General features: G+C 37.6%; 2 protein-coding genes and 2 long non-coding RNA genes across 13 annotated transcripts in view; 2 read left to right on the forward strand and 2 right to left on the reverse strand.

Moving 5' to 3' along the window:
- The first annotated feature begins 43,040 nt into the window (after positions 1–43,040).
- On the forward strand, positions 43,041–88,858 carry ARHGAP5 (Rho GTPase activating protein 5). Of its 3 annotated transcripts, XM_064658562.1 has the most exons (8): positions 43,044–43,324; positions 50,541–50,650; positions 54,511–58,409; positions 68,061–68,208; positions 79,803–79,880; positions 80,868–80,999; positions 82,638–82,743; positions 86,655–88,858. In XM_064658562.1, the coding sequence occupies exons 3-8, from the start codon at positions 54,687–54,689 to the stop codon at positions 86,983–86,985; spliced, it is 4,518 nt and encodes a 1,505-aa protein (XP_064514632.1). In that variant the 5' UTR covers positions 43,044–43,324; positions 50,541–50,650; positions 54,511–54,686; the 3' UTR covers positions 86,986–88,858. The 3 variants fall into 3 exon arrangements, 2 of the variants coding, with proteins under 2 accessions (XP_064514632.1, XP_064514633.1); XM_064658563.1 differs by lacking the exon at positions 50,541–50,650; XR_010431374.1 differs by lacking the exons at positions 68,061–68,208; positions 86,655–88,858 and having other exon boundaries at positions 43,041–43,324.
- On the reverse strand, positions 68,681–69,581 carry LOC135415980 (uncharacterized). Its single transcript, XR_010431375.1, has 2 exons — positions 69,452–69,581; positions 68,681–68,751 (listed from the first exon to the last, which is right to left on the reverse strand). It is a non-coding gene; the product is annotated as an uncharacterized LOC135415980 (long non-coding RNA).
- Positions 88,859–137,844: 48,986 nt separating the features above from the next.
- Positions 137,845–138,764, reverse strand: LOC135415991 (uncharacterized). The gene is made up of 2 exons (XR_010431381.1): positions 138,701–138,764; positions 137,845–138,184 (listed from the first exon to the last, which is right to left on the reverse strand). It is a non-coding gene; the product is annotated as an uncharacterized LOC135415991 (long non-coding RNA).
- Positions 138,765–138,816: 52 nt separating this feature from the next.
- The window catches only part of AKAP6 (A-kinase anchoring protein 6), a 314,923-nt gene continuing 309,560 nt past the window's right edge, over positions 138,817–144,179 (forward strand). For 7 of the 8 annotated variants that reach the window (XR_010431376.1, XM_064658568.1, XM_064658567.1 and 4 more), the window contains exon 1: positions 138,817–138,950. The gene's annotated coding sequence lies outside the window, so the exon portion shown is untranslated. The remainder of the gene's footprint in view (positions 138,951–144,179) is intronic. The other variant, XM_064658565.1, reaches the window with a different exon arrangement.

A 144,179-nucleotide genomic window follows, 5' to 3' on the forward strand; every position in this document is an offset into this window, starting at 1 on the left:
GGGATGGTTGTCATGGCAAAAGACCAGTTGAGTAAGGAGGCAAAGATTATTAAAAAGAATACATTGCACTCAGGGAGCAGGCCCCCTCTTCCTCTTTACATACTGCTCAGTCATCATAGATATGAAGGTCAAGGCTTTTCAGTATTCCCCTGTTTGGAGTCAGTGTCATAGCTAACTGCTTGTTGTTTTATGTGATGAATTCTTTGCTTCCCCAAATGAAGAAAACTGTCCATATTAGATTTGTCTATTGAAAAGAAGATGTGCAGATTTGTGCATCTCCTGGCTCCACAGGAAGCTCTAAAGATGAGAACAGAGTTGGCTGAAAAGCTGAGGAGTGAAGTGACGTGACAGCAGCAACTGTACTGTTACTGGTGTCTCATTGTCCTTTCTTAGTTTGGCTCATTCCTCTCACCAGGTACAGCACCTGGGATAGTGCAAAGGTGTTTTCAGGCTCTGGTAGGCTCCAAATTCCCTGCGTGGGCAGTGGGCCGAGTGCTCACATACCCCTGCCCTGCCATCAGCAGGAGTGTTACGTACTCAGCAGCAGGGCCTGGGCAGCTGGCAGCAGAAAGCTGGCTGTAAGCCAGGCACCCTTCCCTGATGCTGAAGGCCATCACAGCCTCGGGGCAGCAGATATACCACACTGCTGCACCCTGGGTGCAGTGCACTGCCTGCTAGCAGGGACCGCTGCTGCCAGTAACCATGGCATCCCTTGCTCCGCTCCAGGACTGGAACCAATTACTGTGGCCATCCTGTCATTTTATTGCATGAAACTAAACTACTCAGTGTGCACCAGTATAAACTTTTTTCTTGAATATTCTTCTACCATCAGTAATGTCACTAGGTGACCTAAATCCTTCATTCACACACATTTATTTTTAGTGAATGTCAGATAAAATAAGAGCATCACTGTGCAGGGAAGAACAAATCAACTGTATGAACTTCTTTCCTAGAGGTGAACAGTCTGTGGGGAAATTAATGTCAATTTTTAATCACAACATCACAATAATATTTGACTCCCACTGAAATCTTTGCATTTCAAATGCAGGGGAAGAACTATAGTCTACTCTTAAATGCATTAAGTAAATAAATACAAAGGTTTACAAAACTAAATTTGAAATGTGCAATTTAAGTGTAAGATAGCATAAAATGAAGCTGCTATTCATTTATAGATGAGAAAGGAGAGACATTAATTAGTATAATTTGGCAGTTAATTGTCATAAATGTTATTTAAAGATTCTAATCATAATCATGCATATCTAAGTAAATACCTGGAGACTATTTAGCTTTCATAAACTTCTTTATGCTAATATATTTATATATTCTAATCCAATATATGTACATTTTGTGTGCATATAAATATATATATAACTCTATACACACAGCATGTTCGTTAACATAGAATCATCAATTGTAGCTTTGAATGTATTGCAGATGGTTCTTTAAGTTTCCTTTTCTTTCCTTTTAGGTACCAGGTGTGGTAGAAGGCCTCATTACAAATAAAAGCTAAAGTCTTTTAAAAATAAAATTCCATTCAGTCATTTTACATGTAAAACAAAAGTTACATATGCATAGGTAGACATGTATATTTATGATTACAGTATTCATAATGGTAGTATGGTAAGGCTGAACATCTCTCTGGATGCTGGAGAAAAAAATCCACTGAAGTGACAAGTGAAAGCTGGCCTCAAGTATTTCCTGTATGCAGACTTCTTGCTGGCAGAATTTAGTCAGTGTAAACATTTTTTCATTTTGAATGGAGCAGAAAGAAAAAGGGTCACTAATAACAGGTAATGAAGTAGAAAGACAATTTACTTGAAATCAAATAATGGATCAGATTTTCTAGTGATTAAAATACATTTTTTTTTCTATCAGGAGTCTCACCATTAGTTCCAGGCAACAATATTCACTGTGTCAGTTCCGAGTTTCCTCTAAGTTCATGTCTGTGGCAACCACCATCTAATCAGTGATGCAAGAAAAAGACTTTCTAGATGTTAAAGGCTTGGCTTTGCTTTACACAGGAAACAGCCTCTGCATTCCAGTTTTACACTGTCTGGGACCTTGGCTCTGTGAACCTGCTTCCCCAGAGCCTTGCAGAATTTACAAACAGACCTGAACTCCATGGCATTGGTCTGCCAGCCCATGCAGAACTTTTACTGTCCAAGTGACAACCTCTGATTCCCTTCACTGTGTTTGGTACACATTTTCCAGTGAGACTAGGCACAGGAGTTTTCAGGGAGAGCAGATTAGCTTCACAAAGGCTGAAGTAGAAGCGATGTAAATGGTGAAACCAAGGTACAGGCACCTTTTATTTTTGGGAGAAATTATGTTTTGTGAATTGGATTAGTAGTAGAAAAATGTTCTAACTTACCTAATAGATTTTTGGGGCATTACATAGAATTTCCTGTGCAACACTTAGTATTGCTCACGAGGAAAACAAACTCATGCCTGAAAGAGAGCCATGGGGAAAAATGGTCTTAAGAGTACTTATTTGTTAATGCCTGCTTGGACTCCATTAACTACAGCAACTCCTGCTTCATGTCGCTTGCCATCTGCTAGTCCTCAATTAGACCATCCCCTGGGAACTGGGCTGCGTGGCTCTGCCCCAGCTGGGGCATGCTTATTCCCATGGTTGGTCCTCAAGACTCCTGTGAAAGAGCTCCATACTGTGAGGGCTGCACAGTCGAGCTCTTAGCGGCCCTCTGGAGGGATCAAGAGGATGGGCTGTGTTCAAAGTGGTTGGCAGGAACTATTCCCTTAGTGAAGGCAGCACCTGTGCCAGGGACCCCTGGGATATGACAGGGCAGAGAGGGTGAGCGTCCATGCACTGGTACCTCCAACAGGAGTTGGGGCAGAACTGCGTACTCTGTTGCGCTTCACTGATTTACCACTCCTAATGGCCTTTATGCCAGTATTATATGTTAGAAAAGCTCCTTTGCTACTTTAATGCCACAGTCTTATCAGCCTAAATCATGGACATTATCTTAATAGCTTCATCTGCTGCTCAGCTGAGTGGAATTTGGACACAGACAAAAATTGAAATGCTTTCCTGTTTGAGAGAACCTTATCTTAAAGCAGTGCTAGAAATATCGTATAGATACACTCCTTTGGAAAACCTCTCAGTGCCTGTCCCGTCTCAAGAAGTGCTCTTGCAGGTAGAGAGATAGAAATATTGCCAACTGAGGAGTGCTGTCCAGCTGTAATTTGGTTGACTTTGTTCTTCAAATGTTTCCTTTCAAAACCAAATTATCACTGCAGCAACCTACTAGAGATTCCTCATGCTGGAACAATTTCTTAAGCAATAATTTGCACCTAAAATAACCAAGCAAAGTTTAAAGTCATGCTCCTGAATTCTAGGAAGATGAATGATGTTTTCCTGCTTTTTGGAATAGCAGTATAGTTTATTATTGCCTGTAGTCCTTAAGATGAGGATAAGATGCTCATAGGAAGTAACTGAGGAAGTGGCCATTTATGCTGTTGCTGCCCAAAAGTCTACAGCATGTGGTTAGTTATTTATCCACTGCAACAATTGCTTTATAAACACGCAGTACCTTCTTGGAGAGAAACAAGCCAGTATCTCTCAGCAGGGAAGAGGAAGCCCACTTGTGTGTCCCATCCAGCAGATGCAGCCAGCCATTGTTCAGGGCTGTGCTCTCAGGTATCGCACAGGGGATCTCAGCCTGGGCTAAACACAGCCCAGAAAGCCATGTTACTGTGTCAAATGTCATCATCCTCCAAACCGGATGAGAAACTTGAACTGAAGCAGGTGAAGTTGTCAACAAGGAAGTGTCCCATTTTCATGCTGATGTCCATGTTAAATAAAATGTGTGAGAAATTAAGGATAGAAAACAATACTAAAGTAAAATGATTACTAAGGGGATGCAAATTCCATTAAGCATCAACAGCACTGAGTTCAGTAAATAAAAAGGTCGTCTTTCTGTCTCTCCCTCACTCCTGACTGCAGCATGACTCAGAAGAACAATTGAATAGGTTTTGTTAGATGCTTGCATGCAGATTTGTCTGGGGTTTTTATTACTTGAAATTTCATTCAGTTCCCTGATTGTACCACAATCAATAAAATAAATACATAAAAAATGCAATTGAAAAACTAATAATTTTTTGCATGTATTTATGTAGTGGGTTGACCCTGGCCAGGTGCCAGGTACCCACTAAAGCCACTTTCTCACTCTCCCTCTGCAACTGGACAGAGGAGAGAGAAAAAAACAGCTAAGAATTCATGAGTAGAGATAAGAGCTGGGAGAGGTCAGTGACTGATTGCCTTCACAGGCAAAATACGACTCAAAGTGGGGATAATACTTCTATTTATTACTAACAGGATAAGAGCCAAAGAGTGAGAAATAAAAGTCTTAAAAACACCTTCTCCCCACCCTTCCTTCCTTCCATGTTGTCCCTCCTCCCCCCCAGTGGTACAGGGGGATGGGGAATGGGGGTTATGGTCAGTTGTTGTTTCTGCCACTGCTCAGAGAGAGGAGTCCTTCCCCTGCTCCCCTGGGGTCCCTCCCACAGGAGATGGTCCTTAAAGGACCTCTCCAGCATGAGTCTAGCCCTCTGGCAGCAGCTCTTCCCAAACTGCTGTCCCATGGGTCACTCCTCCATGGGGTGCAGTCCTTCATGAATGAGCTGTACTGATGTGGGTCCACCACAGGGGCCACAGGTCCAACCCAGGAAAAACTTGCTCCAGCATGGGCTTCCCTCTCCATGGGCTGCAGGTCTCCAGCAGGACCCTGCTCCATCCTGGGCCTCCCACAGAGTCACAGCTTCTTTCATGCATCCACCTGCTCCAGCATGGGCTCCTCCATGGGCTGCAGGTGGGTCTCTGCACCCCGATGGTCCTCCATGGGCTGCAGGGGCGCAGATGCTCCACCATGGGCTGCACCACGGGCCGCAGGGGCCTCAGCTCCGGTGCCTGGAGCACCTCCTGCCCTTGCTTCTGCACTGACCTTGGTGTCTACATTGTTATTCCTATGTTCTCGCTCCGCTCTTCCCTGGCTGGAATTCTCTTCTGCGCAACAACCTTGTTCTTAAATATGTTATCACAGAGGCGTTACTATTACTCCTAATTGGCTTGGCCTTGGCCAGTGGCAGGAAGTCCATCCTGAGCCGGCTGGCATTGGCTCCACAGGACAGCTTCTAGCAGCTTCTAACAGAAGCTACCCCTGTAGCCCCCCCTGCTACCAAAACCCAGCCACAGAAACCCACTACAGTTTACCAATCAAGTGTTCTTATTTCAGAAAGATTTCAATCACAGATCACTTTATTACATGTCCCTGCTTTGATGGAAATGTAGAAACTGAAGTCAAGAAAGGGAAGGGAGAAGTGAGAGGAAAAGCTATTGTAGATCTGAGCATGGATCTGGAGGTTGAAAGTGCATACACAGCAGGTGTGCATGTCCTTTACTGATAACTGTATCAGTGGTAAGGGTTGTCATAGTCTGAAGTAAAGAGGAATAAAAGGAGAGCTGGACACCACCAAAATGTCACTTAAACCATTAGATTTGGGCTGCCTCTCTCTCTAGGGCAGGCTTCTTTCCAAATATTTTGTGCCCTCTAGGACAGGCGGAAAAATCTAATCCTTATGATCTTTTTGAAAAAAAAAAAGCATAAGTAAAGTTTGCAGTATGATATTTGTATGCAGAGGTTAGCTCTTGGTTTCTTTGTTTAGTACCTTAGGGTATATTTTTAAAGTACTACACAGAATTTCGGTCTCACTCGTCAACTTCTATTGACTTTAAACCTCATGAGTCACTTTGACAATGTATCCCAGAGGCTTTGTATCTTACACTGGCTTTAATTTAAATTTCCTTTCTTTTAGGGGGTTATTTCTGAATTTAGGGTTAGCTCACATGGGAAGTTGGCTTTCAGGAGAATTTTCTTAGCTTAGAGATCTTCTGCTTTCAGCTTTTCACACTATTATTTTATGTTCTGGCTTTCTTTGTGGAAAAAAAAAAGACATTTTTGTAAGTATCTGCAATTTCTTTTGCTTATTTGGTTTATTCATGACAGCAATGGCTGCATTACTTCACTGTCAGTATGCATGACCCCCCCGTGAATGCGATTGTAACTTATGTCTAACTGAAAAAGCATGTACTTGGTAAGACCCATAGTACAGTAAAGGCTAAGCATTCTAAGACCTAGCAAAGCATTTTTAAATTATTTTCTTTGTAGAACGGCTATTTTCTTCTCTCTTAAGAAAAAAATCCCAGCTCATTTTCCATATCAAAACTTTCAGTGAATCATGTGATGTAATAAAGCTCTATGAAAGTGATATGCTGCTCCAGAGCAGCTGGATGCACATCAAATCCTCTGGCTGGTAACCTGTTAAGATGCTCAGACTGGTGGATTGGTCATTATTTGTGGCTCTCACATAGAAGTCAAACAGAGAAATCTACAAGGGTGAGAGAGACATTTTGCCAGTCCCTAGAAGGGTTTTCTCACAGTTCATTACTCCTTAGTTCCTCTTGTTGACTGGTAGCACCAGGTGTGCTAAAAGGCATAGCAAAGAGCCAGCTTCCTCAGTGCTGGAGAAATCTTGGCCACCGTGTACCACCTTTGCCAGGCTGTGGCATTGTGTACATCTGAGTAGAGCATCAAACAAGTGTTGACTAAAGAGTAAGTATTTCCTCTGAAGTGCTTGGCAGAAAATAAACAACTGAAGCAACTGTCAGTAAATTTGAATTTCTTCAATAGCATTCTGGTCTCAATGGAAAGAGGAAGGAAAAGCCAAACACAATAATGTTTTCATTTTCTACTTTGCCACAAAATCAGCTGATACTCCATTTTCCCAATGTCTTTCTCATCTGATGGCCAAAATGTTGCTCCAGGATTGGTAAGCATATTGAAAACCCTAAACAATATCAATGGAATTCTTATTATAATTGACAGAGAAATAAACTCTCAGCCTTTCCTTAGTTCTTGCCAGGGTCTGGGCCATAACTGTGGCATACATGACATTGCCATGCATCATTATCAATAGTACTTGTTTATTAAAAGAAACATTTTCTCTAACATCAATAACCATTTCTTATTTGGTTTTTTGAATCAAATGCTTTGCTGACCTCTAATCAGCATAGATGTACTGCATTACTTTTGTCTAGAGAGTTGGTTATCTTGGAAAAGGAAGATAAGATTTTGGTAATATTTAGCTGAATTAAGTGAGCTCCTGTTATATTCCATTCCTTTTTCATTGCACCTCCAGATCTGATTGTTTTCCCCTAAAAAACTCTTTCTAAAGCTTTGCATTTTGCTTGGATCAGTCTAATGGGCCTGTAGTGGTCCTGACCACTCCTGTTTTTCCTCCCCTGCTACTTCATATGCAGTTACCACATACATGATTTTCTGGTTATTTAGTAGCTTTCAGTTGAATAAATTTATTCCTAATACTTGGTATCAGATCTGGAATTTTCTGTGTCCTTCCTTTTGAAATGCAGTGAAGAAGAGTACCTAGTCTTTCATATCTGGAGATTTGCTTCCAAGACAGGTTCCATACCCTTTTTCCAACCTGTCCCTGCTTAATTTTTGGAATGTACCTATATGTCCTTTAAGAAGTCTCTCTTCCTTCTTGTATAATGAGCCTAATTTCTCCTGCTTTCCAGTTTTATGACTAAAGGGCCTTGTTTTAATTTTCTTTGAGTATTGAATATATCGACTTTATTCTTACACCTCCTGACCAGCAAAATGTTTGTTTCTTGGCTGACTTTTGTGGGGTTTTTTTGTAATTCCCTTATCTTCAGTAATGTTTTTGTGACTTTCCCTATAAACTTTTGCCTTAGTGTATAAATTCCAGATAAGATTGACACCTTTGACTTTCCACCTTCCTGGAGAAAGAGAGTTTTGAGCTTTTTTGCCTGACTGACTTCATTGTCTCTTCACTTCCTTAAAGTTTGTCCTTGTAAGTTGGGAGCTTTCACTAGTATGAGTACTGCAATTCTTGCAGTAATAATAGTGTAGTGTAAACATCTGCTGAAGCTTTGATTTAGGTTATTCTAGTGCTGCTCTAACTGTTGCAGTTAGCGTTGCTCAGGCTAACTTTATTACAAATTGCTGAGTTACAACCCATGCTCCTTGTTTGTTCTTCCATTCCATTTAAATGGCATCTTCTGATCATTCAATTCAAGGGTTACTATGACCAAGTTCTTTTATGAATGTCCTCACTACTAACAAAACCAAGCTTAAAATAGAATTCGGTCCCGTTGTTTTAACAACTATTCGATAAAAATATCTGTTTGTTATTGTACTGGGGAATAGCAGGCCTCTGAATTATTAGTGGCATTTCTCTCAGTCCTTTTGCCTGGAAAGCTAATGTCACTTACAATTTGTCTCCTTCCAAATTCTCTTTATGTACACAGATTTTCCTCTAAATAATTCTTGATCAGAGGGAAAGTGGTTTTGACTAGACCTCATTTTGTCACTTGTTCCTAGGCAATAGTCTCTGGTTTGGCTGCTGCTTTTCTGCCATCTGAATAGTTGGTTATGTTTGCTCTTAAATATCTTCATTCCTACTGTGATGGAAAAGTTACATCATTTGTTCCAGATCCAAAAGAAAACAATAGATGGCTATTTCTTTGCTTGACTTTAATCTCCAGTTTAGTACCCAACCATTATCTCTTTGTGTAGCCTGAACTCTGATCCTAACGAGCTAATTTCCTTTTGTATCCTCCTAACTGGCAACAAGTCTTTGTAACACTTCTTGACAGATCTGGCAGAGATACTGGCTCTTGCAGTGTCTATGGGCAGGTGGGGAGCAATTGCTATTGAGGTGTTGAGAGGCACTTCGTAAATGTGCTCTTAGGCACCGCCAAGTTGAAGTGGAACTCAGGAAGTCAGGGAGAGTTCTCTCAAGGTCACAGAATAAACCCCATTCCAGTTCCTATGCACTATTTGCCCACTGACATCCCTTCAATGAAAATCTGATGAAAAACAGGTTTCTTGAGCAAGTAATGCTTTATTTATGGAATTTGATTTGCTATTTATGTTTGGTTTGCTCTTTGTTTATTTTTTTATTTATTTTGTATATTCGAAATTTTTGCTGAAAGGGTGGAAAATTCGTGCCTGGAAGCAAAACTGGAGAAAATTCAAAGCACAAATTTAGAAATTCTCCTTGCATATTCATGTAGAATAAATATTCCACATTTTATCACTCTGTTCAGGATATTTTCTGCCTAAATTCACAGACAGTCTGTGGGTAAGTTTTAGAAAAGATAGTGGATCATGAGACACTCTGTTTAAATCAATGTCATAATATTAAAAGAAAACTGAGAGTATTAACTGTACAGCACAAGGATTTGTGTTCCTATTAATTTTATTTAAATATCTGTGAGAATTATAGTACTTTTTATCACTCTTCCTGAAACAAGTAGTTAAAAATTACAGTTCAACATTCACCTTAATGCATTTTCATTTTAAATCAAAGTTTTAATTACGGATACCAATGGAAAAATTTATCCATTCAGAAAATCTAAATCTTCATAAAGCTGTTTATTTTTGAGCAGGACTCTTCAAAGTTAATACAAGCTATTTATATGCACGTTTGGATGTTACCTTCATAGCTATGTTTTTTTTCCCTTTTCCTCTCCATGTGTATATAGGAAAAGGAAAAAGAAAAGAGAAGGAGAAATGAAAGACAGAGTTGAGAAATCTCTGCTCTGATTGCTGATAAAACGTTTTCTGCATAAGTCACTAGTATTCAGGGAGGCTGTAGAGAGGTTTAACCACCACCATCAATAAAATATTTCAGTGGTTTATAATCTCAAAGAGAGAGCCCCTTTCAAATTTGTTGCCTCTTTCTATTACAAAATCTGCAGCTGGTTCTTCAGTGTGCTTTGCCTGATATGTTAATCAGCTCCCTTATTTTTGCTAGGCAGCAACCACTCCTTCAAAAACCCCACCTAATTGAGTGCTCTATTTTGGGGTGTTTTGTCTTGCAGCTGGGAAGCCAGACTTTTTGCCAGTAATTTGTAGTCTCTGCTTATGAATGAAACAACTTTGTAGCTTCCTCAAGCTGAGTTTTTGGAAGCTATTTGTCAAAGTATTTTTCATAGTTCAAGGCAGAAGCCTCCACTGCGGAAGTAATGAAAAACATTTGGTAACCAGTGGAATTTGTTGATACTGGTGTTTCTGTTTTTAATCATAGAGGTGGTCTCCTGCTGGGAGTTTCCCCCGTTATATATATCTTCTGTAGGGAAGACATTTCATGTCTCTCTTTTGTAAGCCATTTTGGATTCACCAGATTCTTTCTGAAAAGTCTTTCTTCTCCTGTGACTTGCTTCTTTTCCTTATTTATTTTCTTTTCCTGTGAAAACTATATGTATTCAATAATATTTTTAAAAGTTTTAATTATTCTCATTTTTTTGTCTCCTTCAAGGCCTTAATTTTCTTGGAATTTAAAAATCTCTCTGTTATTAAGGTTTAGTTCTTAGCTTTCCCTACACTTTCTCCCTTATAAGAGCAGTCTTCTGGTTACTAGTGTTTCACAGTGCTGGAAAGATTGCAAAAATATTGACATGCTCTTTTCTCCCTCTGAAAATCTGCCCGAGACAGATTTTTTTCAAGCCTGTTTTATTTCCAATGTAGTCAATCCACCAGACTGCATCAATAACTCTTCCTCGGTTAAGGTTGTTTAAAGCAAATACTATATTCTCCTATTAATGTATCTTGCTATTTCCCTCTGGAGGAGCACTGCTACTAGAGATTGCAGGGCTGGCTGCACAGCATTATGAGGTATCAATTTTTCCCTCACCAGCCATGAATAACCCTATTCACAGCCTTCAATTTGATTATGAGTTTTCAGATGAAGGTTGGCTGAGGATGGTGGAACTGTATAAAGCGTGGCTATTTCTGTTCACAGACACCAGTGACAGTGAGTAGCATAGTCTTTCTCTCTAAGGAATCACCATCTCAAGTCTTTTGTTGACACTCCCTGATGCTTTGGCAGATGCCCAGGACTGATGGGCACAGGGTAGGCAGGCATCCTGCTGCTTGAGGAATGGGGCCAGAGAAGCTAGGGGATCATCTCCATTGCAGAAGTTCCACATGAGAGCTCTGTCACAAAGTGCCAGAGGCAAGAAGCAGGATGCTAATGCCATAGCCAACACAGTTGCCAAATATAGCAGGGCAGTATTTGGTGCAAATTGAATGGTTAGGAGTTCAGTAGGATGACATTTGGAGGAGCTCATAGTGGTTGCTGAAAATCTAGAGGTGTTAAAAGCTCTAACCGGGGCAACAAAAGTCTAATTATTTTCTCTTCTTCTAATGTCTTCCATGTATCTCATCCAAATTCGAAATTTTCAAGAGAAATACTGGCTTCTTCCTACTTTGAGAGCATGGTACTTCCTAGAGTGCTGCAGCCACAGAAGGCAGGCAGTGACCTACTGGGTTTTCTTGTATTTAGATCTTTGCTTACCTCCTGCCAATAAATAATGGTCTAAGAGGTTACATTTGTGATATTTACAGCCTCTTCAGTAGAACTGAAAGGCATTTTTTCTATTAAAAATGAATGTGGAGCATTTTCAAAGGCTCTTGACTTTGGCAAAAAGGCCCTTTACCCAGGAGACAACCTAATCTTTTAAATTTCCTTCCCATGAGCCTGTTTTTTAGTTAATCCATCTTTGCCTGCTAGCACAGTACTCTTGATAATGAGCCTGTCATCACATCAGGTTAAAATGTATCACTACAATTAATTTCTTTAAAATATATTGTTAAGAGGATAATGAGAACTAAGTCCTATTTTAAATCTGATCAGGCAGTGCAAGAGAAGTATCTAATTCTTTTAATGAAAACCGACAGACTTTTACTTCAAAACCAACTATACTTCGTTAAAATCAGGATAAAAGCCTGCAAAGTAGAGCAGCTGTGAGTTCTTCAAAGTAAGAGAAGAATTCTTATATTTTTTCAGTATGACACCATGTGTATGTAATGGATTAACTCTATTTCCATACTCTGGCACCTGAAGTATTGGTCTTCTTCCTTCCTGTTCATGTAACTAAAGGAATTTGAAGCCAAACCAAAGACAGGACTTTTAGGCACTTTAGGTGGAACTTAGGTAGAATTTAGATGCCTATATCCAACATTTTAGTGCTGAAAACCTTTGCTTCAATTGTTAGCTATCTTGAAGATACCAGAATTCTTATCTTTTGATCTAAAGCTTTCCAGGCATTTTTTTTTGCACTGTCTCAATTCTGTGCTCAGATGTAATCAAAATCACAAGCTTAAGAGCAGAACACTTTCGTTCTCAGGGGCTTGAGGCTGTAGGTATTTCTGGAATGCATTTTATATTACTGGCCCCCCTAAAAATAAATTCGTGATAGCCACTGCTTTCTTTTAAGGCATAAGAAGATGCACGTGTCATTACTTCTACAGTAGTCTGGGGCACTGAGGTGCTCTAAGAGATCTGAGTTCAGTCCCTTCCTTTCCACCACTTGAGGAAATCAAATAGTGTTCTCAAAGTATGGCATATTCTGAATGGGGAGACCTGAAGAGGAGCAGAAAAGGGATTAAAGATTTCACTGAGCTAAGGAGGAAGAACATTGGAGGTGGTAGAACTCTGTGACTAGGAAGATAAGGTAAACCTCTCAGGTAAATTCTGCTTTCACATATCTTTTTTAATGTTTAATGTAAAGCACTATTTTATATTATCCACTAATTTTTTTTCCAAATAAACTGATTCAAGGCAAAATTATTTTTAATATTATGGTATTATTGTATTATGGTACTGTCTTCTGACAGATTGGTGGTTTGGGTGTGTTGGTTTTTTTTTTAATTAACAGCAAAGAGTGTAATAAAAATGCAAAACAATACAGGAAGGATAAAAGTGGCACAGAATGATGTGAGGTATTTTTCACATGTTTGTAGCTTGCAGCTTGCAGCAGTAGTTTGCCAGCTAAATTCTTTAGGAATCATTATAATACCAGAAATATGATTATTTCATCTGTATGTAAATAATTTGTGATTCAGGTGAAAGCTGAAACCCACTATCCTTTCTACAAATAAGCAGTTCAAACATATGAAAATTTTAGAGATATAATTTTTATGAATAGAATATGATTTCTTATTATTTAAAATATCAAAGTTAAAATTTCTTGGTGAGTAATAATTTTCTGTACACGAGAGCAATCATCTTCAGGGATGTCTTTGGCAGCCTGGCAGTGTACATGGTTAGAATTCTGGGTGGACACTCAGAGACAGCCATAGCATGACATTATGGAAAAAGACGGGTTATCAATATTTCCATATGTAATTATGGAGATATTCCTATCAACTCATACAGTGAAACCAACTCATTAGACATGGAGAAGGTCACTACAGGGAATGGCATTACAACTGGGAAGCAAGCTGATGTTATGTAGCTTTTCTTCATCAGAAATGCAGGCACTGTGGTGATGATGAGGACTTGGATGCTGGATGCCAAAATGAACTGCTGAGAGACATCTAAGGGATAGAATTGCAGTGCCACAGGAAAATATTTCTAAATGTTTATAGAGTTCTCTGTGAAAACAACATAACAGTGCATAGAGAATTTAATTAAATTTAGAAAAGGGGTTGAGAGCAAAACAAAAAGATTATTATAGCACTTTGTGGACCTGCAGTATTCTCACATCTTGATTATCATTTTAAGTTTGATGATTTAATCTCTAAATGAATATAGAAGAATTAGAAATGAAGAACTGAATGGGACAATAAAGCCACATATTTTGCATAACTTCTGAGTGAGGCTAGAGGAGGACAACTTCAGGGAGAGAATAGAGGTCCCTAATATCAGAAATAATATGGAAAAAGGAAACGGGAAATAATTAGTGAATATGTCTTGCAGGATAAATGCATGAATGAAATAAGGTTTTAAAACAAACCTGAGGAAGTTGTGCAATTTTGCAAGTTCAGTTGTGGAATGAAAGGTGTTGTCTAATCCAAGAAATAGTTGGAATAATCCATGAAAAATAAGGAATCTTCTTAATGTGATCATGTAGATCCAACATCTAGTTTAGGAAGTCCTTCTGTTCCTGACCTACAGAAAGTTTGTTAAACTTGTTTTTACTCTGAGATGATATGGATTTCTCAGGTGGAGAGAGGGCCGGCAACATGAAAATCGTATTTGCTGAAAGAACCATGCTAACAAAGTTCATGAACATAAAATATTGCTCAAAATGGCTTAGAGAAAACTGTGAAGATTAAAATAGAGACCATCTACAATCTTTCTCACCAGCCCAATCGAAATGTGTGAAAAGTCCTAAAATGTGTTTCTAAGTCCTAAACCTGAGAAAAAGCAGAACTGTCGATTTCCAGAGATGCTATCTGTACCTGGTTTGAAGTTGCTTATGATTGCAAAACCTGCTACAATGCTTTAGGAGTGCTGTGAGACAGCCTGAAAACTAAGTAGCTGTGAGCATTTTGTAGAAAAAGAGTAAAGAGGTTGTAAGGAGAGGAGCTTCCTTACAATGAGAATTTCAATAACATCTTTTCTACCTAACTGTAGAGCCAGAAAGGTTTGTTTGTTTTTTTTTTTAATACAGTATTGAGAAGAACTGTTGATTTACAGAAATAAATTAGTTCCTTACAGTATTTTTTTTAAATACTGCAAAACATAACTGTTAGAAATATTGCTCCCAATGCTAGAATGTGTCTGTTTCCCTTGAATACAAGCATTTTCTTACAGTTCTAGTCAGGATTAGACCATCCTCTGAGGCTATGACTTTAATGATTGGTTTGTGAAAGGATATTAAAAATCACTGAAAATGTTACTAAATTCATTGCCTGATCTGCCAGTAGGTAGCATCTGAACAAAAGCATTATTTTCCTTTGTGAATCACCAGTACTATTGATTGTCTTTCCAGTAAATGTGTAAAGCTATAGAAAGTGTATTATAACTTGTTCCCGTAAATCTTATTCTGAGTGAATGAGCTTTTTGAAGTGGAAGTTCTAGTGATTTATATTTACAGCAGCCCAGTCTGAATTTCAGGAGGATGCTTGTTAAAATTGAATGAAGACAGAGTCTGGATGGCTTAGCTTGTGCTCAAGTAGTCATGGGATGCAAAACAATTATTATAATGGTTGCTACTGACAAATAGAACTCCTCTACTTCTCTTTCTGTAGAACCTTGAGGCTGAAAACATGTAACTTCCCTATCTTGAAACACATGAGAGTTTAGATTATTAGAGCTCTGTGAGAAGAAATAAATATGTATATTTACTTTGTATCTATTTGTACTGGTAAGAAATTTTGTCTTATTTCATGAAAGCCCAGTGCTGCAATCTGCTAAGCATTCTGATTTATGTCTAAGGAGGATGTTCATAATTTTCTATTAGTTGATTGGTATATTTGAGTTCTTCATGGACATTGGAGCTTTTGGTATCCCAAGGTCGTGCCATTGCACCAAACTTATCTGTCTTTCATTAAATTTTAGCAACACAGGAATTCTTGGAAAACATGCTGAGTCACCGACCTGGAAAATAACATCTATCTAGGTTCCATTGCATCCAATAGGAATTTACCTGTTGACTTCAGTGAAATGGGAAATTATTTCAGATGAAACATGAATTATATCACTGTAAGATTCACCTTAATTACTCTGCCTTGACTTTGTAATTGCTTTTTTGGAATGACCATTGCCCAAACCCACCATCATGCTCAGTTGTTTTTTTTTTTCAGCTTACCTACATTTATATATAATGATATAATGTAGAAAATCAGCAGAATGTTATCCTGAGGAACATTCAAGATCAGGTTGGATGGGGTTCTAAGCAACCTGACCTAGATGTCTCTGCTCATTGCAGAGGGGTTGGACTAGGTGATCTTTAAAGGTCCCTTCCAACCCAAACTATTCTATGATTCTGTGATTCTAAGGAAGCCATATCATTGCTATCTCAATGACAGGGAAAATTACACACACAAAACTGTGTGTTTAGTATGTGTAAGCAAGTGGGTGGACCAATGTACCTGATAGGACAAAGCCAATATTTTGGGTTAACCTGACCCTTTTTCTTCCACTACAGACACTTTCTTAAGAACGGAGAGGCATGATAACAATGCTGCTTTTCAAAATATGATTGTTGAATTATTCATTGTATTTTAATAGAGAATAATCATATGCTACAGGTGTTTTTCCTCTGGCTTGTTGAATTGCAATATAACTACCCTCCAGTTATTGGCCTCAGGGAAAGAAGTAGTAGAACAAATCAGCCTTATTTTAAAATAATTACTGCAATCCTACAGTGCCTGTCAGTTGTTATTTTCCTGTTTTATGTCAACGTACAATACATGTACAAATAGGACTCTGAAACTGGGAGAAAAAAATGCAAACTGTTAAATAAATTTGAGAAAATAACTAGTGGATTTAGTAAATATGATTCTAGTAGAAGTGAAGGCCCCTTTCTATATGTTGTATTAAAATCCTTTTAAGCAGAGCAATCATGAATTCCTAGCATGATGATAAAAGGAATAAGGATTATTATAATTTTGTTCCAAATAATTGCTATGATATAAAGATGTATTTGAGTGGCTCGGTTTTTGGCTTTTACGTCAGCATTTAAACAAGATTAATTTAATTTAAGGAGGATTAAGTAAAATTTCAAAAGGAATTGAAAGTGTGTTCCACCAGTCTGATTCTTTTACATTCCTAAAATACAATGGCTGTTAGTAAGACATTAGTGCTATACCAAAGTGAGAACTGCATACCTATTTAATGTGATCGATGCAGCAGCCTTGTGATGGATCCTGGGTACTTACATGGAGAAAATCCAGCTCATGCCCCCCTTCCACCCTTGTGCATTTGTAATACTGCAGGTCAAGGAAGAGCTTGAAAAAAATATGGTAACCATCTGTGACAACCTTTAAACAACACAGTACCGCTCCATGCATTGGTTTAGCTCGGGGAGTTAAAATGCAGGTCTTTTCAGAGGTGGTAAATTACTCAGAAAAGGCTTAGGACATACACACCTGAAAAGTTGCTGTATTCCTTGTAATTTTTTCAGTCTCTTTCAGGCTAACATAGCAGCAGGACTGGGAGATGTGGACTTCTGATCAGCTGCAATGCACTGCAGCAAGATGCTGCTCAAGGATGCAGCTTTCCTGGAGCTCGTGCAGTGTGAGGTGGAGTTGTTCCTTGTAGCAGACTTGGAATGTGAAAAATTTATTTCACTGTCCTCAGATCTACCCAGTAGAATGTAAAGACAAATGAAGAATTAGTTTAAGTTTAAATTGGATGTTATTAAACTTATGTAAATGGGTAGGCTGCTAAGAGGACTTTCCCAACTACAAAAAGAATATAAATGTTTTTTGTTATGGTATCTTCTTGTAAGCCCAAAGCTGATAATTTTTAAATAACCTATCTCTCAGAGCTAGAACCCAAGGCAAATTTACTTGTGCTTCTGAATGGGGCAGAGAAGATTTTGTTTCTACTTTAACAATTAAAGATGCTCTCATAGCACAGACATGGACATAAATTGTTTATAATTTTCACCTTGTCCCCTTGCAGAAAATTATCTTCAGAGCACATAGTGCTATCCAAAAATAAAATACATATTTTCAGATCTGTAGAGTAATATGAAGAAGATCATATTTGTTGGACAATAGATTAAAAGAATTGAAGCTTTATACCACAAATGTTAGGTGGGAATAGTAATCATCATAGCTTTTTTCACAGTCTGCATGATCTTTGGTAGTGTTTCATAATGTGAAGACTGGGTGATATACCAGTACTTAGACAAATGATAACTAACATAACACATTTGTCCTACTTGTTTTTAATTCATGTAATTTGTTATTCTGGTGCTTTTAAAAATAATAACTTTTTAAATGAAAACATCTTTTAAATAAAAAAAGTTAGCCTTCTACATACAGAACATTAAAATAAGAAAAAAGGTAGTTCTGCCTGCATTTATTCAGAAATAATTCAGAAATAATAAAAATTATGCATTTAAAATGTTAATGGAAGCTGATGAGTAATTAAATTTAATACTTTTGTGTATTTATTCTTCAAATTCTTCACTAGCCTGTATTAGTGAAATATATAGATAATGAAAAGTAAAAAAAGGGCTTCACCATTCAATTAAAGATAAAACAGAAGACACTTTACAGGTTTTCCTTTCCATTCCATTTCTATCCTATATCTCTCCCTCTCAATTTCAGAGGGAGGCAGGAAGAAAAAGACACTTCCAACAGTTGGACTCCCATTTCTCCCTCTTAGATCCACACAAACATTTATTTCCCTTCTCTTCAGCCAGCAAGAAGACATTGTGTGTCTGATTCTCAATCCAGAGGAATTCTCCATGCCCATCAGTGAAGTTATTGTGAACTTACTTTGACCTAACTGAATTGTCAGTAAAATCAGAATCCAGCTCTACATCTCTGACAAGAGACAAAACAGCTGAACAAGAGTAGGCATGGAGGAAACACACTCCCTTTTCTTCTTATTTTCCTGCTTTGGCTTCTTCTCAGTTCCTCCTGAAAGCTGGACACAGAGGTGGAAATCCTACATTTACTGCAAAGTAAGTTTTCAACAGAGGAAAATAATATTTTGCAAGGAATTTGAGAGGTGAGCAGGTTAGATCTTGATGTCTTATTTCTTCTGAATTGTATTAATAAAGGCCCCCATTTTTTTCCTGTCAACAAAGATATAGAGCAAGGTTATTTAAAAATTACAGAAGAGATTCGAGTTATGTCAATACTATTTTATCTTGAACCAGATGGAAAGTACAAAATGTTTCTTACCATTTAACTATTTTTTCATGTCATTTATTGTTCTAATTATGAATGATTAAAACTTACTTAGAGGAAATATCAGGCTAAGTGAAGTTAACTATGGTAAATCTTTCAGTTGTAGCTCAAGATTTGTTATAACTAGCCTGCATTTTCATTACACACTTTAAAAGACTTACATCAGTTTCAGAATTCCTTCATCCAAGAATGCATATGTGTACAGACTAACATATCTCTTTGGAGGGCTTTACCTCTGTTAGAAATTATACAGTTGAGGTCCTTTTGGAAATCTGGACCCTAGTGGGATACAAGCTCAACAGGTGTAGATAGTTAAAAGCTCAGTAGTAGGTGCCTTCATGCATCTTCAGTTATATATATATTTTTCTTATATATATATATATGTTCAATAAAAATCCTGGGTTAACAATGTAAGTAGTGAAGGTGATTTGACAAGGAGAGTCATTATAAGAGATAAATTAAATATTAAATAAAAAAAATCAAATGAATCACTGATAAGATTAACTTGAACATATTTAAACTATGGTTTGATTTGATCATGCTCAGTGTTTCTGGTTCATTATGATTATAGTCTGATTTCCCAGCTCTTTACTCCTGATTTATGCCTAAGAACAAGGTATACCATTGATTCCAGACTTTTTGTTTTAACTCAGTGCTAAATTAACCTTAAATTATGGATTGGATATCATTACATTTCTGATTCCCAAAATTAAAAGTGTGTTTGAGAAGCAGAGTAGTGGAGAGAGAGAGTGCAAAGGAGAGAGAAGACAAGAGTGCAACGTAATGCCCAGTTGTCTCTAGTAGGAGCTGTCTCTAATGCTGGGAAGCAATATGTTATACCACTGTTCCTACTTCTCTTTTTTATTTATGAGTGTTTGCCAGAGATTACTATCACACCACTTCATACTGCTGTTAGTTAGTGAGGACTAACACTGGGGCAAATTTACTGCAAGATGGTTAGAATGTGAACCCCAGTCTGACACACTGGAGTCAAACCTATCTCTGTTGCTAAAAGGTTTTGTAAAAATTATTGGGCAGTAAGGGACAGATTTTACAGGTACTTAAGCCTTAAATAGTTTATTGTGGTGTCTACTATTACAGTTTTTAAAGGCATTTGCATGTCTGGTACTGTTATATTACTGGGAAGTAGTCACACAGGCATTTTGAAAAATCATAGTGGTTTTTGTTTCCTGTGCTACTGCACACCTAACTCTACAAACTATATGCAATTTCTCAGTGGTGGAGGCTTCACAGGACAGGAGGTGCCACACCTCTCAGGAGGCTCCAAACTTTGTCCTTAGAGCCTACGCTCACAGTCACAAGGGAAGTGCCATCTGGACTTATAATAGTCCTCCCCAAATTCCGTTTTTCAATTGTTTTAATCATCAAGGACTTAATCACAAATTTCTAATTATGATGCATATAGTGGGCACTCACAGTCACTCTTTTTAGAAATGGAACTCATTTAGGAATGATTGAAAGAAACTTAGAACATTGCGCTATTTTGCCCTATGACCCTGAACTTGCCACCTATAAACTTTGGGTATTCTTTACCCCAAATCTAGATTATATTTGATCTTTAAAAAGTTCTCAGACTATTTGCAATCTTTTATATGTTTAGTGTATTCGTGAATACAAAAATGCAAAGCTCATCCCTCAAACTGAGTAGGGGACAAAAGGGAGGCAGTAAGATGAGGGGCTGAAAGTACCAGCAAACTGACATTCATCACTGTATCAATGATAGCACATATCTGTATGGATACCTGCAGTGAACTGTTTGACAGGACAACATAAGGCCATCACAAAAAAAGTCTGCAATGCTTTCTTACAGCAGTCTCCAACTCTCATTTTGCAGTTCTGAATCACAGTATCATTTCCATTCACACCACCCAGCTTTGCAGAATAAGAAGAGTTTGGGGCTGTAATTCCCCAAAGCACCAACAATGCACTCATGGACTTCTCCTGGGACCAAATCTTTCCCAGTGTCATAAACCCTTACTCTATGCCCTGGTGACTAACTAAAACTTTAGCTATGCCTTTAAATCGATTCTTTATGTTAGCAAAGTTTTTACTCTACACAATTTTTCTTCAAGATGTGTTTGGTTAGTGGAACTAGAGTAAGTATTTCATAGGATGATAGTAACAAAACTGAATGGCAAGCAAACACCTTTACTGATCTTGGACTTGCTGACTGGACATCATAATGAAAGACACACTGGAAAATCATGAATGGATGACTGGTCACTGTTCTCTGTGAATCACTATATTGGTACTCAAGTCCTGGGCCTGAAGCACTCGTGCAGATAAAACACTGTCCACTGCAAGTCTGTGGGAGATTTGCCCAGGTAAAACTTGATGGAATGGTCCCAAAGAGCAGTCATCTACAGGGGACCTCATGGGTTAAGGTCACCTCTGACTCTCTATAGGAGACAGATCAAGCACCTTCTGCCAACTGTGCTTTCCTGAGTCTAGTGACTGAGGCTCTGGTGTTGTTAACAATCATTGCAGGCTCCTGCTGTGGTGAAAAATTACAAGCACATCTTTAAAGGGGTGTAATTTTGGGGATCTAAAGATTACTTTGTTTAAAAATAAAAGGCAAACCACCCGTGTTTAAGAGAGTTCCTTTTCCCTGCCATTGAAGGGATGTAAACATCAATTTAAATAATGTTTTTGTTTGTCTTTCTATGGCTCTGAAGCCTTTATCAAGTCTCTACTGTTACTTATTTTTATTATGTTTTAGAAGTATCTTAAAACATTCAGTTTTCATGGAATATTTTCTCCAGAACAAAGACTGTTCTGAAGGATAATATTGAATGCTAAAAGGCTGCATGATCCAAATTTGTTAGTTATAAAAGGAAAGCATGTCCCCCTTTTTGAAATTTCTGAATTATTATGAGCTCTGTTCTGTAACAACTCTTTGCTTCTACTAGAAATATTCTGAGTAACCAAAAAGTAGAAGAAATAGTTAGAGAACAACTTTCTACCACATCTGTTTTTAAAATTGAACTTTGCTTTCTTCTCCAGGGCTATGACCAGACTTCTAGCACTAAACTGAGGTGTTTTGTCCAAGATTTGAATAATATGGTGGTATACCTGAAACCCAAAAGTGTATTTTATAATTAATTGCTTTTCTGAATTTGTGCTATTTCACTTCGGGTCATTTTGAATTTACAGGATTTCATTTTGGAGGGATGAGGTTTTGTAGAACTGTGCTTTGAAAACATGCTGTCAATCTGTTGTGCAACTCACCCAACTACTCCCTTCAGTGCAGGGTGCTGCTTCACAGGATACACCGTTTGGTTTACCTGCAGTAAGATGCTAGAAATGACAGTTCTGTTTTGTCTCTCTGTCCCACATGTTTCCACTCCATCCCTTATATGAAATCTAGTCTGAAAAGTGACTTAATTCTTGCTTTGGATGAATCACATTTCTGCTAGAGCAGTAAGCTGGTCCAACTCACCCTACAGCTGCTGAGTTAGGCGGATGTAAGCAAAATGAGGGGCTGACCAGACAGATAATGTGTGACACAAAACAAGCAGTCTCAGTGACTGTTCTTTACTTTTGATATTAGCTATGTCTGGGCCAAAGTCCACTGCTCCCTGGGGCTTGAGCCAGCTGCATCTACCTTGCCTGTAGCAACAGGTGTGTGTTGCACTGGTTTTGAACACTGAATCTTCCCCACCTGTGCCTGAGTTGTCACTCTTGGCAAGCGAGCACGGGAGTGATAAGAGAGCTTTGTCAAGCTTGAATGACAATATTGTTTACTAATCTGAATACCAGAATGTGCAGCCATTTTTGAGAGGCCAGATTATAAAGCTGTAACATCACACTACAAGGGGCTGGCCAGCACAGGCAGCAGAGCAGAGTGAGCATCTTGGTCACCTGAGATCTGAGCTCCTGGCATCTGTCCTGTCTACAATGGAAGTGGTAACAGGAACAACTGTATTAGTTTGTATTTTCTTTCTGTGAAAGCAAATGTGTAATATAGTTCTGAAGAAGTACATACAATCTTTCACAGAACTTTATTTTACCTGAGGAGTTTAATCCTATGTAAATAGATTGCATTTGATTTAAACAATGCAAATATATATATTCATGTAATTACAAGATGCTTATCTGCCTGAAGAACCTTTTAATGATTTTATTGTTATATTTTTTTCCCTAGAATGAAGAAAAATTCATTTGAATAGAATCCTCTGAAATCTCTGGGATGTGTATCCTATGTATATTCTACATGTAATTTACATATATTATGGAACGAGAATACAGTGACAGCCTACTTTATATGTGGGGGGCATTAGAATATAATAAAAACTACAATAACAAAAAGTGTTCATATGAATAAATGAAGCATTTTGGTTATGCAGTAGAAAGATTAAGAATTTATATTAAATTAGGTAACTGGAAATATTTTTACCATTACTAGAAAAATACTTGGTAGAAGTCAGTGGGGGTAGTTGGTTACCGTTGTCATTAATCTGAGTATTACCAAAAGAGATGGATGACTAGAAATAAAATACAACAAATATTTTTAAAAGAAAAGAGCAAATCACTGTGTAGTTGCTTCTTTATCATTCATAGCATGGAATGCATATTAGTCATCATAAGTGCTGTGAGGGGGGAGTAGATGCTTTAAAAGCTTTCTTCCTCTTCTGGAAACATCATGAATCAAGAGTGTAGAAAGAAATCCTAGAAGAGGATAAACTATCATGTTTATTAAGAACATCCTATTGATGGATTAATTGGGAGGATGCTAAAAATTTCCCAAGGGAAATGATCTAGAGCTAAGAGTTTTACAGTCAACATCTAGAGCATTTTTTTAATAATGTCAGAGAAATCCATTTAAATTGAAAATAGTGTGTATCAAACTTTCTAATCTAACCACAGATTAAAAAACAACCAATAACAATGGAGAAAATGATAAAATTAAGCACATCGTAGACAAAAAAAAAATAAATCCTGTACACATAGTGTGGGTACACGTTCAAAGCTGCTTTAATACTTAAATTTGTGAGAGTTTATTTCATAGAAAAGAATCAAATGCTGCATTTGAAAAACAGAATGATTGCCTTAGAAGAAGGAAAAGTAATGCCTCGAATCTACAATGCCCTGCCTAAAGGGTTGGTCTCTCCTCTGCATTTCATTTTCATGTGCTACCTTCTATTACAACAAAAGTACTGCAAATGCAATCAGAGTGATGTCAGCGAGGAAGAGTCTGCAAGCAGAAGCTGAAGGGATTTCTGTCTTTGCAATAGTAAACATGAAAAAGTCATGAGCCTTTCAGGGAAGAGATAAGAAACAAGCAGAAGAGCAGGTCAGTGAATCCATCATTTAACTTTTCTGGAGGATTCCTGCACCAACCATTGCCCATCTTGCATTTAGCTTAGGGTCTCTAGCCTCTTCTGTCCCCCCTCTCTCTGTCAAATTTCTTTCTCTCTGATGGAGCCAACTTCAAGGAAATGTCAAGATCATCTTCAAGAGTTTACTGTGTCAACTGGCAGCTAATTAGAGCAGCCTACAAAAAGTACTACTTATACTGTTATAAAAATATTACCTGATTATACCAATATCTGCAGGAAAAAAAATCCCTATAATTGTTACTAACTGGAATGTGATACAGCTGAGCCATATCAGTTTATTTGAATGTCTGGAAAATTATTCACATCCTTTTTTTAAAAACTGCAGTTTGGGTGAAAATTAATAATGATGACCTTGAAAAATACACAATTTTGTTCCATATTTTTCTTAACTTTGAAGCCATACTTGTAAGACAAGTTACAAGTTTGTTTCCAGTATCTTTACGGTGAAAATATCTTACACACATATTATGAGCTCACAAGCCTGAACAACAAAATTCAGTTTATAAATTCAGTATGCTGTACTGTCTGCTAGTGAATATTCAATTCAGCAATACATTAGACATACCACATGTGTACCACAAGTACACATATCCTGTGTACTTGTCCCAGGGAGGATATATACAATATAAAAGATTTATATGGATTGGTTTCACATAATACCATGATTTTCTTGGTTTTGAGGTTTTTGATAGCTTGTATATATAACATCAGCAGAGACTGGAAATTTGTTTTTATCTGGAGCTCTGCTACAGCTCTGCCCATCATATAAACAAGAAATTAGCACAGCTTTCTTCAAACAAATTACACTTATTCTGAAGGTCTTTGTAGCTCCAACTGTGATTGAACAGCATTCTGCTATAAGTTCCTGTGTTACTTCACTTCAAGCTAACATTTCATTCCCTTTGTCAGTTCTTTCTGGCAAATACAAATTATTCCCCTGGTGAGGAATGAGAGACAAAAAGCAAAATAAGCTGTCCTTTCTCAGCATCAGGCCTGCTCACTTCCTACTGCCTAGCTGACATGCAGAATCTAAAGCACAGTGTGAACAGGCACATGGCAAGAGACAGACATGAAGTTTGTGGTCAGACTTTTTTATTACAATGATAGTGTGCTACATTTTTAGAAGCAACATTTTTCCAGAGTTCATCTGTTCTGCCAAACCAGAGCACTGTCGATTTTGTTTGGGAGTCCTAGAACACCAATACTCTTTATCACTGAGGTGCCAAGGTGTGCTGGAGTGCACCATGGACTCCCTTTCAAAGGCAACCTATACAGGTAGAGGTGCTGCCTATCATGAAAAATTATACCCCAGTGCTAAGTCTGCTAAGTCTTGATAGCTCCTTAAATCCCACCATGCCCTCACCTTGCTTACATTCCTCAGGTACGCATTGTAAAAACCCATTTGATCCACCTACTTGGCACCACAGAAGCAGCAAAACACCAAGGAGCAACCTGAGCTCAGAAAGACTGAGACACTTATCAGTAGAAACATGATCATGAGATGAGGATTCATCTCTGCTCTGGCAAGGAAGCTGCCTGACAGGACTGTATTCTGAGCATGGCAGAGCTGGTTGTTCACAGAGGAAGGAAGAGCTATGCTGTAAGTTCAAAGAAATATCCACATCTCTGACACTAACCTTTGCAGGCAGACAAGTCTTCTGAATCCAGGTGACCACCTGTAGCTGCTTTCTTGTCCTCTCCCCTTCATAAGGAACTGAAACCAGGACATATGGGCCAGCTAAACATTTGGAGAGAAGCTAAGCTGTGGTAGGCACGTTTAATGCTTTGGGACTGGGGAGCAAAGGTTGTGTAGGCGATGGTAGACTGCTCTGCTTAGCTTTGGGCTATCTGATAATGATGGAAAAGTTCTAGCCAGGCAAAGTCAAAGGTAGGATATAGGACTCTCAAGGATAAAGAGAGCCTTTCAGAAACAACTCACCCCTTCCACAAGCTCTCCCTTTCTCCTGGACAAAGGGGAATTCTGAACTGCACTTCTGGATGGAGCCATTCTCTGTGCTGGGGAGAAGCGGTGGTAGGTGTGGCAGGTTGTCTGGCAACTCCACCTGGTAGCAAGCTGTCATGGCCAGGTTACTGCTGTGCCTGACCGCAGTCATAGAATCACAGAGTCATAGAATATCCTGAGTTGGAAGGTACCCACGAGGATCATCAAGTCCAATGCCTGGCCCTGCAAAGGACAGCCCCAAGAATCATACCATGTGCCTGAGACAATTGTCCAAATGCTTCTTAAACTCTGGCAGCTTTGGTGCTGCGACTAGTTCCCTGGGGAGCCTGTTGCAGTGCCCAATCGCCCTCCCAATATCCAACCTAAGCCTCCCCTGACACAACCTCAGGCCATTCCCTCAGGTCCTGTCACTGGTAACCACAGAGAAGAGACCAGTGCCTGCCCCTCCGCTTCCCCTTGTGAGGAAGCTGTAGACAGCAATGAGGTCTCCCTTCAGCCTTCTCTTCTCCAGGATGAACAAACTAAGCCACTCCTTGTATGGCTTCCCCTCTAGGCCCTTCACCATCTTTGTAGCGCTCATTTGGATGCTCTCTAATATCCTTCTTGTCCTCTCCTATCTAATGTCCTTCGTATATTGTGGTGCCCAAAACCGCACACAATATTCAAGGTGAGGCTGCACCAGTGCAGAGTAGAGTATGACAACCACCTCCCTCAACCGGCTGGCGATGTTTGCCTGATGCCCTCTGGGACACAGTTGTCCCTGATGCCAGGGCAACACAGGCAACTTATATTCAATTTGCCATTGACCAGGACCCCCGGATCCCTTTCCATGGCACTGGTCTCCAGTCTCTCATTTCCCAGTCCGTACGTACATCTGGGCTTGCTCCACCTCAAGTCCAGAATCCAGCACTTGCCCTTGTTAAATATCATATGGTAGATGACTGCCCATCTCTCTCATTTGTTTAGGTCTCTCTGCCTTTGAGGGAGTGAACAGCTTCTCCCAACTTTGTGTCATCAGCAAACCTACTTACTTTCCAGTCCTGTGTCCAATTAGTTTATGAAGACAGCATTAGAAGGCGTTTCTTTCTTGACAGACATAGACCTTCCCAGGCACCTGCAGGGGACTTGTGCACACAACCTTCCTTCCCCCTTCTATACCAGCCTGGATTAGCTGCCATGGCAGCATGTTCAAGTTGTTCTACATGACTGCTGAAAGCAAACACACAATTCAGATTGGTAAACAATTACCTGGCAGGACTCTGTTATAATTACATGGCATGATCTGGTTCTGATCAGCCCTCCCCACCCTAAGTAGACATCCTCTCAGGTTCCTCCCCCATCTGGCCTTGGCTGGAGTCATGGGTTTGTTGAGGCACAAGTCAGTAAAGTCAGTATCATTTCCCCTGGGCATTTTCTACTCATGGTTGACATTCTGGTCACTTTACCTCCTCATTGGTAGCTTGCTAGTTAAACAGGGTATGGCTCTGCACAATATAAAATAACTTCAGGAACAAAAAGGGTTTTCCTTCCACACAGTGGGACAGTAGGACAAGTTGGCAACTGCTGCATTCTTTCTGTGGAAGTGATCTCAGGCAAAGGGACAACAGCATGCCAGTTTTTCTACAGAGGAAGTTTTAAAAGTAGGTTTGCACAGTGCACATATATGCTTCTTTCTTGTTCAGGCACTGCACTAGCTGAGAAAGACTTCTGGCCATAGCAAGGTTGGAGTGCTGCGTGGTTGGCGCTATCTTTTCCTGCCCATGCCTGGCCCTCTACCAAGGTGAGGCTGTTTTGGGCTATGTGTAAAGCCTGGTATACAGAGAGAGGCAGGCCTGCTCTTCTCCTGTGCATGGTTATGGGTCAGGTAAGGTATGCTAGATCCCTCCACTTTGCCTACCCATCTGATGGAGATGGGGGGTGGCCCTAAAGTGGGCTGGCTGCCCCTCGGTTTCAGGATGGAACCTGAAGGACAGTACACCAGCACACTGAGGTGATCACGGGACATATCTGTGGGGAAAATACTGAATGACAAAGTTTGGCAATAATTAGTGCATATATTGGCTATGGTTTGCTGGGGCCAAACTGTCTGCATACTGTAGGAGCAGGAACACTGAGGGAGCTTGGTGTACCACTCTGTGGGAAGCATGAAATAAAGGATGGATCAGTATGGAGGTGTTGCATTTAAAACAATGCAGGTAATGGGAACTAAGCCAAAAGAATGACCAAAAGCTGGACTTTGCTTCAATAACTTGAAAATCCATATTACTTTTCATGCCCTGCATATGCTAATGAAGTAAAAATTTGTAGAAACCAGACTCTGTCTTTGTATCCTGGGACAGTCAATGGGCTCTTCTCTCATAGGGACACCCACTGGGTAAGACCTGAACACTTGGCTATACCTAGTGCTTCTTTGGGAAATTCACAAAGCAAGCTCATGTTTGTGATCAGACTTCTAGTGCTATACAGTCACCTTGCAATTTAATGTATTTGTCGCTGGCTGTATTATTTATATTTTATGTATTTATGCATGCTTCTGCAGACAGTGTATCACTAGCAATCCAGTAAGACTATTCTGCACATGGCTGTGAGAGTTATTGAATGTGACTGGACTTCTGGTCTGGCCATGAGAGTTCAAGCTTACAGCAATCGCACTATTTGTGAATCCGTAGCCGTGGTAGTTCTTATTGAACATGACTGGACTTAGAGTGCTGCATTGGCTCTGCATTTCTGCTGCATAGTGTTGAATTGGCTATCATTCAGAAACTAAACCCAGCTGCCCCCAGCCCCTCTGATACCTGAAGACCACCTGGAACACAAGGAGGTTTATTTTCTGTCTAAATCTTCCTCCTCTCAACACAAAAGTTAGCCTTACTCTTAATACAACAATATCTGATGCAGGACAGTTTACTGAACTTTGCAATCTACAAACACAAGCTTTTATATTATGCAAAGACCTGTGGGATAGTTCATGGTGCTCCTTCCAAAGCATGGGATGGACACCATTATGGGCTTTGAGAAGGCCAGGGTACTGGACTGGGTCTGGCAAATGAAACATGCCTCTGTGAGCTGTTAAAAGAGATAAAATGGGCACAGCCAAAGTAATAGTTTGTCTGATTTTAGAGCATATTAAATTGAAATTAAACTTCCAATATATAATATTACGGGAACACATTCTGTTTCCTTAATGTCCCATTATAGCAGTGATTAAAATATTCAAAACTATGCATTACACTGTCACAATAACGAACAAAGCTAAATGAATATAAATATCTGCAGTAAAATACAATGAAGTCCTGTGGTGCAATGGTAATGTTAGTCATCTTTGCATGAATAAATTGAAGTAGAGTATGAAATTCCATAACTCTGCTATGAAAGTCTCCAGCCAGCATGGACTGTCAAGTCTTTGCAGGACTAGTCTGTTGTAAATATTTATTGCTACTAATTTAATGTTTAGTTATAAAATAAACCTTTTATTCTTCTGGGTGATTTCCTATCTGCACTGTGTTCCATATTCAGTCTTTTCTGGAAATGAAAGTTTGAGACGTGATTCTGACAGGGTGAATTTTGGATGTAAAAATCAACAGAGAAACAGTTGCTCTAATCTCTTACAACAACTGATTCAGCACTTGTGGCTGATTGCTGAGAATCTTTTGATGTTGAATTGTATTGGCCAGATTCATTGATTTTTTAAGACCAGAGAACAGTATCATTTGGTCTCAGCTCCTCATGGCACAGACACCATGTCAAAAGAATTGATTACTAAAATAAAAATGTCAGCAACCTATAATCATTATTCTCTTGATTACTAGACTAAGGAGCCCTTTAGTGTGCAAGTCTTCTCCAGTGCAAACATGTAGAGAGGATAAACAAGACAGCTCTTATTGTGATGGAGAAGTAAAAAGTACAGGGCAAGATATACTTTTCAAACCTTTGTCCAAAGTCTTTCCAAAGACTTTCTGAAACATTTCCAAAGTCTTTCTGATTTAAAATGCAAATTCTGAACAGGTGTATAGATTTTCTAGTACTTTAATTACAAACGAATTCAGATGTGCTAGCAACATTACTATACTGATGTATATTTGTAAAATTGGAGAACCATGTAGTTTGGAAGGGATCTCTAGACCTTGTCTGGAACAATGTCCTGCTGAAAGCAGGGCCAGGTAGAGTGGATAACTGAGGGTAATCCCCTGCCTCTACAAATATTACCTTAGACCAGCGCGCTGGAACTTGTATTCAGACGTTATCTGCCATGAACCTTGATCCTTTTTCTAAGTCACCTCTTGCAAGGTAAGCAAGTGCTGACTAAAAAAAGAATGGCTTAGGTCTGTTGACCTTTTGGATGCAATCTTCATATCTTTCTGACAGATTCCCAGTCCACGCTAAAATGGCATAAAGTAACTCCAATGCATTTCTAAATGTGCTGTTAATGGTACCTTTGGCATGAAGGAATCCTGAGATGCCCCAAAGGCAACTTTGTGTCTCTCTTTGCTATCCCTGCCGCAGGGACTTGTCGAGATTACTTTGGGGATGGAAGAAGAAACCAGGAGTGTCATTCACTCCACGATCAGTGGCTGGTTGCAAGATCTGTAGTTTTTCTGCTTGTATGGAAGAATTCTAGCTTGTGTTGGGGCTTGCTTTGACTATAGGTAGCTTCTGGAAGAAGGGGAAGCTATTGGTTGCTGCCTCGCAGGGGGTGCCTGGGACAAAGCCAGAGAGTGTCCTTAGCCTAGTCATTTGTGCACCTTTACATCCCCTTTAATCCAGATTTAGTAGACTGAGGAATTCAACATGATAAATACTGCTGTGACAGTAGGTCATGGACAGAGCCCTGCTGCCAGGCTCTGGGGCTGCACGAAAAAATTCTTTGAACTTAAAAATACCCAGGTGCCTGCGTCCCAGGTGAAATGCTCTATAAAGCAGCAACTAAGCATTTTGTATAGCCAGGAAACTTTAAGAGTTCTTGGGTAAAAACCATAAGTTGGAGCAAAAAAGAGTCACATTTCTATATCATGGCTGAAAAGTCCTCATACAAAAGGATAATGCACATTCTTCTAGGAATCTGGAGACAGTAGAAAATGTGTCTTCTTATTTACCTGGCAGATTATCAGGAGGAGATAGTAAGTTCCTGGCGTAACCACTTTTTTGACACACAAGAGGACATTGTCCTACTTAGAGTTCAAATAAGATTACAGTTAAGTGTTTTGCTCTTTTCTGTGTACTTCTGTGCTGGCATCTTCAGCAGGTTATGCTTGAGCCAGTTTTTTTTTTGTCTTTTTTGAGGCATTCACTATTTCTATTTTTGAAAATAAAGTTGTGAAAACTATGTCAATGTCAAATACTGGGTAAAAACTGCTAGAGGTGATGGTATCAGAATGTGGTTTTACAAGCTTGTATAATTTTTCAAAGTGATTAAAAAACAAGAATAGAAATTCCTTTCATGATATGTTAATTCTTTAAAAAAGTAGGTTTTCTTTGTTCAGCATAGATCCTTGAAGGACTTCAGCAATCTCACTAGAAACCTGATTTTATTAGCATTTTAGAATAAATACTTGTGAAAAAATACTTTGAAATTTGTTGGAGAACTTTGGAACATAGCTTTACTTTACTCATCCATAGCAATGTCTGATCTTTTAAAATGAAATGAGAATTTTGCCCAAATTGACTAAATGACAGGGATCATGTCATGGTCATTTGCAAGCTGATGTCTGATGGTACTGTTAAAATAATTAACATGTAGCTTTAAGTCATTACTCCTTTTTAATATATGGATCGATCCAGGAATTTAATAGTTCTTGTCCTAAGCCTTGGATTTGATAATCACAAGGTTTTGGTCCATGTTATGATCATTGCAATTACTTTTTTCAGGGAAAAAAAACTTTCAGGAAAAAAAGAATTTTCAGGAAAATGGAGCTTTAATTTACTGGGAAAGCAGGTTTCTTCACATTGCATCACTTTGAGCTGACTTTCCCTAGTACTGCTTCTACAGTTTCTGCTGACTCTGACAACATATTAAAAGGCAAGAGCAGCAAGCAGTCACAGGACCCTCAAAGTATGGGGAGAAACTGAGGAAATCTTCAGGGCTGAGCAGTTCTTCAGGATTGTATTTCTGTTACCTGGTCCATCAATTTATTTCCAAAATGTACCATATATAAAAACCCCCTTACTATTTTCAAAATATATTGAAAGTAACATCAGCTCACTTAAAAATCTTAATTGTGGGGAGAAGAAAGAGATTTTGAACAGCTGAACTAATTCACTTTAAAATCCCCATGACCTCATTCCCCATTCACTTTAAAATCCCTATGATTTCAGCAACAGGAAATATCCCTACAAATGAACGCTTTGCCTTATCTCTGAGTACTTGTCAGTGTTACTTGTGCCACTATCAGAATGGCTTACTGATCAGAATTATGCACCATTGCTAGTGAATTTTTGCAGCAATTCCCAGGCTGGCTGTGTCTAGATCTGGGTTTACACCTTTTAATATCAGGCCTGGACCTAATTCTTCAGTTTCAGGAAGTATGTACTGGGGGACTTTAATTAAAAAACAGGGAAGAGAGTTAAAAAGCTTGTGTTTCAAAGAAATAAATTAAAACTGAGTATCTGTATCAAGGTAGCACTCTCTTTGTATATGAACAGTCAAGGAATCTGAACGAGAGGAAATGGAGTAAAAACGCTCATTTAGATCACAGATTAAAAATAAACACGTAGTCTGAACTGAATTAAACTACTGACATTTAGATTAAAATGTAAAATTCTATAAGAAAAGTATATACATTACTGAAATGCCCTAAGATCATCATCAAAACACACCACAGATTTATGTACTTCTGGAAGGTTTATTAAAAATACACTATTAAAAGAAGAATAAAAGATGACTGTAGTATTTTTGAAAACTAAGAAGAACCAAGGAGATACCTACCTGACACAGGTGAACATACAGCAAACACTCAACAGGTTATATTTATTTAAATTATGAGTAAACTGGAATATTACTGACTTAACTTCTCGAGTTACTGTTGACTCTTGTAACTTTGGAAATTAAAATAATTTGTGGTGATTTTCTTATTGATTTACTTAAAAGCATGAATGTTATATTAAACATAATTTTTCTAAAATTTCTGAAACCCGCAATAGAGAAACTTGTTTTCAGAGTATTCTCACATCAACTATAAGAACAAATAAAAGGGAATATAGAAACCACTTAGTGAAAAAAGAAACACAAACAAATCCAAAGGAAAAAAACCCAAAAACCCAACAAACCAAAAGAATGCTAACTGGTGCTAAATCTATATGCAAATTAATACATTTTTCTATAATTCCACAGAGACAAGCATTTATAAATTTCATAGAATCATATAATAATTTGGGTTGGAAGGGACCTTTGAAGGTTATCTAGTCCAAAACTGTGCAATAAGCAGGGACCTTTTTAGCCAGACCAGGTTGCTTGGAGTCCTGTCCAACCCGAACTTGAATCACGGATGGGGCGTACACTGCCCTGTTCCAGTGCTTCACCAAACGCATTGTAAAAAATTTCTTCCTTGCATCTACTCTGAATCTATCCTCTTTTGCCTTAAAACGATTACCCTTTGTCCTATCACGACAGGCCCTGCTAAAAAGTGTCCTCAAGTTTTTTTTAAAATTACATCCAAATTACTGCAAATTATTTTAGAGCAAATTCATAGCTTTTCTTTGAAATTGTTAAATTAATTCACAATGCAATCTATAGTTTATAGTTGCCAAACTGAAATCAGATTACATAAGGTAGGCACCTTCCTTTTTATAAAATGGAACCAGAAAGTGAAACTTTTTGAATTTTAGGGGTCTCCATGCATTATTTACTATAGACTTAATGTACAAATGCAAACTATAAACATTCTTCTACATATGGCATATCTTAGTAAAGCCACTTTATCTACTTATCTAGTTATTGTCCTACCTGGAATTTAGGTGTATGCCAGAAAAAATAAAAGCTCAGAAAAATAATGACAGTGTAATTTTAGTGTAATTTCCTCATCTGCATTATATGGGGACAAACTGTGGCCCTGTAATCACTGAAATGTATCCTTAATGTTACAAACTTCACATGTTGAGCTTGGCTCAAAAGACTTAACATGAAGAAAGTTAACATAGAGGCATGTTCAGGTACATTATCTTAAAGAAAAATATGATAGCAAGAGTACTACTCTGCATTGTTCTGATTGTGCCTAGGCCTTTTACAGATCTGAAATTCATGAAACCTAACAATAACCTGAGAGATGGCATTACAATTTGTTTGTGGATCCGAGCTGAAAATCTGAGCTATAAGAATGAAGAATTAGTTACAGTAAAAGGCAAAAGCACCTATAAATTAGGTGTACAACTTGTAAGTTTAAGGCACCTGGTGCTAAGAATGGGATCCAAAACCAGACCAGATGCTCACACTCCCCTTAGCAATTCATGGAGGCTTCCTATTCAAAGCACCATCTGGTGAATGGAAAGTGATGTAAAAATACCCAAAGGAAGTTTGGGAAGCCACCCTGGGGGACAGGCAACTTTACATTTTAGTTCAAAGGGCTGAATACTGTGGAAAGTCATCTAGGAAAACAGAGAGGTGTGTATGTTCGATATGGTATTCATCTTTTCTCTTCACAAGGTGAGTATTCTAGATGTAGGTTTGGCTCAGCTCTGCTCGGGATTATTTGCACTGCTTGCATCTTAATATATTAATGAATCGTATGTGCATCATGGGAAAAATTTGGATCCTAGTGGAGTTACTGGCAAACATCCCACTGACTAAACAGGAGACTTAGTTGAACCCGGTGAAGACAAAGGACACTAATGGATTCCTGTAGGGCGTTTCTCAGCAAAAATGACCTTCCATGCAGCTTCCCTGCCTCTCAAACAAGGCAACCATTAGCTGTCCCATCAACTCTTTAAGTACTCCAGGTAATGCATTTAACTGAAAAGAGAAATGAACTGTTACTTTTATTTTGCAGACAAAGCTAAAATGACACTTTTAGAAAAGTGAAAATAAATGTTCTTTTTTAAAGCAAAGAGGAAAACCAACCAGTCAGTTTTCTGAATGCAATCTGTGTGATTAATGTGTCTCAAAATACAGACATTTCTATAAAATATTAATCACTTCACTTCTGGACTGTATTAAATTACATTTAGCAGTTTTGAAATTCCTTCCATATATTTTTATGAGCAAATAATATTTATTAAACTTTTTGATCATATAAAGCACTTCCCGTATAATTTTACTATTTTTGTTAAAAAATGTGACTTGTTTGCCAGGCACAACAGAAGTCCAAGGAGCTTTCAAGGAGCAGAGATGACTTTTGTGAGCAGGAATCTGAGGGATGTGGTAATTTTTCCTTATAGCTATAGTGTACAACATTTCAGAAATGAATGTTGAAGAGTAAATTATTTTTAAAAAAATATTTTGCTTTTTTAATAGGATATCATCATTGTAGCTTCTCCAATTTAAATTATTTACATAGGCAAGTCTATATTAAAGTTCTGAATACAGTTTAAATGCTTGATTTATCTCATAATACCCAGAACGACTGAAATGTGCTTAATTTTCTGTTTTACTAAAAAGAAAAATCCCCCTAATTGCGAAAGTAATTTGGTGCCATACTAGTTGTTTGATGTAATAAGGTGTATCGTTCACAAATACATTTATCACTTAAACGCGGTTATTTTCTCTTTCCTTTCAGTCTTATTAAGATGAAACTTGGTAAAATAGGATTAGATTATAAGAAAACAAAATGGTAATAATGACAGCTAGTGTTTAATAAACACCATATTTTCCCTTATTCATGTGTTCAGAGATAGAGAGGAGTGCCACACCTCTTTCATATGCACAACAGATTCACTGTCAGACGAGGAAGAAGTTGGCAGGCTCATGAATACGCTAAAGGAGGAGAGCATCTGTTTAGTAACAAAACCTTCCTAGCAGAGCCTTTCAGCCACTTGCTGGACTCTTTGACGTGGTACTTGTGAGAGTGTGCTCACACGTGTATGTAACTGGAAAGGCAGGAATGCAGAAAAAAAGATCACGGCGGAAGCACTGATTGACATTTTTACAAAAGGGAAGTATTTTAAGATTTTAAATACAAAAGAACTATTTTCATGACTTTCAGACACCAAATGAGAAAAATGTCTGTGTTGTTGTTTATTGGTACAATTCCCATAAATGCATATGCATGTAAGTTGTTCCTACTCAGCAGAGCAGTTCTCTTGACCATAGTCTGTAAAGTCTGCATATGGAGAATGGGAAGAATAGGCCTGTTATCCTGTGTTCATACCACTGGACAAAAGGAGAAAACTGCATATCTATTCAAGGCTATTATGAAGACATGGCTGTTCTGCATCCTTCACACAGGTTAAAGAGCCACATACACTTTTTGTGAAAAAATAGAACACATGGGCTGGAACAATAGGTTTCTGCAGACATATTCCATAGTTATATTTGTTTGCTGTTGTCCAGGACTCCAAAATACATTCTTCACACTCCAGATTTAAGGATCTGAAGGTCTTGCTTTTTTTTTTTTCCAAATTTTGGCAGAAAAGACCTTAAAAAGATATGTGTACAACATAATGTCAAAAATTCCATTACATGAATAAATTTTGATTTGATATGTATTCATATGAATCCATTCATATGTCATTTTACAATGACAACAAAGGATCTTTTTCTTTAATGTAGGTGCATAACAACATAAGTTTTGATTTGGCAACACCTTTTAAGACATGTTTGCTCAACTATTTTCATGCATATGTGTTTTGATGAGTGATTTAGATGCAAAGTATTGGGCATAGGCATATAGAACCCATTTCAGAGTCATAGCTCAGAATTCAAGCTTTAGAAGCAAATGTTCTTACTGTTTTACTATGAGCTCAAACAGTCTGAATTCTCCTAGTCTCACCTGACTAAATACTGGATTCATAACACTGGGCAAAAGAACAGAACTGCATATCTGTTGAAGGCAATTAGCACCTGTTAGGAAAATGCTGGCTGTTCTTTGTTCTTCACACTGAAAATAAAAGAGCCACATAGAATTTTGGTTAAAACCAGAACATATATGCATAAACAGCAGATTTCCAGAAAAAGTATTTGTTTGCCTTTGCCCAGGATTCTTACACACATAAAAAAAAAAAAAAGAAGCCTATTCAGTCTCTCCAACCTTTAAGGTAAGATCCAGCAATCCTTTCCAGCACACTTGTTTCCCAGCTCTCCCTTTACGTCCGGGTAGGGAGGACACAGGCACATACGGTCCTATAAATGCAATTTGTCTTGAAAGTGTTGCAACCTACAATCAACTTCTTGGTAATTGGTGAACATTCTTTATATTTATTAGATTTGCTATTCAAGACTATATATATAAGTAAAAGATCTTTACAATGATAGTTTCAGTAGTAGAAGTCGGTATGATCAATGGTGTGATCACTTTGTAATCTGTTGGTAAAATAAATGTCTGCCCTGCTCCTTCCAATTATAGGCAATGTTGTCTTTAAATGTCCTCAGATGTTTGCAATTTGGAGGATCTGCTCTTCTTGTGATGTTAAAAAACTGCAGTCTCTGACGAGGAAAGGTGCTTGCTCCATAAGAAAGACTGCTTTAAAAAACAATGCTTAGCATCTTCTATTTAGAAATGTAATATTTTAGCATATTTTTCTTGTAACATCTAAACTGTTAGTATCTGATACGACAACAGAAATCACCTTGTTATGTTTGGAATTTGACCAATAATATTTAGTCAAATGAAGTGATGTATTATTCATACTTAGTTAGGTCAGCTGAACATATTTCAGCCTTACCGTGTTTTCAATCATCTTGACTAGTGTCATAATATTTTCCATCACCTCTCCCGAGGCACATTTAGCACCTTTTTTCCCCCCCTTTTAGAAAAAGAAATTCTCAATTACAGCTGTGAAGCAAACAGGCAACTGAAATCCACCCATTTCCTAAAGCTCTATTATCCCTGAGGCATCTGAAACAAAAACATATCAATACTAATTACTTAGCAGAAAGCAATCAAGAAAACCTTCTTACTTTCAAATCTCTCTTCTCCCCACACTCCTATAACCATGTGCCTCTATACAGAAAAGCCTGAGCTGTCTGAAAGCACACAGGGAGACAAGATGATAGCAAAACCAAGCCTCCTCTATGACCTTGACCCCATGAGTCTTTTCTGGTATCTTCCTCTCACAGATCTCTCCTTGTTCACCTGTGATAAGTATAATCTCTTCTCAGCAGCTCCCAGTGCTTCAACTCACTGATTTCAACAAGCAAGCAAGCAACAGAAGAGGTGTTGTTCATACAAATCTATCATTCTCTCCCTTCATCAGACTGATGCCTGCACTGAAATGAGGTATCATCACTGAGTCCATAGGAACTGGTATCCAAGCCTGGATTGCAGCAGTGGCCTCTATCAGCTGGACAGGATGCTGTGGGCAGGCCTGTTGCAAGACTCCAGCGAAGAGTGCAGGGTGCTGTGCAGAGCTCGGTCCTCTCCTGAAGCCAAGGCTTCTGTGAGGCTGGGCTAGAGCAGCCAGGGTTCTGGGACAGTTAAAACTGGCTCATTATAAGTAAAATAACAACTGAAACAATCCTCTATTTCCTTCTGTATGTTGAGCTAGGCAATCGCTCTCTCCTCAGTGTTTAGGTTTCATTACTATATATATATTAAGCACTAAACCTACTCTGAAAGGGTTTTCTTCCCTTTCTTTTTCTAAACTAATACATACATACAAGGTGTCTGGCTAATTTTCTTCTCCACTTAATTTTTAGAAGAACTGGATTCCATATCTTTGCTCACTGGCTCCCTCTCACACCCTTGTTAGATCTTTCTGCACTCCTCTGGGATTTTCCAGTCCCTGGGAGTCATGGGCTTCACACTGGCAGAGTGGAACTTAGCATGGTTTAGAAAAAGCCAGGAAGTTGTAGCACAAAGAGCTGAATACGTGAATTATGTGAAGGCTTGACTTTGCATAAGCCAGGTTCAATGCAATCATCGATCATGCTCCTGATGTTTCTTTTGAAATGGTAGATGATCCAAATTAATAAAAAATTAATGATCAATGTAGTAATAAATTTAAAAATTAATAAAATACTTGTTTAAAAAAACACAGCCCAAAAACCTGAACCCCCACACTAGAGTAAGGGTGGAGATTAGAAGAAAGGTAAAAAAAGTGGAAATTTCTTCCTGCTCTTTGGTTTATCAAGTGTACTGACTATCGGAAAACCAGTAATGCTGGTGAGCTCTCCCCTTAACACAATGAGATTATGCAGTGATGCAGGTCTCTCAGTAAGTAAATATATTTATCTAAATGATTCCTATTAGAAACCAAAGAGGTTTTCCTTATAATTTGAGATGATGGTACAAGCATTTATGCTTCTCTTTTGCCCTCTCTTCCTGTATACAAATGTTTTTACACACAGCACAATGAATTAACATGAGCATAAATAGTAGAACATTTTCAAAGTGTGTGAAGATTTTCTCACAGAGAAGGTGCTGTAGCATTGATTCTTAAACTTTATGCAAAACAGTGCCTTTCCCCTGAAGTGAGACAGACCTGGCAGTTCTCCTGTTTAATGAGGGATTTTGGGGAAGAGGCCTGAAAAGCAGCTTGTAGTAAAATAATATGTGCAGATTTCATATTCTGCAACCACAAAGAGCACATTGATTTTTGTTTCAGGACACTGGTAAGATTGTTCGCTTTGCACTTCCAAGTGGTGCTACAGAAACAATTATGGAGAAGTGAGGGCAATTAAGAAATTGCTATACCTGTGAGAACTATGTGCATTGCTCATCTGATCTGTGGTTTGAAATCCTGCAATTCCAGAAGCATGGGGAGATAAGTTGTCTCTTCTCATTTGGCTTCAGATCACCAGAATCAGAGGAAACTGATGGCTTCTAGATACCTACAGCGTGCTTACTTTATTTGTGTTTATAATCAGCCTTTAAAGTATGAGGATATTTCTAAGATGAAACCTGCTACAGGGAAAGGCTCAAATAACAATTATAAATAACAAATGTTGCAAATCATTAATGGCTTTCTTCTGAGTTTCTCAAGGTTTACTAAAACATTTCTCTGAAGTGCCTTTCTGTATAATTAACAAAACACTAACCTAGCTGAATTATTAATCAGTTTTCATTATTACACTTTATTTTGATGCTTTCTCTAAGTCATTCTCTACATTCTTCTCAGTCATTAAAAAGATTTTTTGAAATATTTCTTCAGACAAATATTCACAAATATTTCTGGACTATTTTAATAAAATTTTATTTTAAAAATACTTTGATGGAGTTGCTTTCATTTATCTTACTGCTTCATTAGAGACATAAATCTTTAAGTAGCCCTATAAATCTAAATATTATGCTCTCATAAGGGCATAAAACTACCTGTTTTCTCATGGATTTGCAATTTTCTCACCACTTTCCTGTTGGAACTTTATAAACCTTGCATGTCTTCTTAATGTGCATCTGAAACAGTCTGTGGGTATATCTCTACCCAACAGTTAACATTAGACTGCAAAGCTTATACATTTCATAAAGTCTAGGAAAAACACTGTGTCATAAATCTGCTTAGAACCCTGCTTGCTGGTTCATTGGACATAATTCTTGACTTTTTGTAGCTTTAAGCAAAATCAAGTGGCTTAATAAGCTCTGCAAAATCATAGCAAGCTGCCTGCTGCAGCCTGCCAGAACTTTGCATGCTTCTGGAAGGCCACCAGCAAAGGGAGTTTCTGCACATAAGTTGTCTCTGATTCTGGTGACCTGAAGTGAGGAAATCTATATGAAAATCAATTTCTGGCTTTACAGTCTTCCTCTGTTATATTAATTTTGGAGGTATATTTAGGGTCAGAGAAAAGAATTAGCTGATCTAATTCTGCCCGGAAATCCCTTCTTTTCTTTCACCAAGGGCTGTTTTGGAGCTGATGGTGTGTCTTATTGTGGACTAACATCGTAGGAAACTACTTATGCCTGTTGCCTTTCATCTGGTTGCACGCCTCTTTGTGAAGAGAACCTCCACATCTCTGTAACTAATGGTGTTGCCAACTGCTTCTAACTGAGATGCTCCTTGCTGTCCTTGGATGCTTCAGGTTTGAGCTTGCTGGGAAAAGTTTCTTCCTCTTCCCAAGCCTATTCACCTTGCTGAGGTTTTTATAAACTAAGATCAGGATCAAAGTAAGTGACACAATCAATTCCTGTATTAGAGGTCTTCCACATGATGGAACTTTATGAAAATTCTCTAATATGAACTGCTTAAGGTAATTAATACCTAAGCAGTTTTAGAAGGATACAGATCTTACTCCTTTAAATTTCTGTTAAAGCCAATAACTCTCAAAAGGTTTTTCTTTTTATGTGAATATAAGGTTTTGATTCTGGTTATGTGAAATGGGGCCTTAATCATCCAAGGTATTTATTTTGAACAAAACCAACAAAGCAACAAACCACAAAAAGCTCACAATGAGGTAATTCAGATTAAAATTATGTTCTGATTTTAGGCTTCTTTAGCTTGCCTTATTTTTTTTTTTTTTAAACTAGGAGGTGACTGCAAAAACTCTTGAACAGATGCTGCGATTACAGTGTCAAATAATTTTTGATTTCTTTAAGGTGGGCCTTCCTAAGATGAGTATTTCTAGAAATAGTCTCATGCAAGGCAGGGTTCATGCTAGGCTATCCACTCAAATTTAACATGAAAAGGTTTAGCTAGTTAGAATTTTCTCAAAAATTCTAGTTTACAGGTAATGTGTCTTTAGAAAGGATCTGATTTTGTAAATATTTTAATTTCCTAATTTTCAGATATGAAAGTTTAAGATGTGCATGCAATATGTAAAATTGTACAGAATCAACCATATTGTTAATAAATATTATGATGACAACTCAAAACTTGGACTGTGCCAGCAATAAGATTGCTAGTAAAATATTAATTTATTCCTTTGTATGCATACATATAAGCGATCTTTAGTAATAAATGATGCATAGAATATGCATTTCTGCATGCACAGAAGTATGTTGTATGTGCATGATGCCCACAGATACCGTCCCCCGTGGTGGATAGAGTAGATTAGCACCTATTAACTATTTTTTTTGCTGTGGCCCATGCCTCACCTGCCACTGCCTGTGGAAACCCAGCTCCAAAGCTTCGCAATCCCATCACTACCTAAGTGTGTAACAGGCCTTATGTACAACCCTGGAGGGTTCTGAGGATGGAAGAGGGGTTTCACCTCCTGCACCACGTGCAAACAGCAGCACGTAAGGACTGTGCCGAAAGCTTGTGCTGCCTTTGGTTGCTTACCCCGACTCTGAGCTCCCCGTGGCTGGTACCCCTGGGAGGGATGTCCTACAACAAGCGGTGTCACACCTGCAGCCCACAGAGCAGGCCCCACTGCCAGCTGTCTTTTCAAGGATTGCCAGACGAAAGAAGTGCTGCGTTACACTGGCTAAACCTGGGAAATGTTGGGACTAGTTATGAACGCTGGCAAGAGAGGAGGGAAGACAGGCCTGACCGAGGCAACATTTTTGCATCTTTTAATTCCACCGCAGTCCACCGCCATTTTCCTCCTTTAGAGGCAGCGCTGCTGGGTGTACGCTGAGGCGGCGCCCCGGGGGTCTCGGTCCCTTCGGCGGGCCGATGGCCCGGGATCAAGCCCGTGGCCGCCTGCGCGCCGCTCGCGCTGGGGCACGGCGGCACCCCGGCCTGCGCCGCTGTCCCAGGCGGGACTCGAACCCCCGGCCCTCCAGCCACCGGCTGCCTGCGCTACCCGCGCGGCCACCTGGGCACGAGCGGGGTACCCCAGCCGCGCGCGCCCGCCCGGGCCGGGCAGGGAAAGGGGGCGGGGCGGCGCGCGTGCGCGCGCAGCTGGCGACTGGCCGCGCGCGCTCTCCCAGGCTTCCCAGGGAATCCAGCGGCAGCAGGAAGAGGCGCTTCCCCGCGCACGCGCAGCTGGCCGGGCGGGCGCGCGCTGAGCCGCGGCGGCGGGAGGGAGGGGGGAGGGGAGGGAAGCTGCTGAGGTAAAGTTAGGGGGAGAGAGAGACTCCGTCAGCGAAGCGAGAGCCGGGGAGGCTCGGCGGCCGCCATTACTGAGCCGAGAGCGCCGGGGAGGCAGCGGAGAGACGGGACGGGGCTGCGGCGGCCGGGAGCGCTCGGGAGCTGCGGGCCGGAGAGCGGAGAGAGCCCCGCGGGGAGGAGAAGCCGCCGGGGGCGCCGGCGTGGAGAGAGCGTCCCGGGAATGCTGCCGCTCCCGCCGCCGCCGAGGAGCCGGATCCCGACGGCGCGAGGTGAGGGCAGGAATGCGGTCCCGTGGGAGCCGGCCCGGCCCGGCCCGGCCCGGAGCGGGGCGGCCGGGCCGGCAGGCGGAGGGGAGCGGGGGGAGGAGCGGCCGCAGCCCCCGAGCCGCGGCGGGCGCTGCCTGCCCAGCGCGGGGCTGGGGCCGCGTGCGGAGCGGGACCGGCCCCGCGCCCCCGCACGGCCCCCCCCGCACCGCCGGCCCGCAGGGAGGCAGGAGGGGCAGGGAGCGGAGCGCCTGGTCCCAGACAGGTGATGAAGGCCTGAGCAATGGGAGGGTCTGAGCCTGCTGTACGAGGCTGCCAGCTGGTCACGGCTCTCCAGGGAGGGAGGAAGGCAGGAAGGGGAGCTTCCCTGCTCCTCTCTCCTTCCTTCCTCATTCCCTTCTTCTCCCTACTCGTTCAGCTTCCTCCTTTCTTCCATTCTCACTACCTTCCCCCCCCCTTTTTTCCTTTCTCTGTACTTCTTTTCATTCTCATTATCCCCTGCTCATTCGCACCTTTTCTGTTCTTTCCCTCCTCTACTAAATTTGAACACTTGTCCATTCGTCTCCTCCTTCCTTTCACCTTCAAATATTGCTCGATATTAAATTTCACAAAACTTCACTCTCCTAATGATGTGTGCATTTCTGTTTTTCCACCAGGTGGATTTTAAGGCTTTGGAATAGGGTAGTCAGTTGCAGTGGTGCAGCTTGCAAGCATTTTGAATCCCTTAAACCAGCATAACCTTTAGACTCTCTCCACCCAAGGGAATCACCAGAGACATACAGATATAATGCCGTGGTGTTGTAAATATAGGACATAAGGAATATAAACCACTGTTTTAATTAGAAATAGAAGCAGGACTATATAGTTATAAAAGGAAGACATACTTGTCACCTTCTCCCCATAATACACCCCACCCCTATGTACCCCCCTCTTTTGCCCTCCTGTATTGCTTTTCATATCAGCGTGGAATATTTCCTTAATAAGTAGGAGGGAAACATTTTTAATCTAGACCAAAATAGGCCTGTGGGGGTATGTGTGTATTCTTTACTGTCATGCAGATAACTGGAGGATTTTTTTTCTTAATAGAGATTCTTGACAGAAATTTGAAAACTCTACACTGCAGAGTAAAAGCAGTAAAGAGAGAACAGCATTTGCTGGTCAATTGGACGTCCATTTTAAACCTGTGCATTGAAGCCAGTTGCAGCACTGATGCCTGTATACTTATTCTATAAATGAATGAAGAGTTAATAGGTGCTTTTTTTTTTCAGCTGTGCTGTCTTACCTTCTGAAGGTTCTTTGGCATGACAGTCGTTTTCAGCAGTGATATCATTGACCAGAGTTAACTGCCTTCTAATAAAACCCATACTTATTTATAGTACATATCTAAAGCAAGGATATTACAAATATTCATCCAGGTACATTTTTATGAGGGTTTATTTTCATTTTTGTGCTGCTTTGAAAATTATTTTTAAGAATTATTAAAATTCTTAAAATTCTATGGTACTCTACTAAAACTCAGTGTTGCTAGAGCTTAGGAAGTATGATGCAAATATGGTAGTTTTTAAAAAAAGTCTGTAGTGCTAAAGTATCAAAATTGTTTAAGCATTTGTTACATTATCACTAGCTTATTTTAGTATAAGTTGCTTTTAAGCTCGTAAGATACAGAACTGAAGTAGCATGCTTTTTTTTTCTCTTTTTTTTTTTTTTTAAAGTATCCCTATCTAAAGCAACTGCCATTGTTGTAAAATGGTAAATAATTGCAGCCAGATGCCTACCACTCCCTGGTATTGGACTTTACTTTAGCTAAGGTGTTGCATGTGTGACAGAATCCAATTAAATACTTTAGGCTCAGACTTAATTCTTTTAAAATGCTATATTTAGCACTAACAGAATCAAATGCTGCACATGTTTTTCAAGCTAAAGATAAAATATGCTTTCCTAAAGCCGTAGGTGTTTTTTCCATGTGCAGACTTTGTAGAAAAGAAAAGCACTGATCATAATAATAGATTGTTCTGTGTAACTTTCCCTGTTGGGACTTGTTATTTGAGTAGATGGTGCAAAAATAATTCCATTCTGTTTAATAAAGATATTAAAAGGATGTTGATGATATCTTAAGGCTTCCAAAAGTACTTTCTTGACACAAGATAAATCCCATGTACTGGCATCCTTCAGGAATATTTTGTATAAAACTTCAGAATCCTCCCCTACGTTTAGTAGACTACTACATGGTGTGTTCCCAGGATTCCATGCATCAGGCATTCTTTGGGGGTGACACCCTCTGACCTTCCCTGAGAGAATGGAAGTTTGTGAAGCCAAATATCGGTCGCTAAGTTCTGCTGGCACGGTGACGTCGGTGAGCAGGCTGAAAACAGGCACATTTCTGGCCATGACGTAGCTGTGCGAGTGAAGCCCGCGGTGCATTCCTGCTCGGTGATAAGGAAGGAATGCTGTCCAGAGGGGCCTGCCGCGGGCTCGCGCCGCTAGGGGGCTTTGTCCGCGCGGCGCTCCCGGGCCCGGGGCCGGCCCGCGCTGCCTCCGCTGCCAGGGCTCCGCAACCCGGGCTCTGACTGACGGCTTCGTTGGGAGGGGTCCCAGTTACACTGGGAATTGCGTCCTAGGAATGCCAGCATCCCCCCTCCCCGTATCTGTGTTATTTCTTTCCTAATGGGCACACACAACTCGTAATCACTCCTTAATCACTTCATTTATTTGTTGTTTTTTCTTTTTTACTCTGAGAACTTTTAGCCTAGCGGTCAACGTAAGTTAGCTGGAAGACTATTACATTTTACAGATTATTATTTGAACCCCCTCATCACTTCCTTATATTTACAGTTTCAGTGAAATATTTAAAGAAAAGCAAGTTGAAAATTCCTCCTAGGAAAATCTGAAACAATCATCATGAAGTTACTTTGAATTTGCATGCTAACTGTGTTTTTCTAGTCACTTAACACCTATTGGAAACCAAAATAATTAATCTGTGGCTGGTTCTGCACACTACATTTTGTGGTAAATAAGAGTTGTTTTTTTGAGTTCGAATTCCCACGCAGTTTTGCAACTCTTCATCAGTTGACATACAAACATGACAGAAGAATGTTCACTTTAAAAAGCAAAACCAATACCCACATGCACAATTTTTTGGAAATGTGTATATTGTTGTATTTTGGCATTAATTTATTTAAGTTGGCTAATTATCATGCAGAGTATTATTTGCTGCTCACATATACTTTTTCCCTTGCTCATTTCATAATTTTAAAAAGTGGATAACCAGTGTTGTCATTTTACACAGGTAGAAATGACACATATGGCTTGTACAAGGTCAAACAGCAAACTACTGTTTGAATTAAGTCTCAGAACTCCATGATGTTGAGTCCTGGCTTCTATACTGCAGTTACTCATGAAGCAAATAATGTGAAATGATCCAGATACGTGGATTAGTTGAAATTAGTTGAAGTTGCTGTTACCATGATGTAAATTTTCATTTTTTTTTTTCCCCCAGAAAACGCATTTTAGCCCCTTTTCTGTCCTTACGTGGATCCCTCCTTTCTCATTGCTTCTTTTTCTTTCTTCTATTTTTATAAGTTCTTTGATGAATTGGCTTTGTAAAATTACTCCATTAGTTCTTTTGTGTTCTTCCTGAGTAACTCTGTAAATACACCTGATCAGGTAGTCTTGCCGTGAGAAACTTCTCTGAACACTATGCATATCTTTGGTAAGAGCTTATCCTTTGCAAAAGGAATTAAGAGTTTATTTTTCCTGTAAACTTGCACTGTTTCCTTTCCTGTTAAAATACAGGCTTTGAACCTATATTGAGTGCTTTCAGATATTCAGAAATCTGAAGATAAGTAACTTGAGAGGCCTGAATTCAGAATACTGCAGTGCTGGTAATTTGAACCTTTTCAGTTTACCTGTTTATTGTACCCTGATCTCACTTATGTAGATTGGTGTTTTTCTTGTTTTTGTTTGTGTGGGGTGGTGTTTGTTTTTTTTTGTTTATTTGAGTTTTTTGTTGGGTTTTTTTTTTTGTTTGTTTTTTTGTGGAGAGCAACAATGATAATAGATGCCTTTGGCTTGCGAGATTCATATTTTGTTTTGATTTTAGAAATAATGTTTAGACCCTGATTTAATTTTAGGTAATACACTGGTGGTCTTCAGTGTATTGTTATTGATAGAAGACATTTAGTGAACTTAGTAGGAACTAGGAGCTTTGAACTTCTTTTTTTAAACACAATTTCCCTGTTTTGCTTTATAATATGAAGTTGGACAGTTGGGGGTTTTTTTCCTCTTTTTTTTTTTTTTTTTTTAATAAATTGATTACTTCGCTTTTGTGTGCAAAGAATTATCTAGGCTACAGAACTCCCTTAGGGATAGTAGTTGTTATCATACTAACCACATCTGAAATCAACAGTGGTTGGAGTAATCCATTCTCATCCTTCATTTACCTAGCCTGATTAATCCACTTAATACCACTTAAATTGTATTCCTTTTCAGTCACAGTATCACTACTGAAGGCATTTCAAGATATTGTCCTTTACTGTCTTGTTGCTTTATTGAGCTTACTTTCTGATAAGCAATCTGGATAATTTTTTTCCTCATGTTGGCTGATACTTAGCTAATTTTACTAGAGTGTTGCATTTACCTTTACTTATGAATAAGATTTCAAGCACTGTTACTTAATTAAGGTTACCAGCACTTGTGAAGGCAAGAGTATTGGCGTGTGACTAAAGAGCAATGGACACATTAAGTGGTTAGGACCTCAGCAGACTTATATGATTTGAAATTGTTGATAGGGTGACATTGGTATACTCTCTATCTGGTTTCATTTCTACAAAGGATTTTCATTTGAAGGGAAGATTTCTTATGCTTGTTTGAGTGAAAAAGATAACTCTTGGTAAATACTGAATGAGAAATGACAACATTATATTAAGGTTTATCAATATATTTTTTTTAACTGGTTGTTGAAGGGAAAACAGTTTAATTGTTATTCTATTATGTTTTGGATAGAGCTGTAGTTACTGATGGGCTGATAGGGAATTTGGGTACTGTACTAAATATTTTCCAATGCCAAGTTTTGATTCTCAAAAAGTAAGAAGTGAGGAATGACTTGGTATAAAAACTTGGAGTCATGGTCCTTGATATTATGAATGCACAGTGCTCTCAGACTCAACCTCCAAACCGTTTCAGTGATACCTATTGTGTTTGAATTTACTTTGTGAACTGCTGCAGAGGTCGCAGTAACTTTCCGTTGGTGTATTTTTATACCTTGCAAAGCAGACTAGGCTGTGATGGCCCTTTTATTCATGTGTGCCTTTCTTTACTTGGCCAGGTAATTTACAAACTCTATGGCAAGACTGTGGTAATTAAAACTAACCCTGGAAAATACTGATCCATGAACTTTTGTGTCTAGACAACACTATAGAGTGAGTAAAGGACTCGGAGAAAACACTCTTTATTTTCCTTGTTGGCAGTTGCTTAAATAGTTGATGGTCATAAGCAATTCTGTAGACTCTTTCAGACAACACATTGACTTCAGCCATGTTAGGTCTAAAACATTTTTAGATTCAAAAAGCAAATTTGGAAGGTGTTGAGAAATATTCAGAGTGTTTATCTGTAGGTGATTTTCTTGACTATGGGCCCATCTACAAGGTCCTGTGCAGCCACAATTACTAAATAATGATAGGTGATTAATTGTTCCAGTATTTATTACTTGCTATTAGTATGGCATTCTATTTCAATGTTTAGAATTCAGCTCAGAAGACTTCGGGAAACACTATTTGAAAAATAGGACTTTCTCTGGCCTCTTAATGCTTCTGACTGATCTTGTGGAGGCCTGTCTTTGATCTTTCTCTAGTGGCAGTGTCCCCCAAGCCACAGATGCATTTCTCTCCCTCTGTCTGCTCTTCCACATACTGGGTTCTTCAGAGTCCCATAGTCTTTTTCCTTGTGAGCAGCTGTCTGCTCTGCTCCTCTAGCTGTGGACATAAAGGAGTGTCACAGCTAGGAGGTAAGGGCAGGGAGCAGCACTTACCTCCTGTCTTCTCTTTCTAGTGATAGAATTTAGCACTGGAGCTTGGCTAGGCTTAATGCAGGACTGATGACCTGTGCCTATTGATTTTAGTGTTGTTTGATACCACAAGATGAGTTACTATTTTGCTATTAGTTGCAGCGTTATGGTGGTATAGAAATATTGTTTATTAGTATTGCCAAACCTTTTTTGTCCAAAAGAGAATTTACTAAAGCTTAGACTTTTTCAGCTAGTTATATTATTCCACAGCAAGGTGGAATTTCTAATAATATAATTGTAAATGGCAAAACAAGAAAAAACTCTCCTGTACCATTTAGATGTAATGTTTAGCACACAGATAGCATGGTGCTGCATCTTGCTTAAATATGATACCTTTGCGTAGCTGAAAATGGCTTACCTAATGATCCACTGCAAGTGCCTCAAGTTCCTGTCCTTTTCTGCATCATAATGTGTGCATCACTGGCCTAGCAAAGTCTAGGCTTTTTGTGTATGCAAAGGGAGGAACAATGGAAGAGAGTTCCGTTTTTGGTTACTTCATAGTACCATCCCTGCAGTAAAATCAACAGTTAACAAAGTTATACCAATAATTTGTACCTGAGTTGAGAATTCAAAATCTTCGAATATGATCATACTTTCAATTTCTAATTTGTCACAGTTTATGAGGCCTTTTAATGTAGAAATGCTGTAGTACAGGTAAAAGAGTTTTGACGTAGATAGTGCTTTTTTCTAGTTGTAAAATATATGTACATGTAATCAGACTTAGATTAATTTCATTTATTTTGTACTTACTGACTGTGCCAACTTCATCTTAGAAAACTATGTTCTAGATAGTTTAGAATTCCAGATTCTACAAGTGATTAGTGATTTTTATATCTCACATTTTGTCTGTTATCTGAGAAACTATCTTAATTTTTTTCAGAAGAGGCTTCTGCAACTTAGATATTGTTAAAATACCAAGTTGAACTTTAAATCTCAGTTGCTTAAGAACTGTCCCCTCTCTGTCTCAAGTATTATTAGCTGTGCTTGCAGGATTTAAACCCTCTAAACCTAGAGGAAGACCAGCTTGAGCTCTTGAGTTTTGTTTATGGCTTTAAAATGAGGAAAATGATTCTCATGCATAGGTGAAATGTACCCTCTCTGATTGCTGCTTCTGCTTTCATAGAATTGAAACTTTTAATGATGCTTACTTTTTGTTTTCAGATCCCTCAGGGAAGGACTTACTGAAGGGCACTGTTTAAATGTGTGACATCACTGCAGGAAGATCACAGCAGGATAATAACCATCTTGCTTTGCACCTTTTTTTCCTAAGGGTAAGTTTGGGCTTTAGGCGTTGTGTTTAAGGGGGGAGGTGGGTGAATAAGTACAAGATGCTACACCTTATTTTCTTTATAACTGCATTTGGAAATATAGAAGTCTGTAGAGACAAGGTCCTACAGTTCATCTGTAGATGGTCAGAGATTCTTCCTGCAGTGATGTCATACACTTTGTATCTTCTGAGTTCTTCAGAATTTTCATGAGAGATATTATTTTCAAGTCTAAGATTGAAATTACTTGGGGAAATCAAACAACCCCTCCTTTGAATCTGTAACAAAGATGGAGAGGGGGAGGTGAAGTAATGAATCGTAGTGTTTACAATTTGTTATAATTGAATTAGGCAGATTGAAGTAAGATAATGGAACTAACTTACCATGAATTTCCAGTGTGTATACTTTAAAACTGTACAAAACCATAAAATACCTTTGCATTAGTGGTATAGTGAAATGGAAAGTCTTCCATTTGGGGAGCAATTTAATGATGATTACATATTAAATGCAAAGCCATTCTAATGTCAGATTTTTACCAGTTTTATTACTTAATTAACGTATATTTCATTTTGTGACTTTACTTTGTATAATCAGGGCAAAGTAGAAACTTTATTAAAAAAATAGAAAACCACAGTGGTTTTAAATATTTTCAGTGATTCAGCTCCCACTATGATGAAAATCTTCCATGTCAGAAACTTTACAAGAGACTGATGTGTTTGTTTTCCCTTTGTCAGTGTCCCATTTCACCTTACTCTTTGTACTTACTCACTTAAAAATATATTGATTTAACAAGACATTTTATAGACGGAGGAGGAACAACTTTTGCTACGTGAGGATGTAGAGTATATGAAAATACTGATTGTTTCTTATACACTAATTGCAAATCGACAGTGTCTTCCTGATGAGGTATAATAATCCTATGGATGAAGACTTTTGTGTTTAGTCCACATCACATCTGTATTGTGCTGTGGCAAACAGAAAACATTTTATGGTGAAAGTGCTGAATAAACTTTTCATTCTAACAGTGTGAATGATACTGCTATGATAAGAAAACAGTGGGTTTATTTGTAGTAATATAAATAGTGGCTTGTAAAGGATGTTACTTTTGCTAAGTATTTTTATTCCCAGAGCCATTTTCTGTTACTTCTAAATTCTGTAGTTTGAGTATAGTAAACACAGTGGAAACAGTGGAACGTTCTCTTTTCTGAATGTCTTTAAATAATCTGATTTAAACAAAAAATAACTCTACAGCATAAAAGTTTCAGTTCTTGCAAAAAGGTCTCAAGTACAAAAATTGGATTTTTCCTTTGCATTTTATAATGAAATGGATACCTCTTTTTTTCTAAAAATGGTACTTTCCTTGACTGATTTTTATAACTAAAAGCTGTTTTTATGTGTGTGGTTTTTATTTTATAGTTTGGCTTATTAATTTCAGTACAAATGTAGTTACATATATACTATGTTTCTGGTCAGAACATTGGTTTTCCATTTCTAGGTGTTAGTAAGTTGGAAAGCTCTGTTGGCTGGGGGTTGTTTCTATACACAAGATACTAAAGGTTTCAATATTTTTATCTTCTCTAACAATTTTTAGTGATATAAATACTTCTGCTGCATGTCTTCAAACTCAGATGTGTTTTTGCACTTATGAATTAGTTTTACAGGTATTAAAGCAGATTTTGAGAGCTGTTTGGATAACAGATTCTACACATTTTAAACTAAAGGAAGATACAATACCCTTCTTAACAAATTGTTGCTAAGAATGACAAAGTGTATAACAAAGCTGAGATATTGAGACTAAAATTTCTGTATTGATGCTTGTTATACTCTTCTTCTTAAAAGGACTGTTTAAAGATTTGTTTACATACACTGTGTTGCTACTCTACAAATGTTAAAGTAGGTATATTAAGTACAGGAGAATGTACCTTTCATTTATAGTGCCGTGTGATAGCTGTCTGTTTACCAAGAAAATGGGAAGAATATTCTTACCGAAATATTTTCACAGAATATAGAACAGTGTAGGTTGGAAGAGACCTCTGGATGTCTAGCCTTCCTGCTCAAGCAGGGTCACCTAGGGCAGGTTGCCCAGGCCTACATCTACATGACTTTTGAATATCTCTAATGCAGGATTCTTTACAACCTTTCTGGACAAATCAGACCAGTGCTCAGTCACCCTTATAATGGAAAAAGTGTTTCCTGATGTTCATATGGCACCTTATGTATTTTAGTCTGTACCCTCTCCTGTCCTGTTATTGAGCACCACTGAAAAGAGTCTGGCTCTGCCTTCTTTGCACCTTTCCTCCAAATATTTGTACACATTGAAGAGATCTCCCCTGAGTCTTCTCCTTGCCAGGCTAAAGAGTCCCAGCTCTCCCAGCCTTTCCTTAAGTGAGAGATGCTGTAGTGCTTTAATCATGTTAGTGCAGCAAGGGGTCACTTTCTCCAATAGCTCTGTATCTCTCTTGTGGTGTAGAACTGAACACAGTTCGTCAGCGACTGCAGTGTTGCGAAGATGGGAAGGTTCGCGTACCTTGATCTGCTGACAGTACTTTGGCTAATGCTGCCCAGGGTACTGTTAGCCTTGTTTGACACAAGTGCACATTGCTGGCTCGTGTTTGTGTCTGCTGAAATCCCCAGGTGCTGTTCTGTACAGCTGCTTTCCAGCCAGGTGGCTCTCAGCATATATTGGTACCTGGGGTTATTCCTCCCTGGGTGCAGAGACTGTATCAGCCACTCCTCCAATTTTGTCATCAACGAACTTGCTAAGGGTACATTCTCCTCCATCGTCCCAAGTCATTAATGAAGATTTTGAACAATATTGGACCCAGTACTAACATCGCTAGTTACTGGTCCCCAGCTAGATTTCATGCCACTGACACAAACTGGTGGGCCCAGTCATTCGGCCATTCAATTTTTTTATGTTTCTTCATAATGTAATTGTTTCTAAAACAGTAAATATTTTTCCATTTGCAGTATGCATGCAAGCAGAGTTTTCTAATTAATAACTGAGAGTTAATGGTAATTGTTACACCTAATAACAGCTTCAATAAAGCCACTGGAATCTTGTAATAATTCTGTGGAAATCTGAATGTAGATGTAGTAGTTTTTGTTTCCAGTTTTGTTTGTTTTTTTTTTGTAGAGACAGAAGGAATGCCACTACACTGTATTCTTAAAATCTCATACTTAAGTCTTACTTTTAGTATTTGTATGATGATATTTGTGTTTTTTTGTAGAATTCAGGTTAGAAACTTCTTAAAAGCAATTTATTATTAGTATGCAAATAAAGTAGTTTACTTCTGCAAATACGTAGCAGTTGAGCTATGTGGACAACTGCCTGCTTTTACAACTTCTTATTTTGAAATTTTCTTTACTGCAACCTAAGCCCAGGCCTACAAATGCACATAAAAGTAGTGTTATTCATGCAAATAAGCATGATATCTGGTGAAAGCATAAGTGTAAATGGAAGTATGTGAATATTTGGTTGGGTTTAGAATTGTTATGTTGTATTTATTGTAGTTGAAAATGCTTTTTAATGCCTACTATTCATAAGCTAGGAAGGAAAACAGTAATTTGGGGGTTTGGGTGTGGGTTTTCTTATTTTAGAAGTATGCTGATTACCTATCAAATAGGTGATGAGCTGTTACTAAACTGTGCTTAAAACCTGTTTATTTTTAAATTTGTAGTATAAATAGCTTTAACATGAATGAATTACAAATTTAAGATCTCATTTAAAGTAGTTGTAGAGCTTTCATATACATAGAAAATCAGGGTAAGCAAGCAAAAGATTCTTAAAATCTCTTATCTCTCATGAATATACCAAAGAAATACCTGCAATCTTGAAGTTTTTTTTTTCTCTTTGTATTTTTTAGGAAGATGATCACCCTCATCCTGATTATCTGAGGTTCTCTCAATGACAAGCTGAAGCAGGAACAACTGAAAGCTCTTTCTGGAACCCTGGATATACAATTTAAATTTGTAGGAACTTTTCCAGAATGAAAACCACATACAGTTACCTTGATAATTGCAAAAGGATGAGAGGAAAGTTATGATGGCAAAAAACAAAGAGCCACGCCCTCCATCTTATGCTGTTAGTGTTGTTGGACTGTCTGGAACTGAAAAGGATAAAGGTAATTGTGGAGTTGGAAAGTCATGTTTGTGCAATAGATTCGTTCGTTCGAAAGCAGATGAATATTATCCTGAGCATACCTCTGTGCTTAGCACAATTGACTTTGGAGGAAGAGTTGTTAACAATGATCACTTTTTGTACTGGGGTGACGTAACACAAAGCGGCGAGGATGGAATTGAGTGCAGGATTCACGTAATTGAACAGACTGAGTTCATCGATGATCAGACTTTCTTGCCTCATCGGAGTACAAATTTACAACCGTACATAAAACGTGCAGCTGCCTCCAAACTGCAGTCCGCAGAAAAACTAATGTACATTTGCACAGATCAGCTAGGCTTGGAGCAAGACTTTGAGCAAAAACAAATGCCTGAAGGGAAATTAAGCATAGATGGATTTTTATTGTGCATTGATGTAAGCCAAGGATGCAATAGGAAGTTTGATGATCAACTTAAATTTGTGAATAACCTCTATATCCAACTCTCAAAATCTAAAAAACCCATAATAATAGCAGCAACAAAGTGTGATGAATGTGTGGATCATTATCTGCGAGAGGTTCAGGCCTTTGCTTCAAATAAGAAGAACCTCGTGGTAGTGGAAACATCGGCAAGATTTAATGTCAATGTTGAAACATGTTTTACTGCACTGGTACAAATGATGGATAAAACTCGTGGTAAGCCTAAAATAATCCCCTATCTGGATGCCTATAAAACTCAAAGACAGCTAGTTGTTACAGCAACAGATAAGTTTGAAAAACTTGTCCAAACTGTGAGAGACTATCATGCAACTTGGAAAACTGTTAGTAACAAACTGAAAAATCACCCTGATTATGAAGAGTACATAAATTTGGAAGGAACTAAAAAGGCCAAAAATACATTTTCAAAACACATAGAGCAGCTTAAACAGGAACATATTAGAAAAAGAAAAGAGGAATACATTAATGCATTGCCAAGAGCTCTTAATACTCTTCTATCAAATCTTGACGAAATTGAACTCTTGAGCTGGTCAGAAGCCTTGAAGGTGATGGAGAAAAGGCCTGACTTCCAGTCCTGTTTCGTAGTGCTTGAAAAAACGCCCTGGGATGAAACTGACCATATAGATAAAGTGAATGACAGAAGGATTCCCTTTGACCTTCTCACTACCCTAGAGGCAGAAAAAGTTTATCAAAACCATGTGCAGCATCTTATATCAGAAAAAAGGAGAGTTGAAATGAAGGAGAAATTCAAAAAAACTCTTGAGAAAATCCAATTCATTTCACCCGGACAGCCATGGGAAGAAGTTATATGTTTTGTGGTGGAGGACGAAGCATTCAAGTACATTACTGATGCAGATAGTAAGGAAGTGTATGGTAGGCATCAAAGGGAGATTGTTGAAAAAGCCAAAGAGGAGTTTCAGGAAATGCTTTTTGAACATTCAGAGCTGTTTTATGACCTGGATCTTAATGCAACACCAAGTACGGATAAAATGAGTGAAATTCATGCAGTTCTGAGTGAAGAACCTAGATACAAAGCTTTACAGAAACTTGCACCTGATAGAGAATCTCTTCTGCTCAAACACATAGGATTTGTTTATCACCCAACTAAAGAAACTTGTCTCAGTGGCCAAAATTGCACAGACATAAAAGTTGAGGAGTTGCTTGCCAACAGTCTTCTGCAACTGGACCATGGCCGCTCAAATTTATACCATGATAGTGCCAACATTGATAAAGTCAATCTTTTCATTTTGGGGAAAGATGGCCTTGCACAAGAATTGGCAAATGAAATTCGGACACAATCCACTGATGATGAATATGCATTAGATGGAAAAATATATGAACTGGATCTTAGGCCAGTTGATGCCAAATCCCCATACCTGCTGACTCAGTTGTGGACCTCAGCCTTCAAACCACATGGTTGTTTCTGTGTGTTTAACTCTATTGAATCACTGAATTTTATTGGGGAGTGCATTGCAAAAATAAGGGCTGAAGCATCTCAGATAAGGAGAGACAAGTATATGGCTAATCTTTCGTTTACGTTAATATTGGCTAACCAGAGGGACAGCGTTAGCAAGAATCTGCCTATTCTGAGACATCAGGGACAGCAATTGGCAAACAAGTTACAGTGTCCTTTTGTAGATGTGCCTGCTGGTACATATCCACGCAAATTTAATGAGACCCAAATAAAACAAGCTCTGAGGGGAGTACTGGAAGCAGTTAAACACAATTTTGATGTTGTAAGTCCAGTTCCCACCATTAAAGATCTGTCAGAAGCTGACTTAAGGATTGTCATGTGTGCCATGTGTGGTGATCCGTTCAGTGTGGATCTTATTCTTTCACCTTTCCTTGACTCGCACTCCTGTAGTGCTGCTCAGGCTGGCCAGAACAATTCTTTGATGCTTGATAAAATAATAGGTGAAAAGAGGCGTCGAATACAGATAACTATATTATCATATCATTCTTCAATTGGTGTAAGGAAAGATGAACTTGTTCATGGATATATACTGGTCTATTCTGCCAAGCGGAAGGCATCTATGGGAATGCTTCGGGCATTTCTTTCTGAAGTTCAGGATACGATTCCTGTCCAGTTGGTGGCTGTTACTGATAGCCAGGCAGACTTCTTTGAGAATGAAGCAATCAAGGAACTCATGACTGAAGGAGAACACATAGCAACAGAAATTACTGCTAAATTTACAGCTTTATATTCATTATCTCAATATCATCGTCAAACTGAGGTTTTCACGTTGTTCTTCAGTGATGTATTAGAGAAGAAAAACATGATTGAAAGTTCTTACATGTCAGACAGCACAAGGGAATCAACGCATACAAGTGAAGATGTTTTTCCAAGATCTCCAAGAGGAGGTTCCCTTGATTATAATTACCCAGATTCGGAGGATGATGCCGAAGGGCCACCACCTTACAGTCCAATTGGTGATGATGTAAGGCTACTCCCAGCACCTAGTGATCGTTCAAAGTACCGACTGGATTTGGAAGGAAATGAATATCCTATTCACAGTACACCAATCAATTGTCATGACCATGAACGTAACCATAAAGTGCCTCCTCCGATAAAACCGAAACCACTTGTTCCAAGAACAAATGTGAAAAAACTCGATCCTAACCTCCTGAAAACAATTGAGGCAGGTATTGGCAAAAACCCCAGGAAACAACCTTCTCGAGTGCCTGCGGCACCACCAGAAGATATAGACCAATCTGACAACTATGCTGAACCTATTGACACTATTTACAAACATAAAGGCTTTGCAGACGATATCTATGCGGTTCCAGATGATAGTCAGAATCGTGTTATTAAAGTTCGAAACTCAATTGTTATGAATACCCAAGGTGAGGAAGAAAATGGGTTTGCTGATAGAGTATCCAAAGGTCATGGGGAAAGAAGACCTTCAAAATACAAATACAAGTCTAAGACTCTCTTCAGCAAAGCCAAGTCTTACTATAGAAGAACACATTCAGATGCAAGTGATGATGAGGCTTTTACCACCTCTAAAACTAAAAGAAAAGGAAGACATCGTGGAAGCGAGGAAGACCCACTTCTTTCACCTGTTGAAACATGGAAGGGTGGCATAGATAACCCTGCTATTACATCAGATCAAGAGTTGGATGATAAAAAAATGAAAAAGAAACCCCACAAAGTAAAAGAAGATAAGAAGGTAAGTCAGTTGATTTAAATTTTATTTACAACTTCTGGTGCATTGTAAGAAGGGAAGAGTCAAAATATGCAAGAGTTGCACTCTATTTTGAAACTGGTGCTTTAAAATTTTCATGTAATATTGTTTAATTTTTGTCTCAAGTTTCTATTAAGTTGCTCAGAACTAGCAAACCTTAGGGAATGAGATGATTTGTCTACTTAAGCAGGTGTTCAATAAGTTTCAGTTATTTTAACCTCTTTATGTACTATTAGCAAATTTGCAGATGCCATGAAGTTGGGGGGGGCGTGCTGATCTGCTGGAAGGCAGGAGGGTTTTTCAGAGGGACATGGACAAGCTGGAGAGATGGTCTGATTCCAACAGGATGAGGTTCAACAAGGCCAAGTGCTGGATTCTGCACTTTGGCCACAACAACCCCCTGCAGCGCTACAGGCTGGGGACAGAGTGGCTGGAGAGCAGCCAGGCAGAGAGGGACCTGGGAGTTTGGATTGACAGGAAACTGAACATGAGCCAGCAGTGTGCCCAGGTGGCCAAGAAGGCCAATGGCATCCTGGCCTGGATCAGGAACAGTGTGGTCAACAGGACCAGGTAAGGACCTGGAGTACTGTGTCCAGCTGTGGGCCTCTCAGTTCAGGAAGGATATTGAGATGCTGGAGGAGGTCCAGAGAAGAGAAACAAGGCTGGTGAAGGGACTCCAGCATAGGTCCTACGAGGAAAGCCTGGGGGGGTTGGGGCTATTCAGCCTGGAGAAGAGGAGGCTCAGGAGAGACCTCATCACTCTCTACAGCTACCTGAAAGGAGGTTGTAGCCAGGTGGGGATTGGTCTCTTCTCCCAGGCAACCAGCAGTAGGACAAGAGGGCACGGTCTTAAGGTGTGTCAGGGAAAGGTTTAGGTTGGATATTAGGAAAAAAGTTTTTACAGAGAGAATAATCAGGCATTGGAATGGGCTGCCCAGAGACGTAGTGGATTCACCGTCCCTGGAGGTTTTTAAGATGAGACTGGATGTGCCACTTAGTGCTGTGGTCTAGTAACCATGGCGGTGTTGGATCAAGGCAAGGTGATCAAGACTTGATGATCTCAGAGGTCTTTTCCAACCCAGTCGATTCTATGATTCTGTGTGCAGGCTTCCTTCCATTTGAGTTAGGTACTTTTTTTTTTTTTAAAAAAAAGAACTGCTTTGTGAGTTTTTGAGTAGAACTGGTTCTTTCAGTTTGCAGTTCTTGCTGTTGGAATGAGTTTTAGGGTTGGTGAATGAAAGGAGTGGTTTCTTTTTAATTCTCAGTTCAACCTGGAACTCTAAAACAAGAGCATCAAAAGGAAACTTTGCATAGTGGTTTTACTGACTGCTGCATTTTTCTAGTGTGGGCAAACAGGTAATCAAGTTGAAAGTTGTGCTACCTGTAGGATTCTCTGTTCGAGTAAAATACAAGGAACGCAATAGGGAAATAAAGGGAAGATGATAATGTTGCACTCTACTTAAAAAATGTTTAATTTTAATCTTTATGCCCTATAGTTACTTTTTGGCTTACTGCGTTAAAAGTTGTTATATCAAGGTAGTGTTGTGGTCTAAGTTTTAGATGGACACTTATAGTTTAGATTTTAATTCTTTTTACTTTCTCAATCGTTGTGTTGGGTGTAATGTTTGTTTGACATGAAATCAAGGGTGTTTCTGATAAGTTAGATATTTTTTTCTTGTCTGAAAGTAAGCCGATTTTAATATTATCTTTTGTAGCATTTTAAAAATGTCCTTTTTAGCTTAAATCTGACAGTACTTGTATAGCAGTTAGAAATATGTTTTGTTAAAGTAGAGCATAGTTAAATTTTACTAATAGATTAAATTCTGTATTGCACTTCCTGGTATGCAGCTGTGATTTGAATTACACATGACTGATTTAAAGGGCACTAAATTTTCTTAAGGCTTACTCATGAGCATTGGATAATGATGTCTTGTGGGTATAAAATCATATGATTAAAAATACTTCGAAATTACTCTTTTGGGGAAACTTAGATGTTTTTTTAAAAAAATAATTTATATACTTTTCATAGAATCATTGAATATCCTGAGTTGGAAGGAACCCACAAGGATCGTCGAGTCCAACTCCTGGACTCCTTTTAATTGAATTAATCTTGCTACATGGAAATGAAAATGTAGTTTCATAATCCTCCTACTGTCCCAGCTGTGTTGAGTTGACAGAAGGTTACCCTGAGTTGGATATTTATGTTTTAAGCTGAGTAGACCTAGTATAGTGGGGTCTTTTCTTCCTGGTACTGTGTCAGGAAACCCCTGATATCTTCAGCGATGCCTCCACTTTTGGTTTTGGCCTGTTGAGAAGAAGCCTGAATTTAAAGTTTCAGGCTGTTCTAAATTTTTGTAGTGGTTACAACTCTTGAAGAGTAGAGTTGTTTTAAGTTCTTTTTAATGTAGCTCTTGGTTGTTTTGGTTGGTTGGTTTTGCTTTGGTTTGTGGTTTGGTGGTGGTGTCTACTGGTGGTGTGTTTTTTTTTTTTTTTTTTTTTTTAAACTCACAACTAGCAGGGCTGCTACTCTCAAATTAGTCACAGAAAACTTCTAATAGTAATAGAAATTATTGTAATGATTGAGAAAACAAATTTAACTTATTAGTGAAAATGCTTGCAAGCTTTCAAAATATCTAAGAATGTTGAGTGCTCAGTGCTTTTGATAAGCAGTAACTTCTCTGTTTGTTAGCTTGCATTAAGTTGAAGTGAGTGTAGTTCCAGTTCAAGTGATGGGCCATTCTAGTTTGTAATATACTTTGGGTTTTCTAACTGTTAATTTTTTTTCAGAAGAGATGCAGTTTTATTAGTTTTGGAACTTATTCTCTGTGTTTTCCTGTGTTGTTTTAGATGAGCAACTAGCAGTCTTTTGTTACAAAAACTCAAAAATTACTCAGATTATATTTTCCTTGTTGAGGAAAATTGTTCCTCTCTATAAAAAAGAAACATAAGATGCATGGGATACATTCTTGCTATAATTTTAGCGATTCTGAAATACAGAAATCTTACAAACAAAATGAATTTATTTGGAAAAACTCGTATTTTGAAATCTGAGATCCTAAGTGTCTTTTGCAATGATTTTTTTAAATCAGCTTTGTACTGTGGTGTTGCTTTTTAAAGCCTAAATATGATGTAACATGCTTGATACTCCTTGTATCTTTGTTGGTTTGAGATGTGGTGTTTCTCTGTGGGTTTCTTGTAAGGTATTGCAGGAAAGACATTACCTTGCTAATGGATTCTCATTCTGTCCTGATGCTTTCAGGCCCCCAGTCTACCAGCTCACAATGGGCGCTAAGACAGATATAGGGAGGTAGGAGATGGGTGTAGTGTGATTGTAGGCTTCAGGTAAAAAAATTGAAGAATGCAAAGAGTTGGGTGGGTAGAAAGGAGGAAGTGAGATTTGCCTAACAGTAGGAGAATGGCAGCTGTAGTTTGGCTAACACATGTAACAAACTTTAAACATCTATTGTGAACACATGTTATTAAAGGCAGAAGTAAATATTCAGAATTCTGTTACTTTTTGATATTTGGAAGCATAAATTAAAATGTTTTACTGTGGAAGGTATAGTAATGACAAGTAAGTCTGTGGTGAGCAGGTAACGTTACTTTCAAGGTCATCTACTGATTCTTATTACCGAAGGAAATCAAACAATTTAAAACTGAGACCAGTTAAGAAAGTGTGCTTTGGTCTGAATTATTTGCCCATTGTTTTTGTCCATAACAGTGTGCTAGTGTTCTTAGATCTTGTTTCAGTATACTGGTAGTCAGAAGTGGAAGAGAACTGTCCATGAGCTCTGTTTTCCACTATCACAGAAATAATTTCTCTGAAAACTTTTATCCCCTCATTCTCACTACTCTGTAAAACTCATCCAGAACTTCTGTTTCCTCTATATTGGTGAAGAATCTTCTTGCAATTCCTAGTTTTCACCTTTCCTGTGGTAACCTTTCTCCTGAAATGTTTGTGATCTGTCACCTTCAAACAGGTGAAGAGAAAATGGCTACTTGATCTGAGTTTTAGAAGATTTACAAAAAAATGAAATTTTCTTCTGAACTTATGTTTTTGAATGAGGATGACTGAAACTGTGTATATTATCTCAAAGAATGTCATAGCAGTGCATCATATAATATTACTGTTTGTTGATGCCTACTAGAAATTACTACCTGACAAAATTGTGTGATCGCACTCAGCCTTTTCTTAGCTGCAGTTACTGTGACTTTAGGAACCTTTGACCTGTTCTTGTCCTTGATAACTTCCGATTAATGGCTTCCTACTGTATAGTACAGGTGATTTATAGTACATACACGTAGTACCTGTACATTGTAGTACATGCTACACGCACCTTACAGCATATGACTTTTGTTAGTCGTGCATTCCAGGGCATGATTTTGCGTTGGTCTGTGATGGTCCTTTTTGTTGTTGAATATCATGTTTCTTCTGCTACTCCAGTTGTCACAGTAGTTTCCTGTATGCCATCACCAAGTGCCTTACTTGAGTCCAGACTGGTGAAACCAACTGATGGTTGTTCTATCTTTGCGTCTAGAAAACAATACATATTTTCAGTGGAGAAGGTTGAATCAGTCCAGTATAGTCTGACTTGTGATCCACCCACCTTTATCCTTGATACCACATGTCTAAATTTTCTGAAAAAATTATTGTGTGGCCTTACGTGTGCTATTAACAAGTGGACTGTTGAACTTTTTCTGGTAGGGATGTATATAAAGAGAAGTGGAAAGAAGGACAAAAAAGAAAGCAGACTTGCTTCAGTCACAGGACTTTTTAGCCAAGCTCATGTGGAGTTGTGTGAGCACAGTGAGTTTGTAAGCTTTCAAGTGCATGCTGTGTGCTAGTATTTGTTAAGCTATGATGGCCTTTTTTCTTCCCCTACAGAACTTTTTCTGTCAAGTTTCTCTTCAGGAAAAAAGCACCTTGTTTTTGCTGTTATTAAACAAAATAGCTCTCAGATTTAATGCATTTTCCAGTATGCATTTGGCATGCTTTCTATGTTTGATTTAGCTCATTAGCGGTGTTCATAAACTTGGAGGAACTAAGCACCGTGTACAATGTTCATATGCAGCTTTGCCTCAGTTGTTCTTCTTTGCCAAGTTAGACCTTTCCAGCTGAGATTAATGCTCATTCGTGTCCGGGTCTCTTTCAAAAATTGCAAGTGGGAACTACAGGTAGATGCTTATCACAATTAGAATCTTTAAGACTGTAATACTAAGGTGTAGTATAAACATTATTGATGTTGGTACACATGAAAAGCAGCAGCCTTGCAAGCTATATCATAAATTATTTTTGTCTTCGGTTTAACTTGATGAGTTTGGGGATACAGAACAACAGAAATTGCAGAAACTTTGAGGCCGTGAAAGGGCATGTACATTCCTAGAGCATAAGGATCTTGCTGAAGGAAGCCTTCTAATATCTCAGACAGGAGGAACCTCTTCATGTGTGTGCAATAACCTTAAAACTGCAAGTGTAATGCAGTTTATGAATTAATATAAGGCCTGAACCATAGTACTCCTTGGCTTTTCACTGTTCTCATTGCATTCTTCTTATGTGTAAACAAAAATATTTAAAAAGTTATTTATCAATTATTATTTATTTAATCTATTAGTATTATTACCACATGAAATAATAGCAAGCCTTGTCTTAATTTAATAATTCTCTGTAGCAGGAATTCCATTACTTTAAATGAGTCTGAAAACTTTTTTCAGTATTTCAGCAAGAAATATCCACTAGCATCTGGATGAATTCTCACATATTTTACTCTGACTTGTTTTAGAATACGATGTAAGTAATACAGTTTTCGTCATTTTTTTATGCTTAAACTTGTTTGGTGCCATTATAATTTCAAAAGTATATTAATTTTTTTGTTTAAGCTACTACTGAAATAGTGTCAGGAACTGTAGAGCCCATGTGTGTTGCTCTCCGTTTTAATAAGACTGTGGTAAACATGTGAGCAACGGAAGATTCACTTACATTTTTATTCAAGTGTTCTTGTGTAAATTCAGTGGTTGATTTAGCAAAGTACTATTTACTTCAGACTGGAATGTACAGTGAAATTTTTTTTTCTTCTGAGGAGTAGAGGAAATACCAGAATCTGTGCTTTCAGGTTTCATCTGTTCAAATTTAACACTCTTAATATGCATATTTAGAGCCATATTTCTTCTTGAGCCTCTGTAGTTTAAAACTTACTGTAACAAGCTGGAATTCTAAAAATGGCAGAATGTGTAAAGGGAAGAAAGAGCATATTAGGGACCATCATCTGCATTATTCTATGTCATATAGTTTCTGAAGAGCTGGCTTTGAATTAGAGATTACAAATATTTTATTAAGCCTGTAAATGCTGTTCATGGTGCGTGGTTTTATCAAGTGTTTTACTAGTCTTGAAAATATTGACTTTGCCCTTCATGAACCCAGGGCTGACTGCAAATGAAGCAGGCAGAAAGTTTCCTACTATCGAAAGTAGTAGTGAAGCTTGTGGGAGGTAGAGAAGTGGCTGGATTTCCCCTTTGATAAATAAATTATTGATGATAATTCTGGTGGGTTGAAGGTAAGACGAAAAAAAGGAAGAGGAGCCTGTCTTGAACAGAGAGGGCTTGCTAGAGTAAGCAGCCCATCCATAAAGGGGTTTGATAGATAGGTTTGGGCAGTTTTTAGTTGTCTAAGTTAATTTTAAGAGGTTGTATTTAAGTGTATTGAACTCCCAAGACTCGTAGCTGGCTGAAGTCTCAGCCATATTTCTATCCAGATGATGAGTGCTGCTTATCTGGTTCCCTGGTACTTACTGTCAAGAGGGTTAAACTTGAATATTCTTTATGTCTATATTTTTTTCATGGTTTCATGCTCTTTGTAATATTTCTGGTTTTGAAACCAAGAATTGGATATTTTTCCATGCTAGAATGTGTGGTTTTTTTGTTTACCTTGTCTTATATTAAGAGGGCTTGAGCTAATCTTTTGCAACATGTTTGGTGATTGAACTACTGCAATTAAAGCAATACTGCAAGTAAATGCTTTTAGTATCAGCAGTGCAAGGCAAGTTTGGGATTCTCAGAGTTAAAATGCTTTCCTGCCAAAATATATAAGGATCCGTTAGAGGTTTGGCTTTAACTTCAGTTAGGGTATGAAGAGAAGTTGTCTTTGGCAAGAAGTGAGTGGTGAAACCCATGCTGAAAGCTCAATATAAGTGCAGCAATCAATTATAAAAAATCCCACAGATTTATATGAAAACTAAGGATTCAACTTTATAGTGTTGGGCTGGTCTTTTAATTACTAACAGGAAAACAGTGGTATGTGAAACAATCTTTTTTGCTGGGTTTAAGTAACAAAACTTTTGTGTTGGTTCTTGTCTTTAACTTGGTACCTATTAGTTCTTTTTCATTATGATGTAGAAGAAGAATAATGAAGAAAACCAATATTTGCTACGTGCAGTACTAGATGACTGCTGTATTGTTGGGGAGTAGGTGCATTGGGCATAACTATTAAAGTACCTGGGGCAAAATCATAATCTCTCTGCCAAAATCTAGGAATATTAAAACTGTTCAGATGCCCTTTAACTAAAGGAATAGTTTAATGTTTAACTGGTTTTGTTCATTGTTTCATTAGAGATACTTTAAAAGTTAATCTTACACAGAAAATTTCTGATAGCCATTATTGTGACTAGCAAATATAAAAGTTCACTTCTATATCTGGATCAGAAAAGCTGCTATTTTCTCAGAGTGGGAAACAGGGATTTAAAAAAAAGCTGTCACTAAAACATACTTTTTTGGAAATGAGATCCATATTTTTTTTCCCTGAAATTAGTTGATCTTTTGGCAAAGATCAGGTCTTTCGCACAGTAACACACCATTTTGTTCAGGACAAGTTCTCTACTTAAGAAGTCTAGACCCACAACTTAAGGAAAGCATGGAAGTCTCAAATCAGGAAATAGCATGTTGGGTTTTTTAATGCCTTAAACTCTTGTTTTTAGTTTACAGAAGTGTTTTTTGTGAAGGTTGTGTAGATAGTGTAATTTGCAGGAAGATTTTATTTGCTCTGTCAGTGGAGGGTTTATGCACTCACAGCCCAAAAAAAGAGAAATCATGAGAGAGATTTTAATAAATATTGGACTGGAGAGACAAAATGCATAATGATATATAATGGGAAATAGCTGATAAACTTATTGCTGTAACTCTACCTAGTGAAATAACCATTTCATGTTTATGGAATTGTCTTGCAATTATCGTCTCTTCTCCTACTCTACTTTTAGACAAGTTTGCAAAGGACTTCAGGGTTGTTTTTTTTTCTTTTTCTCTTTATTCTTTTTTTTTCTTTCCAATTTTTTTACATTTTTTAGACAAATTCTCATTTTCCAGTTTGGAGATTAAACTGATTTCAGGTAGACAGTTCACCTAAGAAACCGTTCTCCCTTCCTGAGTGTATGATGTCATACTTGATTAATGTCATAGTTAATGTCTCTGTCCCTTGCAACCATTCTTCTAAACGCAGGACAACTATTAGAAAAAAGCATTCTTTACTCCAATATTGCAGATATATTTAATATGTTGTACTATGTCCAGGTATTCTACACAGATAATAATATTTATAATTTTCATATAGCTTCCGTAGAATCCTGGTTTATTATTCCATAACCAGATTGCTTTCCAAGAGTCACAGTGTCTTTTTCTATCCTGTTGATCTAAAATACAGAGTCTTGAGTGCTGCTTCATTTATTCTAAGATGGGGGGATATGCACTGAACACCTAGGAAAAAAGCATTTAAATTGTTTTTCCTTTCTTTGCTGCCTTAATGGACTTATCTCTAAAATGGTCTTTAATTCCACATTTGACAAAGATGTTTTCACTTAATTTTATACAGTTTAGCTTCAGCTTGGTGCTTTCAGCTGTTGGTAATCTGAACTGGATGCTGCCTAAATAAATATTTTTGATGATGTAATGTGGTTTCATCAACATTCAGAGATGAAACATGGTATCTAATACAATATAATTCTTGTAATCATCCAAAGGTGATTTATCAATTCCACTGATTAAAGTTCTTCTCAAGGGAAAAAATTAAAAATAAAAGCAAGCAATAAAACTCCATATGAAACATGTCTTAGATTTGATTGTATGCAAACCTTCTTTTGGCTAAAGTCCTGTGCTTGTAACAAAGCAATCATGCTTAATAGGAGTGCCTGCAACTTTAACTTTGAGATTGATTGTTATACATTCTGCATCATCATGTTTCTTGTACAGTTGTAGTATAAAGATTATTTTGTATCTTTAACTATATGCAGAACTTCAGAGTTTTATCTTAATAATTTTTATAGAGGTCATGAATCAAATGTGATTCATATAGATTCATTTGTGAGCAGTGTTGAAAGTTAGTATGTAAAGACTTGTCCACAGCACTCTATTTCTGTTCCTGTGGTATTTCAGTTACTGATACATTGGGTTATCCTGTTCCTAACGTGATACAAAAAGGGCCAAACCTTTTAGAAGTTATTTGAGTGCTTTGTATCTAATGTATGCTATTTAGAAAGTACATTTAATTTTTATTCACTCAGTTTGTGTGATCTGTTTGTGTTTACTGAATGATTGCAATATGAGTTAGTTAAAATGTTACTTGAATATTACTTAAATAACTCTGTTTTATTGTAGCCAAAAAAGAAAACTAAGACATTCAATCCTCCAATCCGTAGAAACTGGGAAAGTAATTACTTTGGGATGCCCCTACAGGATTTGGTTACACCTGAGAAACCGATACCTCTGTTTGTTGAAAAATGTGTGCAATTCATTGAAGATACAGGTAAGATAGGAGGACTGTTGGAGGAAAGACTTTCCCACTTTGCATAATGAGTAAAGCCGCTCATTTTCTGTTTTAAAGTACTTCTAGAATTTTGTCCTAGAAATAAATAATTGTGGGCTAGGCACATTTGAAAAGTAGAATGTGCTTTCTAAGTTGTGTGCTTAATATGTCTTTTGACTTTATTTATACAAATACTTAATTACTTTTTGGCAAATGTTTGAAGTTTAATGTGTTTCCTGTAATTTAAAAAACTTATATCTTTTTCTAATGGCAAATGACTTTTTGGTTTTCTCTCTCTCCTTTCTCCCTGGCTTCCTGGTTGTGTGTTTGTCCCTGCTTTCAGCCTATTAACTGTGTGACCATGAGGCAAGTAGGATGATTTTGCTGGTCCAACAGAAGACTAGTTAGGAGCTGGGATTTGTTTTGAGGTTTGGGAGTGACCTGTGGTTGGGTTTTGTTTGTTTTTTTGAGGTTGGTTTTTTTTTTTTTATTTTGTTTGTTTTTAAAGATTGTGAGCACCAGTTTTCAGTTAGTGTGTAGATCCTGCTTGCTCTGAAGTTTCATAAATGCTGTATTGCTATATTTGGAGCAAGTGACAGTGTGACTGAGCTTAAACACCCATAGGGCTGTTTTATGACATTGTTTAGCATAAAGTAAAACAGCACTTTTTTCAATGTTTGCTTAGTTCTGTAATACAATTTTGGCTGTAAGATGACAGTAGCAGTTTTAGCAAGAGTAAAACTGAAGGGTTTTCTTTCTTATGGTAAAATTCAGTTTTGCTGCCATCTGTGAGAGTAGTGTTTCCAGAAGAATTACTACTGGTGGTAAGCCTAATAGCTGTTTTTACAGGTTCACATACTGCATTATTGCAATAAAAAAATGAGTTGAAACCTCAGGCACTGATCTTTTTGGAGTCAGAGATGTTAGCATAAATATGTCTTTAATCTTTACCTTCTATGGATTCCTTGCTTAAAGGTAAGAACTGTATTTTCTTCCCTCTTGCTTTTGCTTTTTCCACCTCACCCAGTTAAAAATGGGGAAGGAGGAAGAAGGGCAAGGAGTAATAGTGGCATAGGCAGTTTAATGTATAGATTGTGTTTGCTTTTTTATGTTGCAAAAGTATCCCCAAACAAACCAACATAATATCATGGGTGACACTGTCTGAATTGCTGTTCTTTAAAAGTGGCTACATCGTGTTACTATGTATACCTGTATAAAACCGGCATTCTCCAGTACTGAAGACCAAGTGACTCTTCTAAGAGTTTGTAAGACCTAGCAGTAACTTGATTTGAGTGTGTTTAACTTTCTAAGAATATTTTCAAACAACAAAATTATAAATCCAGTTCTAAAGAAAGTTCTATTTGCTTAAAAGTGTTGTTGTCTAATATCTGTTCATTTTGTGGTAAACTTTCCAAATAAAAGGCTATTTCTCCCGAAGAATTTTCACCAGCTTGTGGAGTGAGAAAGCTATAATGGTGTGGGAACATTATTTGTTGTCCTTATTTTTTCCCCCTCATAGTCACCAAATCATACAAGCACCCAGAAGATTTAGCACTTCTACTCTCCTCTCATGACGTGTCTTTTAAACATGTTTAGTTAAGCTGCTATGTGTTCAAAATGTAGGAGTTTCTCAAAAGTGATTACTCAGGAGGCACTGCTTTTTCCTTTAGTGGGTTGGATATAGGTTAGTTCATCCTGGGATGCTGCTGTGCAGCTGGAGAATTTTAATTCTGGCCATACATATAATCTGGACAAACGCTGTGCCATCTGCTTACTTTGTTTGTGGCTGTGAAGACAGTAGTTGTCTTGCTTGTTTTGTTAAGCACTTAGAACAAAACCTCTGCTTTTGATCTGTATTACAGTTTTCTTTCTTCTGCTCTGGATTCTATGTAAGTAGCTTTTGTGTTCTTTTCAGCCTCCATGCTTGGCTGTGGAAGTTTTATTTTTGGTGTGTATTATTTTTATATTGGATTAATGTGCTGTAGGTATTTGAGTGTCTTCAAGCAGGGATAGAATCTATTTGTTGCTTTTGAGAGAGGAGGATGTTCACTTGCATTGCTTTCAAATCCTGTACTGAGATAGACTCACGTCACTAATTTTGGGACTGTCTGAGAAAATTCCACAAATACAGATTTGGAGGTTATCAGTGTGCAGAAGGCAAGTCAGGATCTATTGGCTCCAGGCTGGAGTCCAGAATGGTACCATTCCTGTTTGATAAAGCTTCTTGGCCCTGGGGAGTCATCCAATAGTCAGCTGTCTCTTACCAAGTCAGCCTACTGTCAGTACTAACTGCACTGAATACCAGTCTTTTTAATCAAGGAGTGCAGTCTTGTCCAACTTGGCTAATCCGTATATTTCTCCTAGAGAGGACATAATTGTTTAGCTTTTCCTTTTAAGGTACTTTCACGGAGTTCATCTCCTTCCCTTTGTAATTTGGATTGTTGCTGAATTTGTGAAGATGTGATTAATCTCAATTTGAAGGGCTAATCTTAATTTTTAATGTTCCCAATTTCTGCTTTGTGCCATTATACAAGATGGTGCTTTCTAGCCACTCATCTAAACTGTGACTGAGGCTAGAAAGTATGCAGTGTGAAAAACAGTTTTCTCTGTTTCAGATGTTTTCCATAATTCTGGAATATCCTCACCAAAAAAAAAGTGCATATCAGTAGAAAAGGGACAATTTGGAAAAATTAAAGTACGTCCAGGAGCTGAAAAGTTCTAGCCTTTTATAAATCAACAGATTTTTCTTTTGAAGAAGCCATATGAATCCTGTCAAGGTAAAGGGAGATCTGGTAAAGATAAGGGATCCTAAGTCAGGGCCTGCAGATGTAGTGTTCTGTTTACTTTGGTATTTTCCAACAGGAAGCATTATTGTGAATTGATTTAGTTTTGTAGAGTCAACCAATTTATTTTTGAAATGTAATATAGGTTTTGAATCCCTTTGTAATCTTTCTGATAGTGTTGAAAGTAGAAACTGAGGAGCGAAGTGGTTAATACCTGAGGAGATCTAAACCTGATAAGCTCTGATTGTGTCAGAACCTGCATTTCACAGCAGTGTGTGCTGTCACTGATACCAATAGTATGAAGCAGCAATAGCATGTAATACTTGGGCTTGTTGGAACTACTGATTAAAAAAAAAAAAGCATAATACCTTGTAAGATTATCTTAAATTTTGTGATATTGTTACTTCTGGATAAGAAATGAGGAAAGCTTTGCTAAATACTGTAAACAAACTTCACTTCTGTGTTTCCACGTTGTCCATGATTATAATTTTTGAACTCGTTGTAATTATAGTAGGATGAATAATCTTTTGGTTGGTTGTTAGACTTCTTTCTTGTTGGTTCATTGAACAAGATGATCAAAAGAATGTTTTTTTTTTCAGGTAAGTAACTTGATAATTGTGAGTTATCAAGTTTTCCACTAAATATCTTCATATAAATGTATAATGTTTTCAGGAAAACTTATGGTAAAGATACTGTGATCTTATTGTAACCTTTTATGGACGATATGAATACTTTCTCTAGTGACACGCATGACATATAACATGTATAATTCCATGATGTTAACATGTATAACTCCAAGTATGCTTTTGCCTCTATCACATTCTTTGCAAATCAGTTTGTAACTGGCTCATGAGGGCAGCTATGTAAATTGACTTTTTGACTATTTTCAGTTACAGGCTTCCAAAAGAAAATTTTGATGATATAGTTGTTCTGGTGTGTTTTGTTGCTTTCTCCTGATGGACTGAAGAGAAGTTCATTTTGTTTCATCACTTGAAATGAACTATTAAAGTGTATTGCTTTTCTGTAAACCAGGCTTATGGAAATGCATTTAGCAGGGAAAACTAGAGATTTGATTTTTAAGAAAATTGTAGTGACTGTTTTTGTGCAGAAGTAATTGTGCTCAGCTAAGACATGCTAGAAAAAGAAAACCTGTTATTTAAAAAAAAAATACTGTCCAGTGTAGACCCTTACCTTATTTAGTACAACTCATTTTTTCTAAATTTAGGCAGCAGAATTGAGATAATTTTTGAAGCAAAACTGTTAGACTGTATTAATTGCATGAATTCTGTTTCTCTAGGAATTACCAAGTGGAGTGTAAGAGGAATATTCTGATACTCTGGTAATTTTGTTTGAGAGAGAGGAACACAGATTTCTGAAGGCTAATTTAATGTCTAACTTCAATAAAATGTTAATATGGTTTGAATTTTGTATTGCAATATCATGTAAAAATATCGAATGTCTAATTTTAACTCCAAAGAGTGTACATGTTTATGGCAAGTTTGTAGCTTGAGTGTTTTGTTAGTAACATTATGCTGTTTTACACCACCACTTTGGTGGTAAAAAATTTCATGTACTGTTTGTGTACTATTCAACACCTACTGTTGATTATTTTTAACTTTCTCAAACTTACAATGATTCAGGCAACATGACTAGTGCTAACTAATACTATTAGCATGTGAGGGGTTTTTGAATATTTCAATATTTTTTTGTGTTTTGGATTTACTTTTTGTATTCGTTGTTATTCGTTGGTGAAAAGTTTGGTATAGATTATATTTTGTTCTGTTTACCAAGGAAAAAGACATCAAATTAATATTATGAATACAAGTGCAGTTTTAGCATTTTGTAAATTTAGCCCCCAATGATATTCAAATTTTAATAGCAGCAGTATTTTAAGGTTTTTTTCTCGAGTTTTCAAATGTTTTTTAAATTTTTTAATAGGATATTGATATCCATGTACTTCATTGACCAGATTATAAATTTTAGATTCTGTACGTCATAGAAAACTGATGGCATTAATACAGTGTTAATTGTACATGAAACAATTGAGGGAAGAGAAGGTTATTAGAATAATTTGTATTTTAATAATTTAGTTAATTTTTTGAGACAAGAAGCAGAATAAAGAACGAAGAATGAATTTGACAGAACCATAATCATATCTCATTTAATATTTCACATGGTCCGTGTGGAGAGCTATAGGTGAAATTAAAAATTGCATACTCGGTATATCTACAATAATTACTGCTTTTGATATTTATACCTTTTTGTAATCCTGCTAAATCTACAATTTTGGAGGTAATTCAAGTAATAGAATATTGCCTTCTTTGAATTTCCCTCACAGGGAAATTCACATACCCAGATCTTTTATGCTGAATCTGCTGTGAGGTCAGATTTTTACACTGAAAGTATAGATAAGACAAAGGTTATCTCCAGAGAACTGGGTAGAAATAGGCAACGAAAATGAGTCAGCAGCGCCTGTTGAGGTAAAAAGGCTGCTAAATCGTGGAAGTATATTCCCAGTGGCTGGAAAATCCAAAAATTCAAGATTGATTATCTCTCCTTTTATTTAAGGGTCTTGGGAGAGCTAGAAGCTTTTGGGAGCCTGTTCTGTTGGACAGAGAACAGAAAAGGACAGGAGTTTCCACCCACCTCAGCCTCATGTATGAGAGCTGGTAGTTTCGTAAGAAATGGTGTAATAGCCAGGAGGAATATTCTCTTTCGCTTTATGTTTCTGCCACTTTCTTGTTTTGGGTACTTGTCAGACATCTCTCAATCAGTGGAGTTCACTGTCTTGGAAGTCTGTATCAGCAAAAATGGTCAAGGTCCTGCTGTGTAGTATTGTGGCTGGTAAGTTAAGGGTCAAATATGTGCCCAAACAAGCATGAGGCAGGAAGCAGGAACAAGGGAGGGACAGAAACAGTGATTGATGAGGCAGGGAGTTAGACCATCCTTTTCAGTCACAATGATCAGTTAAGTTGACTCAACTGCTGTGAAGCTGTATGTTTAGCAAAAAAACCGGCATGGGCCATGACTGTTCCTCTTGATTCTGGATAGGTACAGTAACAGTAGATTTAAATAGCTCTGCAGTGTATTTTGTACCCTCATCATGTTGGTGAGTGATCCTAGAGTGGGTGGTGTGGTTAATGTGTTTGAGGCCGGGGCTTCTACTCAGGGGCAGGTCGACAAGCTGGAGGAATGGGACAATAGGAACTTGATAGAATTCAGTGAGGTCAAGTGCCAAGTCCTGCAACTAGAATTACAAGGACCCTGCAGTGGTACATGCTGAGGACTTGAGTGGCTGGGTATCAGTGCTAATGAAAGGGATCTTGCGGTTGTGGTGGAGAATAGGCTAAGCAAGCCTTCGGTATTAGACTGTCCCAATAGAAAGGGAGGCACTACAGCTGCAGAAGTGGTTATTCCTTTTTGCTATGCACCTGTTAGACCTTGTCTGAAATACTACAAGAAAAGTGTTGACAAACTTGAGTCTAGCAGAAGAGGGTCAGGGGCTGGAGTTTGTAATCTGTGGGTTTGTTCAACTGAGAGAGATAAAGACTGAAGAGGTGCCCCAAAGTAGCTTCCCATACCTGTGAGGAGGTGCACCCAGGCTAAAGAACCGAAGTACAATGTCATTAAAACACAAGGTTCTGATTAGAAGGAAAGGAAAGACTTTTGCTTGGAAGGTTATTTAAGCACTGGTTCAGGTTACCCAGAGAGATTGTTAGAAATCTTGGAGATATTCAAGGTAAGTTTAGATAAGCAACCAAATCTGAATTCAGTGTTGACCCTTGTTTGAGCAGGAGGAGGTTGCACTAGATGACCTTCTGCGAATCCCTTCTGTGATCACTTCAAAATTGGGCATAGAATAGGTTTCAGTAGTTAGGAGACTACACCAGTTTGTGTTGGCAACTTTGGAATTGATCAATAGAGAGGAAACCCTGTACAAACTTGAGAGGAGGGTAAAATAGGCATCAGTTGTTTCTCCTAACAGAAGACTTGACTACCAGACGGATGGAGGAGGAGCACATGGATTAATTTAGTAGTGCGAGAGAATCACTGAAAACTGTAAACAAATATGTTTTGAAATACTCATAAACACATGTTGTGCGCTTGAGCTGTATTGCTAATTAAGGTATCTCTTCAAAGGAAACATCATAGGAATTATATAAAGAATTCCTAAACCATGCAGATAGGACCAAGATGTCAATATCTTTTGCAGAGTGTGTACAGTACTTATCTGCTCCACTTATTCCCCTAACTTTCTCCAGGCCCAAAGTGACCAAACAGATTTATGTATGGAAAATTAGAGTATCTTCAGATGTCATCATTTTTAATGAAGCAAAGAATGCACCTACCTTTTCGTAGGTGTGTTTGTAATGTCATATTAATTGAAGTCTTGTATTCTTCTTTTGAAATGAACAGGCCATGAAATAAGTGGTTGAGTGACACTGCATAAAGTGATTGATACCTTGTTTAATAATTGGTTAGAGTAAATTATAAAAGTGTTAATTCAGCTTTGGAGAGCTTCCTATTATATGAGTCTTTCTAAAAGGACTGCTTATTTTTTACACTACTTACTGTTTATTGAACATTTCAATATGCTAAAATTATCTTGTTACAAGAAGCAGTAAGACACTTATTTTTGGTTCTGATTTTCAGTGTGTGAATTGAATGTCATGGGTCTTTAAATGTCAGTGTTGATATGTGTAGATAAGAACATATGTAGAATTTTGAATGTATTTTATGTAAGTAAAGTTAGTGCTAGATTCTTACATAAAGAATTTGAATTCTTTGCTCTACATTCTAGGTATACATAGAAATTACTGTTTTGGATTAGTAAAGTGGCAGTTCCTTTAGTCTTGTGTTGTAGCATAGGGGTTGAAAAGGTCAGTCTGTGGAATAAAATTGGAGAATTATATAGATCGCAGAATTTACAAAGGTAAGTGTGGGAATAATGGTCTCAGCTATTGTAGTGGAGAATGAGCCCTGAAACATTCCATTGGCTACTTTATGGGAAGGAATTGAACTGGGGAGAGAGACTTGCTGTGATTAGGTGGCATGTATTCAGAAACATAGACAGAACACGATAGAAGAACCTGGCTGTGGATATTGTTAGCAGACACTGTATGATTTTTTAGCAGTCTAAATGTCAGTATACCTGTTGTCACTTGGGAAAAGGCTTTGAGATCATCATAGACAGCTCTCTGAAAACTTAACCTCTCTGTACTTGCTATCAAGCAAGCAAAAAAGAAAAAAGTTGAGAGTGAGTGTTATGGGGGGAAAAAATCATCCTCTTACATAATTCCATTCTGTACACACAGTTTGAATCCTAGTTGCAATTTGGTTTAATCTTTCTCAGAATAGAAAAGAATTGGAAAAGTTACTGCATATGGCAATAATGGTAACTATTGGATAAAGAGGGACTGAACTGATTGAGTTGGAACATTCCTGAGGAAGAGAAATTACATAAATTTATAAAATGAGTGCTGAGAAAGTGTAGAGAAGTTACTATTTCTTTTTAAGGAAAAAAAAATGTTTATGAAAACTTCAGGTAATGAGCATGAAGTCGGTGTGCTTTCATGATGTACGTTCCTGACTAACAAAGCTGCATTTACCACGATGTAAAGACCACAAGTAGGTGACTTAAAGGGGTTTCAATGAGTTAGTGAAGGATAAATCCCCAAGTGGCTATTAAAACACCTTATGCAAAAGCCTATGTAAGCCACCGTCTCCAGGAAGCTGGGAGTATATATCACAAAAGATTGCTGTTGGGTTTTGTTGTTTTTTCTCTCCTGCCCTTCCCATGTCTGTTCTCAAGCATATATTACTCAGTGTTACTACACTGAGTATGTGGTATAGGAAGTGGATATTGTACCAGGTAGACTTTGGTCTGGCCTTGTGCTGAAGTTAGTATGTTCTATGAAGCAACAAAGAGTTTTGAAAATATGTTGGTGCCTAAGAATGGAAGTGTCCTACAAATTAATTATGCATATAGGTGCAGATCCGCGTTGCTCATTTTCTTCAAAATGCCTTGAACCCCATGTGGTGAAGTTTGTTAGATAGGCTGGAAGCCTGATCACAACTGGCAGCAAAAAAGAAGGTACAAGAAGAGAATTTATTAGGCACTAGCAGGTACTTTAGGAAAAGGATAGTCTAGGCAAGGGAGATGTGCTCTGTCTTGAAGTAAATATAGGCTATTGTGACGTGAAGTAAGGAAGAGCTAATTATTTAAACTTAGAGGTGTTGTAAAACTAGCAGGACAGAGAAGCCAATAAATCAGATGATTCTGTTATATAATATTACAGCAGCCATTGTGTTTGGTAATGTTGAAAATTACAGCTGGACCAGAATGGAAGCAGGATAAGAACATAGATAAGAATTCTGAAAAATCAACCTGCTTGCAGATGAAGGAACCAAATCTTCTAAAAGCTGTCAGAAAAAAAAATGTTGTGTGCTGTTTTTCAGTATAGATATATAGTATAGATATGCAGGAGTTTAAAAGCTAAAAGTAGTGAACTGAAATGTCTGATAAATGATGAAGATCTTGGTGTAACAAGCATTAGAGAGACCTGGTTGGATAATAGAAAGCAACAGAGAATTGAAGCATTACTTAAAAAATAATACTTTAAGATTTTTAGCTGTGTTTATGCACACAAACAGATTAAACTTGTCTCCTTTTGTGCCTTAGGGAAACAGTGTAGTGACAGTTGACCAACTGTTTCATGAAGCATTACTTTCTAGAATATACACAAGCAAGAAAAATTTTTGCTTGAGGAATTCAAAGAACAAATTTAGTTAGCTGAGTCCAGAATTGCAGGATGTTGCTATTTTTGGAAGTTGCCTAAATTCATCTCCTTGTTTAATCTGAAAATTTTCTGAAGTACTGTGTTTCTCAGATACTACACTAGTGCATCTGTCTCCAGAGCAGCCCAGTTCAAGTATTCAAGGTTTATACACTGACTAAACAGTGACTGTGTCAGACATCTCACTAACTGCTAATGCAGCACATTCAGTTCCTTTTGTGCAGAAAGAAACTGAAAAGTAGTTGGATAAAACACAGAATACCCTGGAGCTGTAGGGTCTCCAACTGAGAATTCTCCCATACTTAACAAAGAGAATCTTAATCCTAGATTGTTCTTATCTACCAGTGATTTTTTTTGTATTTATTTACAGCTTCTGGAAAAGGAGTGCAAAGTGTGTCTGCCTGCGATCACACTAGCACGTTGGGGGCATTTTTTTAAAAATGGGTTTGAAACCCCTTTCACACGTGGAAATTATTGAATCACTGAAATTACTTTTTGCCCTGTGCCACCACATTATATCTTCTGGTGCTTTTTGAGGATATCAGGGAACAAGGCTCAGGTTTTTTGAAAGGACTGTTTAGGTGTATATTTACAAGAGGAAGACTCTTGGCTATGGATTTGGAAAGCTAAATGATAGATATAAAAGTTTATTGAAGAAACACTTACTAAAATGGCCTTGATGCAGGTGGTAAAGAGACATGTGAATTGTAAAGGCATTAAGAAGGATAAAATGAGTTAGAAGAGTTTGTATGAAATTGTTATAAATTTCCCAGCTGTATGAAGCAGTTAAGGACATTGTAACAAGATTCTTAATGTTTCTTGGTAACTTAAAAGGCACACTCGTGGACTGTGTGTGGTGTGACAGAGGAATTATGTATTGATCTGATAATCTAAAATATGTTCCGTTATTGGCCTGTGATGGTAAAAAGCCAAGAGATTTCATAAAGCTCTGAAACCTGTGAATTTTTTTTATAAAATCAAATACAGTTATGAAGATCTAGCATATAGATAATTTTGCACCCATGACGGTAACTTCGAGAATTATGGAACTGTAAACTGCTTATATTCCTTAATGGGTTCTAAATTAACAAAGAAAAAGATCTTGAGTAATGGTGTGATTATCAGAATGGACACTTTCATTCAGTGAGTAGCTGTGGGCAAAAAAGGTAGCAATGTGATAGGAAGCATAGTCAGTGGAGCGGAGTGAGCAAGTTTGTGCATGTGTGCATGTGCATAATAAAGGTATACTGTTGGATGTTTACCTGGAATGGCTGCTGGAATTATGATGACTCTGTAACGCATAGTCAAACAAAGTAGTAATGAGAAGCATGGAGAACCTCTGCTTCCTAACACCCTTCTCCCTTTCCCCTCTTTCCCCACCCCTAAAGAAAGACTTGTAAATGATGAGATAATTTACCTAAGATAAGAAGTGAAGAAAAATGGATTCAAAGTTTATAAAATATAAATGGTAAAAGGGAAAGCATGTTGGAAGATGAAGTTCTTGTCCTATACAGGAGTGTGTTACACCGTGAAATTAAAAGATCAGAATGAGTTACAAATACTTGATACATTTTCTGTGGAGTATTTTTAGTGTGTTATTGCTCACCGTAGTAAGTTGTTAAAATGTGAAGACAGTTTTTAGAAACATAAATGTTGTGGGTACCACAGAATTTAGGATTTTGATTATTAAAAAAAAAAGTGAAAATAACAACAGTCTAATAGAGATCAGTAAGAGAATAATTTGGGGTAAATTATTCCACAGATGTCTGCAGTCAAGTTCTTGTTATCCTACAATGTCATTTCCTCTGATTCTTAAAAATGGGATAGTGGACTCAATAGAGAACTGGTATTTTGGTAGTTCTATATCGCTATAACCATGAATGTGTTTACTTTTTAGGGACTTAAGATTTGTATTCCTACTTTTAGTTTCTGAATTAGTGGTTATAACTGATTCTGTTTTGCTCTATAGTATATAAACTTGCTTTTTAATCTTTATTTTTCCTCCTCTTTTAAGGTTTATGTACTGAAGGCCTGTACCGTGTTAGTGGGAATAAAACGGATCAAGACAACATTCAAAAACAGTTTGATCAAGGTAATCACAGATTTTATTATTTAAAGCCAAAACAGAACTTGAATTCTCCATGGAGTTATCACAATGCAGTATAAAAACATTGCACTTTCAAACCAACTTTCATACCACTGAGTACTTAATGCTCTGGTAGGTTGTATTGGTATACTCCAGGTTATTACCAGTGAAGCTCTGTTTAAACACTAGATGGGGATGGAATCTTGTTGCAGCTGGATTAAGTGCTGTTAAAGTATTTTCTAGGTGGTATTTTAGTGTTTAAAAGAGTTTAAATGTAGTCATAGCTGTTCCTTCTGTCAACAGTTCATCAGTTCTGGGCATTAGGGCATTCATGTTCGCTTATCTTTCTTATCCCCCACAAATACGAATTCTTGATACTTATTTTATTGAAAGGTTTCTTGAATAATATAAATTAACAATTAAGTCTTGATAATTTCTAACACAGCCTTTGTCATTATAGAATATAATGAAATGTGATTGATAAATTAGGCTATTCAGTTTGATGTGTTTATATTTCAAAATGAAAACACTTCTTAAGAGTTCTTGGATATTAATCGTGAAGTTGAGACTATGAAAATAGTAATATTCTTTGTAGATATTAAGGAAAATAAAGATCCTATTTTTTATGCCTCACTTTACTGTTTTATGACATTTTCGGAAATAGAATTTAAAACCCATTACTGAGCAAACTTGATTAATCAGAAACCACTCAATGACAAAGACAAAAACATTTAAGTCTTCATGGAGAAACAGATGACTTCATTTTTCTGATTTTCTGCTGTTCTGTTATACTGTCAGATTTTCTTATATTTGATTTCATGTGGGTCAGTGCGATAGCAGCTTATCAATAGGTTCATCTTTGTGCATTTTTTAACAACCATTTGGCAAAATGTTAGTTTTTAGTGTTTTGAATAAACTCTTGTTTTTATAAAATACTATAAGGAATGATAGTGGTAGGTTTTACTTACACTGCTGTTTAATTTTTTTTTGCAGATCATAATATCAGTCTAGAGTCAATGGGAGTAACAGTGAATGCAGTGGCTGGGGCTCTTAAAGCTTTTTTTGCAGATCTACCAGATCCATTAGTTCCTTACTCTTTGCATCAAGAGTTGTTAGAAACATCAAGTAAGTAATAAACAATCTTTTCTTGATTTAATAGTGTTATTTTCATTGCCCTTATTGCTATTTTTACTTCATTATAAGTTGAAAGTACTGTCTGCACTGAATATTTTTAAAATGGCTTAGACATGTACACTTTTAAATATTCTTTAAAAGTAGTAACTATATGATGAAATAAATGTAATACATTATTTTTTTGAAATAAGTTATAGTGTAATATTTCTCCTTTTCCTAGAAAATTTAATTGGTAGAAATCTCCTTTTTTCCATTTTTTATTTGTGGTGAAAAGGATGAAATCTCTTGGAGTGGATTTGCATTGTTAATAGGAAAAAACCCCTTGAATCCATAAAGTCTTACATTCAGAGTAGGCTTTAGAAATCACACACATCTATGGGATATTATGGTAATTCTCAATTCTCTTAGATTTTTTTCATATTCTTTTTGAACTCTTATAAGATATTTAGTTTTGTTTGCCTTACAAACGTTTTCCAGGCACTTCATAGTAAATAAGTTTTAAATTACGAGTGTCTCTCTTGTTTTGGCAGCAATCTGTTTCAGAAAAAGACCACTATGCTTTTTTGCAGGGTACAACTGTGATGTACATTATTCCTAAGTATTTTTTGTTCAAGACATGAAAACAGTGGTGTAAGCCTAAGACTTGATTAATATATAGGCTGTTAGAAATTGTGTTTTCTGATGATATGTGTAGGTACCTATTTGTGGTATTTCTGCTCTACTTTTCAGGCATATTGCTTGTGGAATGTCATTAATCTGGTTTTATTTTTTCTTAAAAGTATAAAAGCTAAATTCCAGTCAAAACATTAAATAGCTTAGAATTGAAGTGAACTTACTGTTTTAAAATGCCATTAATACCACTTAAAATTTATATTTATATACTGGACTATATTTAGCATTTTTCTCTATGGAAGTAGGATAGATGGAGGTTCTTTTTAGCAATGCAGTCAAGTAATAGAGGTAAACTTGTATTCCTTTTTATTGTATGAATCATCATGGATTAGAAGTACGTTCTGCAGAATGTTTGGTTCCACAATCCTTTAGGGTACTTTTCACAAGCATTTTATCAGCAGCATTACTTTTGGGGTTTTTTAAAATAAAATTGTTATTTTATTAGGTATTTCTTTTTTACATATTGTTTATTTCCTCTTTGAAGTGTGGATTATGTCCCTTAGGCCTGTGAAAAATCCCTGTTCTTCTGTAAACCATATATTTAAAATAACTGCACCAGCCCTATGTGTAATTTTTTTATTATTTGAATAACTGAGAAGCTTAAGATATTCTAAGTTCATGTGAAGATATTTCTGCTTAAGAGGAAACTCTTAACAAGAAATGACCGTGTCACATTGTTATTCTACAAGTAAACAGTAAGCTAATCAAGTGATTCCTTGCTGTTGAACACAGATAAATAATTCTGCTTAAATTCAGAAAAATATTTTTGTACTTAGGTAGTTAACATCTATAATGAAAAAGTTACTCTATGCAAATAGGAATTTTATAAAATACCTTCTTACTTGATATTTCTCTGTGGATGTCTTATCTATACTATTATACTACGAAAAAGATTTAGCAATATTTTATTCAGTATGTCTTTCTAGATATGTCAGAAAATGTCACTTATTTCTATAGAAATCATGGATAAGACAGAACGGCTACACGAGTTGAAAGAAATTGTGAAGAAATTCCACCCAGTGAACTATGATGTCTTCAGATACATAATAACACATCTGAACAGGTTTAGTATTTTTCTATTTTGTTTTAAGTTGTATCAATTGCCAAAAGAAAAAGCAAAAACTGAAGTAACTTTTTTTAACATAAAACTTCATTATCCAGTAATCTATCACTTAAAGATTAGCTTGTGATATTTTTTTCTGCATTTTTAAACAGGCTCCCAGTTGTTGACGTTATAAAGGATCTTTGAAGATTGATTAATTCCACCCCATTGCTTTGACAGAGTCAACTAGAACAGGTTGTCCAGGATGGTGTACACTTAGGCCTTGTGTCTCCAAGGAGTGAGACTCCACAATCTCTTTGGACAACCTGTGGCAGTGCTCAGTCACCCTCACAGTAAAGATGTGGGTTTTTTTGCTCAGAGAGAATTTCCTGTGTGTATTTGTGCCTCTTGCCTTTTGTTCTGTCACTGGACACCATTCAGAAGAGTCTCAATCCATCTTCTTTACACCTTCCTATCGAATGTTTAAAACCAATGATAAGATTTCCGCTGAGCTTTTCGAGGCTAAGAAATCTTCACATTCTCAGCTTTTTTTTTTTTTTTTTTTTCCCCTCGTTTGAGAGATCCTTGCTCTCTTAATGATTCTTGTGTCCCTTCATTGGGCTTGCTCCAGCATGTCCATTTGTCTGTTGTGCTGGAGAGCCCAGAGCTAAATCCCAGATGTGGCCTTTGCAGTGCTGAGTAGAGGGGAAAGATCACCTTCTTAGACCTGCTGGCAGCACTCCTAGTGCAGCCTAGGATACTGTTGACCTTCTTTGGTACAGAGTCACCTTGCCAACTCATGCTCAATTGGTCCACTAGGAATTTCTGATACTTCTTTGCAGTGGTACTTTTCAGCCAGGCAACTTTCTGTGTGTGTATATATATATATATATGTATATATATATGTATATTCATGACATTTAATTGTTCTGGAGTACTGTCCTTGTGTTTGTGTCTTGGCAGGTATTTGTAATGATCTAACTGAGCATGTAATATGGGGGCAGAAAGAAGAACTTTTAACTTCCCTATGTAGTCAATAGGGAGAATGTAGGTAATCTCTTTTGCAATTCAGAAGGAGTCTTCCCTTTTCACTGAACGTATAAGAGATTTTAGAATTTAGGTACCTACTTTTACACTTCTTTCCGTCACGTATACGACTTGCTTAATAAAAGTTGTCCATTTTCCTTTGCAGGGAAATGGATCAATTTTTCCATTAATCTTGTCAAATACAAATTCAGCCCTAAAATAGATAAAACTGTATCATTGAACAAATATCCATATTACAGAATTGTAAGATGTGCTTGCATGTATCTGAAGTAAAACTAAACATCTCAGACTTGACACAGTTATTAGAAATGTTTTGTTGATTCTTAATTGACCTGATAGAAATTTTTGTGGAAGAATGGCACTCTCTGAATTGTCAAAGTCTTCATCTGATCACCTATTTGCCTAGCATAGCTAAATGTACAGTGTCAAGTACCTGGATTGCTGCAAGTAAAAGATCTAAACATAATTTTAAAAATTCCTGAATAGGTTCTAATACATGCATATCTACAAACAAATGAAGCACATTCATCATGGAACTTACTGGACAACATAAGTGATGCACACTGGCCTTGGCTTTCAAGTCTGGTCCACTCTCTATTAATGATGACTGACTTTAGCAGGTTGCTAGTAACAAAATAATCTTTTCTTGTTTGTCTTGTCTCATTTGCAGTATCAGGTAGTTGCATTCAATTCGGCAACAAAACTGCTTGAGCGTAAGCAATTGCATATATAGAATGAGGTAGATACAGCTCGATTTTAAAGGGAACTTGTAGCTAAATTCTTGGCAGTCAATATTTATTTTCAGGAAATTAATTTGTGGTAAATTACTGCTGGTGTATAATTAAAAGGGAAGTGTTTGTCAAATGAATTGTTCGTTAAATGAGATAAAGCAGTCTTCTGCATGATGGAAGAGTTCTCATCACAGGCTAATGTTTTAGATGTTTTGTTTTTGCATCCTATGTCATTAGAGTAAAAATGTGCTACTGTTGTATAGTTAATAGTGGTTGGTGATTGATATTTTGGTGTATCCACAAGCATAGAACCTGGTTATTGAAACAAAAAATACAAGTATTATTCACAACATATAAATATGAGACCAATAACCATGAGAATTTAATAAATGGCAACAGTGAGATGAATTTTTCATTAGTGTTATAGACACCTTTCAGAGCATTCCAGCTCTCCAATTGTGATTGATTAACTGACTTAGCAGAACTGAGCTTTTAAGACTGGAGTTGAAACAGGATAGTGTTGGATTGACACTGCCTTTTTTGATATTGGTTGTGTTTTAGATTATTCTTTGATAATGAGTCCCTTTATACATAAGGGCTAATATGGCATAATGTGTCTCTAAAGTCAGGAAAAACATAGGTGTACAGCTTTTGAAGTTGGATCATAGAGCAGGTTTACAGTGTGAAGGTCCTGAGACTTTGCAGTGGAGGAAGTGGGCAGGATCAAGAGAAAGAGACTCTTCATTTTCATTTTGAGTGAACGTAGAAGAAGGTAAACGGGCATTTGCTAAGCACTAAGGTTCTAAAGTAGTTTGAGAAAGTTTCATAGGAGACAGCATACAGATTGGTAGGTTTTTGTTTACTTTTAGAAAGTACAAAGGTAAAATGAAGCACAGGAGAGAATGCAGTCGATTGTTCTTATGTTATTCTGTTATTGGGGAAGAGGTGCAATGCCCTTCTTTGTTTCTCTCTAGCCATAAGTTCCCATTGCTTCATTTATTGGGTCTAATGATTATGTAGATACAGCATGTTAATAATAATAATACTAAGCAAAAGGTAAGTTTGTATTTCTGTTTCTGTAAGCGTAAGCTTATGTTTATTCTTCAATCTGTAAATGAAGTTAAAATATAATTTTTTTTAAGGAAAGAGATTATAAATATTACTGTCACTCAGAAATATCCTTTGGATCAAACTTATTCAAAACAGATTGAGAGGCAGTATTTGTGTACCTTCACACTATTTGGAATCAGTAATGCACATGCTAAAATGGAAGTCTACCCTTTATGTTTACCATTATACATGCATTGTAAATGCATGTAAATTTTCTTATAGCATTAATTCTAGTGTTTACTATGGTTTTCACAGCTTTTGAATCTATGGACTACAGCCAGCTGTCAGAAATTCTTGTGGGCTGCTCTTGTTAATCCTCAAAATTGTAACTGACAAATTTCTGAAGTTTTATTTTCTATCTATTTCTGCAGGAAAACTGTAGCTTGGTTACCTTTGTGATGTCTATTGTAATATATGAATTGCATGTTCCCAGCTGAGTGCATATCTTAGGTGTTTGTCAGATCTATTAAGACCTGATTTTTCATGTGTCTCTCAGTAATTTCTTCTAGATAAAATTGTGATGTCACTTTAGAATGAAGAGTGTTTTTTAAAAAACGAAATATCCTGGCTCTCTCTAGCCTATTACTGTGAAAAGCATTTTGTTTTTTCTGAGGAGGCATTTACTTGTAGATGATAAATTTGGTAACAGGATGGTTTGTTGTTCTTTGGAGGTGTTTTGGGTTTTTTTGTAATAGCATTGCAATAATGAAGTTAGATCATAAGTGAAGAACCTGTTTCAGTTTGTTTCTTATTATCCTTCAAAATGCTGGTGGAATGTTGAATTTTTTTTTTTTTTTTTATTAAAAGCTTAGTCAGATTTATATTAGTTAACTGTGCAAATCTGGAAGTGTCATGGTTTCTAAATTTTCTTCTGCATAATCACTTAAAAAATTCAAAGACAATTGTTTTAATGGATTGCTGGAGGAAAGCAACAAAAGTCTTGAGATTTGGTAATAATGCCTACAGTTAAGAGAGCTATGAAAATACTTCTAGTTGATTGCATACTGGTTTTAATTTACACTGTGCATGTCGTTCTCATTTCAGGGTTAGTCAACAATATAAGACCAACTTTATGACTGCTGATAACTTATCGATTTGTTTCTGGCCTACTTTGATGAGACCTGATTTTGAAAACAGAGAGTTTCTTTCTACCACCAAAATCCACCAATCAGTTATAGAGACCTTCATTCAACAATGTCAGTTTTTCTTTTACAATGGGGAGATTGTAGAAGCACCAAACCCAGTGGCATGTCAGCCACCGCCTTCCAACCCAGTGCAGATGGTGGAGCCCATGGTGCCCCTTCAGCTGCCGCCACCACTGCAGCCTCAGCTGATACAGTCGCAGTTACCAGCAGACCCTCTCGGTATCATATAGACAGAAGATGATTGCAAGCAGCCTGGCGCTGGACAGTAAGGACAAGCTGTAGACATGCATGTTTCAGGATACAGTAATGTACTTCATATTTATGGAAAATAATTCCCATCCAGCTGATTGGACATCTTTTTGTTACATCCCGTACTGTGTTCCTCATTTGTACACACTGCAGATAAAAACTATGTGATAAGCATGACTGGAGAGGTTTAATTTTTAAAAGCAAAAATAGCTATAAAGTACAAAGCTGCTGCTGCATGATACCTTATTGCAATCACTATATCATTCCTGTGACAGTTTGTCACAAGATATTGTGAATAAAATTTTTCTATAGAAATTTAATGATTTAAAAAAACTACATTTATGAAACATTCAATGCTTACAGCCTGCTTTATGGCTGGTTTTTGTTATTTAACATGCTATTTTTGGCAATTTTCTTCACATTCAGGCATTCTGTGTAAACAACTAAAGCCCAGATATAGTTTATTTTGTAATCTCCTGGCTACTTATGTGATGGTATGCTTAGGGTGGTTTATGGAAGAATGCGAAATGCACTGTTGAGAATTTTACAATCCTTCACCATCCATCTTTACATATAAGTAAACCTGTGGACAGTTTAAGGGTGGGTGAACTTGCTTATTATTTCTTACAGCACAATACCAAGGACATGCTTGTTGTAAAAGTGAGTTTCAAATATTGTACAAAAATTTTGATGTTGCCTACTTATTTCTTTATGTTCCATTACTGAACTAAACATTTTGTAAAACTGTTAATTCTGTAAACAGCTGCATGTTTAAAAGATCATTGATGGTCTTGTAAACTTAATCTAATATATTTTAGATATTTTAATTTTTCCCACTTGGGAATACATGTAGTGTTTAGAAAATAGCTCATGACATTTTCATATAAGGTTATATAACTTTTCATACATAAACATGACTTTTGTTGTAGTAAAATTCTCTAAACCAAACTATGTTTTAATCTAGGACTTCAATTAATCTATTCTTTAAATCTATTTTTATGTGACCCTCTAAAGATATACAAAAATGCATTGCTAATACATAGCAATAAATACTTTGGGTACTGACAATTAACCTCTTTGGAGTGTATATATATAAGATCACATAAACTTGTATTCATATTTTTTTCCTGTGGTATGTTGTACTAAAATTTCAAATGACTGATTTTTTTTTTCTCTGTATTTTTAAATTATCTTTTTTTTTTCATTTATTTTACTTTTATATTGGTACCAATTTTGCTGTAAAAGAATGCTGCTTAATTTAAAAATCTTTTGGTTAAATATTTTGATAGTGATAAAAAATTTAGAAGGTTACAAATTGTAGCAAAGGGGAGACCATAGATAAACACTACCTGTGAGACTTTTCTTAGCAGCTTTTTTTCTTTCATGCTCAAAATGTACCTTTTTAGGTCTGCAAAGAAGGAAGTCGTGGCTCATTCAGCTGCTAGAATGTTTTGTGTCGTTTAAAAAAAAAGCTTTATGATGGTCACTGTTGTAATCTTCACTTATAACAAGATTTAAGATCTTCTTGTATGTATTATAGTAAATAGATGATTTTGAGAATTAAGGCTTTTAAGAGTTTGATTTGCTCCATTTTCCAAAAATAAAAATTGCCTTTCCCACTTATGTCCTAGGTATTGTACTTCTAATTATGACTTTGATTATCATTCTAGATTACTATGATACCATAAACCCGGCTGCTGTTTGAAGTACATGTATATTATAAATTATCTTGATATTGTGTTATATTCTTGCAAGTAATTATCTTTTTTAAGAAAACATAGAAAAGTCAACCCTATTCCTATTACAAAGCACACAGGAATTAATAGTACAATAAAGTCTGTCCTGTAAATTGTAGTATTCTTAACTTGTTCTACTTTACCTGTTGTCTGTATAGCTTTTATTTATAGTTTTCAGTCTATTCTTGGCATGTTTAGCGAAGAAAATGAAACTTCAAGAGTTTTATAAACTATTTCTAGGTTGCTAAAGAATTTATTTTTCTACTGTATATGGCATAGACAAAGCATCACCTGTACAGGAAACAAGTCTATTTCTAATAGAAGTAAGCCTAAAAATAAATGCCAGTCATATCCATGTTTAAAAGTTCTATCTATAAGATATCTCCAGTCTTTGTAATGTGAATTACATTTTAAACTTTCTATAAATTCCAAGTTGTTTGCCACAATATTTAACTAAACTTTGAATACTAATTTTTAGAATAATTTACATTCCATTTCATGGTGAGCTTTCACGTTCAACTGTTCATCAGCAGTATTTGCAGTGTCATTTCTGGTGTGTGGTGTTACGGCTAAATCACTTCATTTGGCCAAATATGAAAGTGTTATTACATTTACTGGATAAACATAAAAAGAGAAATAAGAAAGCATGGCATGTGGCATGTGATTGTCACATGAAGGAGTCCCTGCATATTGTTTGCATTATGGAGGCATTGTATGCAGGAATGTGGATACGTGTGTATGTGTAATATATACACTTCGATTTTGTGTGTGTGTGTTCGTGTGTTTATGCAGACATGCATGCACATACACCCACATAGTAAAGTTTTTAAAAGTTAATAGGAAATTATACTGTGGTTATTAAAGATTTATAATAGAGCTTTCTCTGTTATTTTTATTAGTGCTATAAAATGAGGAAGCATGTCATTATATACAAATTCCTCATACTTTGGCTCATGTAGTCCCTTCTAGTTTTAATGAAAATCCAAACTATAATAACTATATTTTTTAATGTGAGCATTTTTACGGTAATATCTATCTTGATAAAGATACAAATGCATATTATTTTGATTGAGCCATCTCAGTGACACTTTATGGAGTAGGGTTTTTTTATGTTATAATGGTATAGGCATACTGCAGTGTATTGTCTTTCACTGTTTTAGCAATTTTAAAATCCCAGACCGGAGTTACAACAGTGCCATTTTAAGTAGTGCTTAACAGGTTATTTCAAAATTCTTTACCCATCATGATCATGTGGAATTTTAACTTATACAGTGTAAATAGATCGCAGATGTCAACTCAAGTGAAAAGAAATTTCGTTGTTGTTGTTGTATGTTTTCTTCTTTATTTGAATCCTAGTTGCTAGGAATTTATAGGTATGTTTGTTTTTAGTTGCTGGAGCTTAGCTTCCAATATTTATGATAAATATAGAAAAACTATCAATTGGAGATTAAAAAAATGGGCCATAGCTTATGTGCTTCTTTCACTTTTTTTCAGTAATTGTAATGCTGTTTGTCAATTGCAAAAATTACATACATTTAAAAAAATTTCAAGTCAAAAATTTTGTTCTTTGTTTATAATGTAATCTTTTATTGCTACATCAGCAGAATACTGCAGAGAATTAAATATCAGTGAAGCTTATTCTGTATAAAAGATGCAACGAATAAAATACTAAGATACTTACTGTGTATAATGTTCAGTTTAGTTGCCTGCTAAATTTTTAAAGGCAAAAGCACTCTTATCTTTCATAGACACAGAAATTAAATTCAGCAGTAAATCTTGCTAAACTGAGTGCTGTGTGTTTAAGGCTTTCTCGGGTGGGAGGGTGTCTCTCATGGGTCTCCTAAAATTATTTTTTCCTATGGAATTTTTAAACCTGAGGTAAAAACTGTGGACTTTAAGGTCACTTTTAAATTTTTAGAGTTGTACATTATTGGTCATAATTCTTCCAACTATATGGGACAAATCCAAATTTGATAATAGTACTCGTTTTAGTTCTTGTGCTTGCAACATCTGTGCTTTGTTTGTTTTTTTTTCAGATCATCTTAAGTCATATGGCTGATGCAGAAATAACTGCAAAAACTTCCTGACAGCCTTCAAATCTGAGCACTGTTTAGCTTTTATTATATCTCATAACAGCTCTTCTGAATCTGACTGAAGTATAATGCCATGTTCAGGCTCAAGTTTCTGATGAGTAGTTGCCCCAGAGAACCAAAGTGTAACATCAATTTTCACTTGTGTGAAATTCAATCCTTTAACTAATTCATAATTTCCATGGAATCTGAAGGGATGAAGTTAGTCTGTCATTGTAGCTAGTGGAACTAAACACTTCCTTTCCTTACTGAGAATTTCTTTCCCAAGTGTGTAGCTGGTGCATCTTAAGACTGTTGCCTATATGTTTCTCATCTTCCTTATTGAATACAATGCATGTGTGTTTAGACGTTATTTTTGTTGCTGAATTGAGTGTCATTCATGCACAGCCAACATTCTAGTGCTTTATGTTACAGAATAGAGTTTAATACACTTCATTAATAATAATTCATCCATTACTGATTTTAATTTAGTGTGGTTTAGAAAATACAGAAAATTAAATAATTTCACTGAATGTCTACAGTGCAGTAACTGTGGTTTTTTCAGTCTTATAGTGTGATAATAACAAAAGCTAAGAAGCTTTTAGAGTTAAGAAAGGATGGGAACAAAATCTCATGATGGTAATTCTAGCTACGACCCTGCTTCAGGGTTAGATGCACTGGCTTGCAGAGTACCTTTGGCTGTTTATAAGTCTGACTGATTTCTGTAGTGTAGCTGTAGCTTATATTTTCCCCAGAATTATAGTATCACAATCCATCTTGCAGTTTTTTCTGCTTTCTGACTCAAAGGGAGGGTGAAGTGGCTGTTCTTGTCAATTCCTGCAGTTCTTAGCATTGTCACTGATGAGAATTGTCAGGGGCTCCTAAATTGTTTTTGCAGCATTTTACTGAAGTAGGAAATGTGCAGAATGGTAAGTTATCAGTTAACTGACCGTGCAATCAATTGGTGAAACATGTAGAAAAAACCCCAAGTTACACTATTAAATTGCAGACGGTGTGGTCTCCCCTTGAAGGCTCCACCCTTGGTACTTGAGAGTGTGACCTGAGTTTCTGCAGTGACTGCCCTTACCTGGTCATATTGATCCCATACAAGTTGGGACTGAAGGAAAGATCAAAGTTCATAATTTTTTGGAGGTAGGTTTCTTGAAGAGCTGTCTCTTAAAACACTTACATGAAATTATTAAGTATAGAATGTAGCAAATAAAATAAATATGGAAAATGAAATGTCCACAGTTCCTTATTGAAGTATGTATGTATATACACATGCTTTTTTAACCTAGTAAAGAAGTGGATGTTGATATAGGGGTTTTAACGTATTAAAGGGGGTCTGCCTGCTACAGATAAATATTGCTTACTATTCAAATGTTAAGTTTTGAAAAATGAATGAAAACAGTTGTATCTAATTTTGATATCCTGTTGGTGAGTTGTCTAGCTCTAACATTAGTTTAATTTTGTTATCCTGTGTGATGACACAAATAAGCCTAATTTTGTGTCCCTGATGTACTGTTAGAGTTGGAAAATTTCTTTCCACAAATGACCGCTTTCTTTACTCTTTCTTCTCTTAGTACTTTTTTTTGACTTAAAGTCAAAACTTAAAATTTATAACACACTCATACTACTTCTCTCCTGTAGAACATACCAGGTCTCACATAAAGTTTATGGAAGTCTGACAATACTTTTTTGTCCCCTTTTGTCTGCACTTGCCTGTGCTCACTCACTTGTTGTTTTGGGGATGCACTTGTCCTGTCTGGAGATTTCTCATTGCTAGCAGGTAGATACTGGGATGATCCCATTCCATGTCCTAACCTGCTTTTTATGGAAGAATGCTGGAAAGAGCAGCTAGGAGAGCATGTAAAAATGGTGCAGGATAAATATGAGCTTTTAAGTACCTCAATGAGGTGAAGATGCTCACCTCAACTGACCTTCTGTGTATGTGGTAACTTTAAGCCTTCCACTGATAGCATAAAAGGGAGGAGGAGATGGGAAAGCTTTTACCTATACACTTGTCTTTAACCTCAAGGGCTAGTGTTGTTCTTGCACAGTTTGGGGCATAAAGTCCTCTGTCCGATGTGAAGTTTTGGCTCCACAGAAGGGGTCACGTGGCCTTCAACCAAACATGGTACACCTAAACAGTGGGAGCATACATACAAGCCTTAAATTGTTCCTCACTGTTGCTATTCCTGAATCCTGCTGCCCTGAGAGTTTACTTGTTTTTTATTTTAAAATGGTTTTAAGTGGTATTGCCACCATGATCTGCAGTTCTAAGTCATCTTTACATGTCCTCAAAACTGTCCAGATGTATGTACCAGGATACAAAGCTTCTCTCAGAAATGCTTCTGAGGAAGTAGAAATCAAGCTTTATTTTCTTTTTGTACTGGTGCTATTAAGTGTTATTTTGTTTTCTCTCTTCTTTTCAAGGAATTGTTTCTAAGAAAAAATGAGAGGGCTGAACTGTTACCTCAGAGGTGTGGTTTTGTAGCATGATAGTGACACCATGAGGTACAATGCCCAGCTCATTCAATGGAGGCATTGAAGTAGTGTATGAAGCCTAAAAGACACTGCAGACATGTGTGTTGTACATCACCCCCCCCCCCCCCCAGCTCCTCAGCTAGAGTTCTGCCAATATGAAGGAGGGATTCTACTGCAGGGCATTCTCATTTGGGAGTACTTTGCTTTAGATCTCACCTTTTGCTTTGCACTGTAAGAATTTATCTTTGTTAACTTCTGGGATTGCTACGAAGCCTATTTGTTCCCCTCCTTAATGGTAGTGAGGATGAGTGGGCTGAAGCAAATGTCTGCAGGCAGTTAGTTATCTTTGTGCATTAATTTATGGGATAGGTGCCCAGAGCCCTAGAATGCCAAAATTTCTTCAGAAATGTAAAAGAAGAATAGCTTAAAACTTCTGAGCCTCTCTTCTTCTGATGTACTAGTTAAGGAAGCCTACAGCTATTCCTGTACTCAATGGTAGTAAAAAGTAAGTTCTGAACTCATCTAGATGATAAATGTCTCTATATTCAGAATTGTCAAGCAAAAAAAAAGCAATTGCCTTCTTGCAGATATATTGCATGTACAGCTGAAGTGAAGGACTACTAGAAACCATGCTAAATATGAGCAAATAAGATGTGCAACTAGTTTAGCTCATCAGAAGGAAGCCAAGAAAGAGCAGGAATTTTAAGAGCTGAGAAGTTTTAATCTGAAACAAAGGAAATCTTTATGGTGGGTGTTTTGTCCCTCCTAGTGTTTTCAGTGCCTTCTGTCTGTGTTTTTAAAATATGAGGACATGTTTGGACACATTCCATTCCCACTACTGCAGTGCTCTTAACAAACATCTAGCTGTATGCTTTCTGAGGAGACTGCTAAGGAGGTGATGAAGACAGTTTGCATCAGCCTTTTCCCTTTCAATGTAAGAACCAAGACCCTTAGAACAAGTGTTTTCTGGTTTCATGTAGGATAAGGGAGTTAGTTTCCTGCCCTGAAAAAGTTCTCAGGAATATAAATAGTTGGCCAAACCCACAACAGATTCCATGGGAGGTTTTTTTGGGGTGGGTTGGTTGGCTCGTTTTTAATAAAAGGAAGGGGGAAAAGAAAGGCTAATATGAATTTTTATTGTTGAATTGGCAACAACTGTTTTGTGTGTATGTGTGTGTGTATGGGGGAGGAATGTTGGAATTTACTCAAAGAAAGGATTAGAATTAGCTAAGTAACTCTCTGGAAATACCAGTGAAGTATTCACATTGAAGGGAATAATATTTTATTAGTTTTTCAGGTGGCCTCACAATTTTCTGACTAGCAACTAGATTCTTTCTTATGGCTTTGTATAAGTCTATTTTATTTGCAGGGATATTAACGCCATTTTAAAACTACTACAGTTGCATTCAGTAGTTTAAAAAAAATGTGTGAAGTATCTGCTTATAGGAGGCCCTGGATTATTCTTTATTCAGATGGTGATTAAAAGGGATCCAGATTTCTTCCTGAGAATATAAAAAGGAAACAGCTGACATTCTATTATTAAAGAACAATTAGGGTGACCTTTTTTTGCCTGAACTGGTGGAAGTTTGTTTTCAACTGCAACTGGCTCTAGTGCAACTGCAATATCTGGAGCACCCATGTACAAAGGAAAGAGAACCAGTTCTATATGTGTAGCTTTCCAGAGAGAAGCATAAGTAAAGCAGATAAAAGTCTGTCTTAATTTTTTTCTTGCTGGAAATTTGACTACAAGAATGACTAGAAGAACGAATGTTTTATAGTCTTAGGCCATAGTCTGGCTGAGAAATGCCAGATGTATATTATCTACCCCGTTTCTCAAAAATACTTAGCAGACCTGTGTTCCTACATTCATTTCTGACCTGTACCTAGTTTCTTTTTTTAAAAGAGAAGTTGTCTACACATGCCCAAAATCATATTAACACAATGGCAGTATTAGCTCAATTTAAAAGGTTTAGTCAATGTTGTCAGAAAACAGTTTTTGGTTGGAGTCAATCTGATAAAGTTAGACTAAGTCATGTGTTATTGGTAAAATATTGTTCTCTACCTCACAAGTGAAGTAGAATTTCACTGGAGATGGAACTGTTGTGCTGTCTGCTTTGGTGCACATTCATTTAGTGAGGAGGGAATTCAAGTTTTTGTTTACTTGTGAAGTCCACAGCAGACAGCTTCTGCTTGATCCATGGAAGTGTCACATACGTGCATGCATGCATGGAGGGTTATGAAAATGGCTCTCCGACAGTGCTCGTTAAGTACCTCTGTGTCCCCAAATGTCTCAGATTCAGCTATGTGTAGCACTATGTTGAGTTTTCCATCTTGTGTTGGAAACTAGAACTCAGATTTGCCGTAAGTGCATCAATTTTTAGTTTCTGTCTGCTTCCTGAATAGCATCCGTGGTTTATCCATATTCTTGGTATTCATAGAAGCAGAGAAGAAAATAAAGGTGACTGATCTTACATCTATGAATTTCAGAAAAATCTGGGGGTTTCTGTGTTGGGAATTGGCCCCTGTTTTGTGTGTGTGGAAGAGATCCATCTGTGCTTTTCCTACAAGTGCTCTTAGGGTAGCTGGTCCTTTGTGTCTTGTTTCTAGGCAGGACAGAGTCTCAAAGGTTGGCCTTTCATATGCAGTTGTGTCCTTGAAAACCTGTAGTAAATGGCTGTTTACTGTTCTCTTCCTCTGATTTTGAAAATAAAATTTAGAAATCTATCCTCTTGTTTTACATTAGCAATGTGAGTCTTTGCTCTTTTCCTCAAGAGGCTTAAAGGAACACACATCTGTTCCTGAACTGCAAACTTTCCCTAATCCTTCTGATTTTAATTGATGTAGGAGATAAAGAATTGTGTAAATGGGAGAAAGAAGTCCAAATACATGCATGAGATCTTATGTGCATATGCTCACTGAGCAGGAGATATTGAAATCCTTTTCCCTTGTGACTGAAAAATAGTTTTTTAAAAGATGTGTATAAAAATGCATGGGCATGAGTATAGTGATCTCAGATCTAGGGATCTGATCTCACCCTTTGGTTTGTTGCAAGAACTGCAAATGACTTTTTTAGCAAGCTTACTGCTAAAAATTCTCTGGCCCTCCCTACTTCCTCAGATGAAACAGGTAGCAAAGAGCAAGAGTGACCTTGCCTGACTTGCATCACCCGCTTTTTGCTGTCTGTTGCCTTGCCCATTTATTACAGCCAGTTTCTTGCCTTACACTTAAATCACAAGCTTTTGGAACAAGCAACTTTTCATACTGTGGCATTCAGTATTTGCCAATACTGAAGGTATTTGGCACCTTCTTGATGGTGTGTCTAAGGACCACACTTGTATAATAAAAAAGGAAGTGTACAATAGTTGGGATTATGCTGAGTTTTGTGAATCATATTGTCAAAGTTTCATTGGATGCAATACCAATAGGATGGTAATAATGTATATATTTTCTAGAAAGTATAAGTGTATAATAGGAACTGCATTTAGAATTGAGAAGCCTTAGAATGATTCTGTCTTCCCTCACTGCCCCTCCTTTTTTTTTTTTTTTCCCGATCCTCTGGAATTGCTTTCTTTTTTTTCCTTGTGTGACAACCTACTTCTTTCTGTTTTCCCTTGCTAGGTGGTAGATCTCTATGGTCATACAGTGTTTTCTTCCAACAAAATTGCGGGGACTGCACTGTTCTGCGAACAGTTGCAGAGACTGCACAGATTGTTTAAGAGATGTGTGACTGGGGGCAGGGAGGGCAGAGTTATGTAATATTGAGAACAATTTAAAAAAAGGCCATAAATTAGGGACCCAAATATGGAAATCGATAAGCACTAGAGTTAAGGCAAAGGGCTTCAGAGGAGGGACAACTTAGTTTTTAATGAAGGTGAAGATGCAAAAGTAAGCGTGGGGGAATGGCTGCGTGTGTTAATGTAAGGATTCTAGCTTAAGCTATGCAAGTGGGTTTGTTTGACTATTTCTATGTATTTAAGTTATTGTGCTGGTTTAATCAATATATATGCTCATTATATTTCAAAATTTACACAGGTGTTGAGACAACAATTCTTGATGCACAAGATATTTTATAAAAGTAAGTATTATCTTTGATTATACAAATGTAGGTCTTAATCATTCTTGTTTTTCTGATGGAAATTCATCTATGCTTTTCTTCTAAACCTGTGAAATAAATTCCACTGCTTTCTCCATATCTTATTTCAGTGATTCAGTAGCCTTATGGGAAGAAAGATTCTCCTGGTAGCCAAGCTAAATCTTCTTTACTGCAAGATAAAGGAATTCTTCTAGTTCTATTACAAGTGGATGTCGTGGATATTTATCACTGTCACCTTTATGGTGATCTTTAGATGCTGGAAGATTGCTATGTCCCATTTCTCTCTCAAGTGCTTTCCATGACTCTCTTTTCTTTGTCCAAGTAACACATTCCATTAAGATTTTTTTCCATTTTGTTTAAAAGCTTGTAATATTTTTGTTGCCTTTCTTCGAAGTATGTTGGTGGTCCAAACTGGACCAAGTCCTGACCACTCTATGAATACAAATTTCTCCTATGTAATACTTCTTGTGTCTTGTAAATAACTTGTAAGGCTGATTAGCCCCTAAGCTGTAAGCCCTGAATTTTTTTAGCAGTATGTACTTTTAAAATAGTACCATTCAGCTGGGGAGACTGGCTTGAGCTGAAGCTCACGAGACCCAAGTTCTTCTGTTGCACTGTTGGGTGGGTGTTTCTGTCCGCTCGATAGACTGAAATGGTGGGAACTATTGTATTACAGGTGCCTCCTCAGTAGGCACGTGAGTGACGGGGAGAATATGTGGGATGAGACATTCTACCTTTCAAAGAAGTCAAGAGGGCAGTGGTTTTATTATTAGTTGCTCCTGAAACACTAGCTATTAAATCATGCTACATCTGTGATCTAACGCTGCCATTGAGAAGGATGATAGAGAAAACACAAAAGACACAGTGAGCCTGGGTAAGAGCAAAGGTGGCCTTTTAAAATGGTTACTGAATTGAGTGGTGAGGAATAGATGTCTCATCTTAAAGCATATGTACTTAATGCAGATGTGCTGTTTTCCTCAATTATGGCTGCCTTGCTTTAAAGAAATAGAAAAATTACTTTGTTCCATGGATGCTTCTAACATTCCAGAGAGAAATATTGTTATGTGATGCAAGTTAGATGTCTTCACTTCTGAATTACTCCAGTATATCCAAAATGTTAAAATACTTCCCATTTCTCAAGAGTACCTAATCAACATTTTATAATCCTTATTCTAAAATTGAAAGAAATTAAGATTTTCTTGTGGTGTTTTTAGCTTTGTCTGCAAAGACACGTGTGATGTTTTACAAACAATGCAAATATATTTGGCACTGGATTTCATAATAAATATCTCATTTATTACATGCTAATTTAAGATTCAATGTTCATGTTTCCATAAGGTTTGTTGACCATTAAGTTTATGGCTCCCTTCATCAGTTTCAGGGCTAGATAAAAGTAACAAAAAACCCAACAAAAAATCCACAGACTTTAATTTGTGCAATAAAGTCCGTGATCTGACCTTTTAAACACACAGCTGTCTTCCTCTCATTCTTCTTGTCCTCTTCTCATTCTTCTCACTTTCTTTACATTCATAGGAAGGTAAATCCATAGCACCATAGCGTGACTCCTCATTGTAATAGAGGCCATTAATCAAGTTTTGCTGGTTTTGGAGTGTGGTATCAATATCACTCCCTTCAGCCTTTAGTGTTGCCAGTGCATTCCAAAATATCGAAGCAGCAGTTTCTTAAATAACAAAGCAAACAACTTACTGTACACCTGTAGAAGGTAACATAAAAGGATTGCTTTAAGAAAAATATCCTTTTAGAAAGCATGTTTCTTTCATATTCTTGATGATATATTTACATTCAGCTGTGCACATGGTATGGTATAGAATGCACTGTATATTGTTCTAGAAATGCATTTGTGGCTTGAATGTGAAAGCTTTATTGACAAAAGTGTGGGATAACCATAGGACCAATTGATTGCAAAGCTACTGCAGAAAGCACTTGTACATGTACAATAAAGGATATATAGAGATTTATTTTTTGCAATCCAGCCTGTTTTGTATTGCTGACATACTAACACAAGATGAACTTGTTTGCATTCTACCCCAATTATACCCCAACTGGAACTTCATTAAGGTTTGTCTGGGAACTGAGAGGGTTTACTGGAGTACTGCTCATGTTATGGAAGATGGCGTGTCTGAGTGAAAGGGGAATATCGCCAATGAACTCAGTCTGTTTTGCATCGCGCTGCTTTGAATAGGCACAAAAATACTATAGTGTAAACAGGGACATGTGAATTCTTTTGGGTAGCAAAGGCCTTTCTGTAAATTAGATAAGCTTCCTTCATCATTTCAGTGTTTTGGGGGATCTGACTACTAGCTAGCTTGATTTAGTATTACTCATTTGACCCACAAGTGGTTATTTTATCCTGAGCAACAGCCCAGTGCTTGGGCCTCAGCAGTGAGATGTTCTGGCTGGCATGTGTTGATGTTCTGTGAAGACAGGATAAGATGCTATGTGGACTGGGGTTTCCAGCCATAGATCCCATACTGTGAATGGACTGCAAGTTAAGCTGCCTTCAGCTGAGCTTCAGAGCTCAGTGAGTTTCTTTTTAATAATGAAGCAAGAGAAGAGAAAACATATAACTAGGGAGATAAAAAACAAACCTCAAAATGTTTCTTGTTCCCTATGAAATGCCATAATGCTTTCAGGAACACAGTGGGATTTGTGAAATATTTCACTACATGTGCTTTCAGTAATAATGTGTTAAATGTAAAGTGTTAATTTATTTAAAAATAAATATCTAATTGCTTGATCTATGAAAAATTTAAATGCTTTCCTGTTTGATTAAAATACTTTGCCCGGTTTTCAGGTTTTCACAGCTTGATGTTCATCATTGAAAGCATTCACTGACAACAGCTTCAGTCTTCTCAGGCTGAATTAGATATAGGAATGATGCTCATGTTACCTTTTCAGTCTGAATGGCTTCCTCCTTTCTCTCCTTCCAAGTGGTTCTGCTAATCAGCAACTTGGACAGCAAATCAAGCAGAGCCCTTGCAGACCTTGTGCACAGAGAAATTGTTAAGCAACACTGAGTTCCTCCTCTCTCCACTACTTGTCACTCTGTTGAGGTGATGGCTTGTATCAGCTGCAGGCCTCCAACTCCAAAGTGTTTGCTAGGGGACAGGATACACCTGAGTCAATGCCCCAGCAGAGAGCTGTGCATTAAGACAGTGGACAAGTACATTATAGACAGCTAAAGGCCAGGAGGGCACACAGTCCTGAGTTCCTATGTTGTGTAGAAAGGAGGACAGGATGCCTTCCCTCTGAGGTTTTAGATCATTGCTCAGATCTCCAGGTTAACATCTGTGAGCAAACTGGTCGAGAGCTGCAAGTGTGCTCCTGGAGAACCGACCCCTGCAGAGTTCGAACACCTTTGTTCCTTTCTTCGCTTTGTCCCAGCTCTCCCATGGCCACATCACTCCACTGAATGTTTGCTCATGTTTTATTGCTGCGTTTCAGTTACTTTTCTCACAGATGGATTAGCTTGCATTTTTCCTGGCTAAAAATCTTTATTCCGCCAATACCGAAACATTCCTGAATCTCGTCTCTCAGTTCATGAGATGTGTTATTGACTAAAAATTTGACCAATATGCAAATAAGTATTTTTAGGTTTCTAAATTATTTCCTGCTTGTCATTTAAAAAAAGTTTTTGCTTGTTCATGGTCAGAAAATAATCATATACAGTAGTTAGGACATAAAAAAGAACTCATGGTATTTTTATGTGGTTTTGTGTTGGCTTTTACCTTGAAATGTCCTTACTGTGCCTATAGTTCTGCAAGTCTGCACTATTAAGAAAACAGCTTTTCTTTCTCTACCGCTGTGAGAGACTACTGCCACTTTAAATAATTATCTTTGTGAAAACAAATGTCAACTTGCCATTGCTACTGTTACTTTATTTTGTCCACAATGCAATTGAGGCAAATCACTAAAATTTCTCTGTTGAATAATGACTCTACTGTAAAAACTGAGCATCCCTCATAATACATAAGAATAATAATCTTCACTGTGATTTACTTTTAGAAAAAGTTTGTTTTTTTTCTTTCTATGTAGGTTTGACCTCTAAGCTAAAAAAGAAAAGGTCTGTGAGACCTCCATTCACATTCACTGTTGAACCTTAGAGCTCAGCAGATATATAGGAACAGGAAAAATTAAGACTTAATGCATCAGACCTTCATGACGGACAGACCTTCTCTGCACATTACATCTCATTTAACCAGATGTGAATTGTATTCTAGCTAGAATAAAGGTTATGTGTGCTACAGGCTAATCTCTTGAATCAGAAAGCCATTTGTTTTATTATTCTTTAGAGTCTTATACTGCAGCAACCTGCTGCAATTCACAAGTGTGAGTAGACAAGCTGCTGCTGACAAAACTAAATATTGCAAAAAAGCTGTTTATAGAGAGAATCATAAACTGATGCATCTGAGCATGTGATTTCCATTTAGAAGATTTCTAGTGTTTCACCAGTGCAATCCACCATAGATAAATGAATATAACTGGGTTTTGTTTTGTTGGTGCAGACATTGACACTGCGGCTTTGTGACTACATGTGCACATTTACTATATGTTGAAATGATTTAAATATTTTGACTTGCAACAAGAAAAAATAACATTTATACTGCTGTTTTTGCTTTCTGTTTATGCTCTACTGAATGTTATGTACCTAAATGTTAACTGAAGGTTCAAAGCCCAGTTTTTAAAAAGGATATTAAAGCAGCCAGCATAGGACAAAAGAAATCTAAATGTCTCAAGTGGAGAATGGATCTGGATACAATTCTTCTGAATTGTCTCAAATGAATGCAGACATTTAACCACTGGTTGAAACTGAAGAACCACTGCTTGGTCTCCTGCTTTTGTTTTATGAGCAATGGCTGTTGAAGACACTGAATTTCAGGAGCAGGCTCAAGACCATGATTCCCACGCAGACATGACCCCTCAGTTTGGTCTGTATTTTTGCTGCCAAGACTGTTTTTTTTTTTGTACACCCACTTTTAAGTTATCAGATCTTTCTACACATCATAATGGAATTCTAAGTCCCACTTAAAAGTAGCATGTTGTACTGGACTGTGAATGCTGAAAACCTGGCGCTCTGAAAGCCAACTGTGGATCTAGCCTGATTAACAAAGGGTATTCTCAGGCCTCTGAAAGTAAGCAGGAAAGGCTTATGCTGGGACAACTTTAGCTCTAACTTCTCCAAGTTTCCTGCCCTACTCTGTCCATGTCCAAGTTGTTTATGGTTCAGGGTCTTATGCTTCATGTTAAAATGTAACATTTTACAGAGAACTATCACTCATTTCTGTGTGCTTTAAAACTGTACTGTAAAATAGCCCTTTGGGAGCTTTTTCACAAATGGTTTGAAAATCCTTGCAATGGAGTTAGAGATGTAAGCTTGTCATGTGTCCCAAGGTAATATGTTCTGGATGGTTAATCAAATCCTTCACTTAAAGTAGAGATTGGAGTGACTGACTTCTTTTGGAGTATCCTTGGAGCATATTTGGAAAATCAGCACTTGAAAGACTTTAAGAGGTTGTTAAAAGATGCTCCTCTGGGGGAGAACTGCTTGCTTTGATGCGAACTGCTTGTCTAACAAGTCAACTCAGGTCTGTTTACAGCATCAGGAGAGGTGGACTGCAGAGAAACTTTTTCGACTGTCTATTTGGTTGTCATCTGGAGAAAGTGTTTTGTCTATGCTGACATTTCAGTATGATGTTGCGGTATGCATTTGTTTTTCACAAGTTACTTTTACTGCTTTTGTCTCAATTTTGTGACATGAAACAAGCATGAAGCAGGAGATAAAGGTAGTTGAGAAACAGCAATGCTTCTTTAGCTACCTTCCTCACTATATGCTGGTACAGTTGTCTTTAATTCTCTTTTTTATTTGCTACTCTGGATTTATGTTTATTCATGCCTTTTTTTATTTATTCACCTTTATTTGGTGCTCTTTGTCAGGCAGTTACTCTGCTTTATTGTTCTTGTGTGCACAATTCCACTGCAGTTTTATTTAGGAAAGATTTTAGCCAAATAAACTAGCTTGGCCTAAGCTCCATAGGGACTCATAAAAGTTCTTGTTATTCTTACTATTCATGTTAATGCTTTGAATTGTAATTACTTACACATGCAGATAAATAGTACACATTCTTTATCCTTGTAAAGGGGGTTCTATGAATTCTATAAAAATCACTTCTGTTTCATCTAGTGTTTGTTTTATAAGCTTTTCAAAAAGAGCAAATTTGAGGAGTTTGCTGGGTTAAAATTCACACTGAAGTCCCTAGTGATTTTTATCTGTGCTAGATTTAACTTTTTACAGTGTTTTGTACATAGCATATGCATGTATCAGGTCCACGTTTAGCTGTCTTCCCACACTTTTAGAAAGTGAATATCACTTGTGATCCTTTTCTGAATTTCAACACACAGAAACAAACATGAAGAGCTTAAGCATTGATAGAGCAGACAGAACACCAGCTGAGGCAGTACACATTACACAAATAATAATACAGCAATTGAGACCCAGGTAAGATCTTGCTGAGCTGCAGAATCAGCAAGATTATTTCTAAGAAAGTTCACAGAGTGATGTGGATGTACCGGATTGGGAAGAACGCTGCCCACTCTAGATAGCCTTGGGAAATGTCACCATTAGCAGTGGCTAGTTCAGAAGCAGATGTGTTCTTTGGAATTTTCTGACAGCCAGCTTCTTCCATAGCTGACATGGCTATGGACTGCCATGCTAATTGGTGTTGTGCAGCTAATTCAAGTTCGGTAAAGACGCTTAAATCGGTCTGACTTCCTAAGACCCACAGCAGTGCAGGATATTATGGGTTGCAGTATTTTTCCATGGGAGAAGAATGTTTCTTGACACCTAAGATAGTTCTAGGAAACCATACAATTTTTTCTTAATATCACAAGCAATTTGGTTGTTAAGTAAATGATTCCATATGTAGAATAAACCACAAAATATTTAGTTCTTGAGTTCTGTTGTTTGAAATGCCTCTATAACTGTGGATTATGAAGGAGCTTTAAAAGACTTAAAAGGTAAAATCCCATATCAGGAATTTAAACAAGGGTAATTTTTCATCTTCTGTTTTAGTTTTTCCCTCAGAGAGAACATTTCTACCTCTGACAAAGGTTTTGAAAAGTTTAATGATGTTTGTGCTTTGACTTTGATAGACAAAACTGTATATATTCTCTTCTCCCTCAGCACAGGTTTATTTCAGATTGTAGTGGGTGAGATGTTCAAAGGAAAAAAATAAATATCATAGATATTCCTTGGGCTGATTTAGCAAACTTTGTTTTACTTAAAGTAATGAAATTTATTTCAGCTTCCAAATTAATTTGGACACATATGTAGTTCTCTAGAATATTTACAACACCCCACCCCTCCCTTAACTAATGATATAAAAAGCAAACGAAAGAAGCCATTTTCGTGTGGTCTTCCAAACTAGCAGACAAACCCAAGTCATTTAACTTTTTTGGTAGTGTTGAAATGAAAATTTACCTCAAATGTTTTTTGTAAGAAAAGAAAAATGGCAGAGAGAACAAGACTTAGTTTTCTCTGGAGGGTAGTATCCATTTTACTTAGGTTTACAATGAACTGGTTGTGCTCAATGTACAGTTAGTATATCATAACTCATGTAACAAGGCTAACAGGAGTTCAAGCCTTTGTTGTATTAAAACATCTAGAGAGAGGAAGGCAGCTTATATACTTTAATATTCTCTAGTTTGATGCCCTGATTTAAAATACTCGTATAACACCTTTTACATATACTTTGGATTGGCTGTGTTCAAAGTTGTGGTATGCAAATTGTGGTAGTTAAAAATGACGTAGAACATATGCAGTGTTTTCCTTCCAAAGATTCCAGAGCAGTTCTGCACATAATTTCCTTATAACCTTTCTCGAACAGAGCTTAGATTTTAAATCTCTATCAAGACAGATTATAACTGTTACTAGAGAGGTTTACTGGTATTGTTTATTCTTTCTTAATTCTCTGTTACTCATTTGATTTGTCTCTTTTGGAGATGGAATACTACAGAGCCAAGCAGAATTACAGCCAGGGTGAATTTGGCTGGGCACTGGCAGCCACTGTGTGTGTTATTTAAATTATTTATATGCTCCTTTGGGAGACTTTCTTCACTTCTGTCACTTCTGTCGATCATAAAAGAAAAAATCTGAACAATGAATACCTTGTGATTACCTTTTGTCCCAAAAATATACACAGAAATCTTTGGGTATTTCTTTCTTTGATTTCCTAGAAATGTTATTGATAAGTAACTGAGAAATTTTGCATAAAGATTAATTTTTCAGCTATTAAGTGGTGAGATTCAGTATCCTCAGGTTTATTTATGATGATAACATAAATAAAGAAAAAAAAAGAAAATTAATGATTTGGACTGACAAAGGTAAGTACTAGGGCAAAGCTGATTTCATTGTTGCAAATCTTGGCTAGTTAGGCCAGATTTTTCAGTTTAACAACTGGAAGCTGTGGATCATTTCAAGTATTTGTATCCCTATCTTCAGAATTTGTAGGGGAATGAAGTTTACTAAAACTATCCCTAGTTTTTTACCTATGGAAAGAGTATCCTACACTCCTGGTGATAGGGCTTACAGTCCGACATGTATCCTTGCTCCTGGCCACCCTTGTCCAGCCCTGCTGGCCCACGGCTGAGCAGCTGGCAGGTGCAGAGAGGTGTCTGTTTTCAGCTCATTTGTTTGTCCTTTAAGCCCAGACTGAGTGTGTTGCTGCCTCACTAACCTACCATGCTTCTTTCCCCTTTTTGGGCTGCAGCAGCCATCTCGGAAGTGCCCAGCAGGATTGTTCCCTGCACCAGCATTTGCCCCTGCGTGTCCCTGACATCAGCTACACACCCTTTGCAGGGCGATTCCCAGACAGCAGGCTCCAGATAAGCCACAGGCATCTCTCTCAACACATCCCAGCCTTTTTTTTTGCTGTGGAAAGGGGGAGATGATGGGTGGAGGATGCTAAATTCTGATACTCAAAACTTGAGGCAGTGTCTTAGCTCTGCTTAACGTGAAGGGAGGTGAGAGCCCAGTGCTCTGGTCAGTCGTGAGGACTGACCTCACCCTCCAGGCCCCTTTTATCCGGATTGCTTTGGGTTGTTGGATGTGTGCACATTTGCAGGGTTTGTTTTCTTTACAGTGGCATTATTAATAACTAAAACTCTCTCTTTGTCCGACTCCTGCCCCTAGATAGTTCTGGTGGTGATTTAATACTTTCTTCCTCACTAGCAGTCCCTGCAGTTGGCTCCCAGTAATAGGCTGTGGCAGGACTGGGATTCCAGCAGCCTTACTATGGGTTCCAGCTCTTTCTTGTTTGAACTGATAGGTATCGTAATTCCAGCTTGCTTTTCCTGTAATGCATTTAATTATTGCTTCCGCATTATGAAGAAGAAATGATATTCAGACTATTTTTTTTTTTGTACAGACAGATGGTGAATAACTAAGCCTAATGAAGAGAATAAGTTGGATCATGGTGCTAGTGTCAAAGAGGGGATTACTGGAAGTCTGTCTTTACAAGCTGAGAATGTAACAAACATAAATTGTAGCCAAAGTATATTGCCATGTGGCTTTCTTATTTAATTTGTCTCCCTTTTGCCAAGATTTTTGCAATTGTTACTGAAAGGTAAGTCAGTGTCGTTCATGTGTAGGCATGTGGCCTTGTTGGAAAATAGCTTTAAAATCTACTGTCCTAGCTCTGTCCATATGTGCTTTTTAATATTTCTCTTCCCAGATCTCAAATTTTCTCCCTCTCTTTCTCCAAAGTGATAGGAATTTAAAAAAAATAAATTATTTCTTTTTGTTATTCCTGCTGTATGTGAAAAACATTTGGCAAGTGTTGCTATGCCTAAGGATTGCTCTGACTGACTGGTGAACTGAGACTACTTAATTGCACTTTGGTTTCTGTCTGTTCTTGGGAGATTATGGTTGTGCATGCAAGCCTGGCAGTTGGCCTAATTTAGGTTTAGGACCCATTGTATCTAGAGGTATTCAGGGCTGGCATTTGGCCAGGCCTATTTTAATTGCAGCTTCTCTCAGGCTCCTTCCTGGAGTTCTGCTTTTCTCTCTACCCCTCCCTTCAGTTGTGTGGCTGGAGAGGGTGTAGAAGAGCAAGCCGCTCACAAAGACTCAAATCTTGGAAGGCTTACACAGCCAAACCCCTTTGCTGCAGACTAGCCACCCATGAACTCTCCTCATCCAACTGGGTAAAGCCTTTGGCACTCAGTGGATCCATTTTGTTGGACTATAGATGGTAACAGGAGTGAGCTCAAAAACCAAAAAGGAAGGTGTAGTTTTTACCCTTGTTCTATGAACAAGAAATCCCTGCCCATGAAAAAGATTTTCATTTGCAAAATTATGGCCTGCAGTCAGGCTTAGGTTCCTGAGTGGGTTGTTTAAATCAGACTGTGCATTTTACTTACACTTTTCTTTGTCAGAGATTGAATCTTAAGCCAGAACCACTTACTGCTGTTTTTTCATTTGCAGTATGTGAATGCTTCAGCAGACAATTGGAATTTAGGGAAAGAAATATCATGATGTGTTTCTAATGTCTCAAGTGTTTGGAAGGAAAAGAGTCTTCCTTGTGAGCTATTTCTTCACTTTTATGTTATCCTTCATAATGTACCATCTAACTATGATTTTTCTTCCATTTGCCTTTTATAGCAAGAGGGAAAAGAAACCTTCGTGTAACTGAGCTGTAGACTTGGAGATAGGTTATCTGTTTCACTGCTTGTGTGTGGGCTGATGTGGGAGCATTTAGTTCAGTTGAAAACTTGACCACCTTTTTCCCCTATGTTTTCTTCATCTATAAAACTTATTTCTGTTCTGACAAATTCTGACAAATCTCCTGCTTTCTTGGTAACACATCTTTTCATTCATTTACAATTGAAATGCAAAGTCATGAAATGAAAGTCTGGAAATGTCACATAAAAAATTATTCAATACAGGAAGATGAATTGAGTTTCAGAGGAAGTTGGTGAATCCTTATTTATTTATTTATTTATTAATTAATTTATTTATTTAGGGAGGAAGCTTGGCACCATATTTAAAAAGGACATGCAGTAGACTAAATGTTCTAATATTTCTCTCTTTTCTGGAACAGATTTAGAAAATTACTTCAAAACAATCAATCCTGCATCCTACTGATGCTTTATTTGCAAGATTGATTGCACATCTGGAACAAGGCTGAGAAGAGATTTATTCCCAAAAGGAAATAACTATTAGAGGAACTGCTCATTTTCCACCACATTTTTATTCCTTCCTGTCTGATCTCTTCTGCAGCACAGCACAGGTGCTCCCAAGCACCTCTTTCTAATGTAAGCATTGACTAGTATTTCCAACAATAGAAAGTGCTTTCAGAAAAAGATCCTCAGTTGATGGGTAATGATAGGGGATAGAAGCAAGGGAAAAACTTGTGCCCATGATAAAAATTGTAATCAGGTCTCCTGCCAGTGAGAATAAAATTCACTTATGCATTGAAGTCAATAAGATTTTTTGCAGAAAAGCTGCTCAGTGAGAATAACATTGGGAGAATGTGGCTCACAGGATCTACTGTGATGGTACTGAAAAACCTGCAGAATGACTAGCTAGTACAGATGACTGACTTTCCTGACCATAAATCTGATTCATGGTGATTGAATTCAACTGCATCTGACGTTGCTATTGAAATATCTGAAAAAGTTTAACACTGAAAAACACACTAACAAAGTACGTGAGCCATTGCATCTGATGCTGCCAGAAGAAACTGCTGTGATCAATCCATAAAAGAACTTTTCTTCTTGAAAGCTCTCATACCTTGCATGGTCTGGCAGTCTTTTAATCAATCCTTGTTCTCCAGAAAAAAAAAGCTTGAAAACAGTCTCACCCTTCTCTGAATTTTTATTCTAAACACCCTCCATACCTTGTCTGTTTATTACATCAGAATGCAGTTGAGATTTTTGCATTTCCGAACAGGATGTTGCAGCTGAACCTCTCAAGTCAGTTAAGCAATGCTAATGGCTGGAGCCTCCGAGGCTCACCTTGTTTGATAGTTACTGTTATACAAAGGTTTCACAGTGGCCCATGGTGTTTAAATGATGGACACACACACAATATTTCAGGAAAACAGAAAAAGTACTCAAATATCCAGTTTTTCTCTCTTGAACATGCAGGTACTCAGGTAATCACTTACTCCTTTCTCTTCTCAATAATAATGATGATAATAATAATAATATGGAGTGTTACATATTTTTGACTCCATGGTTTGCTTGGTTCTTTTTTTTTAAAGTGTGAGAATTTAATTTCACCTTTTCCTTGCTGAAACTTGGCAACATTTTGTAAATTCCTATTCTTTCAAAACTATCTGCAATGCTATCATTCCATTTTTCTTCTCTAGTAGAAATATTTTTCACACATGAAATTTCTGTCAACTTAATCATGCCTCAGCAATGATATTTTCCTGCCTTTTTAACCTTTATATATTGAAAATATTTAAAATATTTGGATTAATTTTTTTCTGTACCAGAAAGAGCTGTTTCAATCAGTAATAGTAAAAATAATAAAAAAAATTTTCCTTTTCTCTTGATCGGAAAAAAAAAACCTAAAACTAAATTTCTGAGAAGTCTAAAAGGAAAAACTAAAGTTTCAGTACTGCAACAGAGTGTTTTGTCTCTCCTTCGTCTATTTTCTGGCTTTTTAAGGTGAAAATCTTTGTACTAATTGGGGAGCAATTATGTACTATGCAGGAAATGTCATCCTGACCTTCTTGAGCCCTGGAAGTGGTTATCCTGAAACATGAGGATTAATATTTCCTGTGTTCTCATAGTGTGTTTTACAACTTGTTGTATCGCAAAATCTCCACAGACATCTGAAATATCTAGCAGCTTATCTAGCACCTGTTAGTATGAATATTACTTCAGATCACTAACTGTAAAAAAGAGCAGAAGTAAAGGGAATACCACTACTCATCTCTGGTAAAAAAAGAGTATTCTTTTAACTTCCTTCTGTACATGTATGATTGCATTATCTCCTTTGCATGGTTTTCAGAGATACAGTACTCTTACTTTAAATTTCTTTTCATATCAAAGCATCATCTTTCTGGTTTTATTTTCATTTTTTTTCTGTGTTAAATTTGTTCGAATGGTTGCAATAACTGAAAATCTTTTCAATATAGTACACAACATCAGTTTATATTTCAAAATTTGTAGTAGTTTTACATGGTCTGTTAAAGTGCTCATTAATTCCAGCTGGACAAGTTTAGCATTTATTTAGTCAGAGGTAGCTGGAGTAGGGAGAAGTTAGAGAGGAAATAGTGTGTCATAAGGGAAAGGGTTTTTCATGGTGAAAGTCATTTAGTGTTGTAGAGATTATTCACTCTCCTTACCTGTTTGTCAGTGGCCTTGAAGCATGTTTGTGAAATCCTCAGAAATCCATAAAGAAATGCATTTTCACTAGTGTTAGAAGAGATTGTCCTTCTTCCCCACAGCAGTTGGGGAAGATGTGGAAGTCATCATTTGTCGTGTACTGGAAGTCATCTGAGAATCAACTCCAATAATTGCAAATCCATATTGGGTGCCAGGTGGATACCCTTCATTTTCAGTGCCAAATACTGTGAAAGATCATTTCAGTAAACAGAATTTAACTGGTCCTTGTTTATTTGTCTGCTTTCCTAGACCAAGTATGGAATGAGATAGTCACACCAGAATTCTCCAAAATTCGAACATAGGATTATTCACTTCAGATATTGAAAGGACATCCTCTTTGCTCAGAACTTCATCTTCCCAGGTCCTTTAAAGCAGACTGTCCATAGCACATGTATGCTAGATAGCGCTCAGCTGTCTGAAAGAGAAAATCAGGAAAAGTTGAGCAAAAGTCTCCTTTTTTCTCTTAAACTAGAAAAAATTACAGAGAAACACGGTTGTCTCAGCCGAAGGAAAGGGTATATGATTTAGCTGGTAATAATATTTAGTGAATTACAAGTGTTGTTTAATTAGCTGACAGGTCTTCACAAAAAAAACCTTGTATGATAGAAAGGTAAGCCTTATTATAAACACATATATAGAGAGGGAGAATGTGACAGAGGGGCTAAATAACAATCTGAATTCAGGACCTAAAGCAGAAGGAGAGCAGGACAAAGAAGGAAAATTCAGCGCATGAAAAATCTCTCTGGGAGGCACTTTTCAAGAAAACCTTCAATTTGAAACTCCCTGAAAAAGAATGTTTGGCTCCACATTACTTACTGGCAAGGATCCCATCAATTTTTCTCTCTGAGCTATACAGACAAGATATTGGAGACTGACAACTTGGCTCTCATTTTTCCCAGGCCTCTCTTTCCTTTCTAGCCTAGTGATCGTTGCTGTTTATGTAGCTGGGTCTGGTATGTTAATCCCATGTGAGATTTTTCTTTTCCTGACTCATACACAATTTATGGGAAACATGCACATCTGATGTAAAGAAATTCCAAGTGTCACCTTTAAAATAAAGTCCATAAAATTACTTGTCCAATAGATTTAACAAAGTATGTCCCATGTGTGCCCTACAGAAACAGAAAATTTCAACCATTAGTATTTATTGAATTATATACTTATATATATAAAAATATAAGTATGTATTTCTATACTTAGATTCAGTGTATTGAATAAAATGAAATTCGTTCAATAGGAGATCAATTCCTCTTTTCTTTGATCTTGTTGAAAGAAAGTGGCTATTTGTTTATGAAGTCTACAAAAACCACTGTCTCATTCAAAAATAAACAGTTCTTCAGTAATGTTATTACGGGGGTTTTTAAATAATATATTGTCAGCTATGAGGCAACCACTGGTAATTATTTCTGTGAATGAATTTCAGTGCTGTCTGTTCACCTCTGGACCTATTCTGTAGCCTCTCTTTCTTCTATCTTTCTTACTTTAATATGCCATTAATAAAGAGTGCTGTCAAACACCTTTATCTTTTCCTACTCTCCTGGAGAATATTACAATGGCTGTGTTACATTCAGGGTTACTGCACCACTATGTTTCTCCTTTACAGAGTATCCTATTTTGTGATCCTCAGTAATATGTCAATTTCTTTTAACTTCTCAGGATCTCTTCATTAATATAACAATGCTTTATTTTACAGTGACCACACTTATTTATTTAGTCCAGTTAAATATGGTCTTTTCACTGAACATGCCATCTATGTAAGTTGATTACTCTTCATAATTAGAGATCCTTTCCCAAGGTAAGGGTCTTCCCTTCACCTGTGCCAATCTCAGGGCCAAAGGCTGTTTCTCTAGGTTCTAATGTAGCATCCACTCTTCAAAGTAAGTGTTTTAATGAAAATTTCCCCCTAGGAATGATATATATATTTTAAAAAGTCCCAGATGCCATAATCCTTAAGCCTTCTAGTGACCTGTATTATTTGTCATTGCAGTTTCCTTGTCAAAAAGTCTAAAATTTTAGCATAACTTTTGTGAGGAAATTTTGGTTTTTGGAAAAAGGTCACTTCCCCCACAGTAACTACTTCCACTCTAAAACCTGTCTACATGCACTCGTATTATTAATACCTATTAATGCCCAATTATTGGCAATCAGGGTAGGATTTGTTTTCAAGCTAGTGAGTCATCATTCTTAGACCAGCTTATAGGACTTTCTTTCCAACCCTTGATTAGTCTTTGCTGGCTAATATTAATTAAATGTTTAAACATCCTGTACCATCAAGGATTATCATGCTTCATTAGTATTGTTGTTTAAACTGAATGCTGAGACAGTTTTTGGTCACAATGGATTGTAATATCTGTCTTTAGAAACATTTGAATTTGCTGCTTCACTTACTAAAAGAATCGAGTCTGTATCTCATTAAGATATGGCTAAAGTTCAAGTTATTAACAGATTTCAGATGCTTTTCCTGTGAAGGGTGAGACTGTAACGTTTGAGTTAGGACATTTTTTTGTGTAATGTATTTATTTTCTTATGGTTTCTGTTGGTGCCAGTAAAATAGCACATCTGTGGCATCAGATGTCAATAAGCAATATACATTATCTACTGCATGTGCTAGGAAATTAGGATAACTATTTATTAGCATTCCAAACTCCTAATTATTGTGATAACCAGCAATTATTATTAAGGTTAGAAATCTTTATATGTGGTGTTGTTTACTGATGGAGAGGATAGGCATACTATGTATAAGGCTCTGCTTGTTTCCTGAAATAACAATGAGCAAATTTCCTTATGAAAATGGCAACTTTGCACCTTCTGAAGCACTTTTCTGAAAGGCTATACATCTGAAAGTCTTTGAATGCTATGCATTATTTCAATTTCTTCTACATTTGAAGCAATGAGCAAGCAAGGTGGTAACAGTCTTAAAAAACATCACCAGGGTTTCAGCTGGGAACAGTGTGATTTATTTATCTGGAACAACAATACCTATAGAAAAGGGTTCAGAGGCTGAATTTTCATCTGGTAGACTTGCTACTGGGAAAGAGGCAAGTCCTGGAGTGCCGTCATTTTTGTGTGGCAGGTACATGATGAATCTAACATGATCTGTGCCTCTAGCTGATTCACTGAAGACATTTGATTTCCAAGAGCTGCCCAATGATGTGGGATGGCAAACTGGGGGATTTTTGATAGAGGAAGGGTGGTTGATGCTTCTCTCCTCCTTCCCCATCAGTTACTCTGATTGCCGTCTCCATTATCTGGTGCATCTATTCTTAAAAATTGCCCTAAGGAGAAGTCAGTGGTGGAGAACCACTATGATGTGATGGTAGCAGCATGTGGGTTTTTTTCTGCTCACCAGCTGTGTTCTAGTGCACGGGATCCCCTGTGTCAGTTACACACCTTCCTCCTTCGGTCTTCAGCATAACTTCTCAAATAGATGGTCAGGAGGCCTAATCTAGGGGTATGGTGTGGAATGAAACTGGTATGAATTCCACTGAAAGGTTAAATGTGTGGACAGTTACTGTGGACCAGGAAATTCATAGTAACACTTTGTGTATGTGCTCTTAACCAGAAAAATGTTCGGTAATTAGATTTATCCCATTTTCATTGAAATTCATTAGTACAAGCTGCTATATAGACTAATTATCCCTGCTTATTAGTCAGACTAATACTGCACTGTCTGTCTTGTTTCTGGTACTTGAATTAATGTTTTCAGAGGCAGCTTGGGTAGCTCATCTCAAGTTTGATTTGTGTGAGGTAGAAATACCCCTGTTACACCATTTAATAGAGCTATGCCAGGCCACCCCTGCCCATGGAGAAAGAGTAGGCAGTCGTGGCTCTTCCACATGTACTAGAGGCCAGGTGAAAGCTGGTCCAAATCAGCCCTAGCAAACAGCCAGGTATACTACAAAATGTAGTATCTAAGATGCATCTAAAATAGGTTGTAAAACTTCTTTTTGCTTTGCTAAACAAAATCAGATTTTTTGCAGCTGAGATGTATATGCAGTTGTCTCTTCATGTTACTAAAAGTAGCCTTCAGCAAAATGGCTTAAAATCTTGAAAACACATTAAGGTAGTGGGAAGTGTGTTTTCTTCTTTTATAGGTATATCTTTTGGTCAGTGCTTTAATGCGATGATTGATGAAAATGTTGTCTATGGCTGACATCTGGGATTATTAATGGATGTAGAATCAAATTTCTTTGGCATTAGAGGAAAAGGGAGATCTGTGTCTCACTAGATAAAATGTTCAAATGGTAATGGACTTTCAGTTTAATTTTAGATATTACGTTTTAAACTCGCCAGTCTAATACGTTGCTTATTGCTCCTATTGTTTAGGTCTGCATTCCTTATGAAAACATGTAACTTGGTAATGAATAAGAGCAAGAGCTTTGAATTTTATGGCTAAAATCTTAAGCTTTGATATATGCAAAATTGTAATCGGAGCCAAAGCAGCATAAAGTAAAAGCAAATAGGCAAGTTCAGAAGGTGGCACTTTTGCTCTGTAGTTGTTACATTTTACAGCACTCCATGAGTTAACAGTAGAGCACAGCACAAGGCTGCTATTGTGAGAAGCCAACTCAAGGATTTTTAATGCTGTAAGACAAAGGGTTCCCTTAGCTAAAAATAATCTTTTCTTTCCTCCTGCTCCTAAGCTTTTTCCTCCAGGGAGCAGAATCATTATTCTGCCTGTGCGTGCTCAGTGCATTGCAGGAGTTGCTGAGATTTATGACGTCATGGCTCTAAGCTTTCCTCTTTTGCCACAAGGTCTACATGCGTAGCCGTTGCCCTTTGTGTTTTTCTAAAATGCCACTCTGATGTACTAATGTGCTTTTTACCTATGTAGAAGGGCAGCGTTTGCCATTCTAGGTCAGTAAATTTACAAAGGGAAAGCACGGATAAAAAAAGTGGGCTTTTTTTGTTAGACAAAGCTTTCCCTTGAATTTTAGGGCTTGTTAATGAAACCAAACCAAACAAAACACACACCTCATCAAGATTTTACACGGTTCACTTGTCAAGCAGAAGTGTGCCTGGAATCCATTTCCGTCAGAGGTCAAAGATCAGCAGTGCTAAGGCAGCCAAGGCAATGATTCCCCTGTGACACTTTTGCTGTGTTTTGATGAAAGTGAAAGCCATGTGGTACAGGGATGAAAAACCAAACAGATCTTTTTTTCCTGTGGCAGTACTGAATTCTGAAGCTAAGCACAGCAGGTAGGAAGAGTCTAATATTTGAAAAGCACTGGTACACCGAGACACCAAAGCACTTATCTCTGTCTTTTTAATGGCTTGCTACATTTCCTACACAAATCTGTGGTTTTTAAAATTCACAGTAAATTTTTTCTCCCAGGAGCTCGGGTGTTTCTCTTCATTAATCGTGCACTGGGATCAGGAGAATTGTGTATCTAACACATGGGAGGTCGTAATGTGGCAAATGATATGTATAATATCTTATTAGAAGAAGTATACTTCCCTGGTAGAAGTGCCCATGTTAACTTAAATATGCAAATTACATATGTTGGCATATTACCTAAGGATGGGGTTAAAAGCCAATGTTATAATTCTTTTACTATGCCAAAAATAACGTATTGCTCATATATTTGGTTATACAATTCTATTCTTCTGAAATAGTATTTCCTTTCAATGGGTTGCAAACCTCTTATTTCCAACCCATTTGACAGTTATATAGTGCTGATTCCATTGTATTGCCACATTTTGAGGGTCATTTAATGCAAATACTTCCATCTCTTATGTCCTGCTTTTTATTATGCATTTTTCTGAAGCTTGATGAACTTGCAATTTTTATAAGATAATAAATAACAATACTGCAAAAGCCATCTAGAAAAAAGAATATTAAGGGATTTTTATGACTCAGGGGATCAGTAATGGAATACAGAATTTTCACCTCTAGGGCACTGATTCAAATATAACCTAGGTCATTAGTGAGCAAAAATCATTACCAGCAGCTGTTCAGTGACCTACAGAATGTGAAATGAGTTTATGGTCTCAACACAGTTTCTACTCCATGTATATACAGATAACACGGAAATCACAGTCAATGTTGGCCTCCTTGTTGACATTCTCACTGGAGAAACTAAAATCCAAACAGATGCAAGGAGCAACTAAATGGCTCTCACATTTGTGAGTATGAAAAGCATTTGACTGATGCAAGGAAAGAGAGAAACCCCATTGACAACATGTTTAAGAAAATGTACAGCTGACAGTTATTGATTGAAAATCCTCTCTCCTCTAATAAGGATAGATTCCCTTTCAAATGACTGCTGCTGTGGACATCCGAAGGTCTTGAATTGGGCTTGTGGAGATTTCATTGTCATTAACATATTATGCTGCCAATGAAGCAAAGAATCGTGGGTTGAAATAACAAAGCATTAGGATTGCCAAGAGATGAATTTCAGTTTCTAAAAGTTTAGGTGGGGATTGAGCAGCAGCACAAACAATGTGGGTGGAAAAATGTTGTGGGTGGTGGGAGGGATTTCATGGCAGCTCTTTCCACATGACTGAATTAGTTATTGGCTTATCTTCTAAACCAGTTATGTGTTCTCGCCTCAGCTGATGGATGTAGGAAGAAGATACATTTTTTCTTGGCCTTTTTATTAAGAACAAATATATCCTCAGCTTACTATCTGATACATCTTCTCTGACAGCCCTTGCAGTGACATAAATTTGATGAGCTCTGTCATTTCCATCTTAAACTACAATGCAATTAGAGCTTAACTGACTAAGGATTTGACACTGAGCAAAGTTGCTTCCTGTGTGATTTTTTATAGAATCTGCTAAGTTCCTGGTTGTGTTAAATTCTTCCTTTTTCTTTTAGTGTTCCCAGTAAATGAATATAAACTTAATATACAGTGTTATAAAAGCTTTGATATTTTTAGACGATTGGTCAGATCTGTTACATTTTATGATAGGGTTCTAGCTTTCTTTTAGAGAATTGCAAACCTGATTGCACTTTGGGTAATGTTTTTGGTAATAAGAAAGATGTAACCATGCTGTCTTTGCCACATTTAGTTAATTAACCAGGTTAATCAGGGATAAATCATCTGTAAACATGCCCTGAAAACAAACATCTGCAAGGGAGGTTCTTGACTGCTTTGCTTTTAGGACTTCATAGGATTTATCTAGTATGATGCTAAATCATAGCTGCTAGGTAAGAGATACAAAGTGCATGAAGCTTTTCTCAGTTTTGCAGGGAGTGGGCAAGGCAGTTGTGGCTGTGTGAACATGATCAGTAATGGCTGTATCAGCCCAGTGGTGTTTTAGCTTGGCAACAAAGTGCCTTCTTTCTTTGTAGTGCTCCAATAACATATCTTCATTTTACCTAAGCCCGTTTGGTCATAATTTTCTATGTACCACTCTGATACCCATTAACTATAACAAGTAGCTTTGCAAAGTAGATTATCCCTCATATAGCAAAACCCCTCTTGCTGCAAACTGGAAACCGTTTGCAGGGTTTCCTCTGGCTCATTCTTCTGAGGGAGGAGCAAGCTGTTCTTAGTGAGTAACTCAAGTACTTAGCACCAAAACTAGGCAGCTTTAAAAGACTGCAGGATCTCAGCAAAAGGACATAAAAGCCACTGTGCTGCTTCATTTCCTTAACTTCTGCATGTCCCATGTTCTGGAATGTGAAAGCCTAAAGGCTGCCAGTCAGGATAAGCATGCACCTGGTATAGCATGGGGATGCTTATCAAGGGGAAAATTCACAGTATAGACTAGGGAAATCTGATCTGACCCTGCTTAGCTAGACTTGAAAATACAGATCCAGCATAATCTGGAGATAGCACCTTCATGGAGAAAGTACATTTGGCCAACTCTGATACACTTCCTTCTTGGCTCTGTTCCAAACCTTCCCAGGGATCAGGGCAAAAGCAGAAGAGCAGAAACTCCCTCACTCAAACAGTCGATGCAGAGCCTGCCATGCTTTCATTTTCTTTCTCCTCCATGGTACAATAAGTAGTTTAATGCAAGAATTTTAATTTAGTGCAGGGCATTTTATTGATGTTAGTCCTCTTCCATTAAGAAAAAGAGAACCCTCAGCATCTGCTTCTGTCCTAGAAAGAAGACAATTTAAATAGATCCAAATGACACAGATGAAACAAATGTGACACACTGCCTCCATCACTTCTCAGGTGAGGGTAGGGATGCGACTCACCTATGTGGAGATCTGTGAACCATTGTGGTGGCAGTTCCCTGTCTCCTGAATTTCAGCTGTAAAATCACCTTTTTCCAGTTTAGGTCATGAATAAGATTCATCTTTTTCATACATGAAATAGAAACAATTGAAATGTGTTTCTTCTCTCTGTGAGAAGAATATTGTTAAATGCCCTGGCTTCTCTTAGATGTAGGACAATGTCTCTGTAGATGCACAGTCCCACTGGTATAAAAAGAAGTTATTATTAAACTCCACTAAATTACCTTGGAGACTCAGGCTGCTTTAAACTGAAAATCCAAAACCCAATAAAGGATACTCCAAGGTTTTCTTGTGGCATCCCAAACACATTAATGTATTTCAGTGGATTAATTTTTTTTTAACTTAGGTCTGGCTCACCTGATTGTAGAAGAGAGGGAGGCACAAAATGACAAACTAAATATACTCACAAACCTATTTTCCTGATCTTTAGGGCCAGAGCAGGAGGGAGGGATGACACTGCTGAGGCTGCAGTCACTGTGGCACTATGGTGAACATGGAAGCTGTTGCATAGCACAGCCTGGCTTCTTGTAGCTGTTCTGTTTGCGTGTGGGCAACATATTCAGTCAGATGATGTACTTTCTTCCTGACAAGCAAAAGTGATTTAAAAATCCCTTTTTTTTCCACTTCACAAAAATTTTAATCACTTTAAGCTGATTTTTAAATGCTTTCTTAATTTGATTTTCTGGCTTGAGCAGACTTGGGAATATTTTTTTTCAACAAAATTATGGGCATTTGCACAAGTTGAAGAGAATGTTTGTTACTGAGACATGGTTGTGTCAGGTCTTTTTGGCACATGACTGTTTACTGCCATCACTGCTGTGTATGTGGCTTTATTGTTTCTGTTCACTTTAACTGGCTTTTGCCTGACTTCGAGTTATCTTTTGCTTCTTATTTTATTCTGAAATAACAACAGCAGTCAGTTCCACTGAAAGATATCTCATAAATTCTTATTTTTTAAGCCTCTTAGAAGGCCAGTTACACATATGGTATGCCAGGGCTGCAGGCCTTTCTGGAGCTTGTAAGGATTATTCCTACCTACTGCTGATCCTCAAGGGAGAAATTGCAATTTATTGATTGGAGGCATAGGAAAAACTGGGAGTATCTGGTACAGAGGTAGAGAGGAATTCTTATGTACATGCAGCATGTCTTTTTGTCTGCTTATAAAATAAAACACTGTCAGGTGGACACTAAGAGAGATACTCTGAGCGAAGATGAAAACTAGAGTGTTGAGCAAGAGTTGTTTCCTTTCTGCATCATTGTGATCAGTGATGCAGCTTAGGCAAATCCAGGAGAGGAACAGTGGTGTAATCACTAGTTTAGAGAAGTGCCTTACACCTTTTTTGTAAGGAAAAAGGCACACGGCAGGGCCCTGACTGGGCTGCAGGGCTTCTGGTTCAGCCCCAGCTTCATCCATCTCCTCTGTGCTGCAGGAGGGAACTCACCCCAACAGGCATGAGGCTGAGCTCCCAAACTGCTCCAGGCTGCAGTCTGTTACCATGATTGCAAATCTCCTGCTTCCTGCTGAGTTCATGTCTTGCTCCTGCCCATTCCCTGAATCCTGGGTCTAGAGTCCTAGAGCTAGAAGGCTCTCCCTGCCAGCTGGCCAGGCAGCCTTTGCTCTGCCTGCCTGGCTCCTGCTGCGCCCAGAGTCCCCCGCTCAGGCCAGCCCTGCTGCCCAAGAGATAGCCCACTGCCACACCGTGCTCCTGTCCGACAGAGGCATGAGAGCTATCCTGTTTCATGGCCAGGTGCACAGCCCTGTGTGATCTGAGGTTGGATGCCCTTCCCTACACGGCATGTGCCTTCATTATCCACCTTGAAACTTATGTTTTAAAAACCTGATATTGAGTTTCTTTTAATGAATCTTTATTATTTGAAAGCTCATCCAACATGAGGTTATTGCCCTCCAGGCTGGGTTCATTTGTATTAAAATATGATCCTCTTTCTTATCCAAATTGCTTTCATATCCATTTCCATTCAGATAACCAAGGCATCACTGGTTGGCATTTGTACAAAACCTCCATTTGCATAATAATATTTGAGTAGATCATGATGACTAAGCAGTTTAATCTCGTCTGCTTGTGATCTTCTGCCTTAAACTTTTGTTATGTCATATGGCTATGTTGCACTGTTCCAATCAACATAGAATTAGTTGTTTAAGGATTTGTTTTGCTTTGGTGGCAGGACTTTTAAAATGGTAATTTTTTTACAAGGCTGAGATTGGGTATAACCATTATTGGTCAACTGTGTGGTCTTTCTGCCACCTTGTGGGGAAGAATCACTAAACTGTTGAGATGAAATGGAAAAGAAGACATTAATATTAAAATCCATATTTTTCATCCAGGAGATGCTGTAGCAGAGTAAAAATCATTGCTTTCTCCAGAAGTGTTTCAAATTTGTTAAAAAAAATTGCTGAGATCACCTCAGATTGCTCAAACCTAGACTACTTGCAATTATAATAAACTATTACCACATGAATTCCTTAGTTTTTGTTTTCTGTGTTGCCTATCCATATCTTCACAACACCAGTCCTTCTGGCCTCCCTGGCTCACCCATTTTGAGCAAGGGTTGATAGGATAGTCCTCACTTGGACCTGCAACTTTATAGCATGGATTACCATGCCCATTTTCTAATTCAGTCATAGCACATGTAATTAGCCTAAGAGATGCACCAGCCTCTCTTTGTTGGCTATGGTATTAGTGAGCACCAGATGTTAATTATTTCCATCTTCTAATTTCTGGCTGAGCCCCCAGCATACAGCCTGTATGCATACGCTGAAATTAAGCTGTTGCCAAATGTGGAACATTTTGCCAAAGGTAGTCAGGTTATTCAAAGAAAAATTTCACCTGGAAGCATGATTTGTTTTACTCAGACATGTCAGAAGTTGACTCTGTTTAACTCTCTATTTCATGTGCAAAACCTTTTTGCTATATACTGTACATAAAATGTTCAGAAAGTTATAGCTCTATGCATTACAGGTCTTCAATGAATGAAGAGGTAAAATCTTCTTTGAAGATTCCTGGCATTTGGCAGTCAGAAGTGTGACTTCTTGACTGACTACCAAATTTGCTTCTTCCCTTCCTTCTCTGCTGTGTAAAGGATAGGGAATCCAGCTTCTCCTCTTCTGTATTTTGGGACTTCAAAGAAGTAGAAAAGATTCAGTTTGTTCACTCCCACTTCTATTTTGCACGATCATTGATTTTGTGAATGCTTTAAACTAGAAAAAAAAACCTCTCTGATTTTTCAGTGTTTTACAAAGAGGGACTATTAAAACAGAAGGTTTTTATCAGCCTACTGTTACTTGGCTACTGTTAGAATTCTGTATACCAACTGAATTTGGGTTCCATTTGTGCTAGGTACTCTAGATGTATATGCTACTTAGAAAGTAGTGGGATACTGGAACAGGTTTCCCAGAGAAGCTGTGGACGTCCCATCCCTGTTAGTGTTCAAGGCCAGGCTGGATGAGGCCCTGAGCAACCTGATATAGCAAGTGGCATCCCTACCTATGGTGGGGGGAGTTGGAACTAAATGATCTTTAAGGTCTCTTCCGACCCAAGCCATTCTATGATGATTCTATGATACTAACAAAGGTCACCAGACATATTCTGATCTGATAAAGACGAAGGGTGGGGAAATAGACATACCTAAGGAGAAAATTGTCATTAGCTCATTTTATACTTAGTGTTTTGCATCATGTGGAATGGATGATTGATTCTGCAGATAGATATGTTTGTGAAAACTTAAAAAGGATGTGAAAGGAAGGGGCTATTGGCATGAGTAAGATTCATCATCTGCACAAGAATACGTATGACTGCCTCTGAAGCTTCCCAAGATCATGCAGATAGTGTGCATCAAAACCCCAAAATAAACTCATATTTCTTCCAATCAACTTCTGTAAACATTCATAATCTTCTGTATGAACACTTCTGTGGATTAAAGTACAGAATATATAAATTTAATAGAATTTATATGTTTAAAGATCTATATTATCCATTATTAATGTTTTAGAACGATTTTATTAATATTTATTTATATTCTTCAAGAACAACATTGCATTTTTCATAGGGGACAAGAGGAATTTATCTTTTGCTGGTTTGTCTTTCTTTGCTTCTTTAGTTTTGCAGAGAAAGAGCTCATGAGTCAGTTTATCTTTCTTTTATTAGTTTCTTTTTTTTTTTCCTGATAAGAACAAATGATGGAACATAGACGTTGGTGGTAGGAATATCTCCAGCTATTTCATTAGTTCTGTAATCCCAGTCTCTATAAAGATGTCTTTCCCAGTTCTACTGTGCCAATACCTTGACTCCTCATTGCTCTGGGTGACAGAAATCTACTGGTATTTCCTCCAGGGTCTGTAACGAGTGACCAGCGTTTTGTGGAATGCTTTTGGGGAACACATTTTCAGTTTAGCAGTTCTTCTTTCAGTTCACTTGGCTTTCTTCTTACATTTCACTGCCAGATGAAGCAAAAAACACAGTCGCTAGCTTGTGCTTATATTTTAACATGTAGTTAAATACAAGTTGTAAACATAAGCATACCAGAGAATAGAAATAAAGTTGGTTAGCATGCTGTATCTTACGGTATTTTTGCCTCAGTATAGGTCAAAGCACAGCACAGAAAAGAACAATATAGATTGGAGTAAGATCTCTGTGTGTCATCTCATTCTCATTTTTATAGAAGAGAGGAGGCAGATTTGCTGTGTTGCAAGTTGCTGTGTTAAATCTTTCAGTGTAGCATTGGCAATCTTGGCCCTCAGTCAGCAGAAATCAACTAGATTTTTCTTTCTGCTGAGAACGAGTATCACAATATGAGATTGCCTTAATTGCTGTGACCGTTAATTACCATACTTACTTATTCCATTGCGCTGTGGAGGATTAATTCTGAGGTAAGTATCTGGATGCTCTTTACATGTTAGCTGAGCCCTGGCAGGCTTAATTGCAAAGAGATTTAGCAGAGGCTGTATGAAGAAAGTAGATATAAAAGCTGGAGAAGAAGGGAATTCTCTCTCTCCTGGAAGGGCTGGCTATATGTTATGGCTCTCTAGCCCATAACAGCTTTTACCATCTCTTAAATATTTCCTTCCCTTGAGGTATAAATAAAAATGCTGAGACTCAGGTTAGTTCTGTGTAGGCAATGATATTTGCTTAAGATAGAAAAAAAAGTAACCTGTTTTTCACTCCTTGAATCTATAGTCAAAATTCAGTGCCCAGGTTCTTCAGGCTGAGATAATTTTACAGAGAAGGAAAACTGCCTCAACAGTGGTATTAGCCTCTTCCTTGGTCACCAGGAGAGAAATTCTGTCTTGTGTGTGTAAATAAATGCAGGCTACCACTGAAGAAAATGTGCTCTAGACATCTGAGTCAACAAAGTTGAGCCTTAATTCAGTACTGTGTAGAACTGGGCCTAATACTTAAGAAACAACTTAGCAAATTCACAACAGGTGGGTTATTCTCTATTTTCTGTTTACTCCACCAAATTTATACTGGAATGTGTTCAGATCACTGAGAGAGCCAAGCTCGTCTAGAACTCTGAGCAGAATATTTTGATTAGAGAAGTTAAATTTTTGGAAAGTGCTGCAATGCAGTATCATGGAGGTTACATTAGCTGGCTTTGCTTTGTGCTAGTGTAGGCAGCCAGGTGGGCTACAGCCTGTATTTTGCATACATTGAGAATAATTGCCTGCTGAATGAACAATTCAAGTAGTAGGGGAATGATTCCTCCAGATATTTTCACATATAGGATCTGAACTACTTTATGTAAGATCCCTGCTCAGAAAAGAAATGCTGGATTCTAAAATGTTTTCACATTATTATCTTTTTATTTAGTGAATCAATTAGAACATGTGGCCTTTAAACGGGAAAAATAAATTTTTACATTTAAACACCTACAAATAAAGAATTCTATTAATTCAATATTCACATTTGATTCAGTTAAATTATTGCTTTTATATGACATATAATATGTAAACTCTGAGAATTTTAATATACACCTTTTATAGAACAATCTAGGCAAGGTAGAAAAATGTTTTAGTCTCTTCTGTCACCTTCACTTTTTATTAATTTTCAGAGGGCTAGACATCCTTCTTTGAGGGAATGCACTGCAGGTTTGCTTTTTATTGTTTTCCCTATGTAGGCTTTATGTAAAGAGGTCAAATACCAGATTGAGCCTGTGATTGAGCCTGGAGGGCAGTGACTGAACTAAATGTAGTAGCTACTGAATAAAACCTTTTGATAAGTGTGTGTATATATGTGTCTGTGTGTGTATAAAATACAAAAGTTGTTTCATAGTACAACTCAGGAATGCTATTCTGAAGAGTCAGATAAAGTGGTAGTTGAAACTCTGGGTGACAATTTTGGCAGGATATCTGCTAGGTTCTAACTTCTTTTCCAAAATAAAAGCTCAAGTATAAAGAATTTTCTGTGCCATTTAGGATTCTAAATGGTCAAGTCAATCAGCAGTGTAGGCCTTGGGAACTTAATTTTCTTGTTGCAGATCAATTTCATCTCAATGACTATCATGTTCTGTTGCGTAATGATAAGCTCTGAGTCATCCTATCTGTGTAAGCTCAAATCTAGACTCAGGAGGTTCCACAGACTCATTCAATTTGGCAACAAGAGAAATAAATAATCTTTCAATTGAAATGAGTTGGCTTTTTTGCAACTATTTCAGTCTAATGCCCTTAGTAAGCTTTAGCAGGTTTCACATCCCATGGTGATTCTCTTTCACACTTCTATGCAGAAGAGTAAAGCAGAGCTAAGCTGTGTTGAGATGTGCAATGTGTGGTTGACCAGTTCCATCTTGTCCTCTGCTAGTAGCATCCAACCTTTTGCGAATGAAGCTAAGAAAAGTCTTACAGCAGGATTTTCCCTACTTCCCCTGCATAATCTGTGTAGAAGAGAATGCACATATGTTTCCATGTCTTTGAGCCAAATAGCATTGTGAGATGATGTTCATAGCCTCATTATCTCAGAGATTCCACACAATGATGATTCATGAAAGGATGGAATGTCTTTTGAAAGCTCTGGAAACAGGCTGACACCTCCCATTGAAACTGTCAGAACATAGCTGCTTGCTCTCTCTGAACCAGGAAATGCTCAGAGGGCTGGAGGCAGCGTGATTCAGGCTGACACGCCTGTCTCCTCAGCTCAGGGAGCAGTATCTAGGGAGACTTGATTGTCAGACTGGTTTCAAAATCTAGAAAAGAAAACAGAAAATAAACAGTGAATAAATAATTGAAACAATAATGAATTTAGACACACACATTTCCCTATTGCATTTGAATTCTGCCAAAGATTTAAGATGTTAAATGCTTCCTCCTTCTAAGTACTCAGCCTATGACAACTACAAAATATGCAGAGGGGCTGGGGAAGCTCCATCCGTGGATGGTTTCAAGACTTGGCTAGACAAATCTGTGGCTGACCTGGTGCTGGCAATAGTCCAATATTATTCAAGCCATGGGTTGGACCAAACAGCTCGAGAGGTTCTTTCCAGCTAACATTTCTATGATTCATCCCTCCTCTGCAGTCATGAGCTGTAAAATCTTGGAGGGCTATGACCCAGTGTAAAGGAAGGATTCTGTTCTCATCTTTCGCAATGGGGTTGTGTGTCTGCTGCTGGAGTAACATGCATGTCTGTTCTTGCCTTGCAGTAAGATTACTCAAGCATACCTGCTTTTATGGATTTTTTTTTTTTTTTTTTTAACGTTTTGGTGTCTTTGTAAAAGAGGGCAAAGTAGGGTAAAAAAGAAAGAAGATTATTAGTGTTAACACTTTCAGAGATGAGTAGCTATGGAAAAGATGGATGGAGTGAAAACCCACACTACATCAGAACGTTCTGCAGGTTCAAATCATTTGTGCTCCTCTGCTTATCTGTTCCTTTTGTGCAAATTTGGATGGTGACTAAGCATATTTCCAAGAAGAGATGATGATGTACTGAAATGGGCATGTATTTTAATTTTCCTGGCAAGACCTGGTTAAACATATCATGTCACTCATCCCATTGGGAGAGAGCATATATCCTTAATTAGCCTGGAAATAACATTAGTAATGTGCCCAAAGGCATTCCTGGAATATCTCCTTAAAAATTCTGACATAAAATTTACAGGAGGATTTCTGGAATAATTCTCTCTTCTCTCTCAGAGTTTCCAAAATGCCCTGTGGATAATGTTCAGGTTTTTTTAAATCTTAGAAAAATGCATCTGGAAAATAAATTTTTGAGAGGTAGAAAGCTTAGTATTTTCATGTATTGCCCTAGGATATGAAAACTGTGGACTTCTATCTCTTTTCATTTTACTCTCATGTACTATTCAACAAATATATAACCCTTCCAGGGCAACCTAGTTTTATGGGAAAGTCTAACTTATTCAAGTATTGGTCACTAAATTATGCTGCTTTATGGTTGCTGAAGTTAACTCTTTGCATTATTACTGAACATAATTAAATCTTACTGCATCAAACAAATAGCTGCCTTCAGGTAGGGAAATACATAATGTTTGTTCTCTTTGCCACTTTCCCTGTGACTGTATACATCTTTCGGATACAGAAGTTACAAGAGTCGAAGAGACAAACATTTGGGTAGTTCTGTGTTATGCTACTGATTCTATTATAGGTTTGAAATAGTGCCTTGAAAAAAGCAGACTTTGAACAAAAGTTTCATCAAATATCTGAGAAGTCAAAGATTCTTGCAATTTTAATACCAGTAAGCAATTAGTATTTAGGAAAAGGTAGGTGACAGACATTTAAGCACTTCATTTTTTTATTCCAAATTACACTTATAAGATTGATATAATTTTGTATCTAATAGGGAGAGTGTCTAAACAGACATTATAAAATACACTCAAGGCTTAACTTCAGTGAAGAACATGACAGCCATTTCCAGCTGCTGAGAGTCAGCATAGGATCACTGTCAACCAAGTTATTCCCTTGGCAGATTACAAAAAGGGTGGTTGGTAGAGTATTTGAGCACTTTCAGGCAGAACCATTGGCAAAGATTAGACTTGTATGAGGAACTTAAGAATCATATGTGTTCTTCTTGCTTTTGGAGCAAAGGAGAAAAGCAGCCATAATTTCCCTGTCAGGGAGGAGAGACAGATGGGCTGTGGGTTCCCTTACAGTAGGGGAGACACTGATTTTGGCTTTAATACCTTTATTACAGTAAGGTGAGCGCTGGCTTGTACTAGTCTCTCAGGAAATAAGTTAAAAGTATTTAATTTTGTTGGGTTGGTGGGTTTTTGTTTGTTTAGGTTTTGCTTACCTGTTTTTTTTTTATTTCTACAGCCCTGAGCTCAGGTTTGCATCGAATTATTTATGAAGGCCCCAAGATCTCATTCCTGACTCATAATGAACACCTCACCACCTACCACTGTATTTGCAAAATTAGGATGAAGTTTCTTAGGTATGTCACTTGATGGTACTACTTTGCCTACTGAAATTTATATGCCCTTTTAATGTATAGCCATTTATTCATGTAACTTCTTCCTGTGCTTTTTCAGAGGCAGCCCTCATCCTTACCAGACTGAATAACTCAGAATTACTAGCACACCACACCACATCACCTATTGTCAGAAATCCCCTGGTGACCTCTCTCTACCATATGAATCATTTTCTCCTACCTTTCCTATATTTCATCTAAGAATTCCTTTTTGTTTCCAGGCTACTTAATAGTCTTGAGAGCCTATGGTGAGACACCTTGTCAAGTACCTTTTGGAAATCCATGTGGATAGTATCACCTGGACTGTTTTTGGTCATTTACTTGCTTACACAAAGACTTGATGATCTTGGAGGTCTTTTCCAACCCAATCTATTCTATGATTCTATGATTCTATGATTCTATGAAAGAATTTGTGACAAACAATACAGCGAGGAAGAGTTGCCACACATTTTACTAAAAGAGTATGCACCTCAGAGATCTATTGAGGTCTTTGTGTCTTATATTCTATTTATTCTTCAGCATAGACACTGAATTAACTCGTTCCCTCTTTTCAAGATATGCTGTGCAATCCTTTTGAAATTCAGTGCCAGGTATTTTACACACCACGCTTGAGTTATCAAGGCAGTTTGAAAAGGAGAGGTAGCATATCATTGTTAGTATCTTAGTTATTTCATGTTTGAGTTTCTTTTGTACTCCTAATTGAAGACTATTATTCTGCTCGTTTGTTTTTCCTATTTGTATCATAACAGCTTCTTTATACTCTTTATACTTGAGATCCATCTGGTGGCTTTTCTGTAAAGGTATGAATTTTGTAAGTATCTTCCATAGTAACCATAAAAATGAAAATTAGATTAAGTTTTTTGTTATGGTCTTAGCTTACTAGTATCCCTTGCATATCTAGGTTACCTACTAGCTTGATAAACTTGATGAGGTTTCTGTTCCTGCTATTTTCAAGAAAGAAGTTATAGCCTGCTTTGTTTTTCTTCTTATTCAAGCTTTTCTCCTCAACCTCTTTTGTTGTTGCTGACATTCCATTTTCACATTTGAACTGCCATGGTTTATAGTCTTTTCTACATTCCTCATTTGGATGTGGCTTTTTCTGTTTGAAAGATATCTTCCTGCCACTAATGTCCTTACCCTGCTATTTATTGGCTTCTTACCCTTCAGTAGCCAGTCTGTAGCCTACCTGCAAAGATTAACTCTTAGATTCCTCATATAGCTTCTTTTTAAGAAGCTGTCTATATATAATCTTTCTGAAGTTGCCCTTCTCCAAATTCACTTCTAGCCCTGATCAGTTTGAGCAACTGCTGGTACCTTGGTACTTCTGCCTGATGACCCACACAATGACTAGAAAAAAATACGGGAGTCTTAAGAATAGATTTCTTTGAAATTGTGAAAAAAGTTCTTCAGAACTTATGAAGAGCTTTGCCAAACAAATGAATGCTAGTAAGCCATCTGTTCTGGAGGTGTTTTAAGGGTGAGGAAGTTTTGTGCCTTAAACTGGTTTTGAAAAAGGAAATGAGAAGGGTTTGGTGTGGTAGTGATGAGTTAGGAAAGAAACTGAAATTGAAGCAAACAATTTACACATGGCAGAAAGCAGAGGAAACTAAAGAGCAGAGATGTCTCTTGAACAAAAACATCTCTGTTCGTATACCATAGTGGGGATGGACAAGTGTTTCACAAAACTCACAAAAAAGACAAATCCAGTATAAGCACAAAATGAAAAGAAGGACACAGAAGACAGGGAAATATATGCTCTGATGATGTTTGATCAGTTGGAGGCATGAGCCGCTCAGGTGATGGGGGAGAATAAGCCCGTAAGAGGACCAATACATACAAGCACTATGTAACTGCGCTGAAGAAAATGTCAGGTCATCTCCTGTCATCGCCAGCCCTGATTCATCATCAAGCGCTCTCTGAGGTATGAACCTTTCCCCACCAAGCCCAGAAAAAATATGTCAGAGAAATATGTAGTTTGGAGGGAGAGGCGAAACCATCTATCAGCATACTTTTCCCAAAAGTGGGAGTGGCAAAGACTCAACTGTTTAGCCTCAGTCAGTCAATTTATTTTACTAATTTAGCAGGATATAAACCCAGCAAAAACTGGATCATTTTTGGCTGAACTAGTGAGTTAAATGGGCTGATGAAATTACCTGACAAGTTTCATTAGTGTGAGGGAAGGTGGGGAACTGCACTGCTGAAAAGTTAGGGGACTAAAAAGAAAGGATTAAGATTTATATTTTTTATCTTTTTTGATGGAAAGTAAATAACTGGATTATCTTAGCTGCATTTTATGAATTTTGTATGGAAAACTGTGGAATCAAGCCTCAAAATAGTAAGATCCCTTTTCTATCTACCATCCAAAGCACAGATGCCCGTTCCTTCCCAGTGGCAGGTGAAGGCCTGACTGGACAGTTATGGGGACTATGGAGGCATGAGGCGGTGTCAGTCCCCATGTGCCAAGGACTGTGGAGGCACAAGCACACCAAGTGAGAATGCAGTGTTTGGAGGTTGTAGTCAGTAACATCTGAAAAGTTCTATCAACATATGTGACTTGTGTTTCTTAGAGATTTTGAAGACCAAGAGCACATGGAGGTTGAGTGATACAAGTAATTTGTTAGGGAAGGATGCAAGCAAAGAAGAGGTGGGGTGAGATGGGCTGTAGCATAGTGAGAGCCTGGAGGAGGAAGAGAGTGGGGAAAAGACTGTAGTTTTGTTGTAAGTCTGCAATTATGCAGAGCCAGCTCAAGTCTACTAGGACTTATTAGATCAGATGCTGTGTTGTGTGAATGCAGCTGTACTGTCTTAGGGGAGAAGTCAGATTTTGAAGCTATGCAGCTTCAAAATTGTGAAGCTACTGTAGCACAGAGCTAATAATGCTGGTTTAGAGCCATCTGTTCCTGGAGCTGTTAACAGTGAAGGTGCATAGCAGGCATCCCACAGTGTCAGCCTGGTGTCACTGTCCTGCCTCAGTGGCAGTGCCCCTGCCCAGGCAAGCCCTGCCACTCAGTGAGAGAACTGTGGAGCAAAACAGTGGGTGCTGGGGGCAAAATGTATGCATTAGAAGCATTGCAGGAGGTTTTGCTGCAGACTAAACCATGTCTAGTTCCCAGAATCAAATACCTCTTAGCAGTTGGAGTGCATTGGGTGCACTCATTGAGTATGTCTTCTGGTTTAGCTTCATGAGAAAGAAATGCCGTTCATGTCCTTGGAGACTGTTCAGCGCTTTGAATGCAAGTGCAATAAATGTGGATGATCGGGAGAATTGCTTTGAAAACACATTCCTGCTTTGAACCAGAAAGCTAATTTAAGCTCATGCAGGAGTATGAACTAGTCTGAATTTAGTTTGCCTTTGGAAGAGCACCTGGGCAGCTTGAAATTTCCTTGGCATTTCTCCCGTGTCTGGTGGGACCATTGCATTCAATGTGTCCTGAGGACAGTTCTGCTTCTCAGTGTTTTGGTTCTATTGGGGACCACTTTGCTGCATTAGGATCAAGTGTTGCTGCTGAGCACTGCCAGCACACCTGGCCCTGGGGAGAGGGATCTGCCCAAGTGGCAGTAGGCATGCTGCACACAGGTTATCAGATTTCAATCCCTCACTTTGTTTTGCGCACATATTCATTGGCTGATTTGCCATCTGAGGGAGTGGATAAATCTGCTCTGTTGCTGTGGTTTGTCATAAGTTGATTTACATTGTCCTGTGAACATGCCCAGCTTCCTGGAACTGTTTAAAGAAAATGCATTCAAAAAACAACGGGCTGTTTCAGCCCTGGCATGGCTTTGGCCTTTTCTTCTCAAACTCCCAACAACTTCACCACTTTGAAAGAAATTCTGGTAAAAGCCAGGTACGGCCCAGCCAGAGTATTGGGTCACTGAACCCATCCTATGTGAGCACCTGCAGCTGCTCTCTAGCAGAAAGTCTACTCAACCTATGCTCCACAGTCAAACTTTATATTTTGGGGCCTTTATGAATTTGCAAGAGCTGCAAGAAGCTCCCACTAGTACTGTCTTGTTGACCAGATTTAGCACCTGTTGGTCTGGGGCATGCCTCAAAGGGTATGGGAACTGAAGGGAAGGAGAGGCCATGTCCACCTAAAGAACTCATTTTCAGAGTGGAGTGATCTGCAGCATGCCCATATGTACTGGGACATTAAATGTACGTGGTGCTTCAGTCTGGGTGGTAATGTTACATCTGCTCAACTGTTTTTATTGTTGCTACAGCCCAAAACATTTGTATGGACCATAACTGTAATCAAAGCCACCTCTTGGATATAGAGAGGCAATTAGTGATACAAATATTGCCTCACCTCTGATGGTCAAAGGATATTTGTCCAAGACCCAAGAGACAGCTAAAGCCCACTCTGATGTGAGGATGTTTGTAATACAAAATTTAATCTAAAATTAACAGAAATAGTAAACAGTGACTATATTTTTAATATACAAAATAAGGTATTTAAAGATATACATGCATGACCACATGGTAGTGGTTCTGAATAAGCAAGTTGCCAACAAGATATTCTAGCCATAATAATGTCTTAACTAGTGTGGTTGCCCTTGGGTAGTAAATGTTAGCAGTTGTTATTTATAGCCCAGAGTAAGTAAACTTGTAAAGTTTGGCGAGATTGCTTCTGTAGTGTGTACTTACTAGCAGTATGTACACTGCTAGTAAGGCCTGCACAGATCTCCCAAAAAACTGCAGCTGTGTGTCCTGAGAGTGGTATGTACAGCTCCTCCCCAGGCATAGACGTCTTAGCATGCACTCTTTACTTGATAGTGAACGACATTAGTTGTTGTTTGATACCAACAACCAAGATGAAATAAACGAGCAGCCACAGCTTTTTAAACAATTTTTTTTTTTTTTAAAAATAACGTTTTGCCTCCTCGCATAATTTACTATGTCCCAGAATCTGGGTAATTTCAGCAAATAGGTTAATGACTGGAATGTGAAATTTTTTATTCTCCTTATAAAAGTGTCTACCACACAGACTAGTTAACCTGAAGTGGTAATATGCCAAGTAGGGCTTGTAATGTGCTGATGTACTCTGCACTCCATTCTTTAAAGTTGTCTTTTTTCAGAGCTATCAAACTGACATGTGACATTTACTTCTTAAAAATACGAGTTGTTTTCTGCCAGTGCTAATTGCTACTTCTGTATAGTGGGGCTTAGTGCCTTGCAGCAACCCATGAGGACCAGAAGTTTCTGATATTTCTTGCTGTGTTCTTCCTGTTGTGGTTTTTCTTTTTTTACCCATAGTTTCCATATTCTGTTACAGTAGTAGCCAGACTTTTTTACCATCCCACTGCATTTAAATACTAACTTAGACTCCACTGAATGCCAAACTTTGTTTTTAAAAAGAAAATATGAAAAATTAAAGCAGCCTCATTATAAATAGAAGCTCTTAAAATCGTTGGCCCTATTTAGAGAACAACATTGTTTGTTTGTTTGTTTCTGTTAAATGACTGTTGCTTTCAGATTGTAAAAATAGATCCCTGCTTTAGCTAGTATAGCAAATCATGCTGTGTTTTAGCCTACATACTGTGTTTTAGCATAGGAGGTGACTTAGCTTTAAGCTAAACTAAATTTAAGCCTAATAGTAAAATGCTCAGCTAACTTTAAACTAAGCAGTTCCAGTGCAAATAGCTGTAAATGCAGCCTCTTGGAGCTGGAATTATTATTCATCTTCTCCCATGGATTTTTCAGTCTCTTGTGTGTACTAAGTTTATGCCACTAGCCTGTTCCTAAAAGGTAATACATAGTGAACACGTGAAACAAGTGGGGAGGAGTATCACAGGTTGACTGGAGAAAGCTGAGGTGGGGAAAGCAAATAGGATGTTTAGAACATATTGGCCAAGTATAGTATGGCAGTCAATCAGTGATGGCAGTCAGCTTGTTGTTTTCCTATTTGTTTACAAATTAGATTATAACTGTGCAAAGCAATATTAGTAGAATTTTAATAAAGATGAAGATTATTTTTTTTTAGTGAGCATTTTTCTTGTTGGCAGGAGGGAGTGGAAAATGAAGTGCTTGTAGGAGGAATAGGCTTGAAAGTTACTGGCAGAGTGAAATGTAGTCAATTTTGTAGGAGCAGGAAGATGAAACTATGCAGAGTTTTCCAATGTGTAAAAATAAAATTAATTATGTTTAATACTTAAGGATTTAAAGCTTAATATAAGATGAGCCAGAAAGACAAACTTATTGGTAATATCCTGAATGGAAAGGAGTAAAACTGATCTTTGGTGTTTGGAGACAACGATTTTGCAGTTTTCAAGATATGAAGTGATCAGGTCCCAACTTTGATTAAGATTGGTATAAGTGGAGAGGAAACATGAGAAATAAGTTCAGAAAATATGGAAAAGTGCACATGATGAGGTACATTAGTCAAGAGAGATGGCTATAACAGAGGCAAAACCAAGACTGTGACCTATGGTGCTGTCTATTATAGTAAACGATGGAGTAGGCAAAAAGTTTTGGAAGCAAGATTTACAACTTGATTTGGAAAAGCTTAAGTTTTACTATTAAACTTGACTGGTCTTTATATTGCAGATAGGTTGTATTTAATAACATAAGGAGAAAAATCTCAAGCTTATTTTAATTTTTTATTATTATTTTTTATATAAATATTATTTTAATAAGCTGAAGACCTAGGGCATTTTCTTATTGTGTTAATAATATCCTTCTTGGGTGGTTGAAGTCTTGTAATCTCATGGTCTCTCTTGGGACCAGATGCAAATAAGAAACCAGTGACCCATGTGCAGATAGGAAATCAGTGATGCAGATCCCCTTCAGGCTATAGTAACAAGTGTGAATCATGTAGGCAAAGTCTTCTCAACATAACGATTTAGTACATATGAGAGGCTCCAAACTTAAAAGAAACTGATGTATGGTTTTGACTAGTGTCTTTGAGTTGTGTAGTTGTGGGATCACTTGTGCTGTTTCTACTTCATACAAGGGTGCAATTTTGCACCATAACAGCAGTTCCCACGCCTGCTCTCCCTTACTGTAGGAACAGAGGCTCAAATGACCTTGATGACAGAATGGAAAATACTCCCTATGTAACAGTGTAGGTAAACATAGATGTTTAATGAGTTCAGTCAAGGCAGACTGTGTATAACTCTCCTTTGCAATGCAATGTTCAATTGACAGATTCAATACAATAGATTCAATAACACTTTGATTAATATCCCTTTCCATTTAGAGAAGAGGGATAGGGTTATCAATGTGTATGACCTAGCCTTTCCTTCTGACAGAGTCAACATCAGAATAGAGACCTTGATAAATATAGCTGTTTGGTTAAGGCACTCCACGCAAAATCTGGGAGATGTGTTCTTGAAGTGCATTACAAAATCTTGAATGAGAATCAAGGTTTCCTTTGATCTGTTGAGCATCAACATTCAGTAAATTATGATTGTGCTGTTTATGTTTATTTTTAATTTAAAACCTGCTTCTGGCTTATTTGACAGGTAATTTAGAATATGTAATTCTCATTTGCTTTGGTCCTTCAGTGTACTTTCCCCTTTCTCTGTTGGCTATGTGAGTAGGGTGGCAACCAGGTAGCAATTGCTTTCCTTTGTTTGGAGGGGGAAACACCACAGAAGAAAATGTCTCAATTATGCAAAGAAAAGGTCTGCAATAGCATTTTACTTTGTTTAGTTGTGTTTGTGAGTTTACTCCTAGCTCATGTGCTTGAACATAGTTAAATGGAAAATAAATCATGTCAAGGTTAATCTCTGGATTATTACTCACTGAAGGGAAATAAAGTTTTTTAAAGTTAAGGCTGTGCCTACTTATATGGCAAAGATGGCAAAGACTTGCTTATTGAAAACCTCTGTGGACTGTGCAAATGTTGGTTATTCGCATAAGCTGATCAAAATCGAAAGCATTGGCAGTAGGTAGATTAAACACTTCTTCCCTTTCAAATGAATATCAATAAAATTTGTTCCTTTCAAAACAACCATGGGGGTGCCAATGTGGGGAAAGGGAGAAATGCAACAGCTTCTGTTGGAGAGGCAGAATGTGACTAAAATAAGAATTTAAAGCTAGTAATTTATGCCCATCATTGACCTGCATTGTCATGATTGAAAGAGGATAAAATATTTCTATTTTGATAGGAAAAACTTATAGTCAAAGCTCTGTGCTTTTGGCTTGGAAACATGCTGGTTATACTTCAGAATGATCAAGATATTCATGTGGCGATAGAATAGTTTTAGCTCTCTTTCTCCATCTCCTGTTCCACTGAACTGGAAGGAATGCCAATAGAAAGCAATTTTAAGGCTTAAATTTAGAAGATATGTCAGTCCTGAGTTGGGGTAATAACTGCAGCTGTCTTGAAACAGAAGCTTAATTTTAATTTTTTTCTTAAACAAACCCAAAAAATCCATAACAACTACGTCCAGCTCTCTTCCTCTAGACCTGCAGCTTTAATTAGGAGGTTACAAAGTTTGCGACTGCTACCTTTTTTATTCATACATTTTTAGCAAGTAGTGGTTGTAGTCCTCCATGTAAAGTCACCATTCATAAGACCTGTACAACAAATCCTTAGTTTACACTCTGCCTGGGATGTTCCTGGTGTAGCTGTCTGGCATGCAATCTTACAAATACTAGTTAACAAATCAAAAATAGTTCCTTTAAGGAAAACTTCAAAAACTCATGTCATTTGAACAGAACGGCATCCAGCACACTATAAACTTCGCTAACTTGCAATGACATACCTTAGTTTTCATGTCATTCCAACCCAAATCATGTTTCAATAATGTTGTCCCCTGCTATATTGGGAATTACATCCTCGGAAACCTAAGAAAGTTTTAAATGTTCAAAATTCTAGAACTACAGCTCTTTTGTGCATAGCACTTCATTATGGATCACTAGATTGGTTTTGATACTGAGTCAGTTTGAAAGCTTTATTGTGTTTTTCAGAATGACATAGGATTAATAGGAGAAGGGAGAAACTGTCAAGAATGAGACCATACCATGTCAAGACAGCACTAATTAGAAACGTTATGGCATTTCCTAGATTTATGGAGAGGCTTTGTATTTAATCCATTAATCAAAAGATACCAAAGGCTCCTCTTTATTTTTTTCAAAGGTGGGTGGTGGGTAAGAGTGTGTAAATATTTTGTATGGTTTTTTCTGAAATCAAATATCAAAATTTTTACTCACAGGATGAAGTTTAAAAGAATGAAGGGCTTCAGACATTGGCACCCTCATTGGACATGACTGGACATCTTCAGGACATTAAGGCTTCTTGGTTTAAGCTGGGCTTTTGTTTTGCACTGGGCTTCACATTATCAAGAGCAGAGGGTCCAGCCTTTTGTGTACTTTTTTCCCTACTATGTAGAAAGGGATTTTCATGGCTAGGGAAAGCAGTTTTTGCCAGAAACTTTTCTCACCAAATCAAACTGGCAAGTGGCCAAAAATGTGCTGGTGGTTCTTTAGCTGTGAATTTTAATTTCCAGGCAGCTCATTCACATAGTCTTTGCTTTTCTCATCACTACTGTGAAAAGAGGATGTGAGCAGGTTCCTGCTGCAGAAGGTAACATCTACAGGGTCAGCCTCCAACCCCAGTCCTTCACTTAGGTTATGGGGAGGGGCTCTCTACTTTGCTGGCCTTCCTGCTCTACCTGGAGGTGAGGAGCAGTGTGGCCCACTGGGCACTAGCAGAAGCTTGTCTGCAGCTTTTGGAATCTTCACTCATCTGTCTGTCTGATGGGCAGATGAAAGCCAGGCTACTCAGCATGCAGATGGTAGCGCAGTTTGCCCTACAGTTGAAAAATGATAAGGAGATTTTTACTTGGTTGGCTGGAAACTTCTTTACCCTCTCATGAATAAAAAGCCACCCTCTGCCTTTTTTTTTTTTTTTTAACTCATTGTCATTCATTCAACAGTGTGAAATCTGCTCATTTTGAAGTATCAAGTGTTTTTCCCTAGCAACAAGATTTTTCTTGTAAATGACAGATTGGATGTAGGAGCAGGGTGGGGCAGCATGAAAATATATATTTCTTAAAATACTGTTCAATAACTACCATCTTTACAGCCCTAGTATTAAAAGTCATGCTACTGACTGTTTATTTTAAAAGGTTCTCTGACATGATAACCAAATCTGACTTATAAAAATTGTTCTTAAATTGAAACACACAATATTAAGTTTTAAATATAGAAATAATTTATAGCCCACACATCTCAATTCTGTATCACCATGTAGGAATAATTTGTCTAAAATATTCTGTAATAAAAGGCATATGCTAACATGGGCTCTAAAATCTGTGGCACTGTACTTTAAAAGCCTGTTTGCATTTTGTCTGTTTCTTTAAAGGGCTTCCGTATTGTCTCAGACTCCCCTGGAAATGCAGTAAGGATTCGTATCACATCTCAGTTGCCATAGCAACAACAGTCTTTCCCATAATGAGCTGCATCATCTGAACTGATGTCACAGCATCATGCAGCAGGTCACACAAGGCACCTCCTAGTATTGCATCTTACAGATGTGCCGTAAACATCAAAAGAGGATGATTTGAACAGGACATGGTAAGTGCAAAATATTGTGCTGTTATTAATTGTAATGTTATTTTTTCCTGTTTTATAAGGTTTTCCTAATGTAAGTGTGTGGGGTTTGCCTTGTGAAAATCATTTTGGAGAAAGATGCTGCATGCCTGAATATTATTTTTCAGGCAGACTGGCAAAGACAAAGGCCTACAGAAAACACATTCAATCTGAATGTTTAGACTTGTCTTTGCATTTGTGATAATAGCCTGAACATTTGAAGAGAATGTATTTAAATTTACAGTCCAATTAAAGTTGCTACTGTCTGATTTGCTTAAATGGAAAGAATAGCTGTTTTCAATTCTAATGCCATAAACATAGCTTGTTCCTTTCCCTGTCTCTTCATTTGAGCATTCCCATTATGTTTACCTCCTCATTTAACCTATTTTATTTTAATAGCATGAATATCACCTATTTACTTTCACTGGCCTTCCATAGCATGATAGTACAGAAAATACTCTGCGAACCGGTGCTGGACAAGCAACTGGAACAGTATTGATTTTAAACATGGCTCAGTACTGTCCTATTTCTACTTGTATTCTTAAAAAAGCAAAACATTGATATAATTATCAAACAATTACCAGATATTTTGAAAGTACAGTAGCTTTTAGCTCTTCTACTATTTTACTTTCTTTGAATCTGTTTTTTAAATAATAATATGAATTTAGTGAATTTTAGATCTATCTTTCACTGGAAGAAAACAAGCATTTTTTTTTCTGCTGCAACTGCAGTAAAAGGTGTAGCCAAAGATTCAGGCATTCTGAGAGGATTTGCTATGAATAAAATAATAGGAATAATTAAAAAGGCTTCCACCTTTATCTTGGGAAAAAACACCTATCTTTTATATTTAGAAAGCTGGTTAAAATAATGACTACAATATTTAGAAATTCTTTACAATGTTGAATAGTTGTTTATTTTGTAATAAGGTCTTGCTTCTGGAGGCCAGGTTAATTTTGTTTAACTTCAAGTTAATCTTGCTAGATGGTATATAACAACATTAATGGTTTGATCTTGCATGTTTAAAAGATTTAGTCTTTCAGCTGCTAGCTATTAGAAGGGAAGAAAAGACCAGACATATGTCACTTTAATTGATCAATATGTCCACTAGGAATTAGGGAGTGGTCTCTGGCTCTGTTCTTCCTGTGTGCTTTATATTTCAAAAGTGCAGCAAAAAAAAAGCAACCACTAATTTTGTAGTGATGTCTATATTTATTGTCATGTTTAGTCCCTTATATTTGATAAAGTATGGAATAATAAATGTAATGAGATCCGACTGCTCCTCATAAGGGTGGATGTGATGGTCTTGTCTGGCACAAGCTGGAATAGGGCTCATATCTTAATTAGACAGTCCGTACTGTATGTGTTTTTTTTTCAACATGGTCTGGATACATCTGTTGGGTTTTCCTACTGCAAAACACAAAGCAAATGACTGTAAATTAACATTGGAATGATGTTGTTTTATTTATTTGTGATGCGTTTTACAGTATAAAAAGTATTGGCCTTCTGCGCTTCCTATGCTCTCATCAAGCAAACTCTGAAGGTATGAGTTAGCAGGAGGAGGGGGGGAGGGCAGGACAGCTGATGTCTGCCTGGCATCAGAATTAGAGATGTGAAGAGAGCTGATGAGCAATGCCTTCAACTTGCAGCTTTAGGGACCATCAAAGTACAGTTAATAAGACATAGATATAAGACATGTTTGGCTGAAATATTAATAATAATAATGTATTTTGTTGGACTTTGGAAGGGACTTGATTACAACTGGAATTTCTCAGAATAAAGTTAAAACTTAGGGAAACATACTAGGGGAAAAAGAACAACGTTTGATAGTACTAATGGAGAGATGACTTGGTATGAAGCTCCCATTGCAGATTTTTATTTTGTCCCCAGTAACAAGAATGCAAATCATGTTATTTTTTAGACACTGTTTTAAAAGTTCCTGTTACTGTCTATTCCACACACTTCTCATTGTTTGCCCTGGGAAACACCTGCTAGAAACGGAGTTGTGATGACATGACTTGTTTCTTGGTAATCTTGGCTAATTCTGACTCCAGCTGAATGCCTTCATTGTAGAATGCTTCCTATTCATCTTTGTACAAGCCCAAATGTTGCACTGAGATCTGTTATATGAGGATATGGAAGAGTATGGAGTGATGAAGAGGATCTTACTATGAAAAGCAATCCTAATTGCCTGAGTCAGAGCATGACCAAATGTAGAAACACTCCACATATAATACAATTTTACTTGTTGTTGAGGCAGATTCACAACTGGGACAAGTGAGGCAGCATTAGACAGTGTGAAAACTGGGTTGCTTTCAGCTTTGTTCCACAGCTGGTCTTATTCACCATTACTGAAGGTAATCCATTTTGTAAATACATGTATTCTTCCCTGAAGTAGCTGAATTTGGACACTTAATCTGAAGGTTAGAGTTCTTCTGTATATGCAGAATCATACTGATGTGTAGTTAGAGACGAGTGTGTACTAGTGAACTGAAAGGAAGTTACTGTTCAATCTTTACTCTAAAGGGTTTTATTATATTATCAATTAAGTAGTTTTTACATAACTTAGCACTGAATGCAGATAGAAACAGAAACTTGATTCTTCCCAAAGCAGCTTAGGAGCTGATGACGAAACCTGACTCCAGCAATGGAAGTTTGTGCAGTTTTAATAAGTTGTGGATTTTTTGGTACCATATGAATTTAAAGCCTACCTAGAGGGGATCAGAGTGTGTCCTCAATGGAAGGAAGTTTTCTTTCTTCTCTAAAGAGGAGTTGAGGGAACCCTATGCTCCAGACTTTATCTTTTGTGGATCATGTTGCAGTAGAACAGTGTTGGATGGGTGTCCTGTCCTTCCCACCTATGGCAGATCTGGAATGAATCTGTGTTCAGGAACTCATTCCTTGAAAGTCAGATCAAAGGAGTCCTCTTTATCAGAAGTGCTCAGACATTTCTGTAAATTTTGTAATGAGACATTATACTGATATTACTGGGATAAATTTAATGATACATGAATATAAAGATGATTTCAAGGAATTGCCTTGGAACTAATTTATGTCTGAATACTAACTTCTGTGAACTGGAGGAGGGAAAAGGTGGCTTTTGCTTTGCCTTTTTGATGAAAATAGACATTCATTAAAGCAGATTCTAGGCGCAGAGAAAAAGAAAAATTTTATGTTATCCCTATCATGAGTCACCTAGGCTGGGCCAAGTCTTTCCTGCCACAGGAAAAGAAGGAGCAAATGGAAAAGCTGAGCTGAATGGAGAGCTAGGAGGAGTCTAGACTGGTGAGGGAGCAGGACATACAGTGGATGGATATGGAAATGGATGGGCAATCATATCTGACGTTACTGTCATGATCCAGAACTTTCTTGAAAAGGCAGCTGCCATCCTAGGCTTCTCAGCTTCTGCAGGCTTTGGCATAGGGCAAGGCAGACCTCATCTACATTCCTAACCCTAACAAGCTGTTGCTACAGACATTTTCTATTTTGTCAGTGTTTCAAGGCTACCTGGCCCTTGCTTGATGAGCAGACATGTATGCTGTTTGATCGGTTCTCTTGTACAAAGGGCTATGGAGTGTTTTCTTTCTTATATTTGGTTTTGTATCTAATCTTTTCTGTTGATTTAAAAATAAAAGCCCCTATCTCCACATCCACCAAAAAAACTCTAAAAATGTGCAATGTAAGTGCCTTTGTAAGTTTGATATGGTCATATATATGTGTATATATGTTAGAAGGCTCATCACAATAATCGCTCTTTATAGTATCAAAATGTGCTTTCCTGAAGCAAATGGTTTCTTATTTTCAAAAAGCCTCCAGAAAAGTTCTGGTTCATGAGGAGAAGGGTCAGGTAATAAAGAAAAAAACAATCCAGGTAGCTCTTCTCTTCCTGTTTGGTGGATGAAAGGCAGGTTTCAAATATTGGACTCCTGAGTACTTTGAATCCCAGCAAGGCTGACTCAGCTTTTCATCCCTCCAAGGTCAAAAAATTCAGCTCGGTGTACTTTCCAATGTCTGGCACTTTCAGACAAGATATTTCAAGCCAGGAATGCTCTCCGCTCTGTGGGAGCTCTCAATTCTCATGGCATGTGTCAGATACAGGCTTGCCCTGGCAGACTTGGCCAAAAGGCTGTCGCCTCCTGCTTCTTGTCCAGTATTCAATCCTGGTGCCAGGCAAGGAGGGACTTTCTCTCAGCTGTGGAAAGAATGTCATCTAAGGAAGTGGAGATGGGTTGTAAACATAAGTGGAGTGTCCTCCAACCTGGGGGATAATTTTTGTGTCCTGAGGAGAGTATCAGACTCAAAATTAAGGGTGGAGGATGAACACTATGAATTGTAGTGATACTTCCTTACCTTTGTTAGCCCAGTGTTTTCTGGAACTGTTAAGAGCACCCAGGGCAAGTAGTCAGCTCTGTGGAGGACAAACTGTTTTGCAGGGTGAGGCAGCAGAAAGGGCGTGTGCAAGGGGAACCATCTGACCCTCAGTGCAGCAGTCAGGCTCCTGTGATCCTGAGAGCAGGCACAGAAATATCTGACCCCCAGTACTACTGGTGCCCCACATCCAGTTACTTTCTCAGAGACCCCAAGTGTGCCAAGCATTTAGCTGAAATGTGTGTTCTCTCTTTGGCAAAGAGATCTTTCAATGTCAGTGATTGCAATGAGGAAATAGATCTATAAAATAGTTTTCTCAGCCTCCATGCTACAGTGTCTTGTGGGAGCTGACACACTTAGACAGCTTTTGTTAGCATTAGGTTGTACTAAAACAACTCCTGGTGTTTAACTGAGGAAGCACCCAACTAAAATAATTAGTTCTGCTTTTAGTTCAACTGTATATCTATTACTTTTGTATATGTTTTTTGTTTTTCAAGAGTTGCTCTGTACTGATTGTCTTGTAAGATCAATGTCATAGTTTCAGGATTAGGATGCAGACATGAAGTTGCTTCATGAGCTGTCAAAGATTAATATAAATTTTTTACTAGCTTGGTGCGTGGATAAAATAAAAGAGGCATGTATCTGAATACAAAAGTGTGTTTGTTTTGTGTTCTTTTTTTTTTTTCCCCCTGTGTAATTTTTACAGCATTTTCTCTCTGTTCTAAAAGCTCACAGCAAGTCTCTACTTCAGTCTTAAAATGCATCCCACCTCCTAACCTCCATAATGCCTCCTTGCAGGCTGTGTTAGACTTGCATTTGTTGTTTTCAGCTCCTCTGAATCCTATTTTG

Source organism: Pseudopipra pipra, chromosome 6, assembly GCF_036250125.1.
Source record: "Pseudopipra pipra isolate bDixPip1 chromosome 6, bDixPip1.hap1, whole genome shotgun sequence".
NCBI lineage: Eukaryota > Metazoa > Chordata > Aves > Passeriformes > Pipridae > Pseudopipra > Pseudopipra pipra.

Coding starts and splice junctions, on each gene's coding strand:
- ARHGAP5 (XM_064658562.1), top strand. CDS start 54,687: ATGATGGCAAAAAACAAAGAGCCACGCCCTCCATCTTATGCTGTTAGT. Junction 58,410..68,060: donor AAGTAAAAGAAGATAAGAAG/GTAAGTCAGTTG, acceptor GTTTTATTGTAG/CCAAAAAAGAAAACTAAGAC. Junction 79,881..80,867: donor TCAAAAACAGTTTGATCAAG/GTAATCACAGAT, acceptor TTTTTTTTGCAG/ATCATAATATCAGTCTAGAG.